The 138,124-nt window shown below is 46.7% G+C and overlaps 13 protein-coding genes, 1 long non-coding RNA gene, 1 other non-coding gene and 2 pseudogenes across 29 annotated transcripts in view; 6 read left to right on the top strand and 11 right to left on the bottom strand.

Annotated features, from left to right (window-relative positions):
• The window catches only part of LOC120662257 (protein trichome birefringence-like 28), a 3,887-nt gene extending 603 nt beyond the window's left edge, over window positions 1-3,284 (top strand). The window contains exons 1-5 of the mRNA XM_039941429.1: window positions 1-177; window positions 1,115-1,295; window positions 1,393-1,592; window positions 1,674-1,856; window positions 2,674-3,284. The exon at window positions 1-177 is cut by the window's left edge and continues 603 nt beyond it. Coding sequence (XP_039797363.1) covers window positions 1-177; window positions 1,115-1,295; window positions 1,393-1,592; window positions 1,674-1,856; window positions 2,674-3,055 — 1,123 coding nt within the window. The 3' untranslated portion in view covers window positions 3,056-3,284. The remainder of the gene's footprint in view (window positions 178-1,114; window positions 1,296-1,392; window positions 1,593-1,673; window positions 1,857-2,673) is intronic.
• A 4,374-nt stretch (window positions 3,285-7,658) lies between these two features.
• Window positions 7,659-14,417, bottom strand: LOC120662256 (probable AMP deaminase). The gene is made up of 19 exons (XM_039941428.1): window positions 14,048-14,417; window positions 13,281-13,465; window positions 12,387-12,576; window positions 11,838-12,016; window positions 11,695-11,746; window positions 11,461-11,588; window positions 10,796-10,975; window positions 10,649-10,716; window positions 10,423-10,565; window positions 10,259-10,320; window positions 9,994-10,107; window positions 9,704-9,844; window positions 9,419-9,571; window positions 9,191-9,244; window positions 8,974-9,084; window positions 8,707-8,880; window positions 8,533-8,613; window positions 8,336-8,434; window positions 7,659-8,238 (listed from the first exon to the last, which is right to left on the bottom strand). The coding sequence occupies exons 1-19, from the start codon at window positions 14,328-14,330 to the stop codon at window positions 8,170-8,172; spliced, it is 2,466 nt and encodes an 821-aa protein (XP_039797362.1). The 5' UTR covers window positions 14,331-14,417; the 3' UTR covers window positions 7,659-8,169.
• A 4,166-nt stretch (window positions 14,418-18,583) lies between these two features.
• LOC120662255 (importin-11-like) lies at window positions 18,584-27,668 on the bottom strand. Of its 3 annotated transcripts, none has more exons than XM_039941425.1 (24): window positions 27,327-27,668; window positions 27,066-27,175; window positions 26,471-26,543; window positions 26,307-26,368; window positions 26,037-26,178; window positions 25,368-25,586; window positions 25,203-25,269; window positions 24,452-24,857; window positions 23,918-24,065; window positions 23,687-23,847; window positions 23,379-23,478; window positions 23,179-23,253; window positions 22,952-23,086; window positions 22,579-22,671; window positions 21,891-22,073; window positions 21,704-21,808; window positions 21,037-21,195; window positions 20,658-20,702; window positions 20,328-20,549; window positions 19,808-19,914; window positions 19,680-19,736; window positions 19,499-19,583; window positions 19,144-19,419; window positions 18,584-19,061 (listed from the first exon to the last, which is right to left on the bottom strand). In XM_039941425.1, the coding sequence occupies exons 1-23, from the start codon at window positions 27,465-27,467 to the stop codon at window positions 19,255-19,257; spliced, it is 3,060 nt and encodes a 1,019-aa protein (XP_039797359.1). In that variant the 5' UTR covers window positions 27,468-27,668; the 3' UTR covers window positions 18,584-19,061; window positions 19,144-19,254. The 3 variants fall into 3 exon arrangements, with proteins under 3 accessions (XP_039797359.1, XP_039797360.1, XP_039797361.1); XM_039941426.1 differs by having other exon boundaries at window positions 26,942-27,175; window positions 27,327-27,606; XM_039941427.1 differs by having other exon boundaries at window positions 26,037-26,173; window positions 26,942-27,175; window positions 27,327-27,355.
• Window positions 27,669-33,034: 5,366 nt separating this feature from the next.
• TRNAH-GUG lies at window positions 33,035-33,106 on the top strand. The gene has a single exon. It is a non-coding gene; the product is annotated as a tRNA-His (tRNA).
• A 215-nt stretch (window positions 33,107-33,321) lies between these two features.
• On the bottom strand, window positions 33,322-34,208 carry LOC120659054 (pyruvate decarboxylase 3-like). The gene is made up of 3 exons (XM_039937124.1): window positions 34,143-34,208; window positions 33,915-34,034; window positions 33,322-33,691 (listed from the first exon to the last, which is right to left on the bottom strand). Exons 1-3 carry the CDS (start codon window positions 34,206-34,208, stop codon window positions 33,371-33,373), a joined length of 507 nt encoding a protein of 168 aa, XP_039793058.1. The 3' UTR covers window positions 33,322-33,370.
• A 966-nt stretch (window positions 34,209-35,174) lies between these two features.
• Window positions 35,175-40,488, bottom strand: LOC120662254 (ubiquitin-activating enzyme E1 3). Of its 2 annotated transcripts, XM_039941424.1 has the most exons (7): window positions 40,329-40,488; window positions 39,967-40,214; window positions 39,205-39,422; window positions 38,302-39,096; window positions 37,355-38,223; window positions 36,615-37,047; window positions 35,231-36,085 (listed from the first exon to the last, which is right to left on the bottom strand). In XM_039941424.1, exons 2-7 carry the CDS (start codon window positions 40,199-40,201, stop codon window positions 35,489-35,491), a joined length of 3,147 nt encoding a protein of 1,048 aa, XP_039797358.1. In that variant the 5' UTR covers window positions 40,202-40,214; window positions 40,329-40,488; the 3' UTR covers window positions 35,231-35,488. The 2 variants fall into 2 exon arrangements, with proteins under 2 accessions (XP_039797356.1, XP_039797358.1); XM_039941422.1 differs by lacking the exon at window positions 40,329-40,488 and having other exon boundaries at window positions 35,175-36,085; window positions 39,967-40,240.
• Window positions 40,489-40,886: 398 nt separating this feature from the next.
• Window positions 40,887-43,703, top strand: LOC120662253. Of its 2 annotated transcripts, XR_005670219.1 has the most exons (4): window positions 40,887-41,476; window positions 41,636-41,775; window positions 41,881-43,271; window positions 43,374-43,703. It is a non-coding gene; the product is annotated as an uncharacterized LOC120662253 (long non-coding RNA). The 2 variants fall into 2 exon arrangements; XR_005670218.1 differs by having other exon boundaries at window positions 40,919-41,476; window positions 41,636-43,271.
• Window positions 43,704-44,106: 403 nt separating this feature from the next.
• LOC120662251 (SNF2 domain-containing protein CLASSY 1-like) lies at window positions 44,107-50,172 on the bottom strand. 2 transcript variants are annotated; one of them, XM_039941421.1, is made up of 6 exons: window positions 49,955-50,172; window positions 49,196-49,293; window positions 48,852-49,087; window positions 47,384-48,745; window positions 46,309-46,464; window positions 44,107-46,216 (listed from the first exon to the last, which is right to left on the bottom strand). In XM_039941421.1, the coding sequence occupies exons 2-6, from the start codon at window positions 49,242-49,244 to the stop codon at window positions 44,318-44,320; spliced, it is 3,702 nt and encodes a 1,233-aa protein (XP_039797355.1). In that variant the 5' UTR covers window positions 49,245-49,293; window positions 49,955-50,172; the 3' UTR covers window positions 44,107-44,317. The 2 variants fall into 2 exon arrangements, with proteins under 2 accessions (XP_039797355.1, XP_039797354.1); XM_039941420.1 differs by having other exon boundaries at window positions 49,196-49,290.
• Window positions 50,173-55,720: 5,548 nt separating this feature from the next.
• On the bottom strand, window positions 55,721-57,388 carry LOC120662250 (annotated as a pseudogene).
• Window positions 57,389-58,778: 1,390 nt separating this feature from the next.
• On the top strand, window positions 58,779-62,430 carry LOC120662249 (26S proteasome regulatory subunit 4 homolog). Its single transcript, XM_039941419.1, has 5 exons — window positions 58,779-59,439; window positions 60,048-60,293; window positions 60,465-60,851; window positions 60,936-61,076; window positions 62,125-62,430. Exons 1-5 carry the CDS (start codon window positions 58,957-58,959, stop codon window positions 62,206-62,208), a joined length of 1,341 nt encoding a protein of 446 aa, XP_039797353.1. The 5' UTR covers window positions 58,779-58,956; the 3' UTR covers window positions 62,209-62,430.
• A 4,813-nt stretch (window positions 62,431-67,243) lies between these two features.
• On the bottom strand, window positions 67,244-68,191 carry LOC120662248. Its single transcript, XM_039941418.1, has one exon. It carries the CDS (start codon window positions 68,174-68,176, stop codon window positions 67,445-67,447), a length of 732 nt encoding a protein of 243 aa, XP_039797352.1. The 5' UTR covers window positions 68,177-68,191; the 3' UTR covers window positions 67,244-67,444.
• A 1,175-nt stretch (window positions 68,192-69,366) lies between these two features.
• On the bottom strand, window positions 69,367-88,909 carry LOC120662247 (D-alanine--D-alanine ligase-like). Of its 10 annotated transcripts, none has more exons than XM_039941414.1 (16): window positions 88,767-88,909; window positions 78,318-78,516; window positions 78,012-78,083; window positions 77,690-77,776; window positions 75,629-75,672; window positions 75,431-75,542; window positions 75,170-75,241; window positions 74,723-74,785; window positions 74,279-74,356; window positions 74,107-74,199; window positions 73,896-74,015; window positions 73,431-73,511; window positions 72,930-73,145; window positions 72,792-72,839; window positions 69,803-70,057; window positions 69,367-69,580 (listed from the first exon to the last, which is right to left on the bottom strand). In XM_039941414.1, the coding sequence occupies exons 2-16, from the start codon at window positions 78,429-78,431 to the stop codon at window positions 69,470-69,472; spliced, it is 1,566 nt and encodes a 521-aa protein (XP_039797348.1). In that variant the 5' UTR covers window positions 78,432-78,516; window positions 88,767-88,909; the 3' UTR covers window positions 69,367-69,469. The 10 variants fall into 10 exon arrangements, 8 of the variants coding, with proteins under 8 accessions (XP_039797348.1, XP_039797344.1, XP_039797343.1 ...); XR_005670216.1 differs by having other exon boundaries at window positions 69,439-69,580; window positions 69,803-69,953; window positions 73,034-73,145; window positions 88,767-88,894; XM_039941411.1 differs by having other exon boundaries at window positions 69,439-69,580; window positions 69,803-69,953; window positions 88,767-88,893.
• A 1,138-nt stretch (window positions 88,910-90,047) lies between these two features.
• Window positions 90,048-92,295, bottom strand: LOC120659052 (probable pectinesterase/pectinesterase inhibitor 21). The gene is made up of 2 exons (XM_039937123.1): window positions 90,961-92,295; window positions 90,048-90,807 (listed from the first exon to the last, which is right to left on the bottom strand). Exons 1-2 carry the CDS (start codon window positions 92,164-92,166, stop codon window positions 90,307-90,309), a joined length of 1,707 nt encoding a protein of 568 aa, XP_039793057.1. The 5' UTR covers window positions 92,167-92,295; the 3' UTR covers window positions 90,048-90,306.
• A 168-nt stretch (window positions 92,296-92,463) lies between these two features.
• On the top strand, window positions 92,464-95,783 carry LOC120662244 (COBRA-like protein 7). The gene has a single exon (XM_039941407.1). The coding sequence runs from the start codon at window positions 93,742-93,744 to the stop codon at window positions 95,716-95,718; it is 1,977 nt and encodes a 658-aa protein (XP_039797341.1). The 5' UTR covers window positions 92,464-93,741; the 3' UTR covers window positions 95,719-95,783.
• A 49-nt stretch (window positions 95,784-95,832) lies between these two features.
• LOC120662245 (probable protein phosphatase 2C 33) lies at window positions 95,833-99,064 on the bottom strand. Its single transcript, XM_039941408.1, has 7 exons — window positions 98,730-99,064; window positions 98,466-98,637; window positions 98,135-98,352; window positions 97,886-97,993; window positions 97,652-97,777; window positions 97,318-97,550; window positions 95,833-96,507 (listed from the first exon to the last, which is right to left on the bottom strand). Exons 1-7 carry the CDS (start codon window positions 98,946-98,948, stop codon window positions 96,291-96,293), a joined length of 1,293 nt encoding a protein of 430 aa, XP_039797342.1. The 5' UTR covers window positions 98,949-99,064; the 3' UTR covers window positions 95,833-96,290.
• Window positions 99,065-104,182: 5,118 nt separating this feature from the next.
• LOC120662243 lies at window positions 104,183-112,091 on the top strand (annotated as a pseudogene).
• A 7,134-nt stretch (window positions 112,092-119,225) lies between these two features.
• LOC120662242 lies at window positions 119,226-122,337 on the bottom strand. The gene is made up of 3 exons (XM_039941406.1): window positions 121,844-122,337; window positions 120,752-121,209; window positions 119,226-120,681 (listed from the first exon to the last, which is right to left on the bottom strand). Exons 1-3 carry the CDS (start codon window positions 121,919-121,921, stop codon window positions 119,520-119,522), a joined length of 1,698 nt encoding a protein of 565 aa, XP_039797340.1. The 5' UTR covers window positions 121,922-122,337; the 3' UTR covers window positions 119,226-119,519.
• Window positions 122,338-138,124: the final 15,787 nt, after the last annotated feature.

Raw genomic sequence — 138,124 nt, 5'->3', positions numbered from 1 at the left:
GGGGTGCGACCTGTACCAGGGGCGGTGGACGTTCGATGCGGCGGGGGAGCAGTCGCCGCTGTACCGCGAGTCGGAGTGCGAGTTCCTGACGGAGCAGGTGACGTGCATGCGCAACGGCCGCCGCGATGACTCCTACCAGAAGTGGAGGTGGCAGCCCAACGGATGCGACCTGCCCAGGTATTGATGAATCCGATTCCATTCCATGGCTTCTCTTCTCTCATTGATCGATGAATCTCTCTATATAGTATAATCCATTGCTTGCTAGGAGTAGCGGACACATCGATTGATGATTGACGGTTTTCTTTTCGGTTTGTTTTCTTCATTCATAATCATGTCTTGTTCTTCTTCAATTCATTCCCTATAAACACGCAACAAGATATCCTAATCCAAATTCGAAATCCGAAACGCGTCCGCGTATGAATGGAATGGCATGGCATGATGATTGATTCTTCTTCAAGCCAAATTGAGCTCAACAGCTCAACTCCCTGCCCTGCCCTGCCCTGCCCTGCCCTCCGATTGGATGGATGGAATCTTGGTGCCGTGCTGGGGTACTGTACTGGGGTGGGGGACTTGTTCTTCCTCCAGTTCCAGTGTCCGGCAGTCCGTCGTCGTCTCCAGTCTCCTCCTCCTGCCACTTCAACCTTCCACTGCACCAAGTGGGCTATTGCTGCCGCACGAGTAGATCCATCCAGTCTCGCAGTAGTTGTCAACAATACAATACCAGCGCAGAATTAGCACTAGATAGAATGCTGCGACTGCACGGGAACCGTGTCTCGTGACCCAACCCACCGACACTTTTCCTCTCCTGTAGTACTTGTACTGTAGTTGTGCGTAGTAATAAAGTAAGGGTCAGTTGGATCCATGCCACTCCAATTTCTTGAAATTGGATTTCATGTTGAAAATCATGCCATTGAGTGGCATGATTTTCAACATGACACCCAATTTCACGGAGTTGTGGTGGCATGAATCGAATTTTCCCTAGTAAGTGTAAAGAGGTAGTACTACAGTTGGTAGGTAAATAAACAAAGAAATGAATGACTGCATCGATAAATACAGTAACTAGTACTGATCTAGTATGTATGCATAATGGCTGCAAGCAATACTACAAGTGCAGGTTCGACGCGTCGCTGCTGCTGGAGCGGCTGCGGAACAAGCGGCTCATGTTCGTGGGTGACTCGCTGAACCGCAACCAGTGGGAGTCCATGGTGTGCCTGGTGCAGTCCGTCGTGCCCCGGGGCCACAAGACGCTGCAAAAGTTCGTCAACAACGGCTCGCTCAACGTCTTCACGGCCCATGTATGATGATGCTCTTGCTCGTCTTTCAAAAAATGATGCTCTTGCTCTTGCTCTTGGTTTGCAGCAGGCAGCATCTAATCAAATGCATGCCATGCAGGAGTACAACGCCACCGTGGAGTTCTACTGGGCGCCCTTCCTGGTGCAGTCCAACTCGGACGACCCGCAGGTGCACAGCGTCATGGACCGCGTCATCGCCTGGCGCGCCATCGCCAAGCACGCCAACAACTGGAAGGGCGTCGACTACCTCGTCTTCAACACCTACATCTGGTGGCTCAACACCTTCGAGATGAAAGTCCTGTAAGTTGTCTTTTCCGCTTTTTTCATTTTGATAAAATTAAGCGGCGCGTTGAACAATTTTGCATAAAATTCATTATTCAGAAAAGGAAGTGGTGCTCTGAGGAATAATAACAAGGGGGCGGCAGGGTGGAGCAAGTACGCCCTGGTGGACCGGCCGGTGGCGTACCGGGAGGTGCTCAAGACGTGGGCAAAGTGGGTGGACCGCCACATCGACCCCAACCGAACCACAGTCTTCTTCATGGGCATGTCGCCCAACCACATCACGTACGTATCTCCATCTTCTGCTAATGACGAGGCAAAGCATGCAATTTCCACCGTGTGCGTTGGCCATTGGCATTCCTCCTCCTCAGTTGCTGCTGGTTGCTAGCTAGCGTCTAGAAATCGCTAAGCCACAAGAAAGGGATGGAGGATTCTCTACTCTCTAGTAAGAGTTTGCCCATCCATCTATTATGGGGATCAAGTACTGTAATTCAGAGCAGAGTCCAACTAGTAAAATACGAAGAGTGCAGCTGGTGGCAGCCAGCCTCTGCAGACAGAGTGATGATGGTTGATGGGCATTTAAAGAAACAAAAAGGGTCAGAAAATAAACAGAAAGGCAATGGATGGATCTGCATGACCTGCCTGCGTCCTCGAGACCTACTAGACCATGCTCTCAGCGTAGTCGCTGACATATATATATGTATATTTATTATATTTAGGCTTTATGCATACAACAGCGACTGGGTGATGCATGCATCCATGACCATGAGGTTTTGATTCATTCCTGTCTGGTCACCCTCCCTCCCTAAACCACGTCCTGTACGTATTTGTCTGCATGTAGGTGTCGCTTTCCAATCATTCCTCATCGATGAATCAGTCACCCAAGGTAGCTGGCTGTTTAATTCGATCTAGGATACTAGTAATTCGTAGTTGTTGCATATTCTGCCGGAACAAAAGAAACAAAATCCAGCCTATGCTATGCAATGCAATGCAATGCAATGCTATGCTGCTGTTGTCTGTGTATTTTTCGATTGGCAAGTACTGGTGGTAGGTAGTAGTGTTGTTGCTTTCAGGCAGCATGATGGCATGTTATTGGTTGCAGGCCGTGGGCGTGGGGCAACGACGGCGGCATCAAGTGCGCCATGGAGACGCAGCCGATCGTGAACCGGACGGCGCCCCTCAACATCGGCACGGACTGGCGGCTGCACGGCGTGGCGCGCGGGGTGCTGGCGCGCTACCTCCACCGCGTGCCCGTGCACTTCGTGGACGTCACCGGCCTCTCCGAGCTGCGCAAGGACGCCCACACCTCCGTGCACACGCTGCGCCAGGGGAAGCTGCTCACCCCGGAGCAGCAGGCGGACCCCAAGACCTACGCCGACTGCATCCACTGGTGCCTCCCGGGCCTCCCCGACACCTGGAACCACTTCATCTACGCCCAAATCGTCTCCTCCTCCTCGGATGCATCATCCCTAGCTAGTAGCTAGAGCATTTTTCTTTCATGTTTCCTCCATTCACTTTCTACCTAGCTAAGCTAGATCTTCTACCGTTCACAGATTCACCGAGTTAAACCAAGCGTCCCATCCTAGCCCACAGCTCTTCTCTTCTCATTTTTTTTTGAAAGCTTTCTTCTCTTCTCTTCTCTTTCTGTAAAGTAATTAATAACTTGTGAGTAGTGAGTAATTTTATTTAATTAATTCTTTTTTGTTAGAGAAATTGGTTAGTATTCTGGTAGCGTGGTCCATCTCTACCTAAACCACAGACAGTCAGATGAACTGCAAGCTACAAAGTATACAAACTTGTAGTACTTCAATCAATCCCTGTCGTCACTTGATCCTGCACACTCAAGCCAAGGCAACCCACAAATGAACACCATGTTCCCCTGCCTAGCTCCCATTTTGCTGCTTTGTTTTTCATTTATGAAATCTTTTTGTCGGTACACTCAGACAGGAGTAACGTCTCCTACAAGACAAGGACGAAGGCGCTCAGGAGCAGCAACCACGGGTCCGGACCCTCGCGGACAGGTCCCGAACCTCCACGGGCCGGACCTGGGCCTCTACAAGTGGAAGCCGGACCTCCAGGAGGCCTGAGTCATCGAGCCAGCCGAGGGACCCGGACCCAGCACCCTATTTGGGTAGGAGTCCGGAGCCCTCGCAAGCCCCTGTGGGCGCGGCCGCCGATCCCAGGGTCCGGCGCCACCACGTGTTCCACAGGGCCGACCTCCAGACCTTCGCTCCCCGCTTGGGCAGGGGTCCAGAACCGCCATGTGTCCCCTGTGGGCGCGGCCGCCGACCCCCGGGTCTGGTGCCGCCACATGTCCCACAGGCACGAGTCTTCTGCCTGAAGCCAGCCCTCCTGTCGCATTAAATGCAGGTGGTTGGGGCGTGCGCTGCCAGAGCAGGGTATCGGATACCCACTCACGGGTTGGACAAGCGTGACATGACAACACAGTAAGCATACATGTTTCCAAGGCGGCTCGTCTGTTACCGAGGCACGTAACAGTGTCTCAGCGCCGCGCGTATAGGCGACGAGTCATGATGACCAGCTACTAACTGGAGCAACAGTGCATGCCGCTACAGCAGACTGAGTCAGTAGTTCGGCGCTTCATCATGACCTCGACGCGCGGCTCTAGAGGCTAGACTCTACTCCGACAAGACAGCTCAAGACCATCCTTGGTCAGAAACTACGCATGGAAGCCGACGACAAGATCTCCGGATCTGAGACATTGAAGGCCAAAGTGTAGTTTATAATACATCGCCGGGCCCACCTGTCGGGGTCCCGCTCAGTGTACTGCTCCCCTTGGGCTTATAAAAGGGAGAGCATGCACGGTAGAAAAGGGAGGTTCTACAAGTTTTCACACATGCAGAGACAGGCATAGCTCCTCCCCCAGCTTGCACACAAGCTCAGGCAATACATCACACAGTGGACGTAGGGTATTACGCTCCGGCGGCCCGAACCACTCTAAATCCTTGTGTGCTTCCGTGTTCTTACGCCTCTAGATCGAGCATTCTTTGACTGCCCCCAAGCACATCCTACACTTAGAATTAGGCGGGTGCATTCCGCCACCCGGTTGTGGTTTTCCACGCCACGACATTTGGCGCGCCAGGTAGGGGCTAGCTTGGTTTCCGCTTGATCGCCCACTTGGCATCTCCATGGCTCGGATTGTCGAGTTCCATGACCACCCGATGGGGGAGGGCGCGGCGACACTCGCGCCGCAGGCCTCTCGCCGTCCAACGCCGAGGGCTGCTGCCCACGGTGCGCAGCAGCGTGCAGCGGAGCACGCCCCCAGAGCCCCCGCACAGGCCGCTCCGAGCGAGCCGATAGCCGCGGCCAGGGAGCTTCTCCGCAACCCGCCAGATCTGGCGGCCTCGCCGGACGTGATGAGGCAGTGGCGCGACGACATCGACCGCCTCATCATCCTGGCCCAGGCCACCCCCGGCTCCACGGGGACCGGGTCGGGATAGCGTCGACGACAGGGCGGCGCACAAACCTTTGCGCGCTCTCCTACAGTGGAAAGCGCGCGGACAGCTGATCTGCGGGCAGAACTCAACTAATCCCAGCTCGCAGCATACCTCACTCATGTGAGGAAGCCCGCTCCGGCGGAAAGCCGACTCCGGTCGCACTAAGCCCGCTCCGGCGGAAAGCCGACTCCGGTCGCACCAAGCCCGCTCCGGCGGAAAGCCCACTCCGGTCGCACTAAGCCGACTCTGGTGGCTCTCTCCGATGTTAAGCCGATTCCGGTCGCATCCCCGACTCTACATCTCTGTAAGTCTTACCCTTAGAGGCCCAGCAGGGAATAAAACATTTTCCTTTGTAACTAGATAGTACTTCCGTGTGGTCCAGTCCAGTGAGCCTCCCCAATGGAGGGGTCCGGACCTCTACGAACTAGGTTCAGGGAAGCGTACTCATCCTCCGGGGAGGTCCGGAGTCGTGTAGCCGCTTAGCCTGGTTCCGTACCCTAACCCTGCATGCTCTACCTCCCTAGGGCGAGTACCGTAGTACATAAGACGGGGGGGGGGGCGGAGGTCCGGACAGCTCCGGCCTCATAAACCCGTATTCTAGCTTACATTGCACATCTCATGTACAACTAGTTATAAAGGAAAAGTTTATTCTCAGTTCGCCTCTAAGGATGATACATTCCAATTTCAATCTACGCATTCTGTTTGCGCTAACCCCCGCGTGGTTCCCACTCCTGTGTCCGAATTGAGTTGGCCGGCATGTGGTTCAAATTGGGTCCGGGTCCTTAGGAGCCAGCTTCGGAAAAAGAGGTGCTTGTTCCCGGGGGTGGTCCGGAGCCCTGTGCAGCCGCTTAGCCTGGTTCCGTACCATAAGCCTGCGCACTCCACCACTCTGTAACAGGTGCCCTAGTACCCGGAACTGCGTACCTAGAGGTCCGGACCTCATTCTAGCTTGAGGCCTGGCCTCCTAAGCTCTGTTCCATAGGTCTGGCTGCGTATCTCAAAGGACCTCTGCCAACGGGATCCGGGACCACATGGCCAAGTTACTAAACGCCAGTCCTAAGTTGTGTACAGGACCGGGGGCCAGAGTACCTGGAGGCCGGCAGCGCCAGCTACTAGCGTTGCAGGGGACAAATTCCCCCGCGGAGAACACCGGCGCGGTCCGTCCGAGCAGGCGTCAACCACGACATGGATTTGGCCCCACCTGCGGGTTAATACCTCACCTGCAGGTGGGCCCGGGGGCCACTGTCGGTACACTCAGACAGGAGTACCCTCTCCTACAAGACAAGGACGAAGGCGCTCAGGAGCGACAACCACGAACCACGGGTCCGGACCCCGCGGACAGGTCCCGAACCTCCGTGGGCCGGACCTGGGCCTCTACAAGTGGAAGCCGGACCTCCAGAAGGCCTGAGTCATCGAGCCAGCCAAGGGACCCGGACCCAGCACCCTATTTGGGTAGGAGTCCGGAGCCCTCGCAAGCCCCTGTGGGCGCGGCCGCCGACCCCAGGGTTCGGCGCCGCCACGTGTCCCACAGGGCCAACCTCCAGACCTCCGCTCCCCGCTTGGGAAGGGGTCCGGAACCGCCACATGCCCTGTGGGTGCGGCCGCCGACCCCCGGGTCCGGTGTCGCCACGTGTCCCCCAGGCACGAGTTTTCTGCCTGAAGCCAGCCTTCCTGCCGCATTAAATGCAGGTGGTTGGGGTGTGCGCTGCCAGAGCAGGGCATCGGATACCCACTCACGGGTTGGACAGGCGTGACATGACAACACGGTAAGCCCGCCTGTTTCCAAGGCGGCTCGTCTGTTACCGAGGCACGCAGTGTCTCAGCACCGCGCGTGTAGGCGACGAATCATGATGACCAGCTACTAACTGGAGCAACAGTGCACGCCGCTACAGCGGACTGAGTGTAGTTTATAATACATCGCCGGACCCAGAGGCTAGACTCTACTCCGACAAGACAGCTCAAGACCATCCCTGGTCAGAAGCTACACACGAAAGCCGACGACAAGATCTCCGGATCTGAGGCATTGAAGGCCAAAGTGTAGTTTATAATACATCGCCAGACCCACCTGTCGGGGTCCCGCTCAGTGTACTGCTCCCCATGGGCTTATAAAAGGGAGAGCACGCACGGTAGAAAAGGGAGGTTCTACAAGTTTTCACACATGCAGAGACAGACATAGCTTCTCCCCCAGCTTGCACACAAGCTCAGGCAATACATCACACAGTGGACGTAGGGTATTACGGTCCGGCGGCGCGAACCACTCTAAATCCTTGTGTGCTTCCGTGTTCTTGCGCCTCTAGATCGAGCATTCTTTGACTGCCCCTAAGCACATCCTACACTTAGGATTAGACGGGTGCATTCCGCCACCCGGCTGTAGTTTTCCACGCCCCGACACTTTTATATATAGCATACGAGATATTTGGATTCTTATTTTGTTTTTCTTCTATGAAATCTTGTACAGCATACGGGATATTTGGAAACGCCGTAGCACTAATTCGCTATACAACCTGCCTCGAAAAAGATGTAAAAAAAGTAGCTCAGTTTATCATTCTGGATACGGTACATATACTACACATACGCACCAATATAAGTAGAGGCGGATCCAGCGATAGATCTGGGGAAGCTCGAGCTCTTCCTACCACTGGAAATCCCATAAAGCCATTCGAGCTCTTCCAGGGAAGATGAGACGAAAGGAGGAAGAACAGGAGAGCCCCTCGTGGAGCTCAATCCTACCTCCGCCACTATAGCCACTGTATATAAGAACGTACATCAGGCGTGCCACCTCATTTGTCATGACACATTCTAATTCAACAAGGTCACCTCCTCGATATTCTAACTTTTAACTATCATCATCAATCTCCTCGAGGATTTGAAGTCCCTTATTCAATGGTACCACCCTCACACCAGACTTGGTATACTGGGAGGCCCTGGTACTACATATCATCACATAATCCTATTCGGCAACCGTATCCTACCCAGAAAATAAGAGATTCATCAAAAAGTCGGATCATCTTGACACCTTTTCTCCTCCCTTGCAACTGCGGACAGGCTGCATAGACTTGCAGCTTCTTGCAAGGTTTCCAACCAGGCAAATACGCACCAGTCTGGACTGGACGCCATGGCATCAGCGTTCTCTCAAGTCTTCATTTGTCAATTTCTTCTGGTAGTTTAACATTTCCTAAATGTATTAGCTCCATTTCTTCTTTCCAAATCTGCAGCCAGAGTATGAAAAAAGATTATAAACAGACACAAAGTAATTACAAGAACGCTTAGCAAGACATAACATATAAACACAAGAAAGGTATATACCGTGTGTCGAAATTCAACCCTGATGTGAGGAACATTTGTTTGGTGGATGTCATTGCCCTCAGGACCCCTTCTGTAGTAGTTTCTCCCGATCCAATGGGACTAAACAAGACAATGTTAGAGCCATATAAAGAGGGGGGAAGGAAGATGGTCAACGTATCCAAAGCAAAACAAACAGCCATATAGATGAGCAAGTTTACCTTGAGCCTGTGAGAGAAACCGGACTGATACACAGAATTCCTTGCTATTTCACACAAGTCACACGAACTCAACTTCCAAAGCTGCCAGGAGTAACAAGCAATCAAAATTAAGAAGGTCGAAGTGGACGTAAAACAAATATTAGAGAGAGGGAGGGATGGAGGAATGGACATTACCGAAGCAGCGATACTGTATTCTTCAACCAAAGGTTCCTTTGTCAGATGAATTTGTAAAGGGTCATCAGTTGAGAGAGACACGTTAAGTCCTCTTAGGAAAAATGTAGGGAAAGGGTTCCGGTGATAGTCAATAAACAACGAATTGTTACTCAAAGGAGACATTGCAAGACCAATCTGAATAAGCAAAAAAAAAGAAGAGGTTTAATTTCTCATGGGACAACACGAAATCATATGGATGATCAATCAATAGAAAATATCACCACTAACCTGAGCAAGATAATACAGGTATTGAAGAACAGGGGATTTCCTAAGATTAACCCCATGAGCAATATTATGTGAAGTAAGGAACGCTGCAGCAAGATGATCGATATCGCCAGCCTGAAGATATAAAAGTTATCAGGTCAATATGGTCAAGTTCAATCTAGAGGGGTAGTTTACTATGTTCAGGTTCAATCTGGAGATGTAATCTATGTTCCTTATATACCTCACCACAGTGTGGACGAAGTTTGATTGTTGTCATGCCCTTGGACTCACGAAGCTGCACTTAGAAAAAAAATTCAAATCAACCAGGGTGCAGTAATCAGAAGAATTGTGAAAGAGAAGCTAGAATGTATGAAAAAAAAAACCACGCTGAAAACTTTTTTCTGCAGTGGATTTTCTGTGTTACTTTTCATTAACTGAGCGCAGGCAGATTTCCATGCAAGATGTTTACCTTGTTCAGTGTGTACAGATTGGCATAACAATAGTACACATAATATGCATAGGCCGGATTGAAAACATTAGTCCATTGCTCAGGTGTTGGCATATGTTTTGTTGGGCGCCTTTCAGGTTTGCTTTCATCATCCACCAAATCCAACCCAACAACCTGAAGAATATTAGTACAAAAAAGGTAATTATAGCTAGATCCTAATATGATGAAAATGGTCCATTTCAAAATAGGGGAAATAATAAGGTGGAAAGCACCCATTCGGTGGATTATACAAATATTTCCACTAACCTGTTCTAAGAAAACATGGAGCTGAGGATGTGAAGCAGGGTCAATAGTTACTTCATAAAGAGGGAGAAAAATGTTGTCAAGGAGGTTTTGGAATGAATTGATTGTGCCCATCTCCCTGTATACATTGTATATCCGAGGAATCTGCAGAGAAAAATAAAATAATGTTTAGTGTAGCTATTCAGGTAAAAACAAAAATTAAAGCACCTTAATTATTCTTGTTCCATTTTGTGTTAGCCAGAGTTTAATATTTAGTTAACGAACACACTTGGACACAAGGGGGGCTTATCAACCTGAATTAACCAAACAACATTCTCACTGTATAACTCATTGTTCACTATCCAACTAGCCATCTGGTCCCATTCACTTTTCTTCCTCCCGTAAATAGATATCCGATACTCAGCCATCTGGTGAAGGAGGTTACAAGAGTCATTAGCTGGGCCCATTTTAGAAGAATGAATTGCTAAAAAATCATAGCATAGCATGCTAGAAAGAGCACTAAAATCAGAAGAACTAGTTCCATTTTTTAAGAAAACAAGCTATGAAAAGTTAACACACCTGATATTTACTTGCTTCAAGGTCAGAAAACACTTCTTTTGTGAGCTCAGCAAGGAAGCGACCTGTCCATGTGCAGGTCATACTGATCGTGAGCTGAATGCAGCATGTAAAAATAATAGCTGCACCATAGCTGAGATTTACTCAACAAGACAAAATATTTCCACCTTGAATAAGATTATCCTGTTTTAAGAAGATCTCCCTCAGGCGAGATTGGCCACATGGGTTGTATTTCAGATTGAACTTGTCAAAACGGTGAAATGTACTCTTATCCGCATGGACATCTAAGAGATCAACATTGAGGTCATACCTGGCAGGGAGATCAACAGGTTACTTAAAAACTAGTAGCCAAAAGATATATGCGAGCATATTCACATATAGAAATTCAGTTACCCAGTCAAGTCCAAACTCTCGAAAACCTCCTTAAGAGTCAAATAGGTCCCATCTCTAAAGATTACGACCTAAACAAAGTTTGGAGTGAAGTCAGATGCAGAACATCACACATCCGAGACAAGTTCAGAAAAGAAAAGGTGGACGCACCTCATCAGGTTCCTTCCTCAACTTTGACTTGATAAATCTCAACAAATGCTTCTGGTTCATGCATGCGGAGTGATGAACATGAGTATCAACCTTCCGAACATTGTAAAAGTCCCGGTGCGGTGCAGCTTTCTGAGCAAGCAGTTCTCTATCCGCATTGACCATCAAATGGAGATTAAATTTCTGAAAATCCACAAGAGTGAACACAAGGAGTAAATATAAACTGGTGATGAACCATTAACATTTACTCAGTAAGATTTATGATCAACCTATCTTGAAACCTGGTCTGGAATACATTCACTATATGCCAGCAACCTCAATAAGATCTATGAACCAAGCTAATTTGTAGTGTACTGATGTACTAACTCCAGTCAAAAAAAGGATGAAGTTCATACAAGGAGAATTAGCACAAAAGGAAACTATCCTGCTTGTCTGAAACGTCAAGTTCTAGCTACCGAGCCCGGAGGTAATATATTAATAGCCAAACTTGTAATATTTTTGTTTTTTTCTATGCCAGGTGCCAGAAAATACAAATAAAGAATGATTCCATGAAAAGGCTTGGTGGATGTAACTTTACCATCACTAGACTAAGTAGACTACATAGCGGATACCTGTGCAGAAGGTGCAAGCGATTAAAACTTAAAAGAAAATGGTCTGAAGAGAATTACTTGCTCTAGAAGATTTAAACGGTGGTGACACACAGTTCGGATATCCCCAGCAGCCAATACACGGAGGATGTAGTGCATATCAGTAAAGAAAGTAGTTGCATCAGCAATAGGATAGAGTCTTTCTCTAGCTGTAAAGACACAGAGAAACGTGCGATGTTCAGTGTACCATAAACCAAGTCATCAATGCATAAAGTTAGATGTAGAAATAAAAATATGGAATCATTTGTTGCTCACAATCTTTATTGGGGTATACATGAACGACACCATCAACCATCTCAAAATGATGCTGAAAGATAGTAAATAATTAGGGAAAGAGAAAGTAGCTTAGATGAATTTTCTTCCGGTCATCATACTCATATCTGAAGAAGTGCACTTACTTCAGTTTTAGCCTGATGTTCATAATTGAATGGATTCGGGTTAGGTTTTGGAGTACTAGGATCAGTTATGATTTCCTTCTCCCAAGGAGCAACTTCTTCTCTGAATATGTATCTCTCACGCAGCTCAAGACATTTATGAAGAACTTTATATGCTTCAATTTCATCAGGAGAAGGAGTCTCTGAGGAGGAAAAATGGAGTAGAGTTGTGACACATATAACAAGAACATGCAACAGTAGGTTTTATAACAAGTTAGAAATCAGGTAGATTCATGGAATAAGAAAAATAACAAGTTAGATTCATGAAATCAGATTGCAACAATCCAACCTCCTACTGAGAAGAAGCAACATCCCTATCTTATACCACATGAAGCAACACCAAAGCAAAGAAAGAAAACACTAGCATGTATACATTTGCAGAGAAAATAACAAACCCCACGAGGTGAACATGTTAAGTTTTTTTTTAAGAAAAGAACACCAATGAGCAAAGCAACACTGTTTTACTTACAAAAGATTGGATCAAATAGATAAAGGGATAAAAGTGGTCCATACCAACAGCTGTGATGTTGATCTTACTGAAGGTTTCATGCTCAGGCTCCTTTCGAAGTATATCAGCTGCTATTGGGTTAAGCTGGGGCGCATGCAGACTGCCAGTTGCACTATGGGATCTAATCATCTGTGTTGATGGTACTGTTTTTAACTCCCCGTTCTGGCTTGTTTTATCTGGAAGGAGCTCGGATTCCTGAGCAACGGAATAAACAGGAAACAAATCACTGTTAATCTATAATATCATTACAAGATACATTTGCAAGAAAAATAGAATACTGCCCCAACACACACACACACACACACAAAATGTACGACTGCAACATAGGAGAAACGTCACAACAAAATTGCAGAAGAAACACATAAAACATAAAACAGACATCATGTTTGCAGTGAAGCAATACTGGATATAAATAAGCACATTCACAGTAAATAGAAGAAATTACCATTTCTGATCCCATAAGTAATTTAAAGTATTTTTTGAAACAGTGTATTTTTATTTGTTTGGTGATTACTAATTTCATAATTTGGCAACAACCAACTCATACTGTTGCAGCTTAGAACAGCCCCTAATATGCAAATGCGAGCGCAGTTCATCTCTTCATTAACAATTACTCATGCTTTCAATAACATATACATGGTAATTACTACTTGCAACATAGCTTGAGAAGATTTAGCTAAGGCCTATATAACATAAGCCAAGGCTTATATAGCGAGCTGAACTACCCGGAATCGCATGCATTTGAGCCAGGTTGCATTTAGCTAAACAAAGCATAGCACTGTGAAGATCATCAAACAAAAAAAAAATATATGGCATTGATGGATACAATGTGTACTAGTAGAAATAACAAAGCACATTGGTGTTGCTGGTTAGAGTAAGAAAAGACATCTGAGACTTACAATAGTGCCATTTGTGGTCAAGTAAGCAGCATCATTCTTGGCATCTGGAACAAGATCCTCCTCCTCATCATCCGAATCTTCAATTCTCTCAAACGAACTGACAATAGGGACAGGGGATTTTGGTGTAGTCGGTCTAACAATAGCGCCAACTCTTTTAGTTGAACCTGGAGATATTACTGGCCTACCTGAAAGGTAAGAAGTCCAACATTAGCAGGAGAAATGGTCCCACAACACAATACAGCATTGCTAACCATGCGTTCATGAACATTTGCAAGTGTAAACACATAATAGCCACCTACTAAATAGATCCGGTTTTTCAGGTTTTCCCATGTCCTCATCAGGTCATTTTTGCAGGTTTCAGTAGTCAGCATGCACTGCCACAGCCACTTGAGGGGCCCAAAAAAGAAGTGTCATGGAGCATAGAGCTGAACAAGGTAGAAACCATTCTGAGAAGCCTACTTGGGAACGTTCTTCCTCAAATTTACAGAGAGATTACCAATTCTTAAACGATCAGCATAAACAACACCAGGACACCTATAATCAAACTTAATAGCTGCAAACCGAGATTGACTGAGAATACCCTCTCTAGATCAAACGACACAAGGGGTGCAGCACAGTAGCACTGAACAAATCAAACGATCGCGCACATTGTACAACCCCAGACAAGTAAACACTGCACTTCCCTACTACCGCGCCGGTCACATCACATAGCACTACGAGGTGGAGCCTAGGAGCAGTGTGTGTGTGTGTGGGGGGGGGGGGGGTACCCTCTCGGCCGGTGTGGAGCGGCGGGAGCCCCGGCGGGATGGGCATGGTGCGGCGATCGTGATCCCTGTGCGGCGGAGTGTGGTCTTGGTCCTCTTCGGCATCCTCCAGGTCGTAGTCGTGGGCTCCGCCATCGGGGGGGAGGCGGGTGCGGCGGCGTTGGTCGCGGGCGAAGCGGAGGAGCTGGTCGAGGGTCTTGCGGTGCATGTAGTAGGCAGAGGCCGCGGCGAAGGAGGCGCCGACGAGCGCCGCGACGGCGAGGTGGAGCGCGTAGGGGGAGTCCATCGCGCCGCCGCCGCCGCCAACCTCTCTCTGTCTGACTCTGACTGGGGTTTGCGCGAGTCGAGTCGAGTGGTTTGATGAGGCGGCGGCGCCGAATGCTCAACCGGCGGTGCCGGTGACCTTCATACGGTGGGTCCATCCCATCACTGGGTCACTCACTGCTCGCTGGGCCCCACCTCTTTGTTCGCGACGAATCTCTGCTAGGACATTCTTTTCCCTTGGAATTTATTCACCAACAATTTTAGCTTCGCTTTTTCTTTCTCCCAAAAGCATCATTTATTTATGCAAAGAGAATTATTTAATAACTAGTACTATGTGTTTCTGTTGTACTAATAACTGATACTTTTTTGGAAAACTATTGGTCAAGAAAATGAGCCTTACTGCCTTGTTCACAAAGCAATTTAGTGAAAATAAAATAAGACTCTGAAACAGTTTTAGTGTAAAGATTTAAAAATGCATGGCTAACTAAGAGGCACTTATGAACTGGAAACCTTTTTCTTTCTGTAAAGAGTGGAATCGATTTTGAATGGGAAACTGAAAGAATGTGTATTATATTCGGGATTTGTTTGGTTTGTAGCGTGCTAGTGAATAGTAATATTTTGACCGCTAATTACAGTGTCAAACAAAGTCAGTTTACAAAATCAACTTCAGAACTCCGTGCTAGTGCTCTTGAAGAATTTAATGAGGTCATTGACCGCGTGATTATAGGATGGTTACTGTAGCACCACTGTAGCAAATCATCGATTAATTACTGTCATTAGATTCGTCGCGAAAAGTTACACCCATCTCTAAAAAGATTTTACAAATAGACTTCATTTAGTACACCATGCACGTGAGATTCTTTTTTCGGCTTGCGTGCACTAAGGAACCGTGCTGTAAAACCAAACAAGGGTCCCGTTTGGTTTGTGTTGTGCTAGTAAATAGTGATATTTTGACCGCTAATTACAGTGTCAAACAAAACCAGTTTACAAAACCAACTTCAGAACCCCGCGCTAGTGACCCTGAAGAATCTAATGAGGTCTTTGACCGCGCAATTAGAGGATGGTACTGTAGCATCACTGTAGCAATCATCGATTAATTACCGTTATTAGATTCATCGCGAAAAGTTACACCCATCCCTAAAAATGTTTTACAAATAGACTTAATTTAATACACCATGCATGTAAAATTTTTTTGTAGAATGGAATAGAACGGGAAAAACAAACAAAGCAGGGCAAGCAGGGCCAATGTAAGTAAGAGCAGTACAATGGGGACTGGGGAGGACAAGGGATACTTGACTACTCAAGCGTTGTGAGAGAGACGCAGATGAGAGTGACTTTGCTTTTGCTTTGCACATCTGTCGCAACCACAGCAATCCAAATGAGATATGCCGCCAAACGTGTGTTCATGCAATTGGTTTGGGACACACATGATCAACTTTAGGCAACTGGGAAGTGTGCTAGCAGCATAAAAGCGGATTAGGTATTCAGCTACCAGAGTATTATTGATTGAAAGAACGCATGCAGGCATCTTGGTAGCTTTAAGCGCAATCCCAGTTGAAGGTCCGTTAGTTGCATAGCGCAGAATCGGAGCACAAACAAGTGTTAGCAAAAATATGCAAAAAAAAAAAGAGCCATGAGCGATAAATGTCTTTGCCGGTCGGGCGTGTCAACTTGAAAGGCGGAATCTTAGAGGCAAATCAAATCTCATCCTGGAACCGTATTACCAAATCGTTTGACCACTCGATTCGTGCATCCTACGCGTCAAAACTAAGCCTGCTTCTGATCGTCTTCAACGGTAAATTGCATCATCAGAGCAGTCCCAACTCTGCCCTCCATTTATGAGGCAGCAAGCCAGCAACTATTGTAAACACACCACCTCCTATGATCTCGTTCGGTTAATCCCCTCCGCAAGGCGATCAGAAGGGATTGGTGGAGATTGAGGGGGATTTTGACTCCATGTATGAGGCAGCAAGCTAGCAACTATTGTAAATACTCCACCTCCTAAGGCCTTGTTCGGTTACCCCTCCGCAAGAGTATTGCGAGGGATTGGAGGGGATTGAGGGGGATATTGACTTGTTAAGGATTTAATCCATCCCAACCACTCCCAACCTCATCAATCCCCTCCATACCGAACAAGCCATAAACGGTGCGGAGCTTAGGGTTGGATTTGGGATGTAATCTCTACTACTAAGAAGCATGTACTATCCTCATCACCCTCTAGCTCTAGGAGTGGTAATGGATTATGATCATAATACTTTCTTCACAATCCAATTTGACCCTTCACAATCCAATTTGACCCTTACATATTTTTAGCTGAAAATTATATAGAGCTCGGCCCTTTTAGAACCTTGCTCTTAAATTATCTAAGTTAAAATTTAGGATCCTTTACCACCCCTATGTGGCTCTCCCTCCCCACTGCCTCCTACGCATAAAAAACACACACCAGCGCTCCCCTATTTTGCCTCATAGGTTATTTAAATCATAGATCAATAGCGTTTCCCATTTGCTATGTTGTCCTAGGTTGAAACTGCAAAACGTAGATATTTTTCAGATAATTATTGGTAGCTGCTAAAATATTTCCTATGTGGCTATGTCCAAATCCATCATATTTTTCCTTGTCAATTTGAGTGGTAGCTGTTTGGTCTCAATGTTTGCTTGTGTCTGCATAGGTCCCTTGTTGTTTGGTCTCACAGGTGCTGCCATGGCAATTTGAGTTTCTAAATTACCTGATAAGGACATGCTTAAATTGATTATAATGTATCATGCAGATCCAATTTGCCAGAATACAGCTGATTACCTGAATATGCACGGATAAAAACAAGGTCTTCTAAAACTTCAATTTTATGGTCAATGGGGTTAAACACGGTTCAATCTTTTATGCAGAAAAATTGCATGCTCTGTTATTTACTACTTAGTGCGAACCTTGCATCCTTGTTGCATTGCAAATCTGCAAGGTGTTATCCGATTCGGATGCCTTTACTTTCTCCCGTGACATAGATGGTAATATTCATTCGATCGTCCAAAGTTAAATTCCTCTTGTTCATTTCTAATCCAGATCAGATTGGGAATGGGCTGGCAATGGAGGCATTCGTGAAGGCGGCTGTTCCATAGTGTATCATACCAAGAAATGAAGTGAATTGAGCAGACATTTTTCATGTCATGTTTTCTTACATTTTCTTTCTTTCTTTTATACTCTATATCTAGTGCACCTACAGCCTTTGCCTTTTGTTAGTTTTCTGTGAAAAAGGTAAACGATCTCTTATATCTTTTTCTCGAACACGCGTCATTGTATTAATAGATAGAAAGAACGGTCCAAATTACAGCACCGAAACCATGGGCTGGATTAGTTTTTTGTTACATGTGCGTCTAATGAGAGCTAAACAATCACACCAAAAACACTGCTGCTCTTATATCACATACAGCCTACATCCTAACTTGAAGTGTTGTCGGCCTCCTAATGGAAATGTATCACCAATGTACATTACACTCTCTGACCAACACGCTACTGCATAAAGTGGTGAAGGCGCTCTCATAGGTGCAGCCTGGGTTACAACTATGGAAGAAATAAGGTGCAATAGCTATACTTGGCTTATTACATGATGCTAACCACGATAAGTTGGTTGATGTTGGCAAAGTACAAGCAAGTGCACAATTTAGATTATTTGTTATCGCGAGGTTTAGCTTGTGGGTAGGAGAAAGAATGATTCAGTATTAGTGCTGTTAAGGGCGTGTTTGGTTCTCCGCCAACGCTTGCCACGCCTTGGGTTCGGCGCCTAAGATGTGTTGTGGCAATTTATGGTAGGGAACCAAAATCTAAATTTACTCTGCATCAACTTTGGCCACCAAACTCCATGCGTGAGAAGCCTTAATGAACAAAATAGTGATGCATCAACTTACTTTACTTTGCTCTATACTTCAGATAATTATCAATTTAACCAAGTGGGCATCCCACCATCTCAAAGTGTTGCTATCAAAAGAAAGATTTGATGCATATGTAGCTCATTGTGGCCTTAAACATGTTCTTTTTACGGAAAAGGCCTTAAACATGTTAACACGATCATATTGTTTGTTATATTATATATATGAATGAAGTTTTCATGCTCTGTTTATGGTGTTGAAGTTATCAACCCCGTAGCAATGCATGCCGAAAAAAGGTGGCGGCGGCAGCGGCAGCTCACCTAGGCCGAGTCGGTTTATGCTGTTGAGCAGGCTAGGCATGTGACTGATTCGAGGTCATGCGTTGCACATCCAAGGCAGACATTGACAGGAAGAATCTATGGCACAATACAAGAGCATGAATGCGTTACTGGAGAGGGAAAAAAACCCTCTAGAAACAAAATTGCATTCTAGAGTAAACACTCTATCCTCCCACACGACAACTTCATTCTCAAACAGTTACAGGGTTACTAGCATGATGAATGACGCCATGCTTTTGATTTTACCAGGGAGGAGGAAAAAAAATAATCAAACCCCGGACCACCAGTCAGTCATTTTGGAATGGGCAGCTCTAAAAACTCTGCCATCCTCAGGACTGACGAAATCAACCCAATCCTCCTATGCCACACCACAAACCATATGACACGCCTCAACAGACCCAAATAAGCAAAAATATCTGAAAAGAATAAACAGCCCCATATCACCTCTACATGCTCGCACGCTAGCTCCGCCACTCTACACTGCTGTAAGATCCCACATTCAACAGTTGGGTACATCACCGCTAGGCTGGAAAATGCGGCGCATCAAATGGCAGCACCTGAAAAGAAGCAAGGACCATGTTACATACATCGAGACATGCGGCTCATTGTTCAAGTGCTCGCTGCTTAAGTAGGTCATACTGTGATTCTATGGCCTGGCACTCTACACCATGGTGGCCCCACAACGCACTGCATGTTCCTCAGAATAGTCCACTGAAAAGAACACCAAAGAATCAAGGAGCTATGCACATCTTATGCAGTATTCAGGGCCTGCTGGAGCTGAGCGAATGCTGATGGATGGATCCTGCTTATGGCCGCATTGAATGCTGCATCCCCGTGGAGAGCTGCACATGCTTTCAAGTTCCCTCTTAGCACATTCTCTAGCGATGCTTGTTTGATAGGATCTGAATCCTTTACCTGATCAAGACAACTTTCAGAGACAGTGCCCTTACAGAGCTGTATTTGGAAATGAACAGTTAAGAAAAGCATGACATACTTGGCGCTTCCTCAACTCTTTGCTTGAAGTATTGGAATAACCTGAACAATCATTGCCTATCCAGGAAGAGCTTGTAATATCGCCACTGCAATTGATTATATCAAGCATAACAGACAGACAGTATTGGCCTCAAAGGTTTAGAAGAGCCAAAATCATATTAAAATGGAGCACAAAAGGATACCTAGTATCATCGATAGTCTTTACTTCACGGCTTCCTATTATGACAGTGGTGCAGACACTGCATTAAATCATATATTAGTTGACGAGACAGACTTTGAGTTTCAGCTTAATAACAAAGCAACATCTTACCTTAATATGTCATCAAGTTTGTCGATGACCTGAGGTACCTGTAAGGTCAAAACTACTGAAAGAGCCATTGCGTACTCCTTCTGCTGTGTAGCATTTGCATCATCTACCTGTCCAATGACATAGTGCTTGAATAATGACACATAAAGTCATAAACCACTGAGCTCTTTCAGAATTTAGAAGATGCGCATGTCACGGCCAAAACGTGTCATGATTTCAAAAGGTGAAGATAATAGCGGATGTAATCATTCTATCTCTAGACACATGCGCGAGATTCTCTGAACAGAAATAGTTCCATTACAACAAAGTATCACCGGGTAAAGATAAATGGAACCAAGAATATGTCAGATACACCATATGCGCAGCATGCTTTGAGCACATATGCAAGTCAAATGATGGAAACGAAAGAGACATCACCAGCCAACAGAATTATGAGACAAGCATCAAATGATATAGGTATCTCAATATCCAAAACGAGGTGCCCAGTTTGCAAAGGAGGCAACAGATCAGTCGGAGGATGTACCTTGTCGATCCACATATCAATTAATGAAATAAGCATATTATTGCTCACAGCAATACCCGCTTGTTGGATGCTCGCCAAAAGGGGAGGTTCTGATAATAGTTGTGCTGAAAAGTTGGTGTTCATCACCAGAAGCCTGGCAAGAATAGCTCCAGAGGATGCACGAACAGCTGTCCTTGATGGGTTCTGCCCATCATCTTGACTCAAAGATATGAAGATAAGTTTCTAGAATTTGTCATGAATGGACAAGTTAGATTGGTGGAAATGAAAAATAATGGAATGGAATACAGAATCATTTGAGTATCCCAGACACAAGACCAACTCTAAAATTACCTGAAGAGCACTGGACATCAATGGTGGAGCTTCCAGAGGAAAAATCTGCACCAAGAAGCTTTGATTAGATCTCAGGAAAAAAAAACTAACCGCAACATACTGAAAATAGGGAAACAGGTCTGTACAATTCAACTAAAGGACATTATGGCTACACAGGAATATAAAATGGCCATGGATTTATTAACGGCGCATGACTCCGTAATCATAGCACTACATATCCAGGACCAACAATTCCCTTGTAGTTCGAATCATTATGGTTATCATAAATTTAATAAGGAGCGAATAACTAGGCTCCCTCACATCGATATTGGCCCAACCACAACACCAGTAGAAGTTATTTGGGAAATCAGAGTTGTTTCACTAGGGTGAAATATTGAACCTGAATAAGAAGATCAACAATAGGAAGTGAAGTGAGAAGTCCTTTGTCATTGACATTTCCAATAATAGTATCAATGATGTTCGCTAAACTTGCACCATGGCTTTTCAAAAATTCTGATCCACCAAAAATTGCATAATCCTCAATTATTTTGATTGTAACCTGCAAAATTGAATAATTTGAGTGTCAAAGCAAACAGAATATGTAATCTGGAGACATGGCATGTAACCTATAGACTGAAACATAATCCAAGTAAGAATAAGAGTGTCATGTGCTTGGTAACAAAAACATAACCTGCAACACTTGCAGCCTCCAAATGATATTCCCTAATTAATTACACTGAGATCAAAATAAATAAACATAATGGTAAGCTTAATTGGTGGTAAATGATCTTTTGAATTCATTACATCTTTTGTGAATCAAAAAGTAGATAAAGTAATATGCTGCAAATAGTTGCAGACTGGATTTACTCCCAAGTAATGCACCGAACCCCATAAAAAAAGTAATGCACCAAACTAGTAAAAGGAGCCAACTTACATGGAGTTAAATTAATTGGGAATAGTCTTATGTCATTTTAAATCAGATTGTACTTGAACAAAACACAATTCCCTATTCTGAAAGAACCAAAAGAGAGGTTTCCATTCTTTTTTTTAGGGGCGGGTGTTCTAACCTCCAGATGGTCAAAGCTTCGATTCACAATGCCCACAAGGTAAGGGAATAAATCCAGAAGTTGAGGTACAATGGAAGGGGCGTTTGAAAGGGTTGCTTCCCATAACTGCGGTATGAATTCTGAACATTAGAAGTTTATGCACACACATGTTCTTGTGTGTATGTCAACTTGGCTAAGAATCACTTACCAGAACACTGTCTTCAAGAAGATTAAGAGCATCAGGACTGTCAATATTAACGCCATTTTGGAGTATAGGAATAAGCACATGGTAAGAAAGAGGTGACTGGAATCCAAGTGAAGAAACAAAAGTTTTCAGTGCCGTTAGCAATTGAATCTGTAGCAAACTTTCACCTGCAGATTCATCCCATATCTGGAAATAAAAGAAAAAAAGGCAACTAATGAATTTGAAGCACAAAGGAGAATCATCACGTTATATGGATATTGAACTGATAAACTCCTCCACAGACCTAGCAGTCTTTTTTTATCAGAACGCCCTGATCAACATTTGGTATTGTGATGCTATATTACTTGTGTATTAAAAAAGTAAAAGGACAGGCAGTAATTTTTTCACCAGCTGTCCTTGATTACAAATACTATCAAGGATAAATCTAATACAATGGAATGCTGTAATATTCGTCCATTTTCTACGACAGACAGCAACAGATGTTGAAATTGTGATGCATAAACCAAAGAAAGCATATTGCCCAAAATGCTCACATTATACCTTCCTTCTAGTGTAACATTTAGCAAATGATGGTATGTAAAAGCACTATGCGCATCTTTCCAACATGAAATATATGTCCTTATTACTCTATGAACAGAGTACAACAAACAGGAAGCAGGATGTTTATCCCACTTAAATCTTAGAGCCATACCATCTGGAAAAATTGTGATAACTGACTTGCGAATGGAATAATCTTGTCTCCAGCATGTTCAAGAAGAACTGAAATGAAGTTCAACACTTGCACCTACAAACAAATAGGCAAAATTAGGTGATAAGAGTCAGGGAGGGCAAGACTTGAAAATTCATGAAAATAGCAGTACAAGATTTAGTGTGCAACAAGTACATGCTACCAGCAAAAAAATTTCATGTGACCATTCATTGCTTCCTGATAGTCAATACCATGTTAAGTCAGGATTCCTAACTAACTTCTTCAGCATGAGCATGGTATAAACTAATAGCACAATATGAAATTTAAATGGGTAAAGGAGGCATCGTTTTTTTTTTTGCAATATTTACATACAAACCTTTGAATCAAATTCTTGAACATCTTCTATCAACTTGAAACTCATTGTCCAACATGTAGGAAGACATTCAAACAAATCTAGTTCCGAAAAACTAGATTCTTGGAATAGATAACACAGAGAAGAGCATGCTGCTAGCTGAATATTGGAAAGGATGAACAAGTTATTCAAGCTAGTACAGGTATGTACTCATAATGTCAAGGGATAGCAGAGGTTGATGTAGAACATACCCTAACAGCTATGTCATTATCCTGCAGCAATCCAACCAAAGCGTGGTAGACCAATTTCCGAGTGTCACCCTTGATCTATAGAGCAACAAATGTCAGAGACTAAAAATATAAAGACATAGTATTTTGTAAACCTACAAGCTGTGCAGAAACAAAACTATATCACATTTCACTTTTCTGAAATAATTTTAAAGAACATGAACCTCAGAAATCCATTGCCCAAGTAGCAATGCAATTTTTCTACGAATGATACGCATGTTGGGGTGATGATTTGAAACTTCAATAGATAGAGATCCATGGAACCTGTAGAAAAGAGGGGGGACCAACGAAATACAGTGATTTAGAATCCACTATGACCATTGATAATGCTCAGTCAATAAGCAAACAAAAGATAGTAACATGCAAACATGTAAGAGAATTTGCAAACACCTCCACAACTACTGGTATTATTTTCACTAAAGTAACTCGTAGAATTACAAAGATCAACATTTATAGTTGCTCTTGAACTTACCATTCATTAAAATTGAGGTAGTTCGAAAGTTCATAATAAACATGCCCAGCAGCTGTATATGCGGCATCCTTTAAAAGCATTCCAGCAGTAACATCAGTTTCTTGTGGTGGAGAAACAGCCATAGCTTCGCGAAGAACAGAAACAACAACTGGAGCTAGCAGCTGACACAACACAGATTATATATAAGCATTCATTAGACTCATAGCCACAACAAACATTTAATTTACACACCTCTCTATACTTCTCGAAGATAACAATGAAGAGGGCTTCAGCACATGGCCGTTTTATCTCAGTCCACTGAACCAAATTCTGCTCATGGTGAAAGGACTCAGGATTCTCTGACCATTCTTCCAAATCTTTTGCTGTGTAAATGAAGTATCTGCACAAGAATTGGAAACTTTCAATGTACCAGAAGACCAGAAAAACCAAACTGATATGGAAGCACAATATGAATAAAAGATCATTCGGTCTCAGGAGCGAATGTATATGGATGTAATGTGAACACTAGAAAACGTAAAAAATAGGTACCATTCAATATATAGCCTGTTCTACTGCTATTATACTAAAGATGGGTTCATTAAGCAGGATACCAGTGCACCAATGAAAAGTGAAAAATATAATAACATTGCTGGCCATATGGTGTGTTCAGGTGCATGTTCAGTAGTAATGCATATTTTTCTCAGTTAATAACGAGAGAAGTCATATTATTATCTTACTCAAACTTGACAAGATTCATTGTATGCTTTCCAGAGAATAAAAAACTACCTCCTTACTAAAATGTTGCAAAGCAACATGACTCGATCACCAGGCAAAACGACCTTCAGCATGTCACTAGCCACTGCAGCAAAGTTTTTCTTTCTTTGCTCCAGACTTAAAGGCTGTGCATTTTCATGGATCACCCGCCCTGTGGGACTTGGTCTGTATTCTTTGCACTCCAATACTGATTTAACCAAAACCATGCTTTGTATAAGAAACTCCTCGAAAGATGTGCCAGCCTGTTCAGGACTTGTAATCATGTTTAAGCAGAAGTCAACTATAGCTGGAAGCACAGTTTGGTGAACAAAAGAATATGGATGTCTGCCGTGTAAGGTAACAAGGACTTTCATCAACTTAATGCATGCCCTTTTTGCAAAGTCCCAGAGTTTAGCTTGCTTGTCTTTAAAGGAGTCGTCTGTAAAGTAAGAAACAACAGCAAACAATTTACTTGTGTGATCCAAGAAAAGAGGTTAACGAGGCTATTTACAAACAAGACTACAATATCACCCTCCGAGTTTTCTGGATATTATAATCGAGAGGTCAATAGCATCTTCGAAGTAGTAGATTAAATAGCCAAGTCAATAGCTATGCAAGGCAATGAAAAGATATCACAAAACAATAATGCCTAAATTTGAAATATATTATCTAGTGGTGCACATGATCAGAGAAATTCCTGGGTATTAGAACTGTTGCCAAATTGAAACAACAAAGGAAAAAGGGCACAGGTCAGGAAAGCTCACAAGTAAAATATGTAACTTACAATATGGAAGAAGGGATTTAATGGCTGTCAAAACCGTTGGACAAACTTCCCTGACCTGCCAGACCTCCTACAAAGCACAACAGCTAGTTGCAGATCTTGCTTCTGGAACAGCTTATGGACATTCAGTAGTAGTAACACTATGAGCAGAACAGATAATCAGCATACCAGTGCAGTTCTTGAGTCACTAGCATAACCTGAAAAAATTAGCTGTCGAATGATCTTTAAGCAGAGCAACCACCGGTCGCAAATCAAAATAAGGTCGTTTGATTGCTCCAAAATGGAATCCATGTCATTTCGCTGCAAGAGCATAGAAAGATTCTGCAATATAGTCTGCACATCGCTCTTCCAAAGGTTCCAGGTGTACTCAAACAAGTGGCCAGTGATCTATATAGAAAACAAGATGTGTAAGAACATGCTCATGCTGCTTTGTTTGCAAATAATACTTCAACATCTAAGTAAGGATATGATTACAATGAATAGGGTTATTAAAAACAAGCAGCAAGAATTCACACTTTAAGAGAACGATGGCACATAGTGGTTGCTATGGAATATGGAAGACATGTTTATTGATCAGTTCAAGAATAACTTGACAATAGTGAAAGGCTTATAACAATCCACCTGGTAATCCCACCCTTGATAAGTTCAATGAAGAAAATACAGATTTAACATGCATCTGCTATGTTGTGTCTCATGCATTATGGGCATTGGCAACAAGCATTATGATACAAGACGACCTATTTTTTTATTAAAAAGGGAAAAATATCAATGAGTAGAACACAAGCACACCTGAGTACCAATATCTATGGATAAGTAGATTCTGGATAATGAAATTACCTCTGCATAATTCTTTTGATCCACGGCAAGCCGTTTAGTTGAAAGCTCCTTTAAAGTTCGAAAGAGGACCATAAACACGCGATGCGAAGCAAGAACATCAGCAGATTGCAGTTGTTGTGCCAATACAGAGAGAAGGTCTGACCTGAATGGCATGATGTGAGGACTGAGGAACCATTGTGGCCTTGAATGGCAAATTCGACTATGTGCAAGGTAGATGATAGTAGTTGTGTACAAGATAGCTGATAGTAGTTTTGTGTCATAAATACATACCACTCTTTTGGGTAATCCAAGCGCGCAATCTTGGATATTAGTACAGCTAGCTGCAGTGCAATCTATATTGCAGCATTTAGAAAGAAAAAAAATAGTCATCAACACACATTGTATGTGTTTACCATTGTATGGCTGAAACAGGGTGCATATTATCTAGTGCACACCTGGCTATTCTCCTCACGAATATTTAGCAGAAGATTTTTCCGAAGGTGGTCCTTCTCCTCATTGCTAATTCCACTGCACCAAAGAATTTAACCTGATAAGTGAGATGCCAATAACTATTAACATGTAGCTGAAGAAGTGTGTCATTGATGCTTTGCAATATCAAATCATCGGAGTAAACATCTGAGCAGAAAAATTATTTCAGAAATGTAGTGTTTGTGTCACCAACAAATCCAAAGAACCATTTACTCCATGAAAAGGTGATTCAGAATTAGTCAATATGGATGTAGAAGGTTAGAACCCCTCTTGAGACCAGTTATTAGTGTTCCATGAGTGATTGAATTTAAGTTAGAATTGCCAGTCACTCTTAACAAATGGCAATGGGTTTAAACAAACAATTGATACAATATTGAAAATGCTGCGGGACAAAACAACATGAACAGTGAGCCTAGGCCGAGCATCTGGGACAGTACCATGGTGTTGTCAAGAACAAAATACCCTGCCTGCCCACTCACTAACCCCTGCAGACAGGCTTTGAAACACAGACATGAATGAGTTAATTAACGAAACGGAGAGAGTGGGGGTAGCGGGGCTGACTAGGAATCGCGGCGATGCCGCCAGTAGCGGTTGATACTGTTCTTAAAATAGACTGTGGCGAGGAGGCGCACATCCTCGCGACAAGCCAATCCCCTCGCCGAAATGATCTCCTGCGAAGCAGCAAACCAGATAATCAGGCCGCTGGGTGTTGAAGCAGGCAGGTGCTCCGTAGATCGGGCAGTCGGAGGCGAAGGGGGCAAGCCCTAGAGGAACCGTGGATGCGATGCGATGTGCTGGGGGAGGGGAGGTGGAATGGATTACCAGGAGGCAGGAGCAGAAACCCGGGCGGGTCTCGCACTGCGCGAGAGCTGCCTCCGCCGGGCGGCGCGCAGCCTCGTCGGCGCTGAGCGAGTTGACGAGGACAGCGTACATGGTCGGCACATCGCCGGCGGAGAGAGCCATCCCGCACCGCCGTAAACGGCGGGTGATGAGGCGGCGGAGGCGGCGGGCAATAGTATGAAGAAGAGGAGGCGGCGGCGGCACGGGGCGATCGGAGAAGATGTCGGGGACTGCAGACTGCAGAGGAGGAGGTTTTTGCGATTGCAAGAGACTGAGAGAGAAGGGAGGGAAAAAAAATGTTGCAAGTCGGCCGCAAACAGAGGGCTGGCTGGCCAAACGAGACACCCTTTTCCTTTTTTTTTTGTACTAGGATCTTGCCTACAGACGACAAAATATTTATATTGTAGTATATGGATCATTTAACAGAAAATAACAATATAAAAAAAACAGTTGATTCGAACGTAGTTATTGAATTAAACAACTCATGTTTTGTGATAGACCAATTTCCCTTTTTTTTATACACATTACACACGTATTACATTTACAGTAGTAAAGCTACAGCAAAAAACCACAACTCAAAGTTTTGTAGTGACCAGGTCAATGGATTTAACATATTACCCGCCAAACACTGACGCAATTAATCAAATTACAGAGTCAAGTGATGTTTTATCAAGAAAAGAAGACTTCTGTAGAAAGAAATAATCAGGAACAATATATGTTTTTTGTCCAATGTGGAGTTGGCATCATCTGTCCTCAAAATGTCTGCAAAAAGATGGATCAAACTATTGCTTAGATTTTGAGTAATCATTCTTTCTCGAATCTCTAATGAAGCAGAAAGCGTGAGGGAGGGAGATTCAATCACTTACCTTGTGCAAGTCACAACATGGCTTGTCTCTTCATCTCTCCTCTCTATTCAAGTTCCATTCCAATATCTTCGGGTCTTGTTTAGTTCATTTTACATTTTGCATTTTTGCTATAGAATCTTCAACATTTGAAGTATTAAATGTAGACTGATCACAAAACTAATTACAGATCTCGTCTGTAAACTACGAGACGAATCTAATGAGCCTAATTAATCTATCATTAGAGTATGTTTACTGTAGCAATTTAGTGTCTAATCACGTCATAATTAGGCTCATTAGATTCGTCTCGCGATTTACAATTCATTTGTGTAATGCGATTTATTTTTCGACTACATTTAGTACACTGTGCAAGCGATTTACAAAAAAATTGCATTTTGTATTTTGGGATCTAAATAGGGCCTCAATGATTCAAAGCAATTTCTACGGTTAGTAGGTTCCAACACAAAAGGTGCCATACCGGCACACTTTAACATTTAATTAACAAAGCCACTGAATTAGCATGCAAAACCACTTATTTGGCATACCACAATCCAAAGGACACATTTTAGAAATGAAAATTAACAAAATTTGGCAGCCACTCTATAACTCCGCAAAACCTGGTAGCGGATCAGATTAAAATGTTGTGTTACATTGCCTGAATAAAGTATGAATGTGTAAACCATTAGTTACTCAGGATTTCTCATGCATTTACGTGTACGCTTACTTTGTGGATTGTCACGTGGCTAAATGATAGTTTCTCAACATGTGGTTGGTATGAATCGATCCATCGCATCCAATCACTATTCTCATCAGGTCCCATACTATCGTTCAATATTGTGGCGTCTTCAGCTTGAAAAGTTTATCAGAAATTAGTTAAATATCAAAAGAGTAAAGGTATCATGCCTAGATCAAATATAATTTACCATATTTTGCTATTGAGGACCCGACATGTATGCATACGGCCAAATTGGGTGATTTAACATAAAGATGAAGGAGACCAACAAAACTTGTCAAATCGAGAAGGAGGCCCAAAGCTCATTCGGTTCGACTCCTCGAGCTGGAGGCCCAAAACAACTCAAGTTCGAGGCCACCTCGGTGTCCAGGAGCAGCACACACTAAAAGTGACGCCTAGGTCACATACATAGTCCATTTTGGACGTTATACATATCCATGGAAAGCTAAGGAGATAAGCTTTCAAATGGATCTAACCCTATGCATAAACTCGGCCGGAGTAAACAGGAATCATCGAAACAATGTGATGTCCAGAATCTACCAAGGCGCTGCGCCGCCGTCTTTTGGGCTGTTGGCTCATATACCATGTTGGCTCAAGTGGCCCAATTGGTGTACACCCCCTTGGCCACCACTAGCAAACCTAGGCGTCCCTTAGGGTATAAACTCAGTAGCCGCCACCTAGAATCATTGGGTTTTGTTTAGATCAAGTCTTCCATCGAGAAACTGTCTTCTTTATTGTAACTGTGACGCCGAGTACTTTTGCTGTGAATCAGGGCCCTGTTTTTGTTCTTCGCCACTGTGGCAACTAGTTCTTTTGTGATTAGAGCTTCAACCCCATCTTGATTTTCGGTTCATACACATCTGTAATTTCAGATTGCATTCGTTTGTAGGAAAGGCATTCTTGGCAAGGTCAATCGAGTTGTGCTTGGTTGATAATCAATGGAGTAGCGGTGTAATGGTTGCAGGACTTCGAATCGTATCAGATTAGAAGCCGGATTGCCAGCGTCGAGGTTCTACCAATCAAATTTATCCCTACCTCTAGGAAAATCAGGCCAGTCCTATATAATTTTCTCTAAGGCATCACATGATATCCAATTTCACAAATAAAAGTATCATGAACTTCATAGTATTGTGACAATAATACTATATGCAGAGTCCTATATGATGCTTGTATTGATCACCGTATAATTCTTAAGTTCCCTGCTAACAGAGTACATAATTAATTAAACTCTGGGCATGAACAAGAAACAATAGAAAATAAACTATATCAAGGAATTGTGAGGGGAAAGATCACAGAAAGATTGTCACAGGAGGGAGAAAATGTTTGATGCAACATATCCAAGTGTTGATGGCGTAAAATACTACAACAGTTCCGAAGGAGTGCATCATGAAGATAGGAATTCAGTCATAAGTATTTTTCAAGAAATCAAAAGACATTGATGCAAATAATAAACCTAATGTAATGGCAGCATACTGATTTTAACACTTTACACATTGCGGAGAAAAATATATTGCCAACACTATAATAGTTAAATCTTAGCCAAGAAAATCTTTATTAACTTACACTATCCCGAAGATTTTGGCCCTCCTTGTTCCATAAGATCTTGCAAGGTATCTAAATGCAGATACATAACAACATATTAAGAAAAATGACACATATATGTCATACCTATAAAGATAATGAAGTGATAAAACGGATAAAAGAACCTCAAGACCATTTTAACAGACCAAAATTTATCGTACTTATTTGAATGCTCCCTAGTTGGATAGAAAACCAGAACAATAAATCACTTAATATGTAATGAAATTATAAGCAGGCCCCATGTGCATGAAGGATTTACAGGAGTGATTAGGAACCATAATGGCACATGAAATGCATGAAAGACCAAGAAAAACATGTAAACCGCATATCACTGTCACCTTTGCCCTTACTGTTGACGCGAAAATTTCCCACTGTTGGATGGGGGAAACTCACGCGCACCACGTACGCTAGGGTCGGAAAGATCTGCTTTGCTCCGACGTACCAAACCCAAGGGTGCGCGTGCGGTGCGCTAAGCGTGCCAGTGAATTTGATATACAATTGGCAAGGAGGATAGGCCATTGGCTAGCCAGCCGATGATGATTCCAGCAATCGGCTATCATACAGCCGATTGTAGGGAGGGCAGACCATGCTTAAAGTAGCATGACCTGTGAACAACACCTAGATTAGATCTAAATCGGCCTGCGTGGTCGGATCACGAGAGGTAGCCGATCAAGATGGATCTAGGTTGGATTACGTGCTACAAAAACTTAAGCAAACTAGGTTAAACATATTAACCTAGAAAAATCTATCCAGATGTTGATAATTTGGTGATAAAAGCAACAAAAAGCCAGATTAACAGATCAATTAACCTAACAGATTGCTAACTTTTATCGATAACTGGTGAGCAAACCAGACCCCATCGGACGGATCCAGAATGCTCGATAACTGGTGAAAAAGCTAGACCCCTCCAGACGGATCTAACATACTATGTAAATTGTGAACAATTAAACCCCATCGGACGGATTTAACATGTTTGGTAACTTTTGAGCACTATAAGCAAAGGAAGAAGCGATGCGCCATCAACCTGGACCTGCTTACGCAACTCGACATGGAACTTTTCAACAAGTGAAGAACATACCTGCTGAGAAGAACTCAGAAAGAGAAAAACTAATGCAATTAGGGGAAAGCCACCGTATGGGAAAGTAGAGGTACTTGAATGTAAGAGTTTTGGTTGGATGAGGTTGATCAGTGTTTACAAATGACGGAGGTCTGCTATTTATAGTCTAAATCTAACCTCCCTTGCTGATACGGTAAGATTACAACTTGATAAACACGAAACAAAATTTGCCTAACTAATCAACAGAAAATCTATAAGATAACTTGCCAACATTATTACGTTGGCTCCTTCCTTAGCTCCATCGGCTGCGACGCTTCTTCTTGGCCCAAAGGCTCAATCTTCACCAGCTTCTTCCTTCTGTCCAGCATCAGCTCATTCTAATCGGCCACCTGCCCAAGAGATTGACACGTGCCAAAAAAAAAACAATGCCAACACTTACCTGTAAGAAATATGCATCCAAACCAAAGCTTGATTGAACTCAGAAGAAGCAAGGAGTTAATAGCAGGTCACAATTAACAAATATATGCAGGAAAAGGATTATCAACAAATATAAGCAGGAAAAGGTGCCCATGAGACAAGTAGCAGTAGAAAAGGTCACTCGAGTTTAGCATTTATTCAGGTTATCATTTCAACTCCCAACTGGCTAGAGATCCTCTGCAACTCTAGTTTGCTAATGGGAGCATTACAACTCAACCACAAAATATACAAAATGTTTTGTAGTTTCCAACATTAAAGGAAAGTTCACCAAGCCGGGAAATGAAATCAAATGTGTACAGAGAATAAATTGGTTGTGGTATTATGATTAAAAGACTTCAATGTAACAGGACCTAATAATGTAATCAATGATACATCCGTACTTATTAGAGTAGTTCATATAGCCAAGCATGATATAATTATCCTGCTCTACAAAATCCAAAAGAGGATAATGCAAGCAGCAATCAGCTCATCAACTTCACCTATAGGATGAGGCCTCCAGTTTTGCCACATGTTTCACTGTTGGCAATGGCATCATTTGAGTATGTTCATTGGACACATAGCTTGCATACAAAGAGGCTTACCCTGAATGTGTCCACTGGCGATGTCATCATCAGGCATCAGCTACGTATACACACAAGACACAACGCAACACCATGAGCAAGCCTATAAAAAAAAAAACATGAACAAGGCAGTGTGGTAGTTCCAGAGGTTATCGGCATTTGATTTCTATTCAGTTCAGAACAGCATCAGTAATAGGCTCGAGCCAGCCCAACACATCACTATTTCACCCAACTGACATGTTGAGCAAGAACAATTGCAGAAAATAACAACGATGGTCTAATAAATTTTTCCTGAACCCAATCATGAAGTAACATCCATCATATAGGTGCCACTCTCCTCTACGGCTCTACTAAGCATTTTGTCCCTCTAAAATTCGATTGTAGGCAGGGAAAACTACGAATTGATATTTATAAGATCAAACTCCAGATGCCTGAACAAAGTGGCTGTAGTTTAGTGGTGAGAATTCCACGTTGTGGCCGTGGAGACCTGGGCTCGAATCCCAGCAGCCACAAAGATTGTTTTTTGTTTTTTTTTTGTCCCGGCAGGCTGCGGTTCTCTGCAGTCAGCATTGCATGCATCTTGTACTGAACAATTGAAGATCTGCAATGCTATAGTCCTCGACCATTCAGTGTCGTCGTTACGATATACTTACTACAGAATCTTGTAAATGAAAGAGAAAAGAAAAGTAAAAGAGTAATTGTGTCGCTCTCCATAATCCATATATAATATAATATTAATGTAAAATCCGGGTCTTTTATTTATTGATATAATATTCCTACTGCGGGTTTGGTGGCCTTGAGTTAGCTGCGCAGACCCTGGATCCCCACTCGAGGAGCTCCTTGCTGGTGTCGTCCACCACCTCGATGAAGCAAAGGCAGTCCGTCTTGTCCCCCGTGGCCGTGTCGATGGCCGCCGTCCAGCACTTGCCCTCGCCGTTGTGGATGGCGTCCACCAGCCCCGTGTAGTTCCAGTTCTTGATAACGTTGTAGGGCCCGTCGTGGATCTCCACCTCGATCGTGTAGCCGCCGTTGTTGATCAGGAAGATGATGCTCTTGTGCTCGCACCGGAGCATCGTCGACACATCCTGAGCAGTCACCTGCATGCATATTGTGTGCAGTGGCGGACCCAGCAAGGTAGCACGGTAGTCTTAGGACTACCCTAAATTTTGTGATTCCCTTTAGTACTTATTAATAATTTAACAAACTTTTGTATAAAGCATAGGAAATGATACACATGTAGTTGTTAGGACTACCCAAAATTAAAATCTTGGTTCCGCCACTGATTCTGTGTCTATATATATATATTCTCCGACGACCGACCTGAAAGCTGCCGTCCCCGATGCAGGCGATGACGCGTTTGTCGGTGGCGCCCTGCGCGTAGCCCAGCAGCGCCCCTACCGACCAGCCGATGGACCCGTACAGCAGCCATGGAGCACAAGCCTGCACAGCTCAGTCGGCGATCAACAAACTCCTACTACAGTAATAATTAATGCAATGCAATGATCGAGCGCGACGACGATCGATGGTATTATTACCACCGTACCGTACGTACCCGCAGCCGTCCGGCAGCCTGAGCTTCTGGCAGTTGAACCACGAGTCCCCCGTCTCCGCCATGACGAGGTCGTCATGTTCATGTGCATGTAGGAAGCAGGGCAGGCAACGGCGCCGCTGGCAGCAGGGCGGTGGCCGTCGACGGAGCCGATGGTGCTGGTGTCCATGAATCAATTGTTGTGGATCCGAGATTGTTTCTTGGGCTGGGAGTCGGGAGCGGAGGAGGAGGATATAATTATAGCCTTAGGGTGTCCGCAATGAGGAGCTGAAAATCGCTAGCGATTAGAAATTTAAAAAAGAAAAATAATGCACAGCAGGGCAGTACTGACAGGAGTGGAAGAGAAGTCAGTGACTGTGAGCTCGTTAGGGAACGTGCGAGATAGGCGATGAGTTCGTCGCTGGCAACATAGCTTTTCTCTTTCTCTCTCCATCCACGTAGGCAAATAGCTAGCGATTTCAGCCTCATTGCGGACGCCCTTGTAGCAGGAGGGGAGGCCGGAGGGAGAACCAATGCAAGGACGACGTTTGACTTGTGTAGCACGACGTAACAAAATCTCTACTACGTCTACGTTACGTACCTCCTGGCCTGCAGCCTGCTCCCTTTCATGATTTCATTCATTCCCTACTTCTATTTTCATCTTAATGGAAATCAATTAAGTTGGGATTTTGGTTCGGGGAGCAAGGCAGTCAGTCAATCAGACCAATAAGCTATCTTTCCCTTCTTTACTGTCGCGCAAATCTATCATGTGACAGTCACATGTGACAGTCAATCAGACCAATAAGGCAGTCAGTCAATCAGACCAATAAGTTGGGATTTTGCCACATGTGACAGTGAGATTACAAGCTAAGATTCTGCTGCACGTGCCCTGTGCTGTGCTAATCTATCATGCTGGATGGGTGATGATTGTTTGCAATCATTATATCTAAGCAAAGCAAAACTAGCAGATAAGCGTGTTAGGCTATGTACTGTATGCTAATTGCTAAATTACTAGTAATACACACATGTACAGGCAGGCAGAATACACGCTGGAGCTGTCACATAATTTCAACTTTGAATCGACCCAGCGGGAATCGCAACGCACACATAAAGAAACAAACAGATTCAAGTTTGCTGCCGATTAACTGTAACCAGTGTGTTAGCAGAGACACCATCCAATTAGATGTGGCATGCGCAGGAGCTACAAGAGCAGCACTACACAATAACTAATGAATACTACAGTATCTTGATAAGAGGCCAGGATAGATGGAGCTATCAGTGCCAACATGGCAAGCTAGGAGCGTCTTCAGTGCCAGGTCTCACAATCAACGCAACCATCTTTCTACAATCTGGATCCAGAAGCAGACTATCGGAAGTAGACGGATACGAGAGGGATATCAATGTCGTTCCCATCATTGTCCTCGCAGGCCACCACAATATCTATGTGCCTCCTGTACTCAGGGACCTCCACCTTAGTGACTTCCCTCGCGACATCAACAACCTTCTTCTGCAGTCTTTCCTTGTGCCTCGGAAACATGCTATTGTACAGCAGAGACGTGCCACAGGACATGCTGTAAGCACTGAGGCCCTTGTCGCTGAACCATTGCAGGAGCTCCGCAACAGTCAGGTCGCCCTTGACCAACCATCGATCCCATACGGTCCAGCTAAGGTCTTGGTGCTTCATCACCTTGGCTGGAACAGGCTCGGCGATCGAGAACAGAGGCAGCGCTAGGTTGGCAAATGTGTTGCGGTAGTCCTCAATAGGGTGCTCCCCAGCAATAACCTTGTATAGCTCAAGGCACACAAGACCTGTGGCCATGGCTGTTGAAGTTGCAATAGCAGGGATGATTCTTCCAGCGATGAACTTGGCCTTCAACTTGTCAACCACAGGAATGCTGTAGTTCCTTGCACGCATGTTCGCAAACCCAGATATTAAATCCATGTGAAAATTAGTGTCATCATCCTGGAAAGAGCAAAGTGAATGTAAGACAAGTTATTTCATGATGATATCATCAGGGGTGACAGCTCAAGTATAGTTCACATGTAGCACCAGGTGTATCGGCTTTTTCAACATTATTTTAGTTCAAGGATACAGACATACAATACATAACATCTGACCAACAACAACAAACAACAATATAAACAACAAGAAGAGCAAGAAGCATATTGGAATCCAGAACAACCAACACATGCCGTTGCCATGAGATAAATGAAATTATGATTTGCAACACTAGAGATTGTACTAACTAAATATGGAACTAATAAGTGGAACTGAGGCATCATTGGTGTATTATGATTTATGAGTACTTATGGTGCTGATAAGTGGAACTGAGGTATCATTTGTTTACTAATATAAGAGTAAAGAATATTAGCTAGATACAAACATCACGAAGAAAGTGGACTATAAACAACAGATAATGGCAGCAGCATTTGCAGAGACAAAAAGCAAAAAGATCTTTGAACCTTATACTTGCATAAAGATGTCGGAATACCTTCTCGAATTGGATAGGTTTCATTTGGAACCCTGGTGGCAGATTCTTTGCACATTCTTCTAACTTGGACAGAAGGTCATCGATAACAGCAACATCATCAACTGAGGTGCTAGAAAGGTTAGTAGCCTTCTCATCTGTCACAATATTCACCCCTTTCTTTGGCTCAAATTCAGGAACTGCGACCTTATTGACTGCATCAGCCAGCTTACTTGTGTTCTTTGCCCAGTCAGGTATAGCAATTCCAAATGACTCCGCTCTCAGTATTGAAGCAGACATAATGAGCTGAATGTGAGATGAGTCGGTGGCTGAAAATTGCAGAGGCCGAGGAAAGCGCTTTGGGGCAGACCAGAAAGGAGTGCCTGTGCTAGTAGAAGCATCTTCAGGAAAAGTGAATGTGAGCTGCTTCACACGGTTTGAGAAATAATCCTCAAACCTACCAAAAAAACAAAAGGAAGTAGGTTAATCTTACAAAAATAAAAATCCTGAAGATGTACCTCCATAAAAAATAAATTAGGTCTCAAGTCAATGCATATTACTTATCAATGTTAACAGTCCTGGACTACAAAGGTGCGTTGGTTAATACATAACAGTACAAGGGCATAGCATATTTATGGTTAATTGGACCCGTATTTTTTTATGTGCAGGAGGAAGATGTGGAATTCCATTAGACATGCAGAAACTAGTAATAGATTTCATACAGAAAATAATATAGCAATGGCAAGCAGAACATTTGAGCATACCTAAGTCGAGCCCAAGTTATGCAGTCCTCAAATGTAATGCATCGCTCCTTGCCAAGACATTCAGAGACACGTTCAAGTAGTTCTCTTGCCTGGGCATCACCTGCCTTCCTCATGGCAGCAGCATATTGAGTAGGATTAGACAGAAAAGAATTTACTTCATTTGGTATTTTCTCTAGCAAACCCTCAAACTCTGAACGAGCCCATGTCAAGCAATGATCAATATTGTGTGGAAAAGAATGAACTGTGCACATGGGTGCCTGCTTCTCTGGTGGGTCTCTTGAAGCTCCATAATTTTCAGTAAGGTGAGGAATGACTATTTGAGTATTGCACTTTGCACCCAACGTCCCTGACTCCAGTAGTGGCTTCTGGAAGTACAGGCACCTCATGTCCATATACATCCTAGCGTTAACATTATCAAGTGCATTGATGACAACATCCAGTCCGTCCCAGAATGTGTCATGGAACACATTTTCAGTATCTGGACAGGCACGGTTCTGAAGTGCGTCAATTTGGAGACTGGGGTTGATAGCTCTGGCAGCAGCGGCAGCCACAGTAGACTTTGCCTGTCCAATGTTCCAGTCACGGAATAGAAATTGGCGGCTCAAATTGCTTTTCTCGATGACATCATCATCTGTTATAGTTAGCTTCGACTTGGAGCTGCAAGAGACACCCATTAAGGCAAGGTTCTTCAAGAATTCACATCCAAGGGCACCAGAACCCACAATGAAAATATTTGCATCTTGCAGCTTCTTCTGAAGCTTGGAACCAAATACAGAGATCTGAGCATCATATCGGCTGTTTGATGGCTTCAAGTCTTGGGGATCCAACTGGTATGTTGGGAGAGATTCAACAGAGTCGAAGTAGAAGAACTGCATAAAGTGGAGTTCCATCAGATAAATATAAGGGGCTCAATATGACAATGAAGGTACATTATTCATAACACAAACCTGGTAAAGCGGATGGAATTTCCCTGAACATGCCTTCACAACTTCCTGACCAACAATACCACCAAACATTGCGGCCATTGGGTTCAAAACAGCTCGAGAACCACTTGCGAAATGCCGGAGCAACTTCTCATCAATTTTTTCCTGCTTAGAATCAATTGATGCTTCATTAATATCAGCAACGAACTTGAGAAAGCTTTGAGCATCCTGCTCACAACCAGCGGTAGGATATCGCCCATGTTCTTTCCTAAAATTATCCAGAGCTTGAAATGCTAGGTGAATTACAGGTGAACGTTCAAACTTTGAGAAGTCACTCAGAAGGAAATCGCCAGGATCTTTCATAGCATCTCTTAGTGACTTGAAACGTAGAACCTTTGGTTCCTTCACTTTTGTAACAATTCCACCTTTTGTATAAACACCATAGCTACCTGTATCCTCCTCAATGCTAAATGAAAATGGCCTAGCATTTTTTACCTTTCTTGGTTTACCATCATTCAGTTTTTCCATGCCCTGGACCTCAGAGAAAACAACAAGATCACCGTCCTGAAACTCAAGCCGCTCATCATCAACACAGGATACCATTGCAGGACTGTCATTACTGATAGATGCAATTATACCAGTATGTGGATCTTCACCATCAACATCAAGTACGGTAAACTCAGGTCCAAAATCACAAAAGACACTACCAAAAAGGCCACAAACTTCAGCTTTGATGAAGGAGATTGGAGGCTGGTGGCTGTGGCAATAGTCATCAAATTCATAAGCCTTGTCTAAGCTTATATCGGTGAAAATAACAGCCTGAGGTATGAATCAAGTTGTGTGTTAGACAACCATATCAGATAAACAAGAATTGTCTGAAATCATCAACAATTTAATGGCAGATGGTACTGAGGACTGGAGACAAACCTGGAACTTAGATAAGTGCTCTTTTGTCAATTCCTCTGTTAGAGCAGATACCAGGACAGCATTGTTCAGCTCCTGCAACTTGGAGATACAGGCAAGGGCCCTGTTCTTTCCAATATCTTGCTCGGACAAAAAGAAATTGCCAGACAGGTCCCACATGTCCACATCTTTGACATCATGTACAGTGACAGATCTGACTCCAGCAAGAGCTAGATTCTTTGCTGCAAAACGGAAGCACAATTGTTTAATAAGGCATGAAAAGGTGTGGTGCGTTGCGTCAGTATTAGTACTCCCTCCGTCTCAAAATAAATGCAATTTTAGAGTTCAAAATTTGTCCATAAAAAATGTTAACTTTGACCCACCTACCACAAAAGACAAGTTAGTTTCCGGAATATTCTCGCAAAAGACAACTAACACCTCATTCACTCACCACAAAAGACAAAGGGTATTTTGGTAATTTACACCTACCATTGGTTTGCGTGTTTGGTCCTAGAATTGCATTTATTTTGGGACGGGGGGAGTACTTTTAGAATGAGCCGCGGTATGTGACACTTTATGCGTGGCCGTGGTGGCTGGCCTATACTTTGAAGCAAAACATAAAAAATAAGCACGACAGGGGCAGCGCAATTGTTTAATTGGACCCAACACACGGACTTGGCATCCAATCCATTCTATCATTCTGTAACATTCAATGATCTGAAGCGAGGCATTGTTTGAGCAATTTTCTGAAAAAGGAGGACGGGTAGGGTAAGGGGACAGACGAACCAATCTCAGCACCGAGGCCATTGAGTCCAGAGACGAGGACGTCGGAGGCGAAGAGGCGGCGCATTGTCTCCCTGCCGTAGACGGCGAGCTGCCTGCTGTGCAGGTCCTCGTCGATCGCCGGCGGCGCCCCATTCCGAGTGCCGTTACTGGCGGCGGCTGCTGGCGGTGATTCCCCCACCTTGGGCCTCTTGGGCTGGCCGCCGTCAGCACCCGCGGACCTCTTGGAAGGAAGCATGGAGAGGAATCCCCTGCGCAGCAACCGTAAGCACCTCATCGCGAACGGCCAACAGGAAAACGGCGGAGAAAAGTAGCAAGCAATGGAGTCCAGTCTATAGAGAGGGTTGGACGGATGCGATGCTTACCTTGACCTCGGCGGAGTGGAGGGGGGAAGGAAGGGATCGGTGAGGTGCTTGGCGTTGGCGTGGCGGCTAGGTTTGGGATGGAGAATGAGCGAGAGGAGTATCGGAGTCGGAGGGGGTGCTGCGGCGGCGGCGCCGCCTTAGCTTGGAGGTGAAGGTGGAGGGAGGGAGGGGAGCCTTTTGATCCTGGGCCGTTGCTGGGCTCTCCTTTTTGGGCCGGGAAACAGAAGCTGCTAGCCCAAAACCCTCGCCTAAGTCCCTTTTCAGTCTTCACAGAGGCGATCTTATCTGATGACCACCCGGTCCAAGGCTAGTCTCGTCACTCAGTTACCAATATTGTGAACTAGGTAACTAGATGAGTGCCATGATGATGATGACACTCCTCTCTTTTCATAATGACTCTGTCATGTCAGAGCAAATTTAATGCTCATAACACTTCTATGACACTCCATATATATATATAGTAGCTCTATTGAATAACCTGGGTATGGAATAAGCTATTCCATACCCGACCTAACTCGAGCCCGAGCCGACCCCGCGCCGAGCTCCCCCCACCCGTCCGGTTTTTCTCCTCGCCGGTTACCGGATGGTCACCCCCAGCTCGTAACAGATCGTGGCCACGATCTCGTCTTCCTGCGCCGCCTGCTCTCCCGTCTTGACCGGTATCGCCTGCTCTCCCGTCCTGCCCTGCGCCGCCGGCGACCGTGCCGCCCCGGCGAGCTGCACCCCTCACCGAACGACACGCACCCCCGCCCCATCCCACGCCGCCAGCTCGTTTCCGATTTTGCATACCCTGATTTTTTCCCACAGTTGTCGGTTTCCAATTAGATCGATCATTCCGCTCTGCTCCTCCCGTCGCCATCGACGGTTCCGTGCTCTGCGAGTTCGATCTGTTTTTTCCAGCCGCCGTCGACCCCTAGGAGAGCTCCTTCCGATGGCGCCGGAGTCCTGCCACCTGATCCGCTCGGCCTGCCTTCCACTCCGCATGAGCTCCCTCAGCACACGCGGGAGCTTCCATCTCTGTGCCCTTGCGCTGGACCCGTGTGGCAGCAAGGCGTCGATTGCGAGTTTCCTCACGCCCGGCGCCGGCGGCTTCCTCCTCACCTCGAGCAGTGGAACGCTTTGGAGATCCACCGGCCTAGGTACACAAGGTGCGCCTCCACCCCTGTCGTATTTTATTCCTCAAATTTTTTTCTCGATTTCTTGTATAGGTATGTACCAGGATGAGCTCGTTTTAGGTGGCCGAATGTTCAGTTCCATCATCACCTCACCATCTTATAGCAGCTCAGATATGTCCTTCATTTTTCCAGATCAGACTGACGTGGAGCAGCTCAGAAGAGTTTCAGATTTTTCGGATGAATCGCTGCTGATTCCCCCGCATGGTGCAATGTGCCATCTACCCTCACCCTTATTGGACAATTTCTATCATAGGTGCCGATGCTTTGTCCAGGTTGTAGTTCAAATTAGGTTGTTGTAAACAGTATCTGTGTGATTCTTATCCAACTTTCCCTTCTCTGTTCTTGTCAGTGTATCCTAACAAAATGTCGATCCGCAGGGTTGGTTCTCAACCGAGCAGTGGGGGGTGACGCCGCACCCGCACGCTTCCATGATTTTCAGTCCGATCACTCCCGGGTACCAATGCAGGGGCACCCTCCCTTGAGCTGCGCAATGCATGGATGAGGTTCGGTATTGGGGGCTTTACATGCTTCGAGACATAGACAAGGATGCTGAATGCGCGCCTGCAGCCAGTAGACAAGGATGCGGTCACAGGTACCCATGTATTTCAGTGTTGCTGCTCCTGCTTTAGCTGGAGACGATGGCCACGAGCTCAACTAGTTAATGGGAGGACATAATGCGCCTGTCTCTTCTCTAATCGTGCCAACTGATGTTTTAGCTAATACTGAAATTTTCATGAGGCAACCTGTTCAACTGACACTGATTAGGATTTACCAATGTTGGCATACTATCGAATCATGTGTATACCAATGTTAGATCATTGATTTACCCATTGTCGACAGCATCTACTTGTGAATCTGTATCCTAATGAACCATGCCATGAGAGAAGAGGATGTGAGCAAAATAACTATAGAAGATTGTATAAATAGAGTCAATGAAAAATAAACTTGTGCTCTGTTTATGAACACAATCATGTACCAACCTTTAGCAAAATCTACTCAATTTTTTGATTAAATTTACATGAATCGACTGTCTGTGTTGCTAGCCTGACCTTGAACGGTTGCTCTTCAGCTGGCAGCACACTCGCTCAGTCTGAAATTCTGCATCACCTTTCTAATTTACCTGCACCTCTACTTGATTTGACTCCGCAGAAAAAAAAATTCTAAGCAGGCCATTTGAGATCTGGTTGGTCTATATATTGCTTTATGATGTAATTACACACAATTTGCTGCTGTTTGACTCCTGATTCCTGAACCAAGCAATTTATTACCAATCATGGTTTTCCACTTTTCCTGTAGAGTGTTGGCTGTTGAGTACCTGTTTAGTGGCTTCAGGCCAATGTTATTGATTCTATAATGGAGATTAATCATTTTTGATACCGTCACACTAGCCCATGCAGCACACATTTAACTGAACAATCATAGCTCTGCCTAATTTAACAATAGTATACTGACAAATTTATACGCAATGCACTATTTAATAGTTACTAATTAGCTAATCATGTAAATGGTAAACAAACACACCTTTGTTCTGTACTAACACTATTGCTGAGGATCTTTGTTTCTGCAGATGTGCAGAGGAAGGAGATGAATGTGGAAGGCCACCAGGGAGGCTACCATCAATAATTGCAATGACACAACTTACATGTTTCTTTTATTTCATATCATCAGCTCTTGAAAACATTTCTTATTTGAATGTGTTCGGGAACTTCTATAGTTTGATGTGCTTAGTCCGGCCCCTCACATATCGCAAATCTGCTGCACAGTTGCAGTAAGTATCTCTATCTAAATTGTGTGCACTATCAGAGCCGTGGGCTAGTAGCCGAGCAATCAGTAGCTGTCAGCTCATCAGTTATGCTTGTATATTGTGCAGAAGGCCGGCTGCAAGGACTGCTTTGCTGGAGTTGCTTTGCCGAAGATCAGGGCCTGGAGATGTTTGCTTGCCAAAAATCTCACGCACAGGAGTGCTGTAACTGGAGGAGTTCCTTGCTTGCTTGCCGGAGATGGCAGGTGGATGGTTAAATTTAGATTAGAGGCATAGAGCGGGTGTACTCCGTACACCAAATATCAATTTGTCAATCATATACGAATGAAAACCGTAGGCTCTGGATCATAAATGCTGTATTTTGTTTTATGTGGAGGCCTATGGTGAAATCATGAATCCTAAGGTTTTTAATCAGAGACTTGCATTTTATTGTGACACCAAAGTGTTCTGTACACAAAATCTTTGTTGGCTAATTATAAACAGTCATTTTTTCCAAAAGTAAATCAATGAGCCACGTGAAGGCAGAACATGGAGTACAAACGGAAATCATTTGCTTTTGATCATAAATACTCGTATTCTAATTCGTAATGATGGCCACTTGGTAGGAACAGCGAATTCCATGGGGGTGAGACAAATTGACGGAGGCGTGCACACGAGACGAAAACTGCCGCTCGGTCCACCGGCCCACAGGCGTGGAAGTTGGCGATGGACGAGAAAAACCGGACGCCGGCGCGGGACGCTACGGAAGTGCGGATGGCTCGGGTATGGAATAACTATTCCATACCCAAGGTACTGAATAGCTGTGTCCTATATATATATATATATATATATTACCAAACAATTAAGCTAATAGCTTAATAAAATATAACATCTCAACATTACATTCCTCGAGTCTTATATTAATATTTAACAAAAGGATCTCTAGATTTTTCTTTCCATGGCAGCACAATGCAAGTTTTCTTAGCCTGCATGAGAGCGAGGGTCATAATATAACAGCAGGGCGTACGTAATAGTACGTACTCTAGCAGCAGCAGCATTATTTATACCTCAGCTCAGTCCTGCTTCACTATCATATGGAAAGCTTTGGTCTCATCTTCATCAGCAAGCTCCTTCAGAACTTTATCATCGATTTCAGTCACATGGTTTTGCAATGGATAGTCAACATAACGCCCAAAGAAGACCATTTTTGCAATCCAAGCTTTCCTCCTGTTGCTGTTGTATTTATCTTCCTCCCATGTCCCAGACGCCACAAGAAGGTAGACATACACCATTCTCTCCTGGCCAGGCCGGAATGCCCTTGCTATTGCCTGCATTGTCTTTGAATGGTTCCACTCTGAATCCAGCATCACTAGTCTTGATGCACCGGTCAGACTGATACCCTCGGCACAGGCTGTTGTTGAAGCAAGCAGCACCTTCCTCTTTCCCTTTCTGTCGCTGTTGAATTTATCCATGACATCCGAGCGCACAGGGAGCTCTTGATCGCCTCGCAACACCAAGACTTCCTCCCCAAGACGCCATCCAAACGCAATCTCAATCAGCTTCACCAGAAAGTTTATCGGGGACACGTTGTGACAAAATATCAGCACTCTCTCCCCTCTGAATGAGGACTTGTGCAGAAGATCCATTACAAACTTTGACTTGCACCCAACATCGTAAGTCCACTTGTACTTCTCAACTCTAGCTACTTCTTCTAGGGTAAAGTAAGTGCTAGCACACTTGGTTGTTTTTATAAGCCAAGGATGGATAGAAGCAATTGTGATGAGCAGCTCAACCTCCAGTGGGTAACGGGCATCGCCTGGTACAGGCATTGTTACTTTTGCCAGCACCTCTTCCTGGATGTCGGTGGGTTTCATGAAAAGGGTATACACACGAATCCCTGGAAGATTGTTCTGTTCTGTCCCTTCAAATGAATCGATGAATCCACGAGTAAGCTTGTTTAACACAGAGATGCCATCCACCCTGTCATCGATGCTACTAGACTCGATCTTTTGTCCCACTTTTTCCACAAAAATACGCCTTGCAAGTGCTTCTTGATGTTTGCCAGTCCTTTTATGTGCTTCCCTTTCTGCTTCTGGAACTAGCGCCGTCATAACATCATTGACAAAACGAGGTCTAGCCAATGCTAAGGTGTTGAAATATTCTCCAAAGTTATTCTGGAAGACTGTACCAGACAAGAGAATTCTAAATTCAGTCTTCACCTTCATCAGTAGCTTTCTCAACTTCGATTTGTTGCTTCTTGGGTTGTGCCCTTCGTCGAGGATCAGTAGCCCAGGGTTGTTCATAAGAACTTCCGCCATGAACGCCCGATGCTGCATTTTTGAGTCTTCTTTTGTAAGCGCCAAGAAAGAAGGATATGTCATGAGGAGAATGCTTGGATCCTCATGCCACTTGCACAGTTTGTCTAGACTATCCATCATCCGCATCATTTTCCAGGATGGTTGGCGGAAGTTCTTAAAAATCACCCGCGTTTTTGAACTAAGATTCCCCATTGCTTTGCCCCTTTCATTAGAGTAGTGGAGCACATGTAAAGGAAGCGAAATGCCCCATTTCTCAAACTCTCTCCTCCATGTATGGATTGCAGCTTTTGGAGTAAGGACCAATGGTCGGCTTCTTGGGTGAACTTTCAAGTAACTGACAAGAAATGAAATCAGCAACAGTGTTTTACCCGCTCCTGGGGTATGTGCAACCACACAGCCACCTCTACTCTCTGTCGGATCATCCATTTCTTCAAGGTGTAATGATCCTGCCAAGTTTTTCCATATAAATTCAAATGCTTTTCTTTGATGAGCATGTAGCTTTGGTTCAAGATCAGTGATCGAAGCCCACACATTCCCAGATCCCTTAAATTTGGAGAATTCTGGTGCACAGATCTCAAGAAAAGAAGGGTCAAGCACATGATCATGTTGACAAAATTCACTCCGTCCAGGCCTCTCATGGTCCTTACCAGTGAACTGCAAAGAATGAAAACACGAATCCAGTCAATAATGGTTCTCCAGTAAAATAAAGGGGGAAAATGGTAGTTTGATCTCTGTTTCGAAGCTACCATTGGTGGAAAGATATCCTTTGCCTCAGTGCACACAACGTTGCACAATCTGCAGGTTAGACCAAGTTGTTCATCCAGTATGCAGTCATGGTGACAGAGTTCTCCTCTTTTTCCTAAATCAGTATCGGTCTCATGAGTGGCTTCTGAATCTGGCATCTGGGAAGTCCATATTTGTTATTGTATAACACTATAACCATAAAACAAAAGGTAGCAGATTTTCCTGTAAGGACATAAGTAATTTATGGCGAGTATGATTATCGTGGAACTATGATAGAGTTCATTGATCTATAATCCTTGTGGGCCTCGAAGAACTCATTTTGCTAGAAACCGGTCCAAATGATCAAAACCAACAAAATATTTCTATAGAGAACATATTAAAAATTTAGCTTGTGATAGGTAAATGTGTGCAAGAGAATGTAAATTAGTTCATTTTATAATCCAGTTGGGTAAGTAACAGTACATGCCAAGGACATACCAAGCAAAATATGGAGATTTACTATTACTAATTTAATCATTTTAAAGCATTATTAGGAAAAACATTATGTTAGCAAATTATGTTAACCCTTGCCTTCTGTGAACACACTAGCCTTGAGTCTTGTGCAGCATTAGTGTGAGTTATTAGGCCAGGGTCCCTCTAGTCTAGTGTTCACACTATGACCCCTTGGCTGTAGCTTAGTGTTCACACTTTGACCCCTTGGCTCTCTAGCCTATATATCTGTAATCCCCTGCTGTAATTCTCTAATCACTAGCAATACATTCACTTACACATAACACTCAAAGCTTTTCATGTAGACTACATAGAAATGCTTCCCTTTAATGTTGTTATCACCATGCTCTCTGAAATACTTTAATTTTGTACTTTGCAGTTCGAACAATACCCACCAACTTACTGATAGGGGGATTAACTCATATTGTGTACCGAAAAGTATGATTGAGTTCCTTACTGTCTATACCTCAAATTATGGACAGTAGAACAAAGATATTCATAGACAGAGAGTAAAGCAAGCATTTATATGTTCCCAAACTTAAGGTCCTTTCAGAAAACAACTAAAAAAGAAAATCATGCTTCGCAGACCTGCTTTTTCTCAAGAAGTTCTAGTGAGGTCAATGCATAGTCCATTTCTTTCCACAGTTCTTCAAACTCATCCTTCTCCTCTTGAGTATCAGTGGAAGACGGCCATGTAAAATCCTCTTTCCGATAAGCATTCCCACTACAATTCAATATCTGGACACCTATTTTAAAGTCAGAATCTCTCTCAATTTCACACTGGATATTTCCAATGCATTGGTCTATCATTTCCTTGTATTCTCTTTCACGCATGTGTCTCTTTCTTTTCCTACCCCTCTTTTGGCAGAATGCTGGTTCACTATTGCCACCTACGCTGTGAGATGAAGTAAAGGGCTTCAGTTGAAACGATAAAGGTGGACGATTGCACTTCTCCTTGTTCTTTGCAGGTGTATGTGGAATGTGAGAACCTGAGCATCTTTGCTCTGTTGTGTTCTTTTCTATTTCCACAGAGATTGGTTTTTCCTTTACAGGAAAAGAGCACTGAGTTCTTTTCATCGGGTTCTTGCACTGGCCCTCCATGGACCTTGTGTCTTCCTTGACCATGAAAGGGCTGAAAGCTGTTTGCTTCATCCCAGAATTTCCTAGCACCTCTTCATTACCTGATTCTTCCTGAACCGGTGAATCCCAACTCAAATCACTCTCTGAATTTTCATTCATAGTAGATGATGCATTGTCCTCTTTCTTCTTGTAGGTTCGATTGAAATTAGGTGCATCATAACTAGTAAAGCGGTCTGGCTGAGTTTTCAAACGCTTTGAGCGTCTCAAGTCCACACGCTCATATAAGACTTCAACATCTTGTGCACTATCCAATTCATCCATCTCAGTGGTACACCCATATTCTGTAAGGTTGTGTTTATTAACCTGAATGACTGGAACCGTTCTGATCCTTGGGCGTAAAGCTTCATCATGTGGCTTGTATGATATTATATCCATGTTCTTGCCAAAACCTGGAGGTATGCTCATGGAATCAACACTACACCACACTTGATCGCTTTTGGTAATTTGATAAATAATCCTGCCTTCTACCACCTTGATGTTGAATTCCATTCCCTTCAGGATAGACAAAACTATCAGGTGTGTAACTTCTGTGGAGAATCTTGCACTTAACAGCTTGCTTCTATTATGATGGAAGCAATCCTCTGCTGAACTCCATTGCACGCTGCGATCCTGGAGCTCCCCAGGTTGGAGCTTTTGCAAGATGAAAACATCACCTATTGTCACCACCTTGGCTATTGTACCAGCTATCACTTTTCCTTTGCTGCCAGGGCACTGGTCTTTGTAGTAAATAACAGCAAACAAGCAGAGGCACTGGTCTGTGTAATGCTTTTTCACGATTTTGATGAGTCTTGCATCACGATACAATGGTACCTATGCACACAAGAAAACAAAGCATCTGTGAGATGATGCCATACATGTGAAAGATGTAGCAAAGTGAATTTCTAAAATTATACAAATAAATAGTTAAGTGCCATACAGAAGATTTTGTTTCTCCTCTGGAACTTGCTTGCTTTACACAGACATCAGCACCTGGCCTGAGAACATGTGAGCAATCTAAGCAAGTTGCTTTTCTGGAATGTAACCGCACATAGTCCCCATCAATATTATGCTCGACAGAGGATCCACAGCAGACAAATTTCACAAAGAGACCGCCATCCCGTATCCCTATAGAATTAACTCCATGCCATGATCCGTTATGAAAGGCCTCGAATGCTGTGAGAAAAATATGAATTGTGAGTTTTGTCCTATATCTGTCAGCAATGTTTGAAAGATATCAACAATGCTAGCACAACAGAAACAACTCTGAAATATGTCACTTACGAACTGCACCGATGGGGTGGTTATGGTTGCCTGTGGATCCCTTGATCATCTTGTCAGCAATATTAATTGAATCACATGGCCACAAACTGAAGTGCCTGCTATAGACAAAAGGTTCACTATAGACCAAAAATGGAATTCTAAAGACAGTTACTAAGAATCTGAATCTCCTCAAGGCAAAGCATCTTGGTTTACTGATGGCACTGCACGTAAGAAAATGCATTCCCTTTTGTTTTCAGACACAAAGATCATGGTGGCACAAGCACCATTCCATAAGCAAATGCGTTGTTGTAGGGTTTTTTTTGGACATGTGTTGTTATAGTTATGCAAGATAACCTACAGCACCAAGCAACAATCCAAGCAAGAATACCTTTTCTGCTGACTTAATGTTTTGTCCTATGTAGACTCTACTATCCTACATCAAGGTACAACTCAACAGGGCGGTTGAATAGAAAACTATGGCAAGACCGCACAAGGATCCTGTCTATGCTAGTTAAAAAATCGATGCATTTGTGTGCAGAACAATAACAGTGCATTCAATAGACACAATGACTGTAGCTAGGAAATAAACTCTCCGACGGACAGGCGATTATTGTTCTAAGCAGAATTGCAGAAATGGGCCATTTTGCGATCGACAAAGGACTCAGTTTGGTCACTCGAGAGCAGGCAAATAAAGAAGAGATGGGGAATGCAGAAGAAGAAAACCCTAATCTCCTAGAACGAGAGATTGCATTTCCATCCATCCGAAAAAGGTAGAGCTACCTTCTGCCAACCCGAAGTCCGGGCGGACAGGAACGGCGAGTCGGGCGCGCGACAGACGGGCGGAGGAACAGCGGCGACGACGACGACGGAGGGGAAGAAGATGAGACTGCGGTGGACTGCACGGCGAAGAAATGGCCACAAGTTCACTATCAGAGTCGAGCACTCGAGTTCACCGACACACGCTGACACGCTGCCTCGATCTCCTCTTCCTTCTTAGTGTTGCAAGTTCCAACGAGCAAGCTAAATCAACATAGACCACATAATATTTAATTTTATTGACTGTAGTTATGCAAAACTCTAAGAGTCTGTTTAGTTCCCAAAAAATTTTCTACAGACATCGAATTTTCGGACACATGCTTAAATACAGTTAGAAAAAATAACTAATTAAATAAATAGTTCAACTATAAATGACGAGACGAATCTTTTAAAACTAATTAGTCCATGATTGAATATTAATTGTTAAATAACAACAAAAATGCTACAATACTCCAACCCAAAAAATTTCGCAAACTAAACACACCCTAAGCTCCTTTCCTAATGTTTAGGTTATAAATCCATTTTGCGGCATCCATTTTATTTGATTTATCTATGGAGTAATTAGTAGATTAATCTATTCTTTATGAAACTCGTTAAATTATGTGTCAAGTTGTCAAAAAAATTGACGTGCCATGGAACTTACGAAAGAGAAGAGTTCCCGTAAAAAAATTGAGTAAATGCACCAAAGGTTTACCATCTCGTAAGATGTGTTATTTAGATGTACGAACTCCAAAAATATATTTTTATTTTTAGGTGCATCAACTTATAAATTCTGCAGAGGGAACAACATTATCAGAATGGTTGATGAGCTTATAAATCCAGTAAACATGACGTGGGATGAAGATTTGGTGAGATCAATTTTCTGGTCAGTTGATGCATCAAGGATCTTACAAATCCCTATAACTAGGGGAAATGATGTTGTGGCGTGTGAAAGCATCTAGCCCCTTAATTCGAGTTTTGGTAATCAATGACAATAGTTTGTGGATTAACGATTTCATTTGAGATTATTGATCCACGGTTGAAAAAAATTTGATTATGATCGTATGGAGTTTTGGAGATGATGTGCAAAGTTTGGGCTCAAGACAAAGGTATAAATAGGGCTTTTGCATTTTACCGGTCACAAGGCGATTAGTGGATGAAAAGTGACCGAATTTGTTGGATAGATAGTCGTACTATCAAGAGGGGTTGTGTACTCATGCTTGACGGGTCTTTAGTGCCACTTTGCTCAAAATGTCTAGATGCATGCATGAGAGCTAACGTCGTTTTGAATAAGTTTGAAAAAAGATCTAAAGTTTGAGAGCTGACTGCCTAAGCGTGGACCGTCCGCACCTGGGGTGCGGACGGTCCGCCCCTGTACCAGAAAGCATGTTTGGCTCTGGGGGAATTAAAATTGGCTAGCGGATAGTCCGGCCCAGGTGGGCGGACGGTCCGCCACTCTAATCAAAAGTGTACCAGAGACATATTTTGTCTCTGGTGGAAAAGGGAGTTAAACGGCGGACGGTCCGCCCCTGGGGCGCGGACAGTCCGCCACTCATTTAAAGTTTTGTACCAGAGACGTTGCGTCTCTGGTTGGAATGAAGGCTTGAACGGCGGACGGTCCGCCGGTCATTTAACTTTTGTGCCAGAGATGTTTTTCGTCTTTGGTGGGTCAGAATCTATAACCGCGGACGGTCTGCCCCTGGGGCGCGGACGGTCCGCCAGGGCTGCAACGGCTAGTTCTGACACACAATAATTGCACTCTGACTCACTGGTTTATAACGGCAGACAGTCCGGTTTTTGAACCGCGGACGGTCCGCGATTTCGCAGAAAAGAGTGTAACGACTAGTTTTTTAGGAGATGGCTATATATATCCAATGCCCGGCCATTGGGACTCTCTCTTAGCCATTTGGACTACTTTCTTAACATTTTAGAGCTGAGCCATCCCTCTCTCACACACACTTGGTTAGAGATTGCATATTTGAGAGTGTGAGAGCATCCTAGTGCATTGCATCAAGAGTTTGAGCTTTGTGGCACTAGGGAAACTTCAAGCAAGTGTCATCGACTTGTTACTCTTGGGAGTTGCCGCTCCCTAGACGGCTTGGAGAAGTGGATTTCGTGGAGCACCTCCAAAGAGATTGTTGAGGAGCCCCGATTTCGGTTGTGAGAGGTCTTGTGCTCACCTCACCGGAGTGGTGAAGAGCAACTCTAGTGGAATCGAGGTGTGGAGCGGTTCTTTGATTCAAGCCGGCTCAAGATCAAGAGGTTCTTGATAGAGGAGTGGTTGATTCTTGGAATCCACATCAACGTGGATTAGGGGTGACCGGCAAGTCATCGATACCATGGGATAAAATCTTGTGTCAGCTCGGTTACTTCTCTTGCTCATTTCAATTCTTGCATTTACTTTGAACATTTTACTTTACTAGAGCTTGAATTGTATCTTGTCACCCTATGTTGCAAATCCAAACTAGAGATAGTGTAGTATGACATAGGGTTTTCCTTTATTACTAATTAAATTTATCTAGTGTTTGTGGTTTTAGTTTTTAAACCGCATATTCACCCCCTCTAGTCGGTGTTCTTGATCCTACAACGTGGCATTATAACATAAATGGATTATTTTCAATCCGATCAGCATATCACTGTCAAAGGGAGGAAAAATATGGGAAGAGACACTATGCCTTGCAAGCTGACCGTGTGGGAAGAAATCAAGTGTGGAAGAAATTATGGAAGCTGTAGATTCCATGGAAGATCAAGATTTTTGGATGGCGGGCTCTACACAGACTAATCCCAGGTTGGGCTATCCTTGCAAACCACCATAGAGGAAACACAGGAGGCTGCCCTCTATTCCCGAACGGAGCCGAAGATATCAAACATATACTTTTACGTGTGGAAGAGCTAAGGAGGTCTGGAGGGCCTTGGGTGTCTGGGATTTGGTTGCCCAGTCCATTGATGTCGATAGATCGAGTTCGATCATCCTAGAGGAGATAATTCGAAAAGGTGAACAAGTCTGTTCGATGGACATTGGCCTGGCGGATATCATCTTAACTAGGGGCTGGTACATCTGGTGGGAGCGTTGGCAGTTTGTTCATGGTGAAAATATTCAGAGACCCTCCAGACCGGCTCTCTCAATTGCTGCACTAACTGGAAACTATAAGCTAGCTTTCAAGGAGGGAGCAAAGGTGCGTATGGGATGGCAACAACCTCCAGAAGGCATAATTAAGGTAAATGTCGATGCATCATTTGATGAGGACGTGGGGTATAGAAGCACAGGAGTTGTAATTCGAGATGGGGGGGGGGGGGGGGTGATTGCTGCTGCACACAGTTTTGTTCCCCATGTGATAGATGCGCTTATGACTGACGCATATGCACTGAAGGAAGGTCTTTTGTTAGCACAAAACATTGGAAGCAATAGAATTGTCATCCAGCCAGATTGCATGGAAGTTGCGGAGATTATGAAGGAAGGAGGTTTTTCGGCAAATTCGTTGTCTGCCATTTATGATGAATGTATTACTCTCTGGTCATGGTTTCAGGAGATTTCTATTGAGCATTGCAGTAGAGACTTAAATGGTGTTGCGCACGAGTTGGCAAGACGAGCTTTGCAATCAAAGACAAATTGTATCTGGGACGATGAGCCCCTAGTTTCATTTGTGAGTTTGTAATAAACGATTTATCCCTCTTGAATTAATAAACCTTGCGTATCTTTGTAAAAAAACTTATAATTTGTGTCACTTAGATTCATTAATTTTGAAAAAATATATATCCATAAACTTCGAAAGTGTATTTTTTTTGTTCTAAAAATTTGTAATTTGTGTCACTTAGGTCCATAAAACTATGAAAGTGCATTTTAGGTTCATGAACTTCATCTATGAGCATTTGTGTGGCCACATACACGCCCACCAAGATGGTCTCGCTATCGTTGTCCATGAATGTCTTTCAACCCCGCATCGAGAACGACTCTGGGTAATCTAACTTCACCGAGTGATTTTTCACCACAACATCCGGTTCCACCATATCCAGCCACCCGCGCCATGGAGGACATAATATCATCTACCATGGTACACATGTTGTTGAATCTCTCAGTGACCTCCTCCACCTTTACCAAGCTATCATCCCTTCTCATCACCCATATTATAGGGTCATATCTAGATCTAAACTCCAGAACTCACTGATAGTAGTTCGTAAGCCCCTCTTTGAATTCTAATACATATCAATAACCTCCAAAATAAGTCGTTCATCTCCCCCCCTCTCTCTCTACTCTTTCTATACTCCTGATTCGAAATCGGGGATCAAATTCCACACTTCTGACGAAACTCCAGCAACGTGGGGGCACAGTGTAGATTTATGTTGGTACAATATCAGTTTATGAAGGCTAAGCGGAGGGGTATGGACCTTGATGACACAAATTACAAGTTCTAGGAATGGATTTCAAAGTTTGTGGATATAAGCGACACAAATTACAAATTTATTAACCCAGAAATGCAATTTCAAAATTGATAGATCAAAATGATACTCTATTACAAGTTGATGAACCTCTAGTGCATTTTACTCATAAATTGTACAACTTGTTATAAGTCTGCAATGAAACAAAATGGATGGTTGGTGCTATATGGTGTTTGCCACTGTGCTACATGACATGATGGTTCCAACACGAGGTATTTCCTTCCCTGAACCAGGGAAGAAGCCTTATGGTTGGAAGTTGGAAACCTAGAACTTGTCATCTTTGATACGACACAAAAAGGTGAGGCAATGGAGCAGGCTAGACTGCCACAACCTTGGTCACGCTCGGATTTGACACTAATTAGAAGTATTGAATATGAGGTAATTACAAACTAATGGTACAAATGAAGGCTAATTGACGAGAAGAATCTATTAAGCCTAATTAATTTATCGTTAGCACATAATTACTGTAGCATAATATGAACATATTATAGATAATTAAGCTTAATGGATTCATCTCGTCAATTAGCCTCCATTTATGTAATTGGTGTTGTAATTAACCTATATTTAATATTCCTAATTGATGTTCAAACATATCTCATGTAACAGAGACTAAAGTTTATTCCTCCTCCAAACACACTCTAACACTACTCACTCCGTCCATAGAAAAATACGGTTCCTCACTTTTCGATAAGTAAAACAATTCGAATTATAACTAAAATAATAAACATTTATGACACAACCATTAGATTAGTTTAGAATATATTTGTACAATAAATTTATTTAGAGACTTAAGCGCTAATATTATTCATTATAAATTTTATCAGATTTAAAATAGCTTGACCGGTACGAATTCTATAGTTGCATTCTTTTGTGAACCCAGAGAGTGCATTTTATCACATCTATTCCCGCAAGCACACGGATGGTGAGAAAAGTTTACGCAAAATACTCCCTCCGATCCCTTTATAAGTGTCGCTCGGAGGAGTAAGGCCGGGCATAACAGGACTGGTCCAAGCCAGAATGGTGAGAGTGCAAGCCATGCAAATGCCAGAATACTGAGTACAGTGTCGGTTCGGCGGGATCTTCCGACTACCACAGATCCAGTTTTCCATTTCCAAGGAAATTGCTCATGTACAACACACCATTACTGAATTACTGCTTGGTTCTCCATTTTGTCAAGGCAATCAAGAATCAATGGTGGTGTTTTTCTTGCCCTTTATCTGAAAATATGCATTACCTACCACAACCTGATTTTCCTAACCAAAGTCAATGTCATTGCAACCAAATTGGTGAGCACATTCTAGTACAAAGTGGAACTGCAAGAATAAAATGTCAACAATCTATTCATTGCTCAACAATGGTGATTTCAATCAACAGCAAGTTTCAATGGGAATGCAACCACCCCTAAGTACATTTTCTTTCCCTTGACCTGATTCCTCTAAACTACAGATCCTACCAGCATAAAACAATTCAATTTGTGAATTGCCATGTTTACAGGAAGAATGAATACAGTGTGGAAATAAATTACCTAGTAAAAAAAACTTTTGTAACTCATCTGTTTTTCAACTCTATCTGCAACGAAATAGTTCGGAATGAAATATACCATATTACTAGCAATGAAGCCTTTACCACCACTGATGCACAAGAACGCCACTCTCCCGCAGTGAACTGAAAAGGTTCAGGCACTCCTCATACGTGTTGTCATACTTGGGTGACCGCTCACCAGGGCAGCACTTTTGCCACCGGTTGTAGTGGCACTCCAGGAACAGTTCGTCGACCAAGCAGATGGCACCTGTATCGAACAGCCTAGGGATCAGATCGAACTCTGTACCCTCCACATCCATCTTCATGACCACATAGTCCTGCTCCGTCACCGTCTGCCTCAGCCACTGGGCAAAATCAAACGCTGGGACACTCGTGACCTCACCGGACATCTGGTTCCCGGCTGCGGGGCGGATGCGGCCCATGCCACGGCCATTGGCCTTGGCCTCATCCTCCTTTCCAGGGTCACCATTGATCTCGAATTTGAGCGTCTCATTCTTGACCCAGGCTGCATATGGAAGCAACGTGACACCCTTCTTGGCAGCATACTCGGAGTGGAACGCGGGGTCGGCCTCAATGGCGTACACCTGGAAGGTATGGTTCTGCTTGGGGTAGTGCTTGCGGAACCAGCTGCCGATACTGGAGCCGTAGCTGCGGGCACCAACATCAATATACACATAGCGGCGCTTGAAGCTAATATCGGCGCGCGCGGGGAGGTACTTGATGTTGTTGATGTTTCTCTTGAGCGTGATCCATGGCTTGAGAGGCTCCTCCTGGATGAGTGGCTCGGCGTGCGTGAGGAGGTGGCGCTTGTGATCCCCAATTGAGCAGTTGTTAGCTGATGATGATGAGTCTTGTGGAAGACTAGTTCCCGGAGGGTGGAAGCTGCGTCCTGGGCGTTGATCTCGCGAGATCGGAGCAGGCGGAGGGACGGCAGGAGCAGCTGAAGCGAGTGGAGGCTGTATGCGTCGGCGGCGCTGGACGTGTGGATGACGAGATGGGCCTGTGGCTTTAAGATCCTTGCGGCCTCGGCGGCGAGGTCGGCGGGGCGCTTGGTGGAGTCGAGAGCGCGGCCGGCGAAGAGGAAGTCGACGGTGTCGGAGTCGAAGGGCAGGCGGCGGTGGTCGCCGGCGACGACGAGCGGCGGAGATGAGCTGCTCTGGACAGCGACGGCGGCGGCGACGCCGAGCCCCCGCATGGCGAGCGCCTGGTGCACGCCGCCGAGGCAGACGGCGCGAGGATACCTTGCGCGAGCAGGGCTGCGTGGTAGTCGACGGCCCTGCGCCAGGCCTCCGGGGCCGGGTAGAGCTGCCAGGCGTTGGTGGCGGCGGAGACGGCGAGGAAGGCACCGTAGAGGAGGCGGAGCGCGAGGGCGGAGACGGCGAGGAAGGCACCGTAGAGGAGCGCGCGCTTGAGGAGGGCCCGCATGATGTGGGCGGATCTGGAGATCTAGCGGGAGGAGGTGTGGTCAGGTTAAAATATCTGACCGGTTAGCGGTAACCGTCGGCCTCCGGTTCCGGTTTACCGGACCGGTTTGACCGGTTACTGGTAGAAACCGGTCAAATTCAATTTTGAATTCAAAAAACTCAGTTCAACCGGTTCGTACCGGTATACCGACCGGTTAGACCGGTTTACCAGCCGGTTTGACCGGTTTGAATTCAAATCCAAATTTAAAATCGCATGTGTAACTGGTTTGGACCGGTATACCGGCCGGTTTGACCGGTTTACCGGCCGGTTTATCAAGTGGACCTTAATGGGCCGTCTCATTTTTTTCTTTTTTTGTTTTAACTTTAAATGCCCGAAAAGTATGTTAAACGAACGATTTTTTGAGAAAATTTGACACCATTAGATTCGTCGCACCCTGAAGTATTTTTAGAAATTTTTTAGGAATTTTTCATTTTTTTAATTCAAATTTGAATTTTGAATTTGGGCCGGTTTGGTACCGGCCCAAACCGGAACCGGTCCGGACCGGTTTAACCGGGAACCGGTCTAGTTTGACCGGTTACCGGTTAAACTAGATGTCTGGTCGCGTCGCCGTCAGGTACAGGAGAGAGCCGATTATGCTTTTGTATTTCTTCTGGTCCACCGTCTCGCCGTCCAAGTCCTCATCAAGCGCCGTAGATGTGCTGATCAGAGTCGGCTGAAGAGACAAGTCACTCATATCGAACTTCCGCAGCAAGTCTCTAGTGTACTTGGCTTGATGGACAAAAATGTCCTGAGGAGTTTGCTTGATCTACAGCCCTGTGCAAAGCTTTTCCCCTCAAGAACAAAGTAGTTGCTTTCTTTCTCTTTTTTTTTGGGAACTGCTTTCTTTCTCTTTCATTTTGCCTGCCTGGACGGACTCTGTGAATTCTTGTGATAGGCTGATAGCAACAGAAAACAATCGTTCGCTGTCTTTTATAATTTATTATTAACGCTTTCAGAAAGAAAGACCGGCGAAACCTGTGCGTGTGCAAGATGATGAAGCCTTATATATATATATATATATATATATATATATATATATATACTAGCAAACATATGCCTACAGGAACTATATAAATATGTTAATTACTATATAAAAAATATATACTATACACTGTATATTTTATAATAATGTAATGATGAAGATGGAGCCTTCTATTCAAATTCAAAAAATAAAACAAAATAAAATAAAAGAAGATTACGAAGCCCAGCTCATACGGCGGCAATGTGACATCCAGTAGACGGCCCATTTGTTTTTTTATCCCAACGGCCCATTTTCGCATCTGCACAGTACTCGGGCCGATTTCGCTGAGGCCCATCATAAAGGGAGAGGTTTCATCTTGCAGGGGAAGTTGAAGGCGGAGGACGAAAAGAAGAAAAGGGCAAGGAAGGGGGGGGGGCGCAGCGGCATCGGCATCTCCATCTCCATCTCCATCTCCATCTCGCCGGCGGAGCCCTCCTCTCCTCTCCTCTCCTCATAGCCAGCCTGCCAGCCAGCCATCCCAAGCAAACCCAAATCCAACAACTACTAGCAGCAAGCGCCGACCATGGGGCAGGGCACTCCTGGGGGCATGGGAAAGCAGGGTGGAGCCGGCGACCGCAAGCCCGGGGACGCCGACAAGAAGGACAAGAAGTTCGAGCCGCCCGCTGCCCCCTCCCGCGTCGGCCGCAAGCAGCGCAAGCAGAAGGGCGCCGAGGCCGCCGCGCGCCTCCCCAACGTCGCGCCGCTCTCCAAGTGCCGCCTCCGCCTCCTCAAGCTCGACCGGGTCAAGGACTACCTCCTCATGGAGGAGGAGTTCGTCGCCGCGCAGGAGCGTCTCCGCCCGCAGGAGGACAAGGCCGAGGAGGACCGATCCAAGGTCGACGACCTCCGCGGCACGCCCATGAGCGTCGGATCCCTCGAGGAGATCATCGACGAGAGCCACGCCATCGTATCCTCCTCCGTCGGACCCGAGTACTACGTCGGCATCCTCTCCTTCGTCGACAAGGACCAGCTCGAGCCGGGATGCTCCATACTCATGCACAACAAGGTTCGTTCGTTTCTAGGGCGGACCGGATCTGCCACTCGCTGCTATCCGCTAACCCCCTCCTCCTCCTCGATCTAAATAGCCCCGATCTACTACTTACCTGCTCCTGCTCACTGGTAATTTTATTTGAAGGCGATTGAAGGGTGCTCGCTATCTCTGAGGTTGGTTGTTAGGGTTCGGGATTGTTGTCCAGTTGGTGGGGAATTTCTGGCTATCCTTTTGTTCTATGGGCTAGTTAATTAATCAAGGTTTTCACATAGATTTGATTAAGCCAACCATGAAGCTGGCATTTATCTCTATGGGCCCATTCCTGATTGTTCAGATTCACATGTCCCAGTGCCCATTCCATTGTCTCCCCTGTTTATTTCTGCGTGGTGATTGCCTTAGGATTCATACTGTATGCGATGTCGAGGCTGCGCTGCCTTCATTTTCAACCATTATACATGTGTTCGTTTTAGTTCCCTTTGTAGGCACTCTTTCCTTATGCACACACTTGTGCTCAATGGATGCTTCCATATATAATAATTGTTTTGCTGTGCATGAATTAGTGGATCCTTTACAACTGCTAAGTTAATGGGTCAGTTCACTCACTCAAATATTTCCTTCTTCAGGTTCTGTCTGTGGTTGGGATATTGCAAGATGAAGTTGATCCCATGGTATCTGTGATGAAAGTTGAGAAAGCTCCTCTGGAGTCTTATGCTGACATTGGTGGGTTAGACGCTCAGATTCAAGAAATTAAAGAGGCAGTTGAGCTTCCATTGACTCATCCTGAGCTGTATGAAGACATTGGGATCAGGCCTCCCAAGGGAGTCATATTGTATGGAGAGCCTGGAACAGGGAAAACTCTACTTGCCAAGGTCAGTGTTCTGGCTTGCAAGCATAGTAGTTATCAATAGCAGTTGCTGGCTTGAATCCTCCATGATATCTGCCTTGTCCAGGATTCTCCAATTTATGCCCTGTTTTTTTTGCTTTCTACTTTTCAAAAAAGCATATATTCGGGTGGTGATTACTTGAAATCGCCTCTGCAGGCTGTCGCTAACTCAACATCTGCAACTTTCTTGCGTGTCGTTGGAAGTGAGCTTATTCAAAAGTACCTTGGTGACGGTCCCAAGCTAGTCAGAGAACTTTTCAGGGTGGCTGATGAGCTTTCTCCCTCAATAGTCTTTATTGATGAGATTGATGCAGTTGGAACAAAGAGATATGATGCTCATTCAGGAGGAGAACGTGAGATTCAAAGAACTATGTTGGAGCTGCTGAATCAGCTAGATGGTTTTGACTCACGTGGAGATGTTAAAGTTATTCTAGCAACAAACCGCATTGAAACTCTTGATCCAGCTTTGCTTCGGCCAGGTCGTATAGACCGGAAGATTGAATTTCCTCTGCCAGATATTAAAACTAGGCGTCGCATCTTCCAGGTACTGTGCCATTTGTAAATGATAAACTTTACATTACTGGAATGGGAATCCAGCTAGTGCTTAGGGAGGTTGTAAATTGTGCAGATACACACCTCAAAAATGACGTTAGCCGATGATGTGAACTTGGAAGAATTCGTGATGACAAAGGATGAGTTCTCGGGGGCTGATATCAAGGCTATTTGTACGGAAGCTGGGTTGCTAGCATTGCGAGAACGTAGAATGAAGGTAAGAACTCGGGATTTATCACTACTTCAGTCAGATTAAAACATTTTGGATGAATACAAATTTTCAGAAAATTCAACCTCTCATTTGCTATAAATGGAAATGCTACTTGGGTGGATTTAACTTAGTTGCTGCTGTCTCCATACTACTGGTAGTGCGGCTCTTTTTATCTATTTCATATGATGGAAAGATCTAGTGTCCTAAATCCAATAGATCCACACATTCAACTACAAATCAATGTGGCTTGGAACAGATCTTAAAACATGTTGTAAACTACAAGATTTACCTGTTTGAGCTGTTGTAAGTGGCAATATATGAACAAATACTGAAAGCCTGGAACATAGTACTTGTGTCAAACTATGCGCTGTCTGTAAATTGATAAAGTTGTTTGTTGAATGTAAAGTGCCTTTTGGCTTTCTTCTTGAGTATTTTGGGTCTTCCTAGTTTTGCTAGGTGCCTTGTGCAACCTGATCATAAATTTTGCATATACTCCCTCCATATTGTAAAGGAAGTCGTTTTGAGTTTGTCTTGAGTCAAACATTTTAAACTTTGATTATAAATAAATTCTTTTAGATGGAGTTTGAAAATATAAAAGCGATGTAAGTAGATTCATCTTGAAATGTAGTTTTGTAAAAGTATATATTGAGTATATTTTATAAATTTTTTATAGCATAAAGATAGTGGTCAAAGTTATTTTTGGAGACCGTGTCCATGTCCGAAACAACTTCTTTTACAATACGGAGGGAGTATTGCTTACATGGTTTCAATTTGACAGTCTTATGCTGTGCTGTTGCTTCTTGCTGGTGGAAATATCTGAACATGTACTGAAACCAATATACTGTTTTCTGACTTCGTTTGGTGTAACTTTGTGAACTGACTGAATTTGTAAAGTAGTTATCTGTTAGCGGTAGCTGTTGTTTGGCTTCCTCCCTCAGAGCATAGGCAGATGTGTCATGCTCATTGCATTCTAGTGTTTGTTTTACCTAATGTGTCTGGCTGCTTGAACATAGTATCATTTGGCATTGCTGATGTGTTGTTTTCCGGTCCTCAGGTGACCCATGCGGATTTCAAGAAGGCCAAGGAGAAGGTGATGTACAAGAAAAAGGAAGGCGTCCCAGATGGTCTCTACATGTGATCCCGTCATTGTCAGGACAAGCTATCTTTATTGTAGTAGCACTTTCTCTTCATCATGGGAGATATGTGGGCTTGTTTGTCATAGTACTTGTCGCACTCAGTTTGGAAAACATGTATTATCCTTCGATTTATTTGAAGTAAGAAAATTCCCTTTGAGCGGATGCTGGAACGCTGTGTAGGCAAGGCTTGCGCTGCAGCATACAGCTTTTAATTCTCTTGGCCGCAATGAACATTCACTATCGTGTTCCCCATGTCGGTGTCCTCGCCCGGCGGTTCAGCACTAACTAGTAAAGTGTTGCGTGATCTCTCTTACTGAATGGTTGATGCAAGAGACAACATAGTAACGCACGGTTTATCTTGATTTCGGCCGTGGGGTTGTACGTCCAGCAAGGGAGTGTGCGAGGATATTGTATTATCTTGCACCAGGGGTGCATGTAGTAGGGGTACAAGCGAGGCGAAAGAAGGAGAGAAGCTTTTCTGCTAAAGGAGAAATTGATTGAGGTGAGTGCCAATATCGGGCTCAGAAGAGCGTGTGTGCTCTTGTGAGTTGTGCTAAGTGTGGAGAACAGCCCAGATGGAGAAGACAGAGACCGCCTCCCCTTTTTATAGACAAGGATGGGCGTTACAGGAGGGGGGAGAAGTCGTCGTTCTTCCCCGAATCGGGGGCGTACAGTGGCTAGTTACTGTGGAAAGTACACTGTACCGCACTGGAGAGTGAGGCGCCGAGCGCACAGTCGTCCTGGGTGTTGTTCTTGGCCTTGCGGAGATCGCGCCGGCGTCCTTGTGGCCCCAGCGGGCGGCGTGGTGGTTGCTGTAGCGGGTACGTCCTTCAGACGTGGAGTGGCAGTGTTCCGAGGGTCCTGCTGGTCGGGGTCTTGATCTGATCAAGGTTCAGGCCGCGCCCGTGGGTCGTGCCCATGCCGTTCGAGGGTTCTGTGGAGAGGAAAGTACGAGGGAAGTACAAGGAGTTGGCAGCGCAGCGGCCGGAATAGCGCTGCGCACGTTCGCACAGTGCATCGCAGGTTCCCACGGTGGTGCCCCTGCGCCAGGAATGGCTGTGCAATGACCGGAGTTGACAGATAAGACTCTGGTCATAGCCACTGTGCGGAGTGAGAGCCTGATGCCGTCTGACCCGGGTGCCGCGGCGGAGTCGTGAGCATTTAATGGCTCAGTACAGCGGGCGGGTGAACGGATGACCGTTTTATCCTTTCCGTCGAGGGGTGGCCTCGAGCGAGGCGGAGACGCGGGGCGCTGCCGAGGGTTTTGGCGGGGAGCCCTCGAGCGAGGTGGAGATCGCCCCGCGGGTCCGAGGGGGTTCGGATGGGCCGCACTGTGTACTTGGGCCGTGGATTGAGCTTCTTTGAGTCATTTCCTTTCCTTCGGATCGGAGGGAGGCTGTAGGCCTTCGCGGGCCCGATTGCCTAGCATGTGTTTTGCATTTTAAAGGTGATTTAGTCCTCTGGTTAGAGTGTCCCTAATTATGGTACCCGACACCCCATGATCGCGTGATGGGCATGATTGCTTAGAAGAAAATGGACCGTTTCTTAGCTGCAAATACCATACTACGTCTTTGTTATGCAGTACGGCGAGAAGCAACAGATGCAATAATAAGGACTAGAGGAAAACAAAATGGAAGAAACCATATACCCTGAGTCTGTCATGACATGCAACCTCAGGCAGGGGATGTTTAGGCAAGGAGGTGACATTCCACCGCAGAAAAGAAGACATTTTCATGATGCATGCTATCTTGGTCACCTTCACCCGAAGCTGAGTTCTGCACATCGGCCTGGTCTGCATTGCTATGTTTGTCTGCGTCCGAATCTGACACTGTATTGCCGCGACAAGATGAAACCTCTGCTCCCTTGCGATAGAAAAAACTCGTGATTGTTTTTCTGTTTGTGTTAGCCTGCCATGGATTTGCATGTCCATGTCAGACAGAATCTGCACCAGCAAATTGTTGTTGCGAGTGTTTCTCTGCTCCTGACTGCTGGTTTGTGCCTACAGGTTCTGACCAAGCCTCGTATGAATTTGTTGCAGGCCCAGATAGCTCGGTGATCTTCATAATTTGGCATTGGTGCATTGGTGGACTAGCCAGAAGTGGCGGTGTATCAACTTTGGTATCTTGAGAACAAGAATTTTCAGGCAAAACACTAGCTGGGTTAATGTGAAGTGGTCGATGATTAATCATGCACTCTGTTCCTTGCATTCGTGGCAACAACACATCTTTGGAATCAGGCGGATATGTTTTGTTGGTCATTTGTTTCTGCATCCACTGGTTCATCATAAGAGGTACATCCGATGCTCTCTGCAGCCTGGTAACTTTCTAACACAGAATCCTGTATACTGAATTGATTGATGGATGCTACTCTGTACCTCCGTCCGGCTCTTAGTGTTTGCTTCGTTCCTACACCTATCATCCAGTGCGTTCTTGTCCTGCCTACCACACAAGAAACAAACAAACAACCAAACAAAGCAAGAAAGAAACATTTAAGCTGCTGCTGATTCACTGCAGGCAGCATGGATGAAAAATCCCAAGCACCTATCATGCATTTATTCAATTCGCTGTTTTCTTTTCTTCTCATGTGTTTTGACCCTGAGCTAGCTTGACATGGACCGGACGAGTATCATCTCTCTATATATCTTCCATTCCATTATTCCATCATGCATGTCGATGGATGGACAAATGTAATAACATTCAAAAACTTTGACAAATAACAATAATAATAATTAAATAGAGTGCAAGCAACCTGTGCTTGCTTGCTCTCCTTTCCTTTACCTGCTACATCCTGGCCTGGGTAATGATGACACAAGGACAGCAAGGGCACCCTAGTCGATTAGTTCATCATCATCATCAGGACTAATAAAACAGAAAAGAGAAAGAGAGACAGAGGAAAATCTAAAAATTAATGAAGCAGATGAGATGGATGGCTTTCTTCCTTTTTCTTGTGCTCCGAGTGCCCAGCAGAGCAGCAGAGCATACGCATTACATTCGAGGAATCAAAGATGATGTGCATGTGCTACTAGTCTGCTGCTTTCCTGCTAGCTAGGTCGTCTCACATCCCTCTGCATCCTAGGCCGTGTTTGGTTAAAATTCATGGATTTACTGTAGCATCTTTGACAAAAATTTAGAGTGGCAAACGAAGTCTAATTACAAAACCACATCCACAACCCCCCGTGTAAATCGCGAGACGAATCCAATGAGGCTTTTGACCGCGCGATTAGAGGACGGTTACTGTAGCATCACTGTAGCAAATCATCAATTAATTACCGCCATTAGATTCGTCTCGAAAAGTTACACCCATCTCTGAAAAAGTTTTGCAAATAGACTTCATTTAGTACTTCATGCATACGAGATTCTTTTTTCGAAAAACATGCGCGAAAAATTTTCTAAGTAACCAAACACGGCCCTAAGTTCTCGTTTGGGACCGAGTCTGCGTCGCTTATAAACACAAGAAGCAAAAAAATCCCGCTGAACGGCCTGGCGTCTAACGCGCTTATACCCGCCGCCACCGCAGCAAAACGCGGAAAATGAACTACGCGCGGTAAAATCGCAGAAGCGTCCTCTGGCCCGCTTATGGCTTATAAGCCTCGCGAATCGCGATTTTGTGGGTCACGGTCCCAAACAGGCCCTAACTATTCCTAACGATCAAGGGTGTGTTTAGATCACTTTGTATTTTGTATTTTTATGTTTTTGGAAAAGAATCTTCAATATTTAAAGTATTAAATGTAAACTAATCACAAAACTAATTACAGATCTCGTCTGTAAACTACGAGACGAATCTAATTAGCCTAATTAATCTATCATTAGAACATGTTTACTGTAGCATTAATGCAGCAATTTAGTGCCTAGTCACGCCATAATTAGGCTCATTAGATTCGTCTCACGATTTACAGTCCATTTGTGTAATGCGATTTATTTTTTGACTACATATAGTACACCATGCAAATGATTTACAAAATTTTTGCATTTTGTCTTTTTGGATCTAAACAAGGCCCAAGTCACTAAACGAACAAGAGTACATGCGTTTAATTATGAGAAGAGAGGCGCACTATGTGGGCCTTGTTTCGTTCCCCATCAAAAATTTTACACATTAATCATATCAATGTTCGGACGCATACATGGTGTATTAAATGTAGATGAAAAAAACAATTTTCACAAATTACCTATAAATTACGAGACGAATCTTTTGAGCCTAATTCGTCTGTAATTAGACAATAAATTGCTACAGTGATTACTACAGTGATTATGTGCTAATAACGGATTAATTAGTCTCAGTAAATTTGTCTCATAGTTTATAGAAGTTTTATAATTAATTTTGTGATTAGTCTATGTTTACTTCAAATATGAAAAGATTCCATTTAAAAAAATTACTAAAAAAACTAAACACGACCCATATCGTCTAAATAAGACTGAGTCTCTAATAATAGCTTTTCAAGTTTTGACTTAAGTTTCCTTATCAATTGGCCTTTTCTAACCGTTAGCAGCGGCCGCTTTAGCAAACTTCTTTCTCTCTCTCTAACTGTTGTTACCCGGCCGCTGGGCCGCTGCTCTGTTCGCCTGGCTCTGGCTGGTATGTGGTACTGATTTATTATGAGAGGAAAGTATTGTTGGCTAGCTAGTGCTGATTTAGTGTGAGAGAAAAATACTGCCGACTGGTTGGCTGATAAGTCAGCCAAATAGAACGGCCTGCTGCATGCTAAGACATTATTATTGGTGCTAAAAATAAAAATTTAATTTTGCTTGCGAAAGGGAAAAGAAGGAAGAGAAGGGCGGAAAGAAAATTACTTAGCTTACACGAATCCTTATCTATCATCCTGGTCCCAGCTGGCTGCCTTCAACTTTTGTCATTTTTGTTTGCTTTGAGAATTAAATATGTATGTATGCATGTATGTCGAATAAAAAAAGAGCTGTGAAAGATACCATAGCAACGTGGTATCAGGCCGCCTGTACTCTTTGTAGTTGGATCTCCAACCTTTGGAATGTTCCAAATTCCACTGGAGCATCCATATAGACACACGTATAGACACACTGCTGATCGAATAAAATTAAACACAATAGTACTTTTGTTTCTATTATTGGTGATGGTGATGATGAAGCGTAGTAGTAGTAATACAGAGGATGACGATGACCATGCCGCATCATCATTCATGGTTATGGATCTAGCTAGGTGATGATGGCAGGCGTAATAACAAATAAACGCTAGAAGATGATGGATGGGCCAAGCCGCCAAGAAAGACTAGAGGGCGAGGACGAGGACGAGGCCTGGCAGCGAGTTTGTTGCCCTGTCGGGTCGGCGGCTCTGCCAGACGCACTTGCACTTGGTGGCGGCGGCGAGGCGGGTGACGGTGAGGTCGGTGTTGAAGTACTCCCGCAGCTGGGTGACGAGCCCATCCGGGCCCACGGTCCAGGCGTGCACCCAGTACACACCTGCAGGTCCCTGTCCCTCGGCGATCACGGGGGAGCTGCAGCCCAAGGCGTCGACGGAGCGCGGCACGAAGCTGAAATTACTATTCTGCTTCTTGTTGTTGTTGGATGATCCGCCGGTGAGCACGCGCATCATGTGGTGCTGGTGCTTGGGCGGGCCATGGAACCACCACTCGAGGTCGGGGGCGAGGAGGGCCTGCACGGCGGCGTGGTCGCGGCCGTTGAGCGCCTCGTACAGGCGGAGCACCAGGAACTTGTTGCGCTGCTCCTCTGTCTCGGCAGCTGCTGGGTCGTCGCCGAGGCGGCCGAGGGGCTCCTCCTCCAGCTTATTACTCCTAGTAGACGCCGCCAGCTCCTCCAGCTTATTATTCCCTTGCTTGCTTGTTGCTTTTGGCTGCTTGTTTGCTGGGGAATCCAATCCAATCGATCGGAGGTTGGAGGCGGGGCCTTTTACTTTTATACTAGATGAAAGAGAGAGAGGATCGGAGACGGACACGCCGCCGACGCGGACACGGCAGGGGTGCCACGCCAGCATCATCATCATCCTGTGGCTGGCCACCGAGGCACAGAAGCTACCCGCAAGCTTCGCTCGCTCTGCTGACTGCAGACTGCATCGACCGCCGCCGCCTCGTACTCCGGCCGCCGACCAACCATTTCCAGCTGGCATTCAAATAAGCCAGATAGTATTTATCATTTATCGAGGCTCAGCCTCGGATCGATCGAATATAGTAGGATGACGTTGAAATAAGAGCAGAACATATATACATATATATAAAGCATGCATACATACATAGCATGCATCTCCAAGAGTCTTTTTAAATTTTACTCTCTAAATCATCATTGAAGAATCATGAACATAAAAATCATTTTCTATACATCTTCACTCTTCAACAGCTTTTCTATATCTTGTTTACACTCTAGAGAGTCATTTTCGCTATCTATCTTTAGCTAGCGAAAAATTCAGAATATATGATGATTGTATTTGAATAACCGCTTAAAGAAACTTTTAAAAACTATTTTTTCGTCAAGATCTCTATTTCTAATAAATAGAATGGATACTTGAAGTTGCTCCGAAACTCTAACAATGGTTGCAGGCGCCAATTGCATACGTACACAGAGAGAGACCCACGCGCACAAGAAAAAACAAGAAACAAGCCTTGTCTACTGCTAGCCTCAGCTCCATTTATTATATTGTATAAGTCTACACAGTCAGCACACCCACCGACCCGGCCTACTAGAGAATATTTTTTTATTTTTAACCTATTTTTAAATTTTATTTTAAAAATAACCCACCCGGATATATATTTGCAGATCTAACCCTTTTGATCGCGCCGGTCTGCGTGGCGTGACAAAAACACTATCGCTCCACATGCATTGGCGTGACAAGATGTGCCACGTTGGCACGCTTCGGAGCGCTCGGAAGGGGTCTGCTAGCTCATATTCCACGTGTCAACCTTGTCACGCCACTCCCACCGGCGTGACAGTACAGCCTTGTCACGCCACCCCGCTGGCGTGACAAGGCCTGACTTTAGAAAAATCATATCTTTTTCATACGAACTCGGATGGAGATGATTTTTATACAAAAATTGTAGCTCTCAACGAGATCTACAACTTTGTAGTTTTGAGTTTTTTCATTTGAAGTCATTAAGATTGTTAAATAATTGATTTAAACTTTTGACAGCATATTAAACACTTTACCTCTATCGGATCATCTCTAACTTGACATGTTTATCATAGTTCTACAAATTAAGTTCTATATAATGTTTGATATATGAAATAATATGGACTAAATAATAATAGTTCGATAAGAGATACAATGAGAAATCAAACTATATCATCATTGAGTATGGAATATAATGCAACACTCTGGTGAAATGACACTGAAATCTTGGTCATGGGAGGAGAAATATCCATTTGCAGGTGCAAGCAAACATGGAGTCACATCAAGCTGAAAGCATCAGAGGAATGAGTCTGAAATATTGGTTTATGAAAATAGAACATATATACAGAGGCGCAAGCAAACATGGTGCCATATCAAGCTGGAAGCATTGTATGACATACACGTTCAAGGTAGTATTAACAAATCACAGACTGAACATGAGCAGAACTTTTACAAAAACAATGCAGAAGCATCAAGAATAGAACAAATATTGAAGACAAGAGATCTTACATCATCAAAGCTTTGCAAATTAAGCCAGACATTGGTGCCACTCATAAGTGATACTTGCCGTTCTGAAGTGTCTCCTCCGAAGATCACAAAAACCTTCTGTTTGGATGTACCTTTGTGGATTGCTTCTGCTTGTTTTGATGATTGTAATTTTCTGGACAAAGCAGTCCATGCATTATTGCATGGAACAAGAGAAGGGAATCGAGAGCAAGCGTGCTGAATAACCGTACGAAGGATTCTAGAGTGAGAGAATCCAACCTGAAAAGTGAAAAGGTTGTTTTTGGTTCTGAAGTTAGTGACGAGATTAAACATTCTATATGAGTGCACAAGTATTTGCATGATACTTTCTGTAATAGCATAACAATGGGTATAAAAATCTATAGTGCATATCACTACCAAAATACAAATACTCTCAATGGCTGCACAGTTCGAAGAAAGAAAAGATACACAGCTAGCAGGAAGATCATGCATTTTATTTAAATAGGAATTTCTCTAGAAATCAGAATTGCCAAATTATTGATACCATAATTGTTAGTATATTTGGTAGTTTAGATATTGTATCCGGACTGCCATACATATCCGGTGGGGTTGCCTTACACCCCAAGTCTTGTACTCTTATATATACCGGTCGAGGCCTCAAGCTAATACAATCCATCAATTATACCAATTCTATCCTTCCTACATAGTATCACGAGTTTAGGGTTTGAGATCCTAGGCAACCTTCCGCTGCCCTAACCCTAGCGCCGCCGGTGCCCCTCCTCTCGCGCCGCCGCCATCCCCCTGTTTCCCACGGCGCCCCCTGGCCGGCCTTCTAGCGCGCCCCCGGGGAGGTCGCCCATGACCTCCGCCGGGGGCAGCGCCCTCCATCACGGCGGATCGAGTTAATCCGCCGCCCTTAGAGTGTCAAGCAGTAGCAGATCGGCGTACCTCGTCACTCGCATGGAATCTGCCGACGACCCGATCCGCGCTGCCGTGGTGGCAGTCGCAGTCTCCCGGCGGCGCCCGTGACCCACCTTGTGCTGCCGTGGTGGCAGCAGGGGCTCCGCGTGGCGCCTTCAACTCGTCATCGACGAATTCCGTGCAGCACCTCCGCTCCGACCCGTCGCCTTCACGCCAGGCTTCCCGTCTGGATCCCGCGTCGACTGCACCGTCCACCCGGCGGCCTCCTCTGCAGCGCCCGTGCGGCTCTGTCCTGCGCGCCTCGCGCGGGCTCCCTCCGCCGCCGGTCGCGCCTCTGCCCTGGCGGCTTCCTCCGCATCCTGGGGGGATCCGTCGTCGCCGGCCAGGACGTGCGCCACGCTCCGGATCCGCTGCCGTCCCTGGCGGGGATCCTCCGCCGCCTCCAGCTACCTGCCGTCGCCGGGAGGGACGCGCGCCACCCGCCCTCATCGCCGTCGCCTGGCCACCTCTTTCTCACCCTCTGTTTCTCTCTCTCGCCCCGTGGCTATGGCCATCGTTGACCATGATGAGCAGGGGAGAAGATAAGAGTGGGGAGGAGGCCTGTGCTATGCGCACCCAGAGGCTCTACGCGAAGATTTGCTACTGCTGATTTATTTTTGGTTAGTTTCTCTGATTTTTACTCGATCACTGATCGAGATTGAGTCGCCCACCGCCCGTCGACCTCGCGTCTCTACTTCGACATCGGCGTCGACTTCACCGGCCTCTTCTTCGTCTTCGACATGCGACATGGTGACATGGACGGTGCCCTAGGGGACGCCCATCTGCACTGCCCTCCTCGCCGCTTCGTTCGCACGTCGACCTTCGCCGGCTCGTCGTCGCCTTCACCGATCGGGACGCCTTCACCGACTTCGCCCACCGTCGTCTCGCCTCACGCTACTCGGTCTGATCAGCCGATGTGCGTGATCCACCCGGCTCCCGTGACATCCGTCCTCGTACTGCGCGCCTCTTCCCCGAGTATGGAGGGTTGTCGCTGCTTCGCCTCTTCGGGCAGCCGCGGCGCCACCCATGGTCTCCTTCGCCGTTGCATCCTCACCGTCGCCAACTACGTCCACGGCCTCATCGTTGACTTATCGCTGCGCGTCCCACGCATGGTCTTCGTCAAGCTGTATGGGTTCTTCGCCATCTCCATCGAGCACCGCCGCCGCGCAATCCGGATCATTCGGCCTTGTGCTGGAAAATCTGGGTTCCCTTCCTCACTTCGTCTAGCACAACCACGTCGCCAGTGTCGCCATCTCGTCCCCGACTACTTCGTCTACTCCAACAACAGCAGGCGTTGGCTCCTTCTATCTCGCCTTCTTCTGCGCCTGCGACCGCCATAGAGGCCTTTTATGCTGGTCCCCCTCGGCGACGGCGTCTGGTTGTGCATCCTCCCTTGCACGTCCGGTATTGGCAACACCGGTGCGTGCCCATCGTCCCCGATGCGTTCCCGAGCCTGGCAAACTCGGGCATGTGTCGCCCGATTGCCTGACTGCATCGACTTTGGCATCGCTCCCTCTACGACTGCCTCGACGCGTCGCCATCTTCGTCTCCGGCGTCTTCTCCATTACGCCACCACCATGGCGCCTCCTCGTGCGCCCGCGGCTTCATGTGCGGCTACCTCGTCTTCGGCAACTTCGACAGCTCTACATCGACCACGGCTACTCTACGCACGGCATCTTCGACCATGGCTCCTTCAGCTCGGCTATCTCGACATCAACACAAAGGGCTACCATCCGCATGAGTTTCTCGCCGGTTCTCTACAGTCGCAGCATCCGCATTGCGCCGACACCACAACTGCGGGGGGGTGTTAGTCCGTCGGTTCCTACCTTCGGCTTCTCCTCCAGTCTCACCGTCTGCAGTGCTCCCGCTGTGACTGCGGGGGGATGTTAGAGTATATTTGGTAGTTTAGATATTGTATCCAGACTGCCATACATATCCGGTGAGGTTGCCTTGCACCCCAAGTCTTGTACTCTTATATATACCGGCCGAGGCCTCAAGCTAATACAATCTATCAATTATACCAATTTTATCCTTCCTACAATAATATTATTACCGCTGAAGCTTGTTGGAATAAAAAGCTGGTTTGCTCCATCCCACTTATCTGTTACAGAGAATACAACAGATATGATGCACTAGAAACTGCAGGACATTATCCAAACTTGAGAACAAAGAGTGGTATGAATATGCTTACCAAATTAATATCCGTAAAAAGAACAGTGCCATACTTGGTATTTCCAAAATTTTCACTATTTTCAACTGAGGGTAAGGAACTAACAGGAGAAGGTAAAAACCAACCATCTATCCTTGCAAAGTCATGCAGGCCAAGGCGTCGAAATAAAAGAGAAAGTCCTTGTCTTATGCAATCAATCACCTCTACCGGAAAACGTGGAGGTGTATGATAAACAACCTGCGAAGAGGTGGACAAATGTTTCAATTGTTTCTTGTGTAAGAACACTTGGCTTGTCAAACAAGTTGGGGTGGGCTAGAGATGAAACCCAAAAGAAACAAAGATCACGGTTCAGGCACATTGATAGCTAGTTGTGCAAATATATGACTAAGGGCTTGTCACAGGAAGTTCTAAAAGTTAGTTTCAAATGAATCTGTAGGACTAAAGTAGCGGATATCAATAGAAAGCAACAATGGTCTTGCACACATGACCCCTAGAACTTATATTTTAAACTGGGATTTATACCTGTCGAGTCGGAAGGTACTTCCTGCGGTAGTTAAATATTGTATCCTCGGTATCACTACTGCTGGAGTGCTGTAGCTCAACCTGTAAAAAGGAATGATAAATAAAAGAGGTCAATTCAGGTTTTCTAAAACATTGAAGTAAAACTGGTCAATAAGTAACAACATATTTCTTTTGTCCTCAGAGGACCATCTGAAAATTTTGGTGAACTTATTATGCAGACTAAATATCAATTGAGCATTGATATAAGATCGCAGATCATTGGTTATGCTGATTAGGATATGGAATATTGTTACCATGGCTTTGTGATAAAATATGGTATCATTCTTATTCTGGATGTCACAGATGCTTTTACAGAGGGACTGCGAGGGGGGGAAAAGATAGAACCCTTGAACATTGAACAAAACGTTAAGATGTTTCCAGGATGACATGACAACAAAGATAAGCAAAGGAAGATATGTATCATACTTCTGTTGGAAGCAGAACAACAGGCTCAATATTGTTAGCAATCCCAACATCAACCACAATGGCTGTAAATTCAGTGCCCCCTTCAAGGAAAACCTCTATGATAACTTTATTATCAATTCCCTGTCAACCAGCAGAGGGTTTCAGTCTCAAAATTATTATTACTGTGTTTTACCTGAATGATTCCAGAAGTATAGTAGAAAGTATTTGGCACCTCTGAAATTATTTCCTCAGCTTTCTGAGCAGCGTCATTCACACCATAAGCAACAACCAAACCAATGCTTGACCCAGCCCTCGCAGGTTTGACCTGTGAAAGAAAATCAGAAGTTACCACTTCACCAAGCCAACCAAGAAAATAATCTTTCAAGTAAAATACTATCACTTACAATCACTTTGCCATTTTCTTTGCTCAAATTGATGGTTTGGAACCATGCCTCCAACTCTGGCTTAGCCAACTTGTCCTTCTACTTTGGCATAGACAAAATTCCAGGATACATGATCAGGTCACCAAAGAGCATGAAAATTAGCAACCACATACTTCCATTTTTTTCCCCTTAACTACTCCGGTAATGTTGTAACAGACAAAAAAAAATATTGTTCTTTTTTTTCCAACTATTAATTAATATTCAGTCCCTGGAAGCAGAAAAATAATTAAAACAAAATTATTTTCGGATATATGAAGCATAGAAAAAAAAACATAGTGGCAAAGATTTGAAATTTTTGGCAGTCACTACCTGTCTTTCAGCTAAACTACATATTGTGTGCATGAACAAAGATAAAGATAATGCATATCAGATTGAGGGCACTACGAAATAACAAGCAAGCTTTACCTCCACAAGAAGGTTTGGCACTGTTAGGAAACCTTGTGTATCAAGCTCGAGTGATGCACTATGCTGCAGCCAAGAATAAAATCAGGTTTCTGGATAAATGGATTCACTGACATTAAGTAAACTTACAAGGTACAATAATGATAGCAAGATATTGATGAACATGTCACATTTTACATGGCATCTTTAGAAGACAGTAGCAATCCATTAAACCTAATCCATTGATAGCATTCATAAAGTCTACTTATTCAGTGCATCTAACATGTTTCACAGATAATGCTAGAAGACTTGATTGCCAATTTAGAAAATGCTGGAGATGATAATTGATAGTGTGCTTGATCCAAGTATGTGATGGCATACAAGGGTGGTGGCGTGGTGCAAGTAAAAGAAAAGGGAGAGGTTGATGACATATCTGGTCAGGAACAATCTTGAAAAAACCACACAACGTACCTTGTCAAAAGCATGCTGACATTCCTTAGAGGGCGTCCCAACAAATGGAACCTTTGCTTTCTCCAAGAGCTCCTGGATATTTCAAAGACATTGTGGACATATGGATGTCAGACCCACACATACTTAGTTCACAGGTGATTGTGTAAACATCAGTCAACTAAGAACCACTAAAACACTACATGCTAGTGCAATGCCAAGTGAACCCGCAAGCATGGATCAATATTTTTCCTTGTAAATCAGCTTTCACTAGTAACCACAAACCTGAATGCCACCATCTTCACCAAATTTGCCATGGATCACTGGGAAGGCAATGTCAACATTAGTGGCAAGATGCTCCGCAAAGTCAGATAGGGATTGAAATCCTTGGGCTAGACTGCAGAAGCGAAGCTCAAGCATGTAAAATTTGAAATGGCATAATATTACTAATAAGGAACAGAAATTGGCTGGCGATAGGCTTACCTTTCATGTTTGAAATCAAAATCTGAAGGTGTGTTGGAATATAGCTGTGGGGCAAAACATGAAAGGCGGTCATTCTATTGTGAATGTGAGTTCATATAATCATACAGTAGCAACCGAAGTACATGTTTGAAACAACTGTGAATGATAAAAGGCTCTCAAACTCTCTCATCTGGGTACAAATTTCAGGTATACAGAGAACATGCAATAGTTAATCCAAATATATATTCATTGGAATGAGGAGAAACTTACCCAGCATCGGCTGAGATGGTTTGGACATGTCCAATGAAGGCCTCCTGAGGCGCCGGTGCGTAATGGGGTTCTTGAGCGGGTCGATAATGTAAAGAGGGATAGAGGTAGACCTAAACTGACGTGGGATGAGTCGGTTAAGAGAGACCTTAAGGATTGGAATATCTCTAAAGAGATAGCTTTGGATAGGAGCGCTTGGAGACTAGCTATCAATGTGCCTGAACCTTGAACTTATTTCTTTCGGGTTTCATCTCTAGCCTACCCCAATTTGCTTGGGAAAAAAGATTATGTTGTTGTTGTTGTTGTTGTATATATTCATTGGAATCCCAGGAAGTTTGAGCTGATGATTGATTCATAATCATAGGAAGTTTGTAAAGCTAACAAAAGTTGAGGCAAGCGTGTTGAAGCAATGGAGCTGAGCAGAGCCTGATGCCTCAAACAGGGGGTCAGGTCAGGTGTGTATAGAAAAACCAAGCAGCAGCCTGGGGGTGGGGCTATAAAAAATAGGCCAACAAGAAGCGGCACATATATTTGGCAGCCAGTGCATTGCTCTGGAAAGGCAAAATTGAGATGCATGTTTGGCATTGCTATTAGGAACTCATAGATCATAGAAGACAGGTTTGAACGTAAACTGAGTATATGGAAAGGCAAACTGCTCTCCTATGGAGGCAGGCTTATTCTCATAAACTCGGTTTTAAGCAACCTATCTGTCTATATGCTTTCTTTCTTTGAAATCCCTAAAGAAGTTCTCAAAAAACTAAATTTTTATAGATCTAGATTCTTCTGGCAAGGGGATGGTCACAAAAAAAATATAGATTATCTAAATGGGATATTATGTAGACCAAAAGAACAAGGTGGACTAGGAATTATGGATTTAAACGTCCAAAACAAATGCCTTTTAAGTAAATGGTTGTTCAAACTTACTAATGAAGATGACATTTGGCAACAGATACTCAGGAATAAATACCTTAAATCCAAAACCCTCACTCAGGTTGAGAAAAAACCTGGTGATTCACAGTTTTGGTCAGGACTTATGTCAGTAAAACAAGATTTTCTTAAATGGATGACATTTAAGGTACATAATGGGAAACAAACCAGATTTTGAGAAGACAAGTGGCTGGGAAACTCGGCCCTTAAAGATCAATATCCCAATTTGTTCAATTTGGTTCATCGCAAACATGTTACCGTTCATACAGTGCTTAATGGAGACCCTTTGAATGTCTCGTTTAGGAGACACCTTACGGGAGTTAATCTGAGAGACTGGATGGATTTAGGACATCGCGTTGCTAATATCCGGCTGGGAGATAATAAGGATATCGGAATCTGGCAACTTCACAAAAGTGGCCAATTTTCAGTTCGTTCTATGTACTCAGCTCTATTAGATGTTCGAGTTTTACCCATAAACAAGCCCGTATGGAAACTGAAAATTCCTTTGAAAGTAAAAGTTTTTATTTGGCTACTCCACCGTGGTGTTATCCTGACAAAGGATAATTTAGCCACGCGTAATTGGAAGGGGAGCAAACAATGTTGTTTTTGCATGAATAACGAAACTATTGTGCATCTCTTCTTCGGGTGTCATATGGCTAGGTTACTTTGGAGGATAATTTTCATCACCTTCGGTCTTACAAAACCTTATAATATTGTGCATTTATTCGGGTCGTGGCTGAAGGGTTTTATGTGGGAAAAGAAAAAAGTTATGTTTACGAGCTTATGTGCGCTTCTCTGGTCAATCTGGTTATCCAGAAATGATGTAGTTTTTCATAATACTCAAAAATAAATTGTTCTTCGGATCCTTTTCAGGGCCACTTATCTTACCAGGACATTGGCGATTTTGCAAAAGGAGGAGGACAGAGTCTTGATTGCAGATGCATGTCGCGCTTTGGAAGTGACGGCGATGGACATCTTTGCACGAAACGGGTGGCAGTTTAGTAATAGGCTTTGTGGCTTGTAATTTGCTTCCTGTTTATCTCTCTAAGTTTGTAATAAGGGGCGGATATAACTCTTTGATATAGAGGCCGGGATATTGTTCAATATTCCTTTATCTAAAAAAATAAGCATGCATGGGTGACCCACCGATTCAGATTGAATTGAAACAAGTGCACAGGCGGCAACGAGAGAATAGAGTGGCTGAGCTGACCTGCGCCGGCGATATGGCGAAGGCGTTCATGGCAGAGTCGATGTAGTAGCAGCTGACGACCAAATCCTCGCCCTGCACATCTATGTTATTTATCGTCAGCAAGAGCAAGCTAGGCGTATGTAGAACATCATCAATCAATATAGTATACTAGTCGAATTATTAGGAATGTTGTGTTCCTCCTCGAGTTGCTAATTAATTATGCCATTAATTATATTATATAGGAGAGGAGGGAGGGCTATCAGTATCAGGTACATGATGCTGAAATTGAATTGAAAGCCGCGCCCGCGCAACGCAACCAAGGGTGACCTGAATGTGATCCAGCACGGAGCGTGGCGAGTTGAGGGAGACGCCCCTCTCGGCGGAGGGCCCGCCGCAGACGATGCCGACCCGGAGCGGCCTCCCCTGCTCTCCCGCCTCCATGCCGAGGTCCCGCTGGTCGGCGGACAGCACGGCGCGGAGCGGAGCAGCGACTCCGACTCCGACGGCGAGGCGTGGCGACGGCAACATGTGACGGAACCGCCAAATTAAAACTCTAATTAAGCGTAATGGTCGTCATTTGAATACATCGGGCGCATTAGCTTAACGGCTTAATTTGGCGATCCCTTCTCAACCCACGGCCCGATCGAAACAACACCGGTAGTCCCACGCGAAGGTGGGCTCAGATGGTACAAGCATGACACAAATACTTGAAATTATACAAAGACGCGTGATAGAACTTTAAGTTTACAAACCGAGTTTCAAATACAAAATTTAATTTACATAAGTTGGAACCCTCATGAACTTGCAACTGGAGGTCTAAAGCTAAATGTGAAAGAAACTTCACTAAAACAACTACCCTACACTGCTGCCCACTCTCAGCCTAACAACACCGGTCAGACCGGTCCACCAGACCGGTATCAACAAAATAGATGGGCTGAACACCCCGCCCTCGAGTGTGCAACCCGACAAACCCCTAACCTAAGGGTCTCGCTCCACGACCTGCCACCCCTCTGCATCCCGGCGGATGAACTTGACGCAACAGGGGCAGAAGTCGACGTCCTGGGGTCCTGAAATAATAATGGTGGCAACAAACCCTGAGTATTCTAATACTCAGCAAGGCTTACCCGACCAGTGGGTATAACTTAGCCCACATATCTAGACATGCACGGCCTTTGGATGGTGGTTTGTTTTGCAGAAAAAGCAACTAGAGGTGTATCCTTACTCTCCATATTTTAGCCACAAATTTTTGATAGATGGACTTTTACTAATGTTTGCCTATCTAAACACCCAAGTTGAGGCATACAATTAAGATTCAGAATAGTATCCATTTCTATGTTTCTAATATTCTATCTCATTTGCTACGGTGTGACAAAGAGATCAAGGCCCTCATATCCGCGAGACACGGCGAATCGATCCGATTTAACCTTGCAAGGTGGACCTAACCAACACGGCACGTATTTGCCCCGTCGGACTATACATGCCAACCATTCCCCTCCCCGCCTCGAACTACAGGAACCAGCCCAACGACATATGGTCAGTCGAGCTCAACGTGAGACCACCAAAAGTAAACATATGCATCCCAATTCTCCGCGACTACTCGACTCGCCCCAGGAGTTGGGTGCGGGTTCCTGTACTTTCGAAGCAAGGCAGTACTCGGCTTACCGGTTTCGACTACCTCCTACTCCCGGCATGCGGTTAGTACAATTCAATCCCCGATCAGCACTGCCACATCCACCGGTCCTTAATCGACACAGACGGGGCTAAGACACCCAGGAACCCTATCCTGCTGCCATACCTATCCATCATCCCCGTCCGGTCTCATATCTCCATATCCATTACAATCCAATACCAGCAATACTGAAGTATAAAGATAGTAATGTATCTCGCGAGTAACCGGCAATTACTCGGCTTCTAAAGTTTCCTGTGTCTCGCGAGTGACACGAAGCCACTCGACTTCTACCGGACTCTTTTAGCCTAGCACCGCTATCGACCTAGACTTACTAGTAAACCCAAGGTAAACCTAGGGATTATGCAACTAGGGGTTCAATCAATTCCCTAATACGTAATGCACAAGTAATAGATAAAACATATACATAGTGAATCATCATTTAAAATAATAGGACATGCACCGGGGCTTGCCTTGCGCCTGCTGCTCAACACTGGGGTGAGTGGGGCCTTGGGCCGACTCCCTGCGAACCTCCTCCTGCGGGGCTGGCCCCTGCGGCTCCTGTGGCTCCGCAACCACTGCGTATACGGATCCCTCGGCGACAACGTCTACACGTATGCAATGATATGAGAATGTATGCAAATACGATATGCAACAACAATCCTTAAAATGCCCAAGTAGAAACACTACAAATTTACCCAATTCTACACCCAACAGTTCTATTAAAACCCGGAATTTCCGGACTCATACCCGGAGTATCCGGATTCCGAAAATCTGGAGTTTCCGGGCCTATACCCGGAGTTTCGCCCGGAGTGTCCCAAAACCCGGAGTTTCCGGGCCTATACCCGGAGTTTCGCCCGGAGTGTCCCAAAACCCGGAGTTTCCGGGCCTATACCCGGAGTTTCGCCCGGAGTCTTCAAAACCCGGAGTTTCCGGGCTTATACCCGGAGTCTCCGGGCTTGACAGCATTTTCGCCCCAAAAACTGAAATTTCGATTGTGACAAAACCAACCCACAAAAATCCAAACCTTCCTAGACCCTAGTAGAGTGACTCACAAGAAGATGATTGACCCAAAAGAAATCGTTTAAAACATCCTAGAATGATCAATCCATTTAGCCCTAGCTTAGGTACCTTGAGGAGGCTTCCATTGCAAGAAAAACTCGAAAATGAAACCATCTCAAGGTGGAATACCTGGAGAAGATGATTCCCCACGTCGATTTGAGCTTCTTTGGCCGTGGAAATGGATTGGGAGGGAAGGATTTGGAGTTTAGGGTCAAGGAGAGAGGGAGAGCTCGTGGAGAGAGTGAGGAGGAGAGAGAGATCGCGGGAGAGAGTGAGAGTGAGTGAGAGAGAGAGAGTGATATATTTTATTTAAATGGTTGTGGGTCCAGATGACCAAATTATGAAAGTAGTAACTCCATGCCCGGAGTCTCCGGGCCAATGGCCGGAGTATCCGGGTGTTACAATCCTTCCCCCTAAAAGAAATCTCGTCCCGAGATTTAATGGATGTGCTAAATTGAGGAAAATGGAACTTGGTGAGTACCTTGATACATTTGTAACAATTCCGGACATTTAGACCGAACGAAGTCCTCCGTCTCCCAAGTAGCCTCTCGCTCGGAGTGATTACTCCACTGAACCTTATAAAATTTGCTAGTTTGATTCCGAGTAACCCGAGTCTTGAAATCAACAATTTTTATTGGTTGCTCCGGATAGACAAGATCGGGCTCTAGTTGCAATTTCTCGATGTCAACCATCTTTTCTGGAACACGGAGGCACTTCCGGAGCTGGGAGACATGGAAAATATTATGAACCGCTGATAAGTGAGTAGGAAGCTCTAGGCGGTATGCTACTGGTCCACACTGCTCACTAATAAGAAAAGGCCCAACATAGCGAGGTGCAAGCTTTCCCTTCACCCCGAATCGTTGAACCCCTTTCATTGGAGATACCCGCAGATAGACATGATCCCCCACTTGAAACAGGATAGATTGACGCTTCTTGTCGGCATAACTCTTTTGTCGGGATTGGGCAATCTTCAAATTTTCCTGAATAACCCGAACCAGCTCTTCTGCTTCATTTACCATATCGGGCCCAAAGAAAGTTCTCTCCCCCGCTTCTGACCAATTCAATGGGGTTCTGCATTTCCGTCCATATAAGGCCTCAAATGGAGCCATCTTGATGCTTTCTTGATAACTATTGTTATAAGCAAACTCGGCCAATGGCAAGCACTCATCCCATTTTTGACTATAGGTGAGCACACATGCTCGAAGCATGTCTTCTAAGATTTGATTTATCCTTTCTGTCTGGCCGTCAGTCTGGGGATGATAAGCCGAACTGCGGAGGAGCTGAGTGCCGAGGGCGGCGTGAAAATGCTCCCAGAACCAGGCAATGAACTGAGCGCCCCGGTCTGAAATGATTGTCTTTGGAATTCCATGAAGACTCACAATACGGTCCATATACAGTTGAGCATATTGTTTTGCCGTATGTGTGGTCTTTACCGGTAGAAAATGCGCGGTCTTGGTAAGACGGTCCACAATAACCCATATCGAATCATACCCCTTGGGGATTTTGGGTAAGCCGACAATGAAATCCATACTGATGTCCTCCCACTTCCAGGAGGGAATAATCAGGGGCTGCAAAGGGCCGGCTGGTCTCAAGTGGCTTGCCTTAACCCTCCGACAGGTGTCACATTCTGACACATACCTAGCGATTTCCCGCTTCATCCTTGTCCACCAAAATCGCTGTTTTAGATCCTGATACATCTTGTTGCTGCCAGGATGAATAGAATACCTAGAGAGATGAGCCTCATCAAGAATCTACTTTCGCAGCTCCAGATCTTTAGGCACCACTAGTCGGTCCTTAAACCATAGGACACCCTCGTCATCTAGATGGAAACATGCCACCCGAGGGTCATTTTCTCCGAGCCTTTGTCTAATCTTTTCTATGCCAATATTGTCTTTCTGAGCCGCAATAACTTGATCTCGAAGGGTTGGAGTGAGAATAATGTTAGCAAGAGTACCCTCAGCTACAATAGCCAAATTCATCTTCTCCATTTCTTGACACAAGGTTTCATGCAAAACTGTAGCTGAGATGCAGTTGCAACTTGCCTTGCGACTCAATGCATCAGCAACGACATTTGCCTTGCCCGGGTGATAATTAATCTCCAGGTCATAATCCTTAATCAATTCTAACCACCGTCTCTGGCGCAAATTCAACTCGCTCTGGGTGAAAATATACTTAAGACTCTTGTGGTCTGAGTATATGTGAACAGGATTATCCAGAAGATAATGGCGCCAGATCTTTAATGCATGCACGACCGCTGCCAGCTCCAGATCATGAGTAGCATAATTCTCTTCATGCCGTCTGAGGGCTCTGGAGGCATAAGCAATCACTCGCTGGTCCTGCATAAGGACGCAGCCTAAGCCCGTACCTGATGCATTACAACAAGTATTAATGGCCGAATAATATCCGGCGAAGACAATCAGGGATGAGAACACAGCCGAGACCCATACCTGATGCATCACAATACACATCAAAAGGCCGGGTGATATCTGGCTGAGCGAGGACAGGGGCAGACGTCAGAAGCCTTCTCAAGGTCTGAAAGGCCTGCTCACATTTATTGTCCCAACTAAATCTCACCCCTTTCTTGAGTAGCTCAGTCATGGGCCTAGCAATTTTAGAGAACTCCGGTACAAACCGGCGATAATATCCTGCTAGCCCAAGGAAACTCCGGATCTCTGAAACAGACTCTGGAGTCTTCCAATCTAGGACATCCTGAATCTTGCTAGGATCAACAGAAATCCCCTTGTCTGAGATGATGTGGCCCAAGAACTGGACTTCCTTGAGCCAGAAATCACATTTGCTAAATTTGGCATACAGCTTGTGCTCGCGCAGGCGCTGAAGCACAATGCGGAGATGCTCTGCATGCTCTTCTTCATTCTTGGAAAATATTAGGATGTCGTCAATGAAAATCACGACGAACTTATCTAGCTCAGGCATGAATACCGAGTTCATGAGATACATGAAATGAGCAGGGGCATTCGTTAGCCCGAAAGACATGACCAGATATTCATAAAGTCCGTATCTGGTGGAAAAAGCCGTCTTGGGAATATCCTCAGCTCTAATCTTTATCTGATAATAGCCAGAACAGAGATCAATCTTGGAAAATACTTTGGCCCCGAAGAGCTGATCAAACAGAATATCAATCCGGGGAAGGGGATATTTATTTTTGATTGTGACGGCATTCAGAAGCCTATAGTCCACACACAACCTGAGGCTTTCATCCTTCTTTTTCACAAAGAGTGCAGGACAGCCCCAAGGTGACGTGCTAGGACGGATATAGCCCTTATCAAGCAACTCTTGCAATTGTTTCTTTAACTCCGCCAGCTCATTGGGTGGCATCCGGTAAGGCCTCCTAGAAATCGGTGCCGTACCCGGTTGCAATTCAATGGTAAACTCCACATCGCGATCAGGCGGCATTCCAGGCAAATCATCCGGAAAGACATCCGGATATTCACACACCACTGGTATATCTGCTAGCTTTTTACCCTCAACCTGATTCACCGTAGGTGTCAAAGACCTATGATCTTTCAAAGGTAAGGTCATACACCCATGAATGGAAGATTTGATGTGCACAGATTGTGAGGTCGTGTCCAGACTAACTCCCTGGCCCTCCATCCAGTTCATACCCAAAATAATATCTATCCTTTGGGTCGGTAACATTATCAGGGCCGTAGGGAAAATTTTTCCTTGCAACTGTAGGGGTACTTGCTTAACGAACTGATTGGTGATTAACTTTCCCCCAGGCGAATGAATATGGTAGGGCTTGGGCATGCTTTCTATTCTTAATCCCAGTCTATTAACACACCCCTTGCTAATAAAAGTATGAGACGCCCCCGAATCAAATAACACTGTAATGGGTTGTTCATTTACTAAGAACGTACCCGCCATCACTGGAGCTCCCTCAGGAATACCCTCGAGGGTAGTGTAGTGCACCTGTCCTGGCTTGAAGTGAGCCACTTGCTGCTTCTGACCCTGCTGGCTCGATTGCTGGCCTTGCTTGGGTGGCATTGGACAACTCCGTGCAAAGTGACCATGTTGTCCACAGTTGTAGCACGGGAATAAATTGGGGCGTACCCCCGGTTGCTGCACCCAGATCTTCTGCTCATTCTGCTGAGGAGCAGGAGGTCTGACTGTCCCCAGTGGCTGAGTGTACTGTGGGGGCCTGTATCCCCACTGCTGCTGTGGCTGGTGCTGAAAGGGGGCTCGTTGTGGGCCCGACTGCACCAAGCGAAACCTCTGGGGAGTGCTGCTTGAAGATCCCACTGCCGGCGCCTTTCTCTTCTTCTCCGCCTTGTGAGCTAGATGGGCGTCCTCCTGAATGATAGCCCCATTGACTAGCTCACTGAAGGTGTCAAACTTGACCATTGCCAAGCGATCCTGGAGCTTGCTACTGAGCCCCTGCCTGAAACAGGCCTGCTTCTTCTCATCGGTGTCTACATGATACCCGGCATACTGTGATAGGGCGTTGAAAGCCTGGGAATATTGCAGGACATTGTTGTTACCCTGTTTCAGGGCCAAGAACTCGGTGAGCTTCCTGCGGATGACCCCTGCTGGGATGTGATGTGCTCTAAAGGCGTCCCTGAACTCCGCCCAGGTGAATCGAGTACCTGCAGGGAACATAGCCACATGGTTATCCCACCATGTGCGTGCGGGACCCCGGAGTTGCTGAGCTGCAAATCCTGCCTTGTCGTTGTCATTGTAGGGGTGCAGGGTGAACTTGGACTCGATGGTCCGGAGCCAACTATCCGCCTCCAAGGGCTCATCCGCTTTATGAAAAGGCGGGGGCTAAGTACCCAGAAACTGCTCATATCCAGGAATAGGTGGTTGGGGGTGTTGGTCAGGCCGCGGCACTCTGCCCTGCTGCACGATCTCTCGGAGGAGCGCCGTTTGCTCGTCTCGTCCGGTGAGCATGGCCGCAATGGCCTGAGCCAAATCAGGAGGGTTTGGAGGTGCTGCCATTCTGCATTCACCCATGTTTGATTTAGTCACAATATCTGGTTTACCCAAAATAATCAACCATGGAAGAATGCAGAAAGCATAAATTAAATCAAAAAGCCGAAAAACTTTTGCACCCAAATCCGGAGTATCCGGAATAATACCCGGAATATCCGGACACCCCCTACCCGGAATATCCGGAACTATATCCGGAATATCCGGATCTTCATGTCGTGTTTACAACACCCCCAAAACTTAAGATGCAGAAATTTTTAAAACAATGAATGACCTGATGCATAATGCACGATAGTCCTACGGTACCCTCTCAACCAAAACTAAACATCTAGCTACTCCTCTAACATAGTTATATAGGGCTTACCACGACTACTCCCACCCATAATAGTAAACTACATTCATCCTAAGTCAGAATTCCATTTTTAGTTTGTAATATCTTAAAATTAGTCATGCTCGTACCACCCCCGATGCGTTTCGGCTCTGATACCAGCTGTGACGGAACCGCCAAATTAAAACTCTAATTAAGCGTAATGGCCGTCATTTGAACACATCGGGCGCATTAGCTTAACGGCTTAATTTGGCGATCCCTTCTCAACCCACGGCCCGATCGAAACAACACCGGTAGTCCCACGCGAAGGTGGGCTCAGATGGTACAAGCATGACACAAATACTTGAAATTATACAAAGACGCGTGATAGAACTTTAAGTTTACAAACCGAGTTTCAAATACAAAATTTAATTTACATAAGTTGGAACCCTCATGAACTTGCAACTGGAGGTCTAAAGCTAAATGTGAAAGAAACTTCACTAAAACAACTACCCTACACTGCTGCCCACTCTCAGCCTAACAACACCGGTCAGACCGGTCCACCAGACCGGTATCAACAAAATAGATGGGCTGAACACCCCGCCCTCGAGTGTGCAACCCGACAAACCCCTAACCTAAGGGTCTCGCTCCACGACCTGCCACCCCTCTGCATCCCGGCGGATGAACTTGACGCAACAGGGGCAGAAGTCGACGTCCTGGGGTCCTGAAATAATAATGGTGGCAACAAACCCTGAGTATTCTAATACTCAGCAAGGCTTACCCGACCAGTGGGTATAACTTAGCCCACATATCTAGACATGCACGGCCTTTGGATGGTGGTTTGTTTTGCAGAAAAAGCAACTAGAGGTGTATCCTTACTTTCCATATTTTAGCCACAAATTTTTGATAGATGGACTTTTACTAATGTTTGCCTATCTAAACACCCAAGTTGAGGCATACAATTAAGATTCAGAATAGTATCCATTTCTATGTTTCTAATATTCTATCTCATTTGCTACGGTGTGACAAAGAGATCAAGGCCCTCATATCCGCGAGACACGGCGAATCGATCCGATTTAACCTTGCAAGGTGGACCTAACCAACACGGCACGTATTTGCCCCGTCGGACTATACATGCCAACCATTCCCCTCCCCGCCTCGAACTACAGGAACCAGCCCAACGACATATGGTCAGTCGAGCTCAACGTGAGACCACCAAAAGTAAACATATGCATCCCAATTCTCCGCGACTACTCGACTCGCCCCAGGAGTTGGGTGCGGGTTCCTGTACTTTCGAAGCAAGGCAGTACTCGGCTTACCGGTTTCGACTACCTCCTACTCCCAGCATGCGGTTAGTACAATTCAATCCCCGATCAGCACTGCCACATCCACCGGTCCTTAATCGACACAGACGGGGCTAAGACACCCAGGAACCCTGTCCTGCTGCCATACCTATCCATCATCCCCGCCCGGTCTCATATCTCCATATCCATTACAATCCAATACCAGCAATACTGAAGTATAAAGATAGTAATGTATCTCGCGAGTAACCGGCAATTACTCGGCTTCTAAAGTTTCCTGTGTCTCGCGAGTGACACGAAGCCACTCGACTTCTACCGGACTCTTTTAGCCTAGCACCGCTATCGACCTAGACTTACTAGTAAACCCAAGGTAAACCTAGGGATTATGCAACTAGGGTTTCAATCAATTCCCTAATACGTAATGCACAAGTAATAGATAAAACATATACATAGTGAATCATCATTTAAAATAATAGGACATGCACCGGGGCTTGCCTTGCGCCTGCTGCTCAACACTGGGGTGAGTGGGGCCTTGGGCCGACTCCCTGCGAACCTCCTCCTGCGGGGCTGGCCCCTGCGGCTCCTGTGGCTCCGCAACCACTGCGTATACGGATCCCTCGGCGACAACGTCTACACGTATGCAATGATATGAGAATGTATGCAAATACGATATGCAACAACAATCCTTAAAATGCCCAAGTAGAAACACTACAAATTTACCCAATTCTACACCCAACAGTTCTATTAAAACCCGGAATTTCCGGACTCATACCCGGAGTATCCGGATTCCGAAAATCCGGAGTTTCCGGGCCTATACCCGGAGTTTCGCCCGGAGTGTCCCAAAACCCGGAGTTTCCGGGCCTATACCCGGAGTTTCGCCCGGAGTGTCCCAAAACCCGGAGTTTCCGGGCCTATACCCGGAGTTTCGCCCGGAGTCTTCAAAACCCGGAGTTTCCGGGCTTATACCCGGAGTCTCCGGGCTTGACAGCATTTTCGCCCCAAAAACTGAAATTTCGATTGTGACAAAACCAACCCACAAAAATCCAAACCTTCCTAGACCCTAGTAGAGTGACTCACAAGAAGATGATTGACCCAAAAGAAATCGTTTAAAACATCCTAGAATGATCAATCCATTTAGCCCTAGCTTAGGTACCTTGAGGAGGCTTCCATTGCAAGAAAAACTCGAAAATGAAACCATCTCAAGGTGGAATACCTGGAGAAGATGATTCCCCATGTCGATTTGAGCTTCTTTGGCTGTGGAAATGGATTGGGAGGGAAGGATTTGGAGTTTAGGGCCAAGGAGAGAGGGAGAGCTCGTGGAGAGAGTGAGGAGGAGAGAGAGATCGCGGGAGAGAGTGAGAGTGAGTGAGAGAGAGAGAGAGTGATATATTTTATTTAAATGGTTGTGGGTCCAGATGACCAAATTATGAAAGTAGTAACTCCATGCCCGGAGTCTCCGGGCCAATGGCCGGAGTATCCGGGTGTTACACAACCCTAGTGGTAATGGCGGGGAGGAAGGGCGGCGGGGCGGGGCGAGGGCGCGGAGGGGTCGTGGACGTGGACGTGGGGGAGCGGCATTTTGTGCGGTCTCGGTCTGCGGTGGGGAGTGGAGGACAGGAGCGAGTCCATTCCCACTCCTCCCCCTTTGCAGTAGGAAGCGGCCGGCGCCGGCTCGTCGTGTTCCGGCCGGCCTCCGTCCTGCCTCTCTTTATTTTGTTTTGTTTGTTTCTTTAAATTTGTTTCGTCACGTCACCCCCACTTCATTCCGGCAAATATAATATTATTTAGGGAAAACCCTGAACTATCACGCTAGTCCGATTTGGGTCCTTGAACTACGAAACCGGACATTCTACACCTCCAACTAACAAAACCGTTTGAAAAACAACCCTGGTTCAGCCAAAGGCGGTTTTGCTACAGTAAAATTTCCGAATTTCTGAAATTTCACACATCTCTCAATTAAATAATAAAGAAAGCATAGTTAATATTGTCTAAAAATCATGATATTTTTTTGGGAGGTAGATCAAAAGACAAGGAATCTATTTTGGCTAGATGTGCTACAATAGACATAAAGGAATTTGAATTATAAAATTTTAAAAATAGATAGAATTCAAAATTCCTTGAATTTTTAGGTCAGCTAAACCTATGATAAAAATGCATTAAAAATATGATAATTCATAATTTTTTATTTAGTTTAGTTAGGTACTTTTTATTGGCCCAAGTTCTATAGAAAATTCATAAATTAAAATTTGAGGAATCAAATTTGATTCAAATTTGAGCATTGCGAAGGAATTCAAAAACTTTCATAAAAACTTGGGCCAATAAAAAATAGATTATTAAACTAAATAAAAAATTATGAATTATCATATTTTTATTTCATTTTTATCAAAGGTTTAGCTAACCCAAAACTTCAAGAAATTTTGAATTCTACCCATTTTTAAAATTTTATAATTCAAATTTCATTATGTTTAATATATCACATCTAGCCAAAATAAATTCCTTGTCTTTTTATCTACCTCCCAAAAAAATATCATGATTTTTAGACAATATTAACTATGCTTTCTTTCTTATTTAATTGAGAGAGGTGTGAAATTATAGAAATTCGAAAATATTACTGTAGCAAAACCGCCCTCAAAACAGCTTGCTACAGTGCTCGAGGGGGTGATTCGGACGGTTTTGCCAGTTCGAGGGCCTAGGTTACCTGGTTTCGTAGTTGGAGGTTGAAAAACAGACTTCTTGACTAGTTCGAGGTTGTAAAATAGACTTATCCCTATTATTTAATAAGTTAGGCCAGATTGATTTTGGCTAATTGAATAATGCTCAAGTCGGAATAAACTAAAAGTAGACAAGGCAAATAAAACAATATTTGTAGAGAAGACGAATACAACATGGCTACATATCGTGAAACAAGAAGAACATCAATACAGTATTTTGTATTGTACTACTAGTAGAGGGGGTGGATGGAGGGAAGGATCATGAATTGCATCCGAATGCATAGGATATTTTTTGAATATGATGATTACTATGAATATGCAGTCAGTGCGTCCTTCCTTGCTGCGCCTGCGGCAGCAATCCCGGTATGTAGGGCACCCCGAACTTGGGGATGAAGTTCTGGCCCTGGATGAAGACCTCGACCGTGAACTCCTTCTGCGCCTCGGCGTAGGTGACGGTCTTGATGCCGCCCCACCTGGCGCGCTTGCTCATGTCGGCGCCGGCGCCGCGGTTGTCCACCTCCGCGTAGAAGAGCGTCTCGAGGCCGAAGTCGCCGTTCCACTCGAGCCAGCCCTTGGGGTCGATGAAGCCGCCGATGTCGTTCTGGATGTAGAGCGTGCGCGAGTACTCCTTCCAGGGCCGCGCCAGGTACGTCGCGATCTTGCCGCCGGCCTCCGCCTTGAAGTCCGGGTGCGGCTCGATGGTGCAGTTGTGCAGCACGGTGCCGCCCACCGAGCGCTTGTCGCGCCGCCCCTGCGCCGTGATGATGTTGGCCTGGTTCGCCATAGGCTTGCGGGGCTGGATGAGGCAGTTCTGGATCACCACCTGCATGCAGTTTTATTTGCTGTTATATAACTTCTTCTTCTTCTTCTTCTTCTTCTTCTTCTTCTTCTTCTTCTTCTTCTTCTTCTTCTTCTTCTTTTATATATATATATAGACAGACACACACACAAACACACAAGAACCAATCAAACCAACCTGCGAGTTTCCGAATATGAAGTCGATGGTCCCCGTGACCGTGCAGTCCCGGAAGAACTGCCGCTGCGCGTGCGTGTAGAGCGTGTCCTGGTACCCGTCGAAGGTGCACTGGTAGAACACCGCCTGGTCGCTCTGCACCCGCAGCGCCACCGCCTGGTGGTTCTCCGCCCCCGCCGTGTTCTCCACCCGCACGCCCTTCATGAAGAAGCCGTTCCCGATCGCCTCCATGGTCGCCGTGTCCTTGGTCGTCAGGTTCATCTTGAAGTTCTTGTTCCCCGTGATGATGGTCTTGTCCGCGCCGTCGCCGATGAAGGCCACGTTCGTCTGCGGCCGCCCCACGGAGACGTACTCCTTGTACGTCCCGGCCTTGACGTACACCACGTACATGGCCGCGTTCTTGGGCGGCACCCTGTCCAGCGCCTCCTTGATGGTCTTGACGTCGCCGCTGCCGTCCGCCGCCACCGTCACGTTGGGCTTGAAGTCAGGGGACGCCGGCGACGCCTCTTCCAGAAGCCGCCTGCTGCCGCCCTCGGCCGGCATCCAGGCCGGCATGCCGTCCTCGCCCAGCAGCCGCCTCCCCACGCTGAGGCCCCCCAGCGTGTCGGAGAACTGGTCCACCACGGCCAGGATGTCCTCGGTCAGCTCCTGCGACGCGTTCAGCGCGCTCTGCATCTTGGCCGAGGCCTCCGTGGTGGTGGCGTTCGCGAAGCCGTCCAGGCAGGTGTCCTGGTAGGTGAGCGCCGCCGACAGCCAGGTCTTGAGGTCGTCCACGGCCTTCTTGAAGTTGGTCATCTCGAAGCCGCCGAGCTTGTCGAAGGTGGCCTTGAGGTCGTCGATGGCGTACTCGAGCAGCTCCTTGCAGTTCTGGAGCGCGCCCGAGGTGCGCTTGTCGTTCTTGAGCTCGTTCAGGGTGGCCGACTCGCTGATGGCCTTGTGGATCTTGTCCGAGGTCACGGCGAAGATGGCCTTGGCCAGCTCGGTGGGGGAGGTGGCGTTGCCGGCGGCCTTGCTCAGCTCCGCCTCGCAGGTCTGCTGGTAGTCGGTGGGCTGGCAGAAGGCCTTCACCGACTTGACGGACATGGAGAGGTTGCCATCGCCCTCGCCCTCGCCCTTGCTCGAGTTGCCCTTGAAGGACACCACGCACACGGCGGCCACCACGGCCACCACCAGGACGGTCGACGCGCCGATGATAGCACCTTTGCTCATCTTATTAATTCCTTCTTCTTCTTTTTTACTTTTTTATTGGATGGGTGAACAAAGGTGCCTTGCATGTGCATGCACATTAATTGCTCATCTATCTTCCATATATATAGCACCCAGCAGGCAGCAGCGATGATCCAGGCCGGCCACTCAAGGGTGCTCCGCCGTACGTCGGAGCTACGATCACGGCCACCCGCACGACCCAATTCACGGTCCTTGGACACACAGTTGGCAACCGTCAAAACGTAGCCTTTGCTGCTGCTGCTTCTTCTTCTTCTTCTTTTACATCATGCTCATGCTAGCCACATGAAAACTTTAATTTTCACTGGCAGTTTACTCACCCCCAGAGCAGTTTCATCCTTTTCTTGGCAACACCACCCTTATATGATAGAAATCTGTACATTGACGGATTATGTTGACCGGGTGGTGTAAGCCCCTGATCTTTCCATCACCCACCTTGCTTGGTCGTCTGAATCAGACAGGTTCACTTGGTCTAGTTGTTGTAAGAGCACCTCCCATTGTCTTGTCTCCTCCTGACCAAAGAAATGAGCCCTCAACCCAACAGTCGCTCACTAGATTGTTTGTGTTGTAGCAGCACTCATATAACTTTGGGTATTCCAATCGTAATGGAAATGTCACCAACCCAAATATCTTCCCAGAATAATACCTGCCATTGCCCAATTTAAACGTAACCCCCCATTTTAACTTATCCATGATCCTCTGAATCCCTTCCCAGAACCGGGAGCCCCTTTTTACCATTTGAGAGAGAGAATTAGATAGTTGTTATTCAAATACTTAGCTCTCAACAGCTGATAGCAAGGATTGAGCAAGAGGGATTCATTCAGAGCATTCTAGTGTTAAGAATGCCCACACACCCCATTGTTCTTTCGGAAGACACATTCTTCCACTTAACCATGTGGTATTTGAACTTCTCGCAATTCCTCCAATAAAATTGAGATCTAACCACATCCATTTACTGGTGCACCCGCTCTGGTAATAGATACATGCTCATAGTATAGATTGGCATGCTGCTCCACATGGGCTAAATTTTATCCTTGTCACATCGAATGTTTTAATACTAATTAGGAGTATTAAACGTAAAATAATGATAAAACTAATTGCATAACCTCCAGAGTAGTTTTCATTGGCAGTTTACTCACCTCCAGAGTAGTTTCATCCTTTTCTTGGCAACACCCTTATATGATAGAAATTTGTACATTGAGTCACTGATTCGTGGACCCGATCCCACGCATCATTATAGGGCTCACGATCCCAAGCATCAGTATCTAGGAGGACGTAGGGAAAAACTCGTCCCATGGATGCACGGTTGGCGCTGCTGCCGTCCAGTCACTCACTGGCAGTGGCAGCAGCGGCAAGGCAGGTCGCGTCCACATGTCATCCTCCTGACCGTCTCAGCTTTGTAAATCAAACAAAGACAAGAGCAGCGGACTTGCTTAGAAGAAGAGAGAGAATCATCAGCAGGCCATTTGACAAGATCAAACCTACCTGCCCTGCTGGCTGCTGCACCTATTTTTTGCTGCAACTCCTCCATCTGCTAGCTTCACAAGGCGGGCATCAGCCATGGCCCTGCTGCGCCTCGCCGCTCATCCCTGCTTGTCAGTCTTCGTCTTCCTCCTGCTCCTCGTCGTGCACGCGCTGGCGCAACCGCAGCCCAATGACGCCGGCGGCTGCAACGGCATCCTCCTCACCTACACGCTCCAGGGCCGCGACAAGATCAGGCCCTTGGTCCCCGCGCCCGACTCCCAGCCCTACGCCTTCCGCGCCACCGCCACCCTCCGCAACTCCGGCACCCGCCCGCTCCGCTCCTGGGCGCTGCTGCTGACCTTCGTGCACGGCGAGATCCTCGTCACCGTGGACGGCGCCGTGCTCACGTCCGGGGCCGACCTGCCCTACAACACCACGGCGGCGGACGCGGCAGCCACGTCCTTGACAGGGTACCCGCAGACGGACCTCCTCACCCCGATCGACACGGCCGGAGACCTCGCCAAGATACAGGCCACAGTCAACCTGGTCGGCACGCTCTTCGCAGGCCCAGAGCCGTTCCAGCCGCTCCCCTCCGCGCTCTCGCTCGCCGACCCGGCCTACGCCTGCCCGCCGGCCACCACCAACGTGTCCGCCGGCAGCTCCCTCTCCACCTGCTGCGCGCCGCTCACGCCCAACACCAGCACCAGCGCATCGGAGGAAACCCCCCGGCGGCGCCGCGCCGGCGACCTGGTCATCACCTACGACGTGCTCCAAGCGCACGAGACCACCTACCTGGCGCTCGTCACGCTCGACAACAACGCGCCGCTCGGCCGCCTCGACGGCTGGCAGCTGTCGTGGGCGTGGCATCGCGGTGAGTTCATCAGCTCCATGAGAGGCGCCTACCCGCGGGAGGTCGGCGCGGGCGCCTGCCTCTACGGGCCCCAGGGGCGCTACTACGAGGGCATCGACTTCTCCAAGGTGCTCAACTGCGACCGCAGGCCCGTCGTCCTGGACCTGCCGCCGTCGCGGGCCGACGACGCCGACATCGGCCGGATCGACCACTGCTGCCGGAACGGCACCATCCTGCCCAAGACCATGGACGCGGCGCACTCCAAGTCGGCGTTCCAGATGGAGGTGTACAAGATGCCGCCGGACCTCAACCGGACCAGACTCCACCCACCGGCAGGCTTCGAGGTCCGCGGCGCGTCGCCGCTGAACCCCGAGTACGCGTGCGGGCAGCCGATCCCGGTGAGCCCGTCGGAGTTCCCAGACCCCAGCGGGCTGGCGTCGACGACGGTCGCCGTGGCGTCGTGGCAGGCGGTGTGCACCATCACCACCAGGCCGGCGTCGGCGTCCAAGCCGCCCAGGTGCTGCGTGTCCTTCTCCGCGTCGTACAACGAGTCGGTGATCCCCTGCCGGACGTGCGCGTGCGGCTGCCCCGCGAGCGCGAGGTCGACCTGCAGCACGACGGCGCCGTCGATGCTGCTGCCGCCGTACGCGCTGCTGCTGCCGTTCGAGCGGCGGGCCAAGGAGGCGCTGACGTGGGCGGGGGAGAAGCGCTTGGGCGTGCCCAACCCGATGCCCTGCGGCGACTCGTGCGGCGTCAGCATCAACTGGCACCTCGCCACCGACTTCGCCGGAGGCTGGAGCGCGCGGCTCACGCTCTTCAACTGGGGCGCCGAGGACATGCGGGACTGGTTCGCCGCCATCGTCATGGGCAAGGCGTACGACGGCTTCGAGCAGGCCTACTCCTTCAACGCCACCGCCGTCGGCAACCGCACCATCTTCATCAAGGCCAGGGAAGGCTTCAACTTCCTGCTCAGGGAGACCAACATGAGCGGCGTCGATTATCCGGTGCCTGGCAAGCTGCAGTCCGTGCTCTCCTTCACCAAGAAGACGACCCCCCGCATCGACGTCGTTGCCGGCGACGGCTTCCCGTCCAAGGTCTTCTTCAACGGCGACGAGTGCGCCATGCCACTGAGGATCCCGAGCCAGTCTGCCGCAAAACGTGGTGGCATCATCACTATGCTGCTCTTGGGTGTGGCTACCTCAGCTCTGCTCTTGCTGCTCTAACTTCGTCTTCAACGATTGGGCTGCGTCATTCAGTATTGATGTTTTCTCCTGTTTGTTCAAAATTCAGATGATCAACTGTATACCATCATCTACCGACAGCTCAAAACTCAAGGCATGTCTGGAAGCCAATTCAGCACGAGCAGGTGTTTTTACAGATTAGCACACGTTTCGTACTTCAATTCCAGCAAAAAATAAAAAAAAAATACATTGAACAATTAATCCAAAGAGCATCCTAGTAGATACTATAAGCTATTTATTTAAAGAATGATTCACACACAACACTAGGCAGGTCAATTTTTTCCCCTGCGCAAGGCACACTATGCTACATCAAAACTACAAGCTCCAAATTATTTCAACTATTTCCTCAAGAACATCAAACTTTTCACTCGGAGTTGTACGTAGACAACAAACTGGTTAGCACTTAGCAGCCAATATCTTTTGTACCAGGCTGAGAATACAGTTAGTTTCACCAAACAATTAATTATTATACTTGGATCCAGCAGCTTATTATCCCCTCTTAGTTTCTGCACTGAGCAGCTGGCTTGACTTAAGCAGCAGAGTCTTGATTCGTTTCACCTGCATGCTGTAGAGCGGCTGGATCTTTTACCTTCCATTGCGTCTTTCTTTTTCCGACATTCCAAACAAAGATGTGGACCACCCCATGGCGCGTATGGGGAAGAGCAGTAACCGCCACCATTATCTGTCATCAAACCTTCAAATGGTTCTTGGTCCACTTGGCAGATTGCACAACGGAAAGGTGGTGCTTTCAAGGACAAATTCCTACCCAACCTGCAACAGTAAGGCTTGGCTGTTAATGTTACTTTAGGAGGAAACACAGAAGCCTGAGCAGAATAGTCTCTCTCAACAACAAATGTGGCAGCCATCCAAAGTAGCATTTGAAAACCATAAAGCCTCAAAGTCCTAACCACGTTAGACAAGAGTTGTATCTCTTTAAAAAAGGTTTGTTTATCCCGGGCTTCCAGCTGCAATGTTTTATGTGCCATCTAGAGATAAGAGATTGAAATGTAGGTCCGATGTTATATGGCACCTGGACCCAATATTGTTTATCTTGTATTACTAAGATACTTGTAGGAAGAAAAAAAACAAGGAAAGATAACCTGTGAAACTGATGCCTAAAGTACATTGAGCCAAACATTCTCATCATTTAGAAATAGAACAAGTAAAGCACCATCAGTGTTCTAGTTTACGAAAAAAATGGCTATGTTTGGTAGGTCCGCATATATACTATTCACCAAAATAGCTCTGGAATCTCACATAAGATCGATGCGACATGTCAAAGAAAGCTTCATTGAATATGTACAGACGATAATCAAAGTCAGCAACGAGGATAAGCTTAAAGGAAAAGCCCATAGAGATGCAACAGGTTGTCTAGATGCTCTAAGAAATTAACAAGGTAGCCTAGTACTTTAACCATTCTATGCTAAGCATATGTGGCCATTTATGTGTTACACATGTTCTTCCATCAAAGTCCAGTATGTGGCATACCTCACTAAATAGCACAGATGCAAATGATACTGAGCTATGACAAAGAAATTGACCAAGAATAATGCAGTGGGGGCAATAGCAGGTATAACATACCTTTCTTCTAACATCGCAGATCCTTCTTCAAACAACTCCTCCACAGAACCAAATGAGGCAGACTTGCCTCCAAGTTTTCCAACTGAACTATGCGACCTTCTACGGAAAAGTGACTTCAACTTGTTCTGGTTTTTCTTTGGAGACAATTGCGGTGATGTCAAATGATCGGATGGGATAATGTCAACAACTACACAGGTGGTGTCGTCCTTGAGCCCACTTGTTTTAAGAGCTTGCTGCACAGATAACAAAACAATGGATGTTGAAATTAGAAACTGAGTCTGTCACGCCTACGCCACAAGAAGCTTCGAGGCAGGACTGCTGTATGCAGGATTACCTTAACCACAAGCTTTGCAGCCAGTTCTGCAGGCAATCCTCGGCATGCCTTTGCAGCTGCTTCATTGGATAGCGCATCCCATATGCCATCGGATGCTATAATTAGCCTTCCTCCGACATTCGATAACTGAAATTGCAAAAACAAAAGGAATCATTTTCAGCATAAGACACCCCACAGCAGAGTTAGCAAGCTAGAAATCCCCTCCCCTGCATTCTGTAAATAAATGGTATGAACCTTGACTTGTTTGACGTGTGGGATTGGCACAATGAACTCCCCAACATCCATGTCCCCGATGGATCTTGAAAGGCACAGGCCACCCGGCCAGCACCGGAGAGGACCGACCTAATAGCCCAGAACATTCAATTCAGAGAGGAAGAGCATCAGGTAAATGGTGGTAAATGTATGTATGTAATTATTCGAATTCAGCAGGAGCAGTCATTGATTCAGCAGCAGCACGTATAAGGCAGGAGAAATGTTAGGTACCTCCTGGCCACCGAAGAGATTGAGGCGGCCGACTTCCCCACCGCTGGCCGTGACGCGCTCCCGCTCCTCTGCATTCTCTTCGAGGCGGTGGTCGACGGTGAGCAGCTGCAATTCGCGGCCCTGCGTGTCGAGGATGCAGCGCGAGTCGCCCACGGACGCCACCGTGACGGTGAAGCCGTCGATGACGACCAGCGTTGCCGTGGTTCCCGAGACCTCGCCTGAACCCATTGTGTTGATTTTAGGTCCAAGTCTGAATGAATGAATATATACTGCTCGTAATAAATAGTAGTAGCTTGGTTTGCAAAGGAAGAGGAGGAGGAGGAGGAGGTACCCTTGCGCTGGAAATCGATGTCGGCCTTGACAAAGCCCGCGACGAGCGCGCGCGGCAGGGCCTGCAGCCAGTCGTCGCGGCCGATGTCGGGCGGCAGCGCGCTGATGACGTGCTCGAGCAGATGCTCCTTGCTGTAGACCGCGGCGGAGACGCCGTTGTGGCCGTCGAACACCTGCAGATCCAGGAGGCAGCGGAGAGGAGCCGGCCGTGAGAGTCCTGAGATGAGATGAGGGGGATAGGAAACGAGGGAGGAGAAGAGCATACAGCGAAGACGGAGAAGGCCGATGAGGGATCTCCGGGGACGCGGAGGCAGTCGGGCTTGACGAGGAAGTAGTCCTCCCCGCGCTTGGCGAGGCCTGCGTGGCCGTAGCGCAGGGCCGGGCGCTCGGAGCCGCCGGCGCGGAGCTCGCGGCCGATGAGCGTAGCCAGGGGCAGCGGTGGCGGCGGCAGACGCGTCTCCCTGACCCTGGCGGCGGTCGCCATGGGAGCAGGAGGTCAGGTCCTAAGAATTCAAGCGAGCATTCGTTCGAAGGGAGAGCAGAGGAGAGGGGTTGGTTGGTGGCCTTGGTGCGAGTGGGATGGGATTTGATAGCACTAGCAGCAGCGGCAGCAATGGAGGGAGGACAAGGAGGAGGAGGAGGAGAAATTTGCAAAAATGAGAACGTAAATATTGGCCTTTGCAGTTTTATCATTGGTCCCCATATTTCATAGGAGAGTATAATGGATTGGAATGGATGGATGATTAAACATTTGTTTGGACTAATTACAAGTATTAAATATAGATAAATTATAAAACTAATTGTATAAACATTCGCGGGACTATTACATCAAATCTAATTAATCGATCATTAAATTATGTGCCGCTTAGTTTTAATGAATTCATCTCGCGAATTAGCTCTCTCTATACTATTATTAGTTTTATAATTAATATATATTTAGTACTTGTAATTAGTGAGGACAATCAATCAAGACAAGACTGCAACGAGAGGAAGAAGAGGTGATGTTGGTGTTCCGTTGCAGGGGACGCAAGTGGCAAAGACGCACCTGAGCTGGAAAGCGTTTAGTTCTGGTTGTTTCGCTTTGCTTTGTTTAATGGGGTGCCAAGCCAACAAACGCGTCAATTAGATGAGCGAGGCGATGAGTGGGTTGCATTGTGTTTAGTTTGTTGATGACGACGATGCGCTGGCCCTGCCTGCACTGCATCCATGGCCATGGGGGAGGCATTGGCAATGGCATGTTGGTTGGGAGTATCTCCAATTCGATTTCCATCATCGCTAGCTAATGAATCAACGCGTGCAGTTCAGTACAACAGTCATGGATGGATGGATCGATGGATGCAAGGGAAGCTTCAGACTCCCCTTCCTGGCTCAATCAAACAAAACAAAATAAGAAAATGAAATCTCTCTCTCTCTCTCTCTCCTCGATGTTCATGTCCTGACCACGCCGAGCTTCTTCAAGGTACACTGCACTTGAGCACTCATTTGTATATTCTTCGATATGATTCTTCCGCTTGGCTGAACATCTGCGCGCAAGCCGAGCTTTGCCGTTCGCATTTGGGCTGCTCGTCTCCTTCCCTGACAACTTTTGCATCAGGCAGTGAGGCAGTCATGGCTTGTTTGAATCCATTTCATTTGTAAGCCAAGCCAAGCCAAGCACTGAAGCAAGCTGTTGCGTTACTAGGGTTCCGATTGATAACGAGCAAGCGCTCAGGTAGGAGAACGGGGAGAGGAAGAAGATATTAGAAGGAATCCAAGGAAGAAGACAGGGAACGGAAGCAAGCAGAGGAGCAGAGAAACAGAATTCAGTTATTCATTTCCTCGGTCAGAGGCTTTATATCGCGCATTACATGGGCCTTTGCCCGATAGCAGCCCACATGGCTGTCGGCCCAACACAAGGAGCCAGCATTCAAACTTCCCTCTATTATAGTAACTGAACAGTAACTAGCCACATATATCCTTGATCACTGAGTTCCTCCGGGACATAACACAAGCAAACTGCTCTCCATCTCATTGCAGCGTTGGGGCGTGGCGGCGTGCTAACTGTTCCTTTTTTCCAAATATATCTGAGCACGTATTTTATTAAAATGAAAGAAATATGGTCGATACAAATCTTAACAAGTAGAGGTATTAAGATAGTTACACAACACCATCAAGCTAGTGGCGGGCGACTCCAACTCCAACAAGAACAGCAAGAACAATAAGGGAAGAACCTCACATAACCTACCAAAACTAGACAACGACTCAACTGAATCTGCTAAAAGAAACCAACATCATCAAAGGTGTCAAAGGGCTTCAAACAACAATGGTGGCAAAGCATCCACATGATTGACACAACCATAGTGGCGAACCAAAGCGAGCACCAGCCACAACGACGATGGCAAAGCATCCACCAGCGAAGAGAATGGTGGCAAAGCATCATCATGATGATCTACGCAACACGGACGAAGTGGATGACATAAAGCGAACACAGACACAGAAGCAGAAACTCCCTAAGGAGAGCGGCGACGACCGCCAGGATCCGGCGAATGGGCCGAAGCACAACAACAACCCTGCAACGACCTTTAGCGGAGCTTTCAAGATGACGCCTCAAGAGAGGGGACGACGCCATTGGTGCCATTGTCGTCCAACCAATGTGGTCAAGGCTTTCACCCGAAAAGCTCGCATGAGAGGAGGTAAGAAGAAGAAATGACACCTTCAGGACGATAAAAGGCGCTCGAGGGCATAACCCACTACTACATAAAAATTTTCTGAGGCAGGCATAACTGATTTATTGAGGCGATTTTAGCAAACACCTCGGATCAAAGGTCACAATAAATGAGATCTTTTTCGAGACAGTTTGATACCCGCCTCGGTTAATTAAATAAAAAAAGCCGTCGAAGCCCATCTGCAGCCCCGCAAAGCCCATTGGTGCTGTGCTGGCCGCCGAGTGCCCTCGACCGCCATGCGCCTCTTGCCACCGTGCCGCCCGCCCGCCGCCCATTGTGCGCGCCGCCGCCGCCGTGCTTGATGCGCTGCCCGCCCCGCCGCCGCTCGCCGCGAGGGTAGAAGTGAAGGGGCGGCTCTGTAGGGAGAGGAGGGGAGGGGAGCCGTGAGGGTGCGGGAGGAGGAGCTGGGCACCACGTGGGAGTGGAGGGAGGGAGGGAGGGAGGGAGAGAGTGGAGGAAGGAGATATTAGGGTTTTGATTCATTTATATACTTGTCTCAGCAATTTGGCTCATATGGGATTTTATTGGGCTCAATCTATTAATCGAGGTGGGCTTTTATAAAATGTCCGCCTCTAAAAATAGGGGTATTAACTGAGGCGGGCATTTTAATAGTGACCGCCTCAGTTAATGATTTTTGCGAGGCGGTTTCTTTAACCGCCTCGGTTAGTAAGAAATGGACGCCTCGGTTCGTGCTTGCCATTAACCGAGGTAGTTGGAATTCCTGCCCGCCTCGGAGGTGTTTAGAAAAGGTCGCGGTAAATCATTTTTTGTAGTATTGACCATTTCCTACCTAGAGCCAAAGAAACGGTCAGTCGTCTCCAAAGCGCCACTATATGATAGCCCGGCGACCAGCATCCCAGCTCAGGGCACCTCGACCAAGCCCCCTGACAAGGGCAAGGGCACGGCTGCCGGGGGCCGCGACGCACCCAGGCATGCCGGGACAGCCCTACCCTATCCCACCCAGAGTTTAACTTTTCGGCGGAATTTCGCCCAAATTTCGGTCTTTTTTTTCGTTTCCGCTAGTTACCGGGATCCGAAATTTCGGTATTTTTCGATATATTTCGTTTCAAAATTCAAAATTCAACAAATTTCGTCCAAAATCCACCGAAATTTCGGAACGAAATTTCGTTTCCGCTAAACACCGGGATTTCATCGGAAAACGAAATGGTTAACCCTGATCCCACCCGACCCCATCAACTGGTGAAAGGAGCAAGGGGACCACATGGGAGCGCGCAATAGTTGGGAGGCGTCCGTGCACCACAATGCGCCCTCGCCCAAGTGGCGGTGCGCAGAGCCCCCGACCAGACAGCTAGAGGACACTCTTGCAGGGGCGACCAGTCCAGCATCGAGGAGCCAATGGTGCGGGTGGCATCTAGAGTTGAAGAAGGGGCGCCCCAACCAGATCCTGCCTGGGGGACTCGGATCCGGCGAAGGGACGCCAGATCAGGCCCCTTGGGGCGGCAGCCGGAGGCCGGCCATGGCAAGAAATAGCAGCGGCGTCAAGGTTTGCAGGTTGAAGGGAAGGTGAAAGAGGAGGGAAGGAAGGAGGCAAGCTGGATTGGCTTCTACCCAACAACGGGCCGCCCCGCCGCCGAAGGCTGGTTGAGGGAAGGGTTCGGATGGTGAGGCCAAATTGCCCCTGGGTCGCCTAGGGGGGGAGAGAGCTTCCTGAGTTCACGACGCTTTGCCATCAGGAAGCAATTCGACCAGCATACACACAAGCCTGATGATTACTCCATCTCCATATATATACGTTGGCTAACTTAACTTGTTCGTGAAGTAGCCAATGACACGACAATACGTCGCAACAGTACACTGATGATGCTTATACCTTAGAGCAACTCTAATAGACTCTCTATATATTTTCTCATTGTTAGGAATAGAGACTTGATGAAAAAAATATCTTTCAACAGCTTCTCTAAGTGGTTATCCAAATATAGTCATCCTTCGTTTCACATTTCTCCCTAGTCAAAGATTGATAGCGAAATTAGCTTTCTACGGTGTACATGAGATATAGGAAAACTGCTATAGCTGCAAAAAGATATAGTAAATAGTTTTTATACAGCAGACTCTCCAAATGATAGTTTAGACAATAAAATTTAGAAACATTATTGAATATGCAAAACACACATGCATAGCCATTTATGGTTCGCAAACGAACGGCTGAGATGATGGCAACAATAATATGATGCATAGGATGCCGCTGCCGTCCCGGAGAGAATCCCTGCAACGTTGATTGTCTGCCTCTGTACTACTGCAGCGCAGGCTGTTATAAATTATAATAGCTTTGCTTGCTCCATTCATTTCCTGCAGATCGACTGCTCTGTCTGCGTGGTCTCTCTCCATCTCCATCGCCATAAGACCACCCATCTCCATCTCCAAATACAATAGTACTCTACACTACTACAAAATAGGCCTTTCTTCCATGCCATTTGTCCCGGTTACCTTTGGGCCCGGGACAAAAGGTGGCTTTTGTCCCGGGTCCAACGGCTAGCCGGACCAACGTGGGGGACAGGGGCTTTTTGTCCCGGGTGGAGCCACCAACCCGGACAAAAGACCCCCCTTTTGTCCCGGTTGGTGGCTCCACCCGGGACAAAAGGTCCAACCCTTTTTATCCCGGGTGGTAACACCAACCGGGACAAAAGGGTGACCCTTTTGTCCCGGTTGGTGTTACCACCCGGGACAAAAGGCCCCTTTTATCCCGGTTGGTGTTACCAACCCGGACAAAAGGCCTCTCCACGTGATAGTTCAAAAAAAAGTTATTCTATACTGAGTCACGTGTACTACTTAGGTGAATTGGCAAGGAAACCATGCGTTGGGCAAGAGGTCCTGGGATCGAATCCCGTGGTGAGCGAAAAATTTTTTAACGTCAGACACCTTTTGTCCCGGTTCTTCCACCCGGGACAAAAGCCTCGAGAGGCTTTTGTCCCGGAAGCCTTGTCCCGGTTCCAAAACCGGGACAAAAGCCAGTTTGGAACCGGGACAAAAGGCCAAATCTGTAGTAGTGCTACAATGGCCCCTTCCTACCGTCCCTACGCCGGCGGCGAGGAGCATGATGCGCAAAGGAGGAAGAAGAAGAACAAGGCCGGCGGGCTGTGGGGCGGCGACCCGGCGGAGATGAAGCGGCGGAGGCGGGTGGCCGGGTACAAGGCGTACGCGGTGGAGAGCAAGGTGAAGGCGTCCATCCGGAGGGGGCTCCACTGGATCAAGGCCAAGTGCGCGCACATCATCCGCACCTAGCATATGCATGCATAGCAGCTCCCATGGCATCACATCCATCGTTGCATTCGAACTTTTTATTTCTTCCTCTGCAGTCTGCATGCGGTAGTGGATTGGATCCATGCATGCTGCAGCTTCCTCTTAGATATCGATCGGTGGATAGATGATGCTAATTTGTGACATCCTTGATTGCTTGCTTTGGGAACACACCGAATGCGTAATCTTTGGGTTGTGCCTTTTTTCCCCACCAGATTCCACTACGTTATCTCGATTATCATCTCGCAGCTTCATGCTTTGTCTGTAACACTAGTCTCAATGAAAGTTTTATGAAGGATATCATAATATTAAATATTATTAATTTTGCTGACATGGCAAGAGGAGGGAAGAAGAGTTTCATGGAATGTAAGAAGAGTTTCATCATCATGAAACTTATCTAGCACAGTTATCTAGTTCCCGGTCTAGATAACTTGCCCATAAAACTTCCACTAAAACTGGTCTTACCGATCTGAAAAAAAAGAATGAGAATAGCTTGCTGTTATGTTTATTATAACTTTTTTTCAGTTACATTTATTATAACTTTTTAATGTAACATAGTATTCCGCATTAACATAGTTCTACACCAGGACGTTGAGCCTTATCTTCTGGATAAGCCTCTCGTAATTTTTTTTAACTATGCTTCTAGTTAAATTTGAATGGGACTAGTCCAACGGCGTGTTTAGTTCACGAATTTTTTTGAGTTTGGCTTAGCACTTTCGTTTTTATTTGAAAATTAGTATCCAATCATGGACTAATTAGGCTCAAAAGATTCATCTCATCATTTACTGCTAAACTGTGCAATTGGTTATTTTTTAAACTACATTTAATGCTCCATGCATGTGTCCAAAAATTCGATGTGACGGAAAATCTTGAAATTTTTGGGAACTAAACATGGCCTAACTTGAACGAAGAATGGTGGATACAAATTTCTACTTCAAGAATCTGTTCGGAAGAGAGATACTAGTATAAAAATCAAGCCCAACTACAGTTGCCCGCGTTCGGCCCATGCATGGCCCAATACCCGGACGCAACGCAAAGACGCGCGCCGCGAAAACCAAATCCCGTTTCCCTCCCTCCCTCCTTTCCGTTCCAACGACGAAATTAAATGGCATCCCCACTCTCCATTCCCAAACCCTAGCCCCCAATCTCCTCTCCGATCACGCCATGGCCCCGCACGCCGACGCGCGCCTCTTCGCCGGCGTCCGCTTCGCGCTCTACGGTTTCAACACGCTCTCCGAATCCCAGGTGCGCACTCCCCCGCCTTCTCCCCGCGCTTCGATGCGACCCTGTGCCGATTCCTTCTGATCCCGTGCTAATTTGATGCGTTTTCCTTCATTCGCAGTACCGCTTGGAGTTAGTACGGTGCGGCGGCGTCGACGTCGGGCCTTGGGACGGAGACTGCACCCACGTCATAGTTTCCGACACCTTATATGTGAGTTCAATCCTATTTCTACCTGCGATTGTTCTATTCCTTCGGTTGCTACTCCGCTGATGATTTTTTGCTTCGTCTTCCTTTCTTTTTTTTTTTAAAATAAATAAATAAATGCAGGATGACCCCGTGTGTGTGGCGGCGCGGAAGGACAAAAAGAAGGTCGTCACCGAGCAATGGGTGGAAGACAGCTTGGAGCTTGGAGAATTGGCTGATGCAGATCGGGTCAATCTCGCTTCTCTTCTGCATTATATGCTACAGCTAGCCTACCTACCTGCCTCCAGCGTTTGTGTGTGTTTTGAACAATAACCTAGCGTTTTTTAGGAGCATGCTTAAGTCCTTTCTCTACATAAAATGTATGCATGAGTCTCTGTCATGTGAATTAGTGTTTTCTACTAACTAGTCTGAGGAGTAAATGTGCTGGTGCTTGTTTTTAATTTGCCAGGTATTATATGCGCCAGTCAGAGATCCCAATGGCATTCCGGGTAGTGATGAACTTCACATTTGCCTGACAGGGTATCAGAAGAATTGGCGCGGAGACATAATGGTATGGTAAACAATGCTACTTTGATCACACCCCCAATGGTACAGCAAATTATGTTTATTATTATGACTGCCTTCAGTTGATGAAGAGAGCATATGTAATATGTTAGGAGCTTTGTCTGTTCTCTTTGATTTTGCACTTATTTTATGGTGCTCTCTTAACATATCTTAGTTGTACTATTAATTCCATTTTCTAAGACCCAAAGTCATCCAAATCAATATTCCCTCCCACTGAATGACAAATGCTCACTATGTTATAGGAGTAGATTCACATCTGCCAGATGCTTAATGTATTTTCGCTCTTTTTTCTTAGCACTAGGTAGAGTTTATTGTCAGAATCAAGTGTGAATACCAAGTTGTTTAGTTGCTCGTTATAGTCCTTTCATGATTTATTCTGATATTAAATGTAGAAAATGGTTTCTTTGATGGGAGCACACTTCTCCAAGTCTTTGAGAGCAAACGAAGACACCCATCTCATTTGCTACAAATTTGAAGGTACTTCTTCAGAGTTTTGTATACTGTATACTTTTCACTGAACTTGTGTTGCAATTAGTGTACTTCATTCTCTACTCATTAGTCTCCTTATCTCTTTTTGTTATTGTTACTATGTTGGACCATTTAGAGATATAAGTCCATCTGTTCAATGCATTACCTTGGCAATTTTGAGGCTCATTTCTCCTCCATTTTCTTATAAAAGGTGCCAACATGTTGATTTATGGGCGCTGCTGGTAGTTGTTTGCATTAAGGCTTTGTTGTTGTTGTTGCTGGTAGTTGTTTGCATTGACAATACAAATTTCAATCTTTCGTTTGTGTCTTTGGTTTGGCTTCATTTCAACAAGAACACAATAATTTAACCAAAGCGTTCCTCCGAACATTCTCTTGAAAAGCTTAAACCTGAAAACTATTCTACTTTCAATCAGTTCCGCTATTATTTGACTGTCATTCATCTACCACTTTTTCTGAATTGTGCTAGGTGAGAAATACGAACTTGCTAAACAGGTGAATATCAAAATTGTTAATCACCGGTGGCTGGAAGAATGGTACGTGATTTAACCAGCCTACCCCCCAAAATAATTATTGTATATTATCATGATTATTTGTGCTGAAGTATTGTATATGCTGTTACCACAGCTTAAAGGCATGGGAAATTCTTCCAATTGATGATTATACGAAAAGGTAGGTGTACCACTATTTTATTTTTCTCTCTCTCTCATTTTTTCTATTTTATCTGTAACTCAATATCCTGAGGATCGTGTCTTGTTTATATTCCAGTGGTAGTATAATAGTATATATAAATCTCTCCTTTTATTCTAACTCTGGTCATTCATTTGATTCAGTGGTTGGAAAGTAGAGATAATGGAAGCACAAGCTAAGGACTCTGAAGATGAAAGCGAAGATGTTGGTAGAGGCTCATCAAGTGGTAGACGTATTGGCAGAAGCACCCCTGTTACAGAGATTAGAAAAAAAAACTCGGCCGGGTGGGGAAAGACCGCCCCACCGGTATTATCTAAGAGAAGACTCGGCTTCCCCGACCGAGAAAATCCCCGAACCCTGGCCCTGCCCTGACACTGGGAGACGTAACCCCTGGGGACTACCTGCCTGGGCCATGTAAGGGTCCTCAGGCCGACCTGGGGCCGGCTCACAACCAGTGCTTTGGCACACAGGGCCAGCGAGGGGATTTTTTTAACCTCAGCCTGAAATTCGCTCCCACGGGGAGTCGAACCCAGGACCTGAGGAGTGCCGCTGGGTTCCTCTAACCATCTCAGGTAGAGGCCCTTTGGCACTACTATCTCTACTAGTAATACAGAGGGTGCTACAGGAAGACACTTTGGCACTCCAGAACAGAGCATGAAAGCAGAAGATGCAAAGTACAAAGTCATTTGACATCAGAGCTGAATCAGGAAGTGCCCCTGACACAAAATATGCTACAGTTTCTGTTGATGGTGATGCCCATAAAACTTACCCCTATCGCATTTACCAGAGTGAGAATGATGAGGCTCCTGCAGATCAGGTCAGTAGGGTTGAAGCTAAAGATCACAAAAGGGATACTGACACTAGGGCTAGTACCCTCTGTACTCCCAATGTACATAAAAGCATTGCTCCTGCTATTCTAGCAGACAACAGGAAGATCATTGAAGGGAACTGTTTGCATAGCTCCAATCAAATCAATGTCAACAATGATCTTCGGTCAAATGCTTCTGAAGAAAATTGCTCCAAGCAAGTAGTACACTCACCAGAGATGAGCAGAAAGGTAGAGCAGAAGGATGATAGGCATATACCTGATCCACAACCCACCATTTCTCAGTCATTCGCTGAAGAAAGGCTAAACATGCATGAGTCTAGTCTAGGACCAGAAGACAATTCAGCATCAATAAGCAATCAAATTTTAGGCTATTCCAGAAGGCGACCGGCAAAGTCAGTATCACCTGGGGCTAATTTAAGATCAGCTCACCAAACACCGCCGCCTCAGCGTTTCAAGGGCGATACGTCAAGGGTTGAGCTTATTGCTACACCGACAGGGAACAATCAGGATTTTAGTGGGCATGCTGAGACCAGAGGCATGCAAGAAAAAGAAGTGATAAAGCATGCCAATAGATCAGGTGGTGGACATGCTCAGAAGAGGAAGAGCGTTCTTTCTTCATTCAGTTCAAAGGCACCAAGTGAAGCCCCAGACTCACAGACTGGAAAATCAAGCAAGGAAAATGCATCTGAAGCAGCTGTTTCTAATCTGGGCAGAAGCCCTGCCGAATCTACCAAAGTTGGCGGTCATCTAAACAGTGATCCAGCTGTGAATTTTTCAGAGAAGAAAATGACTGGCTCATTTAAAAGCAATTTGTTAAGTAATAGGAAGACATCTTTGAAGGTTGTAAGCTCTACTGAAGTAGAAAAGCTTCCTGAAGATTCTTCCAAGGATAAGAATATTGTGGCACTTGGTGAAGTAAATACACCAGCACTGCATGAGACAACAATTGAAAGGCGTCGTGCTATAGCCCCTTCTGTCGATTCTGAAGTTAGAAAAGAAAGTTCAGGCGCCTCTCTTCAAAATGGGGACACTGAGGTGACTGATGCTCAGCACGTAAACAAAATCGAAGCTGCAGGTCCTTGCTCAAAACCTGAGAAGGTGGTTTCTCACCAGGAATTGGAAGCAAATCCTAAAGATATCCCAGTTAACAAGGTCACTGATAAACATGGTACATTTCCCCCGAAAGTATCAACTTCTAGAGTAAGGAATTCTGGTGCCAAGAGGTCTAGAAATGCTGACAATAAAGCAGCTCCTGGATTGATTAATAGCAAAAGTGGGGTTGCAACTAAGCCCATGCATGATAAAGTTACTTCTCATGGAAATGTAGAGACACAACAGGCAGAAGGATTTTGTAGTCCAAATGCTGCCAAAAATGCACCTTCATTTGCTGCAGAAGTCTTGAACAAAAAATCAAGAAATGAAGTTCAGAGCAGTTCTCTGGGTCCCAACCGTAAGAGAAATGAATCACTAGTGTCTTCCAAGGTAGAGTATGTTAATATGCCTCTGCATACAAATACAAAGGGGAACCACAGAAAGCTTTCAAGCACTGCGAGTACAGATGAAAATAAAGGAAGTTCATCTCAGAGGGGGCCATATTCCGAATCAAGTAAATCAGTTGCAAAGGGGTCTTGGACTGCTGATGTTAATATGGCTGATTCACCAACTATCGACACAACTGAGACAATACCATCAAAGTCAAGTTTTAATGAGGCGCTTCCGCCAGAAAATGGAGAAGAACATCAAATGCTTCCAAGCAGTGCAAGGGCAGATGACCATGAAATACATACAGCAAATAAAGTACCGAACAACAGAGTACGCAAAGTAGTAGCCAAGAGGAAACTGTCTTCTGTCCAAAAACAAAAAACTGGCACTGAGCCTTGCATTACTGCAAATGTATTGGCATCTGGAGATAAAGTAGTCTCATCAGAGAGAGCTGCACAGAGTTCTAGAAATTCTGACATGGTAACGGTGGATCAAGACCTGGAGAACACCAGTGAGGTTAGGACAAATGGTACAGTTGGATTATTATGCAAAGATGCCATGGAAGAGAGATCAAAAGACACACAGAGTTCTAAATCGAGAAGCAACAAGAGACAAAAAACTGCAGATTTAGTGGATGGTTCTACAGACTGACAAGGAGAACATGCCAGTCAATAGTAATTTCACTTCCAAAACAAGAGCTGGAAACAACAGCATGAGTTCCAAATCAACCGCAAAAGCATTACAAAACAGCAAAGTTGTTCTTGATGAGCGTGGTATGAGAGAAGGAAATAATTGTGGAACCTCAAATGTGTTGGAACCAACTTGGTTTATTTTAAGTGGACATCGCCTGCTGAGAAAGGAGTACAAGGCGATACTTAGACGTTTGAAAGGCAGAGTTTGCAGGGATTCACATCACTGGTGTTTTCAAGCAACACATCTTGTCACCACTGAGCTCCGCAGAACTGAAAAATTCTTTGCAGCTGCAGCGGCTGGGAGGTAAAACCTTTTACCTTTAATAGTTATGATTCCGTAGTAGGTTGGCTTGAATCAACGTCCACTCGCTGTGTATGATCACTCTTCCTTGCTCTTTTTTTTCTGTTTTGATGAAATCTGAATGAGTTCCTTTGTTGTTGAAAAAGGTGGATACTCAAGCCTGATTACTTGACTGCTTGCAATGAGGCTGGCAAGTTCGTAGAGGAAGAGCCATTTGAGTGGCATGGTAATGGCCTCAATAGCGGTGATACAATTAGCTTGGATGCTCCAAGGAAATGGCGCCAACTGAAGCAGCGTACTGGCCATGGTGCTTTTTATGGGATGCAGGTCATTATATATGGAGAATGCATTGCTCCAACACTGGTAAGTCCAATCTTGCAAGCAGTTGTTTTATTCTGATAACGGTGGCGCGATTCATCTTCTTGGTAGCTGTGTGATTGGAAATACCATTACCCAACTCATTTATGTTTCCTCTTTGTTTTCCTACAGGACACACTAAAGCGCACGATCAGGTCTGGTGATGGCACCATCTTAGCAACCTCCCCACCATACACCCGGTTCCTCAAGTCCAGCATCGATTTCGCTATTGTATCTGCGGGCATGCCAAGCGTGGACGCATGGGTACAGGAGTTCGTGAGGCATAACATCCCGTGCGTCAGCGCAGATTACCTGGTGGAGTATGTGTGTCAGCCCGGGCACCCCCTGAGCAAGCACGTCCTCTTCAGCATGCACGATCTAGCAGAGAAATCCCTGCAGAAGCTACTGAAGAACCAAGAAGACGTGATGGATGCTGACGCTGGAGAGGAAAGCGAGGGTGATATAGGTTGTTCTACCTGCGGATCACACGACGAGGAAGGGCTCATGGTAACTTGCGGCAGTGGTGGAAACCAGGCGGGCTGTGGTGTCCGCGTGCACGTGGGTTGCTGCAACCCTCCCGTTGATGGTGAGTGGCTGTGCGGCAAGTGCGAGGAACAAAAATCCGCAAAGAAGTCTGCTGGGAAACCAAGAGTGCTGAAAAACCGATGATTCTATAGCGCAGCTGGTGTTACTGTGCTGTAAATTATATAAAAATAATCAATTAAATTAGCTTTGTAAAGAACCTTCTGAAATGCTTGCTCAGCATTTCCAAGTGTCCATTTTCCCCCCCTGATCCATGTGTGCACATGGTTCATCAATATATGAAAATCAATGCTACAACTGCTGACATTCAGAAGGGGAAAGCTTGCTGAGGAATTTGTTGATGCTCTTGGCGTATTGAGTGGAGGGCATTCCTTTTCCAGCTGCCCAAAAGTCAAAAGCAACTGCTAGTATATCAAAGCAAAAAAGTAAGCAAGCCCTGTCTGCCGTCTTTAATTTGTTGGGACGTGCAACTGCAAACTAAAACTAATTAGACCCTGTTTGGCATGGTTTTGGTTTCGGCTTTTCTGGTGAAGCTGAATCCATTTTGAAAAATGCTTGTCAAACAGCTTATTCCTGTTCTTCATGAGTGGATAGAATAGATGAAGTTGGTAAAGCTAGTATTTTGGCTCGTGCGTAGTGCAAGCTGTTTCCAGCTTCACGAGATGCTTCATGCGTGAAACCGTTTGCAAAATGCCTCTTTGGTACAGCTTCAGGTGAAGCCGTTGGTGTTCTAAAAACTATGCCAAAGGGGCTCTTAGGAGATGAAGTGCTTTGTGGTAATGCTCTGAAATGTGTTCTACTTTCCCTGAGCAAATACTCAAATAAAGAGCAGGCTTGATCGCGGATCAGTCCTGAGAATAGATTATAGGTTAGATGATTGTCTGTCCATGTGCTAAAGTAAACATACATCCATGCCATGCATGTTTCATGGTCTTTATTTCCCTTTTATTTTGTAACGATGCATGCTTTTATTCGTTGCACGAGAATGGCGATCGATTGAAGGAATGCACTGCAAGCTGGACGATTGACGAGCACCTTGCAGAGTTACAGTCCATGATTCATGTCCGTGGACAGATTCCTGATCGATCCATCCATCTCCAACTCCAACTCCAACCTAACCCTTGCTAGCGGCGGTGCTTTGAGATTGGTGCAGCAGCTGCCAGCTGGATTACCACAAGCACGGTCAACTGCCACGTGGTTGCTGCTGTTTGGTGGTGACTGAGCTGGACCGGATCTGGAGTTGACGTTAGCACCGGGATGACATGAGAGCATAGTTAATAGTAGAGTCAAGTGTTTAGCTATAAATCAAGTGATAAAAGCTAAGTCATACAATAGTTGTCTCATATTTATCTCTAAAAATTGTTATTATTATTATTATGTGATGTCATGTCTTACTTTCTCTTTCCTACTCTTCCTCACATGTATTTTTATTTGGATCCACAAATGTCTATGCTTCCGTGTCAAATTTGGTGCTAGAACAAGAGCCAAATTCTCTTCTCTTTTTTCCCTTCTCTCCTCCACATCAGTAAAAATGCTAACTAACTTAACTTTAAGTCCATTATTGTACCTGCTCTGACACAAGGAGGAGTCGAGCAGAGCTGCGCAGCGCACCGGTGGTCAATCTCTGTTTCAGTAGGTGCTGATCGATGAAGGTCAGGTGCTGAATGAATGGAGGTTGGTGAATGCTTTCCTGCAACCTCTTCCTCATCATCAAAATTGCTGGCATCGAAATCACCCACTGCATGCAATAACTGACTGATGAACCTCAACCTGCAAGGGGTCCGGATCGACCCTGTCATGCTCCTTGAATCAGTTCGTGGATCGAAGCGGACTGACCCCAAAACGGAGAGGAGCAGCAGGGTCGTGAGCCTGTTCACCCTCGGAGACCCAAGGGTCGACCCTTCTCGCCTCGCCGCTCCTCGCATGATCGCATCGCACGTCTCGTTCGAAAGCAATTCCAACTCCCCACCGCCCTTGAGCAAGCTGCGCGCTGGCAGGTTCGATCCAGGGTGCCCCAAGGGGTATTCCGAGCAGATAATAACAAGGGGCGGGTCGATCCTTGACCCTGCTTTTGTGCAAACAGAGCAACAGAGCACGCGCAGGGGCACTCCGGTCCGCTCCCTCTGCAGGCTGAGATGAACCAACACCTGACATCAGGATGATCATGCTCTGCCTGCCTCTTTCATCAGTTTGAGAGATGCGGCGCGGCAGCAGTCACGTGAAGCCGCCATCACCTGCCTGTCTCTCGACGAACAAAAGCCCTCATAATTTTCTACTCCTATATTACTATATATTTTCTACTCCTCATAATCCCCTTGGGCGTGCCTGATCCATTCAGACGTGATGCAGTGGCGGAGGCCTTCAGAGCCACTCGCAAGCTCCTCTGATGAGAGAGGTTAGGACAGAAGTTTTTTCTTCTAATCACCCTTCAAGGTGACTGCCCATACTTATAGCTTGTGGTGGCCTGGGATCTGACCCACTTAGCTGTTGGATCGGCCCACTGATCATGGTCTAGGCTTGGTCCAACATGGCCCAATTCTCATGGGCCTTTAAATGCTTTCAGGACTATATCCTCTTTGATCGAGACAAAATCAAATTCCAACAGCCCGACCGGCCGCCGACCAGCTGCGCCGTGCTCCTCCTCCCCTGCACACTAGCGCTCGCCACACGTCACGCGCCGCGGCGGTCTCCTGGCGGCGGCGGTCGGGGGCGGTCTGCGGTCGGGCGGCAGCGGTCTCCAGCCAGGCGACCGTCTCCTGGCGCCGGTGATGGGCGGGTGGGGGTGGGGGCGTGCGGCGGACGGGTGGGGAGGGGTGCGGCGGACGTGGGGGTCTGTGGGGTTTAGATGCTAGGTTGAACCGGTTAGGTTTGGAGCCAGGGGTAATTTAGTCATTTTAAAATTTTTCTCTCTTCTTCCTCTTAAAAATGACTATTATATTATCTAAAGTGTCTTATAGTAAATATGCATACTTGAAGAGTGTTCATGAGCATCGATAAAATTGAGTAGTGTCCACCAACAAAAGCTAACATTTTAGAGTGTTGGAGCAAAATTACCTGCGGAATTCTCACATCTGCTGCCTGCACTGCACAGTGCCCACCTGCCTCGCATCATTTTCCTTTCCTTCCATCACAAACCATGGGTCCCGTCCCTATCCGTCTGCTTTACCTTTTCACCATTGCCTCCTTGCCCCTCCCAACTAAGACTGGGCAAATTACCCGAAGCTCGAACCCGAAAAACCCAAGCCCGAACCCGAGCCCGAAAAACCCGAACACTATTTCGGGTAGTAAGTCACGGTACCCGAAATTATTATGGGTAATTCGGATTTAGCACCCGGTACCCGAAATACCCGAAATTACATGAGGCCTACATAATTCTCTAACTTCTTAACAACCAAACCAGCCCACTACTAGTCTACCACCTTGTCCTCCACGGCCCACGAAGCCAAGCATTTTGCCTGCCGTCAGCCCGTCATCCATTCCCATTCCCTCCGTTCACCACCCATCGAAAGGCAAAAATATCTAGCGTGTGTACTTCTCTTCTCCCTCAATCTGTCTCTATTCTCTCGCCCTCTCGAACTCTCTGTCTCTCTCTCCGGCCTCTGCATCCTTCTCCGGCCCTGTGCTGCCCAGCTGCCTCCACGCCGCCACCTCTGAGTGCCTGTTGCCTGCGCCCCCGCATGCGCCCTGCCGCATCCTCACGGCCACAGGACCAGGCTGTTCCGCTGTTGTGACGCACGCCGTGCCCCCCAAGCTGGAGATCCGGAGCTCGGCAACTCAATGCGGCGCCCCAAGTTCGTTGCCTCTCCAAGCCATCGCCTCGTCACACACTCGAGCTCACCCTCGTCCGTCGGCAGTAATCGCTCGATCTGAGTTTAGTTTATGCAGATCTGTGTGGTGTTTGTCGGGTATTTCGGGCATACCCGAACCCGAACCCGAAATATCGGGTACCCGAATCGTCAGGTATCATTTTCTTTGAACAAATTTCGGGTTTAAGTTTTGAAAACCCGAATTTTAGGAAACCCGAAAACCCCGACCCGAAATTTTCGGGTTACCCGAATGCCCACCCATGCTCCCAACCAATCTTGAATGCTACAGTACCACTACCACGTGTGATGCCATCTGTTTGCAGCAGTCTTCACAAACACACCTCACCATCAGGCATCAGCAGATCCAAACCAAGAGCCGAAGAGGGAACAGATAGGACCTGGAATATGAGGCTGTCCACACCGGTGTTCTTCTATTTTTTTCCTCTAAAAGGAATATTCTTATCTAGTCATTGATATTCTCTACTCTATCTTCATTTCTCCTGCACTCGTTTATCCTTTCTATCTCTCCTCTATATCCCAGTCATCAATATTTTTTACTCAAATCTAATCTACCCATCTTTGCATAGTCACTGATGGGTGGGACCCACCCCATCCCCTCCACCCCCACATCCATCTCTCTCCTCCCCTGCTTCGCCTCTGCCGACGAGCGGCCCGGTCTCCCTCTTCCGTGCCGTCCTTCTCGGCGGCCCTCCCTGTGCCGGACCTTTCTGGCGGCCGAGCCTGCCGCCGCAGCCCACGCTCCTCGCCTTCGCAGGCAAGCTCGCTGCCGCCATCGTGCTCCCTCCTCGCTCGAGCCGCCGCGTCCATGGCCGGCTCGAGGCGGAGGCCCACGGCCGACCTTCCCCGGCGGCCGAGCTCGCCGCCTCCGCGGCCGAGCCCTCCGCATCCAGGGCCCTCCGTGGCTGAGCCCTCCGCGGCCAGGGCGGCGGCCGGCGGCGCGCGACGCGGACGACACGGCGAAGCGGGATGGCGCCGCACGGCGAGACGGCGAGGCGAAGACGGTAGTGGCACGGCCTCTCTCTCTCTCCCGCGCGGGCGGGGCCCGGCCTCCCCCTGCTCCGCGCGCGGCTCCCGGCGGCGGATGTCGACCGCGGTGAGGTGGGTCACGGAGGCATGGCGGCGCGCCCCTCCGTCCCTCGTGGCGCCCCTGCTCCCTCCTCCGTCGTGGGCGGCGCGGCGCGGCAGCCCTCCTCCCTTGTGAGCGGCACGGCGGCGGGTGTGCGGGACGGCGGCACCCACGCCTCTTCCCTCCCCGGCAGAGCTCTCCTCCCCCACGGCCCTCCTCCCTCCGCAGGCATCCCCTGCCCTCGAGCTCGGCAGCGTAGGCCCGCGCGGGCGCGGCGGCGGCCGTCTCCCTCTCCAGCGGGCGTGCCGGTGCGCGCGGCCATCGAGCCCGGCGGTACCCCTCCTCCCTTTTCCCTCCTCCCTCGCGGCGCGATGCCCCTTCTCCCTCCCTCGCGGCACGGCGGCCAGCAAGCTGCAACCTCAGCGGCGGAGGAAGTAGAGCCGATGCCGAGCCCTTCTTCTTTCTTCTTCTTCTTGCTCCTGGGCGGCAACCCCGACGCTAGCTTCTTCTTCTTCTTGGTGGGCGCGGGAGCGGGGGCCTCGGCGGGTTCGGCGTCGGCATGGGGGCCGGGACCTCCGGCAGGTGCGCAGGGGTCCGGTGGGAGGCGTCGCGGCGAGCCCCGCGCCACGTGCGCACGTACCGGACCTCCTTTAGGCTATCTGCACTCGTGGTACTCTATTTCCTTTCTTTTAGGTACTCTATTTCCTTCCTCTAAAAGAAATATTTCTGTCTGATCATCAAGATTCTCTCCTCTACCTTCAGTTTCTCCGCACCCATTCATCCTCTATATCTCCTCTCTATACCAACTACCGTCATGCGGGGCCCATAAGTCATACACTATTAAATTTTTTACACCCACCACCCCACCCACTCTCTATTTTCTCCCTTCTCTCTCCCCAGGCCGGTGGCGGCGCTCCTCTCTCCTACATCGCCGGCGCGCCCCTCCTCCGGCCTTCCTCGCCGACGCACCCCTCCTCCGGCATCCCTCGACAGTGGCGGGTGGCGGCGGAGGCCCGCCCGGGCGGCGGGGAGGCGGCAGCTCCTGGGCGGAGGCCGGCGTAGAGGACCCGAGGGCCGGATCTCTCGCCGCCCGGGTGCTGCGGCCTCGTCTGCAGGGGCGCGGCGGGTGCGGCTGGCGCCTCGACAAGCGGCGCTGCGAGCTCGGAGGTGCTGCGGCCGAGCTCGGCTCGCGGGAGGGCGGAGCAGGGCCCCCAATCTGCATCGAGGCCTCGCCGCTGGCCGCGTCGGGACGGAGCTCACGGGAGGCGCCCCCCTCGCTTCTCTCTCCATCGGCGGGCGGCGCGGCGGGGCGAGCCACGCGCAGAGCGGCGGAGCGGCCACGGCACGGCGGCAAGGACACGACGCGGCCGCGCGGGCCGAGGCAGGGCGGGCTGCGAGCGGCCCACGGTGGTGTGGCGCGACGCGGTGGAGCGGGCACGGTGGGGTGGGCGGCGCGCGCTGCGGTGGAGCGGCCGTGGCGGGCGAAGAGCCGGCGACACAACTAGGCTCGAGCTCGGCTGCTCCCTCTCCTCTCTGCGCCAGCGAGGCCTTGTGGAGGCGAGGAGCAGAGCCCCATCCCCGACGGCCCCGGCCCCTTTCTCCCCCCTCGACGACGGCGAGCCGCAGCCGAGCTCTCCTCGGCTCCACCCCGCGCCGAGATCTCGGAGGCGGCCAGCCTCTACCTCCCCTTCGCTCCCTTCCCGGCTGCGCCGGCCCCTGCTCGAGAGACCTCCACGCTCGGCGCGGCGCACACGGGCAGTGGCGCGACGGCGAGCAGCTGCGCGGCGTGCGGACGGCTGTGCTCGAGCTCGGGCTGGGAAGCAATTGGTCACGGTTTGGAGGAGGCCGTCACGTCCATGGCCAGCTCGGGCCGGCGCGGTTGAGCAAGAGCGGTGGCGAGCAGCTGCGGCCAGGCGGCGGAGGAGCGCAGGAGCAGGGGGGCAGTTGCTCCCGAAAGAGAGGTGGGGCCAGCGCGAGCCGTTGCGGACGCCCTGGATTGCGCTTGATTTGGCGCACCTCCGCTCGTCCGCAAGCCTAGCAGACCGCTTGCAGTATGCCGCTGCAGTAGCCCTTTACGCTATTGCGCACTGGGGGACGGTTTACCGTCCCCCAGTGCGGACAGCCTTGCATCCGCTCAGAATAGCGGGAGCCAGCCCCTCCGCTTGTTTAGTGCACACCATACCGGACGCCGCTGCAGCCGATTTTTACTTTAGTGTACTGGAGGGAGCTGTGCCATGCCCTAGTGCAGGCAGTTGATGATAAATCTAAAATAACAACTGTAGTATGTACAAGATTTGCAGTACCAGGGCTGTGTTTAGATCCGTAAAATGGTCGTAAAAAGGGTCACATCGGACACTCTAGCACACTGTAGCACTTTTTCGTTTGTTTGTGGTAATAATTGTCCTACCATGACCTAACTAGGCTCAAAAGATTCGTCTCGTCGTGTACATCAAAACTATACAATTAATTTTTTATTTATCTACATTTAATGCTCTATGCATGAGATAAGAGATTTGATGTGATAGGTGAATAGTGAAGTTTGAAGAGAAAAATTTTGGAACTAAACACAGCCAAGGAGGGAGGACAGAGGGGACTAGCCTGCAGCCCAAACTCACAGAGGAAAAAAAACGAAGGACCTGACCTGCCGAACAAAACAAAAATCAAAATTTCCCATCCTATTTTGGCTTATTTATCCTTTCCCCAAACTGTACGATGCTAGCTGGTAATACTGTACTAGTGCCTCGACTTCTCTTCTCTAGACGACTAGACCGCATCTTCTTCTCCCGCCAGCCAGCCAAATAGCCAACCAACCATCCAAGCAAAGCAATGCTGCTAGCAGCTCATGGCCTCGCACTTGACCGGAATCGGCCGGTCGAAGCCGCCTCGGGACAGCAGGGAGCCCACCACCGCCATGTCGCGGCAGAAGACGCCTTGCAACCCCGGGCCCATGCTCGTTGGTGTCCCTGCAGCTGCCGCGGTCGTCCTGGCTGCTACTGCTGCTTCATCTTGTTGCTGCCTCGCCGCCGCCTCCTCGTCCAGCACCGCCGACATGATGAACGAATACCCCTTGTGCAGCATCCGGTACAGGAACAGCGCCGACATGCGCGCCTGGTCGCGCACGGCCTCGAGGTCGCGGTGCTCGTCCACGAGCTCCAGCCGCTCCGCGAACGACACGGAACGCACCGGCTTGAGCTTCAGCGTCAGCACGAGGTGCGCGCGCTCAAGCTCCGACCGCGTGCAGCCCCGCCGCACGCCCAGCAGCGCGTAGTAGTCGACGCTGCACCCCTCGCCGGCGCCGGCGGCGACGCGGCCGCGGAGCTGCTGGATGCGCCCGGTGAGCGTGCGGTGCGCGCCGGCGATCTCCCCGAACCGGACGCCGCCCTGCGGCCGCCAGCTCGGCCCAGGCAGCTTGCCGTCCCGGAGCGCGGCGTCGTAGAGGAGCTTGAGGTGGTCGAGGTCCCGGAGGCAGTCGGGGAGCGCCCCGACCGACTCCAGCAGGTCGGCGCGCGCGCGCAGCGCCGGGATGAACGCCGGGTCGAGCGCCAGCGCGCGGTTGCAGTCAGCGATGGCGTCTGCCGGGCGCCCCGCCGACCGGAACGCGGCGGCGCGGCCGACGAGGCAGGCTGTGGCGAAGGGGTGCGGCAGCACGCTGCGGCGCGTGTCCAGAACCTTGTTGAAATGGCGCACGGCCTCCGCTGGGAGCCCGGCGTCGAGCGCCGCCATCGCCGCCGCGCGACGACGGAGGAGGAGCTTCACGTGCGCAAGCAGCTGCGACACGGACTCCGCCTCGCTTGCCGCCGGCGCCACGGATGCGGAGCCGGACTTGGACGTTCTTCTGCTGACCGTCATGTTCGGCGGCGAGAAGCTGTCCTCCGACCAGCACACGCTCTCGCGACGGAACGCCGCCGAGGCGAGGCGGCGGCCGGTTTGGAGAAGCACCACCGCGTCCTCCATTAATCCGAGGTGGAAGCAGGCCTGCCCCAAGACCAGGTACCTGCACCAGCAAAATGGCATTGGCGATTAGCGCAGCAGGTTGCAGCTTACTAGATAGATACAACATTTACCTCCATTGGGCTTCGGTGTTGGAGCTCCTGGAGAAGCCGGCGACGAGGCGGCGCTTCAGCTCGGATACGTCGAAGCACAGGAAGCGAGCGGCGGCAGCGCCTGCGTCGGAGCGGTCGCGGTCCGGGGACAGGAGCTCCATCCTAGAGGCGGCGGCGAGGTCGCCGGAGCCGGACGAACAGGAGGAGGTGGTGGTGGTGGTGGCGTCGTCGCCCGAGCAGCAGGACTTGCCACAGCTGGGTATGTAGTCGCGGAGCATGTCGGCGACGTCGCGGTAGCGCCTGAGCGCGAGAAGCGCGCGCGCTCGGAGCTCCAGCGCCGCCTCGGCCCGCGGCGACATCTCCAGAACCAGGTTCACCAAGCCGAGCGCCGCCGCCGCCGCGTCGTCCCCATCCTCGGTGTCCTGCTGCGCCGCCGCAGCGAGAGCCGCCCGCGCCTCGCCGAGGTACCTATCGATCACCTGCCGCCACATCGCGATCAACACGTCGCCATCAGATTGCATCTTTTGCCTCCACATGTGTCCGAGGAGAGATTGCTATCACATCGAAACATCTCCTATCAAATTTAGTTACCACCAAATTTCCAAATTTTTCATCACATTCATCACATCTCTTATCACATCGAAACATTAAGTATAGCAAATAACCCATGCATGGAGTTCTCCTATCACATCGAAACATTAAGTATAGCAAATAACCCATGCATGGAGTACTAAATGTAGTTAAATAAAAAAACTAATTGCATAGTTTTGATGTACGTTGCGAGACGAATTTTTTGAGCCTAGTTAGATCATGGTAGGACAATATTTACCACAAACAAACGAAAAATGCTACAGTATACTACAATGACTAATGTGACTTTTTCTCCCCCATCTAAACACAGCCTGCGCCGCTCTCCGGCGCAAACATCGGTTGGTTCTTGAAACAAGATGCATCGCAATCATGGTGATGTGATGGAAGGAACACGACACGCATGCCATGCATCTCGCCTCGCCATCTGGAGACCAACGGCGAGCACTTGGCAACCAATCGGTGGCGTCGAGACCGAGGCATCGGAGGAAGAAACCAAGCACAAGATGAATCGGGGGCACCAACCTTGTTGTTTCCGCGGAGCCACTTGTTCTGTTTCTTGGCCGCCGGAGCGGGGGAAGGAGATGACGCCGCCGCCGCCATTGCCTCCCACGCATCAACGGGGCCAATGATATACTGCTAGTTATAGTACTCGTTGGGAGGATCGATCCTACGAATATGGAACGTCTCCTCCTAGTTTGTTTGTGCTGACTGATCCTGATTGATCCGGATGAACTGGGGATCCGAAATGCCGGCCAGCTTCGACCGCGCCGATCTGATTCTCTCTCTCCAAACTCCGTGCCTCTCTCTAAATAGTGGCTGACTGGCTGGCTGGGTCCTCCCCCTCTCTCTCTCCAAACTGGTTGCTTTGAGAAAAGGAGAGCATCGATCCTTGAAATTCCGAGCTGGAGGAGGGAGATGCCCTCTGGCTGCACCACCTCCACGCAGGCAGGACCGCAGGACCTCTGGCTGATGGGCAGTTATAAAATGAAATGATCCATGCGTTTTGAATTTATCCAGACGGCAGTACGGAGTAGGCAGCAGTTATCACATGTGGTGATGTGGAGTGGAGGTCTTTCCAGAGCATTATCCAGCCTAGGCCATGTGTTCCTTTCCTTCCTTCCGGCAGTTCGGTGGCAGTTCGTTGCAGTTTGTTTGATTATTACTAATAATTAGCTCAGCTCAGCCAGCTTTTGATGACTTTTCCATCCTTTATTTTTTTAAGTAGCTGTCACATTAAATATTTAGATGTCAATCAAAAATACTAAATATAATTTTATTTTAAAATTAATTTCATAAGTCGTGATTTAATCACAAAATAAATCTATTAAATATAATTAATTCACAATTAGTTATGATTACTGTAGCAATTAGTGATCAAATTATGAATTAATTAGATTTGATAAATTCGTCCCATGATTAAACATGACTTATGAAATTATTTTAAAAAAAATCTATGTTTAGTACTCCTAACTGGTATCTAAACATACGATGTGATGAAATTTATGGCTTAAATTAAAAAATCAAACGAGACCAGTCAGCCAGCCAGCCACTCCAGCTTTTTTCCACTAATGGAAACTAGCCAGCCACTCCAGCTTATTTTAATAATGGATACGACTTTCAGCCTTTACAACATGAACATAGCCAAATAATTATTAAAAAAACATAGCCGCCCATTGGCTAATTGGAAAAATAAACAAAAAAATGATCTACCAATCTTGATATAATGCTTCCACCCATGGTTGGTTATCTCCAAGGCGACAGTCTCTAAAGCAAGACTCGCCTTTCGGAACAACACCTTTATCGCATCTTTATGTTGCAGTTGCGCCCATAAGCGCAACCATAGGCCCCTCCCTAAAAACAACCTGCATAAATGATGAATACTTAATTTTGTTAAAAATAATCATTACAACATTTTCAAATAGCCCAACACAATACAACTGCCCCCACCAAAATGACATGCCTCTCGTTTTCATCAAAATTTGAGAGCCAATTTCCTAGCATATGGGAAAAAAATAGTTAAATAGATTATCTTCCAAATCTCCTTTGTATGGTGATAATCAAAGAGGAGATGTGTTCATTACAATTACAGAAACAACACTTCAAACTCCTCTTCTAATTCTTTCTTGCTAGATTATCTTTTGTTAGGATAACTCCTCTTTGAAGAAACAAAAAAAAATTATCTTGAGAGGGATTTTTTTGTTTCCAAATCAATTTGTGGATAAACAGAGCATGTTGGTTTATCTTGTAGAGGTACATAGATCTAATAGTAAAGATCTCGTATTTATGTAAATTTTATCTAAAATGATGGCTTCCCTCAACTAAACTGATGTTGGTGATCTTAGCTACCACATCAAGCTATTTTGGAGTTTTCCATCCACCAATGCCTCTCCAGCTGAAGATGTCATACTAGTAGACAAAAAAGCTGAGGTAGGTCTGCCTTCCATTTGTCAACTCACACGGAGCTGCTCTGTATGTGAGAGGACTGAAGCTGCTGTTGCAAAAACCTGTTCCAGCTAGCGAGCCTGATTGGAAATTGAAATCAGGAGGCGCAGTGTAGTGATGGGGAATAAGGGATGGGAGTCGCGCTGGCTGCAGGCGGCCGTGTCGCCGCATCCAACGGCACGGAGGCGACCATCGGATGCTCTGCGCCTCTGCCTGCCGCCATTTTTTTATTTTCTTCGTCATCGTCTCCCTCCCTCCTGGCATTTGCTGGCAGAGGCATCACCGCATGAGGATCAATGTTATAAATAGCGGGCTATGACATTTACCAGCAATGATCTTAAAATGCTGATAATAGAAGCTATAGCTAAATATAGCGGGCTATTTCTCCTAGCGGTAGCTCTCCAAAAAAACTATAGCGGAAGATAGCGGCAGCTATAGCCGGCTATTTAAAATCTTGATCAGATGCAGTCATGCATCCAAACCAACCTGACCAATAAGCAAGGCCATACTGTATCGGGGATCCCCAGGTCAACACACGTCCATTTGCATGCTGCATTGTTTTCTTTTACTCAAAATACTATTCATTTTGATGAAGAATATTTTCTAGTCTGGCTAAACAATGGTCTTGTTTGGCGTTCTATAAAAATAGCACTCACGTTTCTCAAAAAGAAAATGTCGCATGCATGAAGTACTAAATAAAGTCTATTTGTAAAACCTTTTTAGAGATGTGTGTTATTTTTTACGACGAATCTAATGACGGTAATTAATCGATGATTGACTACAGTGATACTACAGTAAGTCAGTAATCATCCTCTAATCACGCGGTCAACGGCCTTATTAGATTCTTCAAAATCACTAGCGCGAGGGTTCTGGAGTTGGTTTTTTAAACTGTCTTTATTTGATACCGTAATTAGCGGTTAAAATGTCACTATTTATTAGCACACTAAAATCCTAGGCCAATGCTGCTGTCCTACTCTCTCTAGAGACGCGCGTGGTGTCAGCTCAACCAAGACCTAGCAACAGTACTCCACTGAATCGTGAATCCAAGGACAGGGGAGTAAAACTACAGCTGGTTCATTTTTAAATTAATAAATAAACAAGTGCGTGTGGCATGACCTGACCATGTGACCATGAAGTCCAGGGTTTCAAAAACCGGACGGGAACCGCCGGTTTCCGGATTTTTTTCCGTTTCCGGTCCGGTCCGGAATGGTAAACCGAGTCCGGTTTTTTATATTTTATGTTTCTAAATCCAAAAATATAAAAATCATTTTTTGTGCTACTGTTCCGGTTTTGAACAGTAGCACCGGTTTTTGAAACCCTGATGAGCTCCCCTGCAGTTCCTTCCATCACTTGCATTGCATGCATCTATTCTACCCATCTATCGATCCAACAGTAGCCTACTACTGCTTGTTTGTTGGATTTAGGGATCAATTTTTTTATTAAACAGAGCCCTTAATCTAGGTGTACTTGCATGAAGCGTCCCCTTATAAGAGAAGACTTAAATGTGTTACAAACATCAGTCCCAGGAGGCTGATGACACATTTATTACATCAGATGGTTCATTACCGTACAACTCTACACGGTAGTGAGCAGAGAAGCGCCACTATCGCGAGGATTACAATCCACACACACGCTATGATATTAAATATAAAAAGAAAGTCATCAGAGTCTTGCGCCATGCGGTATCTCCTGCGGGTGACCCTAATCCACAGGCAAGGCTGGGTGCAGGACGGTACCCCTACTCAACGTCGTCAGGTACAAAGTCTGGATCTTCCTCTGTAAAAATAAAGAATGGGGTGAGTACAAACGTACTCAGCAAGTCCAACCACACCCTCGGAGGGGGTATAAATAGAGTATAATGCACAGGGTAAATAAAGGATAAGGACAGGGTTTAATTTGCGGAAAGCAATATTTTATGCAAGGGTTTATTTGAAAGAAAGCATTTTCCAAACCAATTTTCTTGTTCCGAGTGACACAAAGGGTTGATCCGCACAGGATCCAAGTTTTAAGCTGCTACCGGACTCCTCATCCGCCGTAGCACTCGGCACAACTGCCGGACACTTTTCCAAAACAACTCACGCCAACCCATCCCAAAGTAAACACTAGTTGTGAGACCACACTGTAACTCGCCCAATACCGTGGGCACGGACTATTCGAATAGATTCTTAACTCTGCAGAGGTGTGCAACTTTACCCACAAGTAGGGTACCGCAACTCGATCACCTTAGTGTCGGTGCAGATCCCAACAAAGCCATTACCCACCTTAGCTAGACCTAACTAGCCATCGCGGGATGCACCAAGGGGTCATCGACCTTTCACCTAGGTTTAACCGGGGCATAACTCACATGGGGCTTATCCCTTTTCCTTACTCACCCGCTGCTCTCAGCTCTCCTGATGGCTATCAGACTAACTAGTGGGATTTATGCTAAGCCGTTGCCCATTCAACGGTCGACTGGTTTGCACGAAAGTGGAGTTAGGTGAGATGTAACACCAACTCGGTCCTTAGTTGTGACAAGATAGATATCTCCCTTCCTTGCCCTGTCACACCGGCACGAGCACACCAAATGGCAAATCATGCCATCCATCCCGTCTAGACTCATCTTTCGAAAATCCACTTTTAACCCTTTCCACACACACCTTTTCTTTATAAAACAAGTTGTATAAAGTAGCAGGTCCTAAGCGTTCTAGTATCGATTAACGTCCAAGCAAAATCAGACATTAATCTAGGTGGTCAAGGAATGGTTATCACAAATCAAGGGGTGGCTATCCAACCGTGTTTTCATGCAAGCAAAACATATGCAAATTTGTAAAACAGGCCATTGGGTTGTGTTTATAAAAACTAGGATAAAAACATGCATCAAAGGATGGGATTGAACTTATCGTCTTCGAAGCCTTCGGGGAGGTCCTGGTCTAAGCACTGTCCTTCGGGCTCGGGGTCGTGGAGCTGGTCCTCGTTCACGGGCTCACAGTACTGCTCGTCAACGGGCTCTCCTTCGTTCACACCATGGTCTACGACACGTACAAACAAACACACAATCAAGAAAAAGAAATAAAAGTTTTATCGTTGAACTCGGATCGGAAATAATTAGGATATGGAGTTCGGGATAAAATTGTTGAGCGATTTCCTAATGGCATGGCCAAAACTATGACACGAGAGGCGTGGTAAAGTTTCGGGTCGATCAGAGTGCGTTTGGTGCATGAAATAATAGATTTTATAAGGGTTTAGGGGCTAGATCAAGAATCAGGGACCTAGTTGTAATTATTCTCGAGAAGGCAGGGGTCTGTTTGTAATTTCTAGAAACATTTGGACTATTCGGGAAGGGTCAAGGTTATATTTAGAATTATGTTTGTATGTGGAGAAGGTTTATTTTAAAATAGGGTAAAGGGCAGGGTTTTCTTTGCAAAAAGGCAAAAGGTGGGAGGCTTCTTTACTAATTAGAGGGAAGGGGAGGGGCTTTTGGGCAAATGTGCCCTTTCTTTCCCTTCCTCCATCCCGCGGAACAGGGGAGGCGGCGCTAGGCGTCGGCGGCGGCCGATTCCGGCGGCCTGGGCGACGGCGGCGACCGGGAGGAGAGGGAAAAGGGAGGAGGAAGGATGGAGACCCGATTCCCCTACCTAGCTCGGGCTATGGTGGAGTGAGGCGGCGGGTTCACGCGGGCAGGCGGTGGCGGTGCTGGGCGGCCCTGGCGGCGGCGCTAGAGAGCTCGGAGGGAAGGCGGGCGGTGGCTGTGGCTGTTTGGGGTGTGGAGGAGCAACGCCGGTGCCTTTTTATAGGCGTGCTAGGTCGGCGAGGTGGAGCGGAGTAGGTGAGGCGGCCGGCGAGCGGCGCGGGGCGGAGTAATGGCGCTCCGGCCGCGCTCTCTCGTCGCGGAGTGGCGTGCGGCGGTAGCGCGGGCGTCGACGCGGACGAGCAGTGCCGCGCTGTGTGGGGCAGCGGCGGGTTAGGCGCGCACGTGGGCTCGGCGGAGCTCACGGCGTCACGGCTCGGCGGGCGGCGCGGTGATGCGATGTGACGCGTCGTCGGCTTGGCGGGCAGCGGCGAGCGGCACAGTGGTTCACGTGGGGCGCAGGGCGAGCGGGACCGGGCGCTGTGCGGGAGCAGGGACGACGGCGCGAGCGGCGAGGGCGGGGCGCCAGCGGCGGGCGGTGTGGCCACGCGGTGCGCGGCGAGCGGCGTCGCGGCTCCGTGGAGTGCGTGCACGGGGCGCGTGCCCGATCGGTGGCGAGCTGTGCCGCAGAGCGGCAGCGACGAGCGGCGCGCGGCGCGCACGTGGTCACAGTGGGGCGTGCAGCGGCCGGCGAGCGTGCGTGTGTGTGTGCGCAGTGGGGCAGGGGACGGGGCGAGCGCGCGGAAGGCGACGGGGAGTCGGGGTGGCACACGGGGCAGGCCGGGCTGAGCCGCGTTCGGGGAGGAGAGGGAAGGAAGGAAGGAGAGGGAGAGAAAAGAAAAAGAGAAAAAGAAAAGGAGGAAAAGAAAAAGGAAGAGGGGAAAAGAAAAGGAGAAAAGAGGACAGAAAATGGAAAAAGAAGGAAAGGGAAAGAAAAGGAGGGGGCGAGTGCACGCCGGCGGCGACCGCGGCCGCGGTCGGCCACGCGCGGCGTCGGTCGCGCGTGCGCGGGCCAGGGGGAGGTGGGGCACGCGCGGCGCTAGCGGCCAAGCGGCGCCCGGGTGCACGCGGAAGGGAGGGGAGAGAGAGAGAAAGAGAAGAGAGATTCGCGGCGACGATCGCGACGGGTGGTGAGGAAAAAGAGAGGGCTCGGTCGGCGTTTGATGACAGGTCAGCGGAAAAACTGGGAGGAGGTTAGGGTTTAGGGATAACTGAGCTCAACGATGAAAAAGAGTTTTGAAAAAAAATATTTTTCGCGTGTGGTTTATTTGGTGAATTTTTCGGGTCGTTACATTGCAATCCTGGGCCCTCCACCTGCTCTGCTATTTTCTGTAATAGAAAGAAATTAAAGCTATATCCTTTTTATACAGATTAATTAAAGTTATAGTTGAGTGCGTACTGTGTGCACATGCCAGTTAAGAATGTAGCCACAGGACTTGGCATTATTTCGTGTTTTATTAGCACACATATAAATGCAATCGCATCTTCGTGATAAGATCCATCAAATTAATGGAGGTTAAGTACGTACTACGTAGTGTATTGTATTTGGTTGTTATGCTTTCTCGGGCCTCATATATCTATATATGCAATTAAACAAGTGATATATGGACCGGCCGGGCAAGTGTTACGTCAGTGTCATGCATGTTTGATGCGTGGACTGTTGATTACATTACATGCAACTACCTACGTATAGCTAGCATAATCATCAGCGAGTGAATGCCTCCACAGACACATACAGGCAGATTGTTTTTTTAATGATAATCTACGGCATACTAGAAGCATCACGGATTACATGGCCACGAGGTACAACTACCCAGTCTATGTGAAAAGTGTCATTACACAGTTACCAAGAGTGCCACATCAGTTTGATACTGAAATGACATAACCACAAGCCACTCCCAGTGTACAGTGTCATGCCACAGTTTCATAGACAACTTACAAGATTAAATAGTGCAATAGTTATGTGCTCAAATAGGCCATGACTTAACGAAGAACGGTCTCAGTGGGAGTGTCATCCCCGTGTCATGACTTGACAACCGTGTCATGACTTGACAACGGTGTCACGAGAAGGTCATGGTGATGACCCAGGTCATCTCTCTCTTCTCTTAACTCTGTTGCCACATTAGCAATTGTGCTGATGTATCATAGTCTTTAATACCCATAACACTCTTATGACACTAACATTGAGACTGGTCTAAGAGCAGTCCCAACCCTCATACTCAACTGGCTTCCATAGCATTAAATATGTTGCCCTATAAGCGAAAAACTGAGGTGGCAAAAAAAGTTAATGAGAAGATAAGATAAAATAAGAAATCGAATCTTATGCAAGAAATCATATCTACGCGAAAACTAAGATAAAAAAGAGAGGATTTGAAGCATCCCCTCATAAGAGAAGACTTAAAAGTGATACAATATCAGTCCCAGGAGGCTGATAACACTTTTATTACATCAGATGGTACATCACCGTACAACTCTACACGGAAGTGGGCAGTGAAGCGCCACTATCGCGAGGATAACAACTAACACCCACACCACGATATTAACTACGAAGAGGGGGTCATCAGAGTCTTGCGCCATACGGAACTTCCAGCGGGTGACCCTATCCACAGGCAAGGTTGGGTGCAGGACGGAACCTCTACTCAACATCTTCGGGAACGAAGTCTGGATCTTCCTCTGTAAAAATTAAGAATGGGGTGAGTACAAACCTACTCAGCAAGTCCAACCACACCCACGGAGGGGGTATAAACAGAATATAATGCACATGATAAATCAAGAGTAAGGCTAGAGTTTAATTTGCGGAAAGCTGATTTTTATACAAGGGTTCATTTGAAAGAAAGGATTTTCAAAGCAAGTTTTTCGAGTAACACAGGATCCAAGTTTTAAGTTGCTACCGGACTCCTCATCCGCCGTAGCACTCGGCACAACTGCCGGACACTTTTCCAAAACAAATCACGCCAACCCATCCATTCCCAGAAGAAACACTAGTTATGTGACCACACCGTAACTCGCCCAGTACCGTGGGCACGGCTATTCGAATAGATTCTTAACTCTGTAGAGGTGTGCAACTTTACCCACTAGCGGGGTACCACAACTCGATCATCGTAGTGTCGGCGCAGATCCCAACAAAGCCATTACCCACCTTAGCTAGACCTGACTAGCCATCACGGGATCCACCAAGGGGTCATTGACCTATCACAGAGGTTTTAACCGGGGCATAAATCACACAGAGCTAATCCCTTCTCCTTGATCACCCATTGTTCTCAGCTCTCCTGATGGCTATCAGACTAACTAGTGGGGTTTATGCTAAGTCGTTGCCCATACAACGGTCGAGTGGTTTGCACGATAGTGGAGTTAGGTGAGATGACACACCAACTCAGTCCTTAATTGTGACAAGATGGATATCTCCCTTCCTTGCTCAACCACACAGGCACGAGCACACCATTTGGCAATTCACACAGAAGTGCCATCCATCCTGTCTAAACTTATCTTTCAAAAATTTCACATTTTTCCCTTCCCACACACTCACACATTTTCCTTTTAAAAAATAAGTTGTATTGTGTTTAAGGTCCTAAGTGTTCTAGCAGCGATTAACGTCCAAACAAATCATATTCAGACATTAATCTAGGTGGTCAAGGAATGGTTATAATAAATTAAGGGGTGGCTATCCAACCATGTTTTCAGCAGGCAAAACATATGCAATTTTATAAAACAAGCCAATAGGTGGTGTTTATAAAAACTAGGACAAAATATGCATCAAAGGGCGGGATTGAACTTGCCGTCTTCGAAGCCTTCCGGGAAGTCCTGATCGAGGTACTGTCCTTCGGGTTCGGGGTCGCGGAACTGGTCCTCGTTCGCTTGCTCACAGTACTGCTCGTCAACAGGTTCTCCCTCGTTCACACCGTGGTCTACGACGCATACAAACAAACACACAATCAAGAAAAAGAAATGAAAGTTTCATCGCTGAGCTCGATTCGGAAACAATTAAGATATGGATATAGAAGTAATGTTTTTGGGCGATTTCCTAATGGCCTATCCAAAACTATGTTAGGAATGGCGTGGTAAAGTTTCGGGGCGATTGGAGAATTTTTTGCGCATGAAATGATAGGTTACAGGGAGGTTTAGGGGTCGAACGGGGGTTCAAGGGCCTTTTGTAAATATTTTTGAGGGGCAAGGGCTTGGTTGTAATTTTAGAAAATATCGGGGCCACTCTGGAAAAGTGTAGGGATATAATTGAAATTGTGTTTATATAGTGGAGGGCTAGTTCCCTAAATAAATAAAAGTGGAAGGGCATTTTTGGAAAAAGGGTTATAAAGGGTATGGATTCTTAATCGAAATGGGTGAAGGGGAGGGGCTTAAGGGCAAAATAGCCCCTTTCTTCCTCCTCACGACGCAGAACAGAGGAGGGGGCACTGGGCGCTGGCGCCGGCCCTCGCCGGCGGCCTAGGGCACGGTGGTGGCCGGGGTCAGGGGGAAAGAGGGAGGGGGCATGGGGAGTCGATTCCCCTCCCCAATTTCAGAGGAGAGGGCCCGCAGGGAGGCGCGCAACGGCCATGGACGCGGCGGCCGTGGGCAGTGTAGGCAGGGGCGGCTAGGGGCGTGCGCTTGTGGGGGAAAGGGAGAGGGAGATGCGAGGACTCCATCCCCCCGCTCACCTTGGGCGGAGGCGGCTCGAGGAGATGGCGCGGCTAGGACTAGTGGACGGCGGCGGTGGCGGGCGTGGCGGTGACGCTACAGGCCAGGGAGCGGGAGCTGCGGTGGCGGCATAGCTTGTGGAGGTGAAGGGCGTGGCGGAGGTCCCTTTTATGGGCGAGGAAAGGCGGTGGAGGGGGAGCGAGGCGGTGGTGGCAGCCGGCGAGCATCGCATGGCGCCATTAATGGTGCTCCGGCCGCTTGCGGCCGTCGTGGAGTGGCGCACGGGTGGCGAGGCGGGCACAGGGTGACGGGACATCTCAGGCAGGTGGGGAGCGGCGCAGGCAGCACTGTGCAGCTTGACGCGGCGAGCAGTGCCGCGCGTGATGCACGTGGGCGTGCACAGGGGTGGCCGGCGGCGAAGGCGGGGCTCGCACGCGGCTCGGCTCGCTGGTGGACGCGGAAGCCCGGGTGCCGAGGCAGGCGAGCAGGACAGCGGCTCAGCTGGGTGTGGCACGTACGGGGCGGCCAGCGTCGCGCTGCAAGCGGCGAGCGGTGCGGCCGCGTGGTCCATGCGTGGACGGGAGCGCGTGCGGCGGCGAGGCAGGTGCACGCGCGGGCATGGCCAGGGCGGCGCGGTGAGCGGGCTGCCCTGCAGCGCGCGGGGAGGAGAGAGGGAAGGAAGGAGAGAGGGAGGGAGAAAAATAAAAGAAAAGGGAAAAAAGAAAAAGAAAAGGGGAGGAAAAAGAAAAATAGGAAAAGAGAGAGAGAAAAGAGAGATCGCTCGGCGGATTCCGCGGCTGTGACCGCGGCCGGTCGCGCACGCGCGCCGGTCGGGCGTGGCGCACGGGACGAGGAGGAACAGGGAGACGGGACAACGGTTGGATATCGGGACCGGGTTTTCGGGAGATCGGGAGATCGGGCGGGGAATGATTTTGAATGGACTGAGCTCCACAATTGAAAATAGATTTTGAAATTAATTAGCGCGTGATTTGATTTAGTAAATTTTCGGGATGTTACTGTTGGCGCTCCTTAAGTACCCATTTTACTATATGATTAGGAGTTGTTTTGGTAAATTCTTCGGGATGATTCATGTACTAACCCGCCACTTGGCACCCGAATTTGACCATTTTCGATTTTGTCCTGGATTTTGGAGCATGTTGCATTTTGACAGGAAATTGGACATTTTCGGAGATGTTTTGACGCATGGTTACAACTGAGCTAAGATGAGGAATAAGAGGAAGATTCAACATGCGAAAGATGGGACCGAAAGGGGCCAGAAAAGGCCTAGGCTGGCCGGCCTGGAGTCCTTGGGCCGGCCGGCCTAGCCCTTTTCGGAGCCCAATCGGTCTCGGTTTTCTTCAGCACGAAGTATGCGTCAACCCTAATCTATGTTTTACCAAAACCACCAACCATATCTGCCTATAAATACCCCGAAGCCGCCGTCAAAGAGAGGGGGGATCGCGGGAGCATCTGGGGAGATCGCAGAGAAGAGCATCCAGAGATACATTCGAGTTAGACACAAGAGAAAGGCGACACCGGAGGCCTCATCATCCCTCGGCGCCGCTGCAAGTTGGAGGACAGCAAGGGATCCATCCCTTGCCGGAGATTTCACCACCATGATCGACTACACTTCGCTTAGCTTCATGGGGTAAAGTCCTCGTTTGTTCATGGGGTTGTAAGGAGATCTTGAGTTGTAATTGCCGAATCATTTATGAGATTGATCTACCATGATTCTTGTTGATGATGTTTTGATGCCTAATAGTTCTCGACTTGGCTTTGGGTTTGCTTTGCTCTTGCATGGTTTACTTAGATTACATCAACTATCGTGTTCTTGTTGATTCGTTACCGATTATCCTCGTGTAGTGACAGTATGCGGGAGGGAAAGGTTTTGATCTTGGAACACACCTTTGGTAGATTAGATCCGTTCTTCGTTGCTTGGCGATTACATCTCTAGTGATCCTAGACCCTATGGACAAATGCTCTTCTTATCTTGTGCACACATCTATCTTTGCTCACTAGTCTAGATTAGATTAGATTGGTTATATTAGATCTATTTCACATTCAAACACTCAATATAGATTTTTTACCAACATCATTAGTGCTTAGTTAAGCATAGTAATACACTTGTTCCGTGGATTGATAAACCTTGGGGGAATACTCTAAGGGAAAAGCTACACAATCCGTGCGCTTGCGGTACGTAAATTGGCGCTTTAAGAAACGTCAACAAGCTTTTCTGGCGCCATTGCCGGGGAACAAGCGATTTTGCTGCGTTTAACTTTGTATTAATTTTGTTGGTTACTAACACCTAACCTTTTTCCTAGAAAATTTTTGTTTTCTTGTTTTTGTTTTGATTGTCTAGATGGGCCATCTCATTCAACACATGGAGGAAGGAGAAAAATCACTAAGGGATTATGCAAGCCCGCGATCGGAGGACTTCGACATACAAAAATCAGATTCGGTGTTGCGAGCCACCGAGTACGAGATCAAGCCTCAAATCATCAAGATGGCGGCGGCAAACCCCTTTAGAGGAGATGAGACAGACAACCCATATAGACATATCAAGTGGTTCACAATGCTATGCAATACGGTACAACAAGACGGAGTTCCGATAGCTTGGTTTAGATGGAATCTTTTCCCATACTCACTTGCGGAAGAAGCGAGAAGATTGTTTGCACTTGCATCCTTCGAGGTAAAAGGAAATTGGGATGACTTGATGAGGAAATTTTGCGAGCGGTTCTTTCCGTTAAGCAAGGTTCAACATATTCGGAAGCAAGTGATCAGCTTCGAGATATCACCTTGTTGTTTGAGAACAATATCCTCAATTCCAACCATGTGCAATCCGACAACGAGGACGATGCTTGTGCCTTGAAGTCAATCTTTTTGTATGCCATTGCACATGTCCACCATTCTAAATCTTCTTACCCTTGAACCCTTTACATTATGGAGAAACTCTCATGATCATTGGCTCGGAAGGTAAGCAATCATTAGAAGGTTTTCTTAATTTGACAATATATGTATATACTTTGCTAAGCCTCACCTATAGCCCCACTTTATACTTGAGAGACTTTCGGGAGATGAGAGCTTGCTAATAAAAATAGGATAGCCACTTATATTGAGAGACATGAAATGACTTGTGCAAGAATTTTTGGTCTAACCTTTGTTGCAGGGTATTTTGTTTCTTAAATAAAAAAAAGAGAGAAAAACCTCCTAGGATGGCAAGAAAAGCAAGTGTTGTCTATATTCGAGTTGCCGGCTAAAGGTAAGAGTTGTGGAGTAATATTGGATGAGTTTTTAAACGCCCATGATATGATTATCCTCGCTGCTCCTCTGACCTTTGTTTGAAGAAATATTGTTAGACTTGTTTACATAAGTAAATTTTGCAGTTCGAGAACTCTTGAGCAACCCATAGAAGGATTTGATGATTTGATTTGCTCGAGGACGAGCAAAAGCTAAGCATGGGGGGAATGTTGGCGCTCCTTAAGTACCCATTTTACTATATGATTAGAAGTTATTTTGGTAAATTCGTCGAGATGATTCATGTACTAACCCGCCACTTGGCACCCGAATTTGACCGTTTTCGATTTTGTCCTGGATTTTGGAGCATGTTGCATTTTCACAGGAAATTGGACATTTTCGGAGATGTTTTGACGCATGGTTACAACTAGGCTAAGATGAGGAATAAGAGGAAGATTCAACACGCGAAAGATGGGACCGAAAGGGGCCAGAAAAGGCCCAGGCCGGCCGGCCTGGAGTCCTTGGGCCGGCCGGCCTAGCCCTTTTCGGAGCCCAATCGGTCTCGGTTTTCTTCAGCACGAAGTATGCGTCAACTCTAATCTATGTTTTACCAAAACCACCAACCATATCTGCCTATAAATACCCCGAAGCTGCCGTCAAAGAGAGGGGGGATCGCGGGAGCATCCAGGGAGATCGCAGAGGTCGCAGAGAAGAGCATCCAGAGATACATTCGAGTTAGACACAAGAGAAAGGCGACACCGGAGGCCTCATCGTCCCTCGGCGCCGCTGCAAGTTGGAGGACAACAAGGGATCCATCCCTTGCCGGAGATTTCACCACCATGGTCGACTACGCTTCGCTTAGCTTCATGGGGAAAGTCCTCGTTTGTTCATGGGGTTGTAAGGAGATCTTGAGTTGTAATTGCCGAATCCTTTATGAGATTGATCTACCATGATTCTTGTTGATGATGTTTTGATGCCTAATAGTTCGCGACTTGGCTTTGGGTTTGCTTTGCTCTTGCATGGTTTACTTAGATTACATCAACTATCGTGTTCTTGTTGATTCGTTACCGATTATCCTCGTGTAGTGACAGTATGCGGGAGGGAAAGGTTTTGATCTTGGAACATGCCTTTGGTAGATTAGATCCGTTCTTCGTTGCTTGGCGATTACATCTCTAGTGATCCTAGACCCTATGGACAAATGCTCTTCTTATCTTGTGCGCACATCTATCTTTGCTCACTAGTCTAGATTAGATTAGATTGGTTAGATTAGATCTATTTCCCTTCAAACACTCAATATAGATCTTTTACCAACATCATTAGTGCTAATACACTTGTTCTGTGGATTGATAAACCTTGGGGGAATACTCTAAGGGAAAAGCTACACGATCCGTGCGCTTGCGGTACGTAAATTGGCGCTTTAAGAAGCGTCAACAGTTACAAACCTACCCCACTTAAAATGAATCTCGTCCTCGAGATTCGGCTGGCTCCTAAACAGATGGGGAAATTCTTTCTTCAGATCATCTTCACGCTCCCATGTCGCTTCTTCTACTCCGTGTCTGCTCCACTGAACTCTGCAAATCCATACTTCGGAGTTTCTTGTTCTCCTGGTGACAGTGTCCAAAATCTTGATAGGTACTTCCTAGTACCGGATGTCTGTTTGTAGGTCTATTTCTTCTTCTGACACATGCTCCTTCTCAGGTACTCTCAAACATCTCCTTAGCTGTGACACATGTAACACCGGGTATATATCCGACATTTCTTCTAGTAGCTCTAGACAGTATGCTACGGCTCCGACTTTCTTCAGAACTTGGTACAGTCCAATGTACCGAGGGGCCAACTTTCCTTGCACTTGAAATATTCGAGTTCCCCGGATCGGTGAAACTTTAAGGTAGACGAACTCTCCCGGGTTGAAGCTTATTTCTCGTCTCTTCTTGTCTGCGTAGCTCTTCTGTCGCGACTGGGTGGCCTTCAGTTTTTCTCTAATCTCGGCCACTCTTTCTTTTGCTTCCCTTATGAGTGTGTGTCCGACTAGGGCACGTTCTCCAACTTCTGACCACATCAGGGGGGTTCTGCATTTTCTTCCATAGAAAGCCTCGAATGGTGACATGCCCAAGCATGCCTGATAATCGTTGTTGTATGAAAATTCCGCATAGGGTAGACTCTGCTCCCAATCCTTGCCATAGGTAAGGACGCATGCTCTCAACATATCTTCCATGATCTGATTTACCCTTTCTGTTTGACCATCCGTTTGTGGGTGGTAGGCGGAGCTGAAATCCAATTTAGTGCCCATGGCTTTATGTAAACTTTTCCAAAACCTAGAGGTGAATTCGGTCCCTCTATCTGAAACGATTCTGCTAGGCACACCATGTAACTTCACTATATTTTCCACATAGAGCTTGGCTAGCTTTTCTCCACCGTAATTGGTCCGCACGGGTATGAAATGAGCCGCTTTAGTGAGTCGGTCCATTATTACCCATATGGAGTCATGTCGTTTCTGTGTTCTGGGCAAGCCTACCACAAAGTCCATTCCTATCTCATCCTATTTCCAAACCGGGATGGGTAGGGGTTGCAACAATCCTGCTGGCTTCTAGTGTTCGGCCTTGATCCTTCGGCACGTATCACAACGGGCGACAAATCGTGCAATATCTGCCTTCATTACTTTCCACCAATATTTTTGTTTTAAATCCATATACATCTTGGTGGATCCTGAGTGGATGGAGTAGGCCGAGTTATGGTCTTCATCCATAATTATCTGCTAGAAGTCTCCTTCCTGGGGCACACAAATTTTATTTTTATACCATAAAGTTCCCTCATTATCTACTCTAAAATCAGGTGCCCTATTTTCTCCAGTCTGCATTCGGATTTCCCTCCAGCCTTTGTCTGAACTT

Source organism: Panicum virgatum, chromosome 2N, assembly GCF_016808335.1.
Source record: "Panicum virgatum strain AP13 chromosome 2N, P.virgatum_v5, whole genome shotgun sequence".
In the NCBI taxonomy this organism is placed as follows: Eukaryota; Viridiplantae; Streptophyta; class Magnoliopsida; order Poales; family Poaceae; genus Panicum; species Panicum virgatum.
The sequence above is the reverse complement of the archived record's forward strand: the minus strand, read 5'-3'. Positions and strand labels throughout refer to the sequence as shown.

Coding starts and splice junctions, on each gene's coding strand:
- LOC120662256 (XM_039941428.1), bottom strand. CDS start 14,330: ATGGACTCCCCCTACGCGCTCCACCTCGCCGTCGCGGCGCTCGTCGGC. Junction 13,466..14,047: donor GCTCCACACCGGCCGAGAGG/GTACCCCCCCCC, acceptor CTTACCTTTCAG/GTAGGCCAGTAATATCTCCA. Junction 10,976..11,460: donor GTTTAAATCTTCTAGAGCAA/GTAATTCTCTTC, acceptor GTGGATTTTCAG/AAATTTAATCTCCATTTGAT.
- LOC120662255 (XM_039941425.1), bottom strand. CDS start 27,467: ATGGCTCTCTCCGCCGGCGATGTGCCGACCATGTACGCTGTCCTCGTC. Junction 25,587..26,036: donor ATCAAAAGAATTATGCAGAG/GTAATTTCATTA, acceptor TTTTCTATATAG/ATCACTGGCCACTTGTTTGA. Junction 21,809..21,890: donor TTCTTGAAGACAGTGTTCTG/GTAAGTGATTCT, acceptor TTCATACCGCAG/TTATGGGAAGCAACCCTTTC.
- LOC120659054 (XM_039937124.1), bottom strand. CDS start 34,208: ATGGCGGAGACGGGGGACTCGTGGTTCAACTGCCAGAAGCTCAGGCTG. Junction 34,035..34,142: donor TGCCGGACGGCTGCGGGTAC/GTACGGTACGGT, acceptor TGAGCTGTGCAG/GCTTGTGCTCCATGGCTGCT. Junction 33,692..33,914: donor TCGGGGACGGCAGCTTTCAG/GTCGGTCGTCGG, acceptor ATATGCATGCAG/GTGACTGCTCAGGATGTGTC.
- LOC120662254 (XM_039941422.1), bottom strand. CDS start 40,240: ATGAGGTGCTTACGGTTGCTGCGCAGGGGATTCCTCTCCATGCTTCCT. Junction 38,224..38,301: donor AATTCCATCCGCTTTACCAG/GTTTGTGTTATG, acceptor CACTTTATGCAG/TTCTTCTACTTCGACTCTGT. Junction 36,086..36,614: donor AACCTATCCAATTCGAGAAG/GTATTCCGACAT, acceptor TGCTCTTTCCAG/GATGATGACACTAATTTTCA.
- LOC120662251 (XM_039941421.1), bottom strand. CDS start 49,244: ATGATCAAGGGATCCACAGGCAACCATAACCACCCCATCGGTGCAGTT. Junction 48,746..48,851: donor GAGGAGAAACAAAATCTTCT/GTATGGCACTTA, acceptor TTGTGTGCATAG/GTACCATTGTATCGTGATGC. Junction 46,217..46,308: donor AGGATATCTTTCCACCAATG/GTAGCTTCGAAA, acceptor CATTCTTTGCAG/TTCACTGGTAAGGACCATGA.
- LOC120662249 (XM_039941419.1), top strand. CDS start 58,957: ATGGGGCAGGGCACTCCTGGGGGCATGGGAAAGCAGGGTGGAGCCGGC. Junction 60,294..60,464: donor GGAAAACTCTACTTGCCAAG/GTCAGTGTTCTG, acceptor TCGCCTCTGCAG/GCTGTCGCTAACTCAACATC. Junction 61,077..62,124: donor TGCGAGAACGTAGAATGAAG/GTAAGAACTCGG, acceptor TCCGGTCCTCAG/GTGACCCATGCGGATTTCAA.
- LOC120662248 (XM_039941418.1), bottom strand. CDS start 68,176: ATGATGATGATGCTGGCGTGGCACCCCTGCCGTGTCCGCGTCGGCGGC.
- LOC120662247 (XM_039941414.1), bottom strand. CDS start 78,431: ATGGAGGCGGGAGAGCAGGGGAGGCCGCTCCGGGTCGGCATCGTCTGC. Junction 75,543..75,628: donor TTTGATTTCAAACATGAAAG/GTAAGCCTATCG, acceptor TCGCTTCTGCAG/TCTAGCCCAAGGATTTCAAT. Junction 69,581..69,802: donor ATTTGCAAAGCTTTGATGAT/GTAAGATCTCTT, acceptor TGATGCTTTCAG/CTTGATGTGACTCCATGTTT.
- LOC120659052 (XM_039937123.1), bottom strand. CDS start 92,166: ATGAGCAAAGGTGCTATCATCGGCGCGTCGACCGTCCTGGTGGTGGCC. Junction 90,808..90,960: donor TCATATTCGGAAACTCGCAG/GTTGGTTTGATT, acceptor AACTGCATGCAG/GTGGTGATCCAGAACTGCCT.
- LOC120662244 (XM_039941407.1), top strand. CDS start 93,742: ATGGCCCTGCTGCGCCTCGCCGCTCATCCCTGCTTGTCAGTCTTCGTC.
- LOC120662245 (XM_039941408.1), bottom strand. CDS start 98,948: ATGGCGACCGCCGCCAGGGTCAGGGAGACGCGTCTGCCGCCGCCACCG. Junction 98,638..98,729: donor CGGCCTTCTCCGTCTTCGCT/GTATGCTCTTCT, acceptor CTGGATCTGCAG/GTGTTCGACGGCCACAACGG. Junction 96,508..97,317: donor TCTGCGATGTTAGAAGAAAG/GTATGTTATACC, acceptor TTACTGTTGCAG/GTTGGGTAGGAATTTGTCCT.
- LOC120662242 (XM_039941406.1), bottom strand. CDS start 121,921: ATGGCGGCGGCGGCGTCATCTCCTTCCCCCGCTCCGGCGGCCAAGAAA. Junction 121,210..121,843: donor GGCTCCGCGGAAACAACAAG/GTTGGTGCCCCC, acceptor ATGTGGCGGCAG/GTGATCGATAGGTACCTCGG. Junction 120,682..120,751: donor AACACCGAAGCCCAATGGAG/GTAAATGTTGTA, acceptor TTGCTGGTGCAG/GTACCTGGTCTTGGGGCAGG.